Raw genomic sequence first — 142,700 nt, 5'->3', positions numbered from 1 at the left:
GCTAGTCTGTGATAAATAGGAGGTCAGACTAGATTATTTGTTGATCCCTTTTGGCCATAAACTATGATCTGTGACCTCTCCTGTCAGCCTCCTTACTGCCCCTTTCTCTCTGGCATGTTGCCAGACATATATCTTTTTTCCTGCTGCTGGTCCAGCTTGTACTCACCTCCACCCCTTTCCTCCATCTTCCCCACTCACCTTGGCACATGCTTTGGCTCTTATCTCCACTTACCCCTCTGGCCCAGCCTGCACTCTTACTCCTGCTTCAATGAGTAGGCACATCCTAGTGCATCCATGCAAACCCCAGATTATATGTGCACAATCATCATTCCCTCGAGAGCAGAGTTCCCCTTTCTGTCTAACAGGGCTGAATGCTGGAAATGCAGATGCTCCCCTTTCCCTTCCCAGCTCCTGCTTCATACTCACTTCTGACAGGCACGCTGTGGCAACTACTCCAGCCGTTCTCACACACACAATATTCTACTCTGGCTCCTGCGAGTCGTAGCCAGGTCTCTCTCTGCTGGTAAATCTGTCTGGATGAACGATCTGTGCAAGTGGCTGCAATTGGAGACAGGAAATCCTCCTTAGGAAAAGGCAAATGGGGCTGTCTGACCATAGAGGCTCTGCTCCGCTCCCTTCCCTGGACAGCAGAATGGTCCCCTCTGTTAACAGAGCTCTCTTCCCTTCCCAGGCCAGAGCTGCTTTGTCCCTCTCCCTGCTGTGCTGTTGGATGTAGAATTCTGTGCTCCACAAGCCTCTTTTTGTGTGTGTAGGAGAGGGGAAAGATCTTCCTTGTCTTTTGAATTGTGTAAGATATTACAGCATGCTGGGTATGTTCTCCATATCTTCCATGGTCAAATCTCTGTCAGTACAGCCTATGAGAATGGGCATAGTTGGAGCATGAGCCTGGTTTCACTTCCTCAGCACCAGCCTGCTTTGCCTTGCACATCTGCTTAGCCCAAGTTAAATGGGTTTCCTCTCCCCTCCTTACCTTTAGATCTGGCTCCCCGTTTGAGACGCACAAGGAACTCCTGCAAGCAGAGAAAGAGGAAGCCTGAGTGGCTGCTGTCTTAGAGATTCAATTACCAAGTGCTCCCAAAATCTGGACTCCTTTCACCAGGCCCTGCAAACCTGGAGAGCTCTGAGACCCACTCCCACCCTCCCCAATGTGGCATTCCTGGTATTGGGGGGAGTGCCTTAGACACACCTATAATAGTCCAGGATAGCAGGGATCAAGCACAAATTGGCTCAAGTTCCTGGGGTTGTGCATTAAGGATCCTTCCAGTTGCACACAATTTACATGTGCTAACCATCATGCACTATTTCTGTGTAAATGCCAGACATGAGAATTTAGGCAACAGCCCTTCCCGAGGCCCAGAGGTAGAGGGAAAATCGAGTGGAGCCATTAAGGGTCTATGAAATAGAAATACTTCACAAAGAACATCTCTTTAATCTGGTCCCAAGTAACACAAAGCCACACAAATGACTGAAGGGCGGAGGGGCTTGCTAATGAGGAAAGATTAAGAACGAAGAAAGTTAGAATTCGTCTGGATCTACAGTTTGGAGGCCACACAATGTCTGAGGCTAGGGGATATGGGAACCCTCTGCATAAATTCAAAGGATCAAGTGTAATTGAGGATGATAGGATGGTAAGTAAGACTGATGTGGGGAAATCAAGCAAAGGCTGACCATGATGGATCCTTTTCTAACCGTCAGGGGTATCTGGCTGTGGACAGTCACCCAAATAGAGTGATGGAAGGTGCATTACTTGATACAATTAAAAACTGCCCTGGATAATTCACTGCAGGGAATGATTGCAGCCTGGACCTGGGGCTGAACTTTGGGACCCTCTTACGGCTTTTCTGTCTCTGACTTCTATAACTGTGTAACTGCCCCTTCTCCTGACCAGCAGAGACCAATGGAGGCTCCGGCAAGAAGAGATGAGAGTGCTACCAGGCCAGGGCTAGGGCGCCAAGGGGTGCCAGGACCCTCCAGGGATCTCCCAGAGTGGCACTGGCATGTTGGCCTCTTACCTGGCACTGCAGAGTGGTGATTGTTGCCATCAGCAGGTAGAGACACAGGAGTTTTCCTTCCATTCTCTGTTTTCCAGTGTTTCCTTCAAATCTCAGAATCTTTAAAAAAAAAAAAAAAAAAAAAAAAGGGGGGGGTGAGCAAGGAGCCTCCAGTGTGAGCAGAGGTTGATATTGTCAAAGCAAACAACAAGGATTTTTATCCACACAGCTCCCAGTGATTTCCAAAGGGAAGGAGGCTTGCAGGGAGTGGCTAAATCCCTGAGTTGGCTTTGCAATTTGAGAGCCTAAGAGCCTTGGTGTAACTTGGAAGGGCCCCTGACAGTCTGGAACCAGACCCACCTCCCACTGCTTAAAGTGGCAGGGGGGTTGCAGACCTGGGAGTGGGGAAAAGAATAAAATAAAAGTTGAGCTGCATCATTGAAGGCTGCACTTCATTGTTACCAAAGTTGCTGCTCCCAGGTTATGATAGACCCCCTACTTTTTTCAGACCACTTTAAGCACTGCCACCTCCCATAGGTAAATGGCAGAAACCAAGTTCCTAGGCTCTGGCACTAAGCAGTGCCTGTCTGGCACTACTGGGGATGACATTGGCAAGAGACAAGTCCAGTTTACTTCTCCGCAGGCTGTGGGATTCCAAGGGTGCTTAGTGGCAGCCAAGAACTCTAGACTCGCACAAAAGAAATGGTGACTCCCATATTTGTCTAATAAAACAGACTATAGTGTCTCAAGAGATGCCAAAACAAGGTGTCTGAAAGAGTAGCGGTGTCTAGGTTGGGGTATCTGCTCTCGGGGGCCCAAGAAACACCCATGCTGAGCAAGAACTTGCTGGTTCCAGTCTAGGTCACAAGTCTGTGTGAGAGGGTTTCCAGATGGAATTAGTAAATTTTTTGCATAGAATCAGAAGCCTGACCACTCCCATCCTTACCCCCCTATGGTACACACATGCTGTCACTCAAAGGATAATGCTGCCTGCTGATGGATTGGTTAGCACTGGGTGAGGGAAAAGGCTGAAGGGCCAACGGGGTGTCTGATAGGGCTGTGGACAGAACTAATCAATTTAAAGCACTAGATCTGTTTTTCAGTATTTTAACCTCCACTCTCTGTAGGGTCTGGACTTTATTTCCACTATCATCCTGCCCCTCTTGCAGGCAGTTGAAAGTAGGTTAGTTGGCTGGGATGCTAGCTTGTGGTCTGGCACTCCATCTCACTTATCCAAGCATGCATTTCTTTCCTTGACTCACTTCCCTGTAGTCAAAACACTCTCTCATTCCCTTTAATCTACCTCAGCAGCTGTCACTTCAGACAAAGTTCTATTCCAGCCCTTATGAGAAATCTTTACATGGTCTGTCCCCCACAACAGTAACCTTGGGAAACAATCTATTCCTGCACAGTTCATTAGCTCATCTGATGTGATTGAGAGGAAGAATGGACTTAGACCTGTGCCTGCATCCAGCTCTTCCAATGAATACATTACTTTCCTTCTCTCCTTCCCCTGTCCTCTTTCTTACCTGGCTGCTTGGAGCTGCCCAGATCGCTACTGCTTACAGTGGGACAATCCGGGCTCTGAGGAGTTCAGTAGTCTTGTGTGTTCCCTGCCCCTTTACTGAGCAGCATTTTCAGCCTCCTTTGGTGACCGACTTAATGGCAGCAACATGAGCTCTGATCTCTGTAGCTCTACTCTGCCATCTCATTCTCTCCAGTATCCCCTCCCCCACTCTGTTCACAAACAAAGGCAAGAGACAGGCAGTTTTCTTCACTATAGCAGTAGAGAATTACTTTGTGGTTTGGGGAAGTTGCTGGAGAGAGGAGAGAGCCCCATTGAGCACCTTGCGGAAAGCTTTTATCATACAACTTCAGTCCTGAGCAGATTAAAGCATTTTTATATATAAAATTCTCCAGTCCAGACTGATAACATCCATTACTGCCCCTGGATAGAGCCAGGCAGTTTTTATCCTAGCACAAGTTGAACACCCTGGAATAAGGGGTGTAGGCATTGAGGCGCTCTTTGAGGAGATCTGTTCCCCACAGGGGCAGTGCAGCTTTGCTCTGGTCTCATAGCACTACTTTCATCTCTGTGACCATTCCCTACAAAGGCTTCCTTTTTCTTCAGTTAGCTCAGTGACCTCATAGCAATAATAAAAGTTAGGGAAAGGAGGATATATAAGCAATCTCCTGCAAATCCTGACCTTGAGAGCATGAGCTTAACAACTGCAGGGGGAAGTTCATCATCATTTTCAGAAATGTTACTGAATTCAAGAACTTGTAATAAACCTGACTGTCTAACCAGGAGTCACACTGGGATAATAAAGAGGCTCTATACTAATGTTAAGGGCATGTGGTACAGCAGAGGTTAGGTTACTGAGGAAGGTAGATTAGAATTAGTATACAGTTCATAGGCCTTCCACTCTGGGAGCAAAATAGCACTAAAGGGCACTCCAACACTTTGTTTTTCCACATTTTTGAGCCACAGATGTTAAGGTCCTTCTGATCCTGCATAACACAGGCCAGCAAATTTCACCAAGTGTTTCCTGGATCAAGCCTATAATTAAGTATCAGATATCTGGTTCCAGGTATCATATTTGCCTGGGTTAGATGGTAAATTCCTAGGGACATTCAGTAAAGTGCCATATACTTGCACAGCTCCCTTCAAGTAAGTTATTTTCACCTAAAATCATACTGGGCACATTTTTTTCCAATTGAACAAGGTAGGATATATTGCCAGAGTGGGAAGACTTCTCATGAGATTGCTAGTGACGGCCCTCTGTACCCAGCATGTGAGATTTCAGAACCCCCAGTGTTACTGGTGCTGCTGTCAGAAACTAATGATTTTTGTTTTTGTCCAACTGTCATGTAAATAGATTCTCATTACATTGTGACAAGAGCATCATAAAATTAAGGGATTTTGCTTCTGTCTTCCTCCAAGAGTGTACTGACTGCTCTAGATAGCAGGAAATAGGAGGAGTAGCAAGAGGATTTTGTTTCCATATCTTTTATCAATTTCTAAATTCTAAGATTATTCTGCAGTCACAAATATTTCTGCCATATCATTCATCTGCTCTCTCACTTTTTCTCATTTTTCCATCTCCTCTGTTTGTCTACATCAGGTGTCCTTGAGTGAGCAGAAAGCTGGCCCAAGTATTTGAAAGAACTGATATTTCATAAATCTGGAGTTCAGTCTCTGCTATTTAAATAAAGCCAGTAAGAGCAGCTGGAAAATGGCTGACAGAATGCAAAGATGACATATTAGTCAGTCATCAGGTCAGGAACAAAAGCAGAGAGAGAGAAAATGAAAAGAAGTCTTGTTTTAAGAAATGGGGTTTGACTGACGGAAAAGCGAAAGACCCAAGTGAACTATTCCAGGCCCTGAATCAGAGGGAGCTGTGGTAAAAGCAGAATGTAGGCTGCCATGTCTCATGATAGGTCTATAAAAAGTGGAGGATTCAAGAGGGCATGTGAGAGGGTTACAGGCACTTCAAAAAATCTCCAGATGTCAAACCTGGAGAAACAGTTTTGAGGATGCACATATATTTCCACATTTCAGCGGTAAAGTCCCTGATGTTCACAGAATCTCCCAAGAAAGACTCTCAGGGCCCTGGCTTTACAAAATTCATTTTACAAATGGGTCCCTGCTGTATAGCAGGCCTTATTTATTTATTTATTTTTAAGTGCAGAAACATTTTACAAACAGGCAATGATTCTCAGGAATATGGACATGAATCTGACATAAGCCTCTGAAGTTCCCAGGAGTGCTGTAGCAAACTAGCATCTCTGTCTTTGTTACCCTAAAGTCACAAGACTGTTGATCAAATCTAGTGCCAATTTATTACACAGAAGTCCTCAGGCTGTTGCCTGAAATCAGAGCTATGCTATGACTTTGAATTCTTGCAGATGCTGCAGTATAACCATAACTTGATGTAAATTAGCACCATAGGACCAATGTCACTCTTGCCAGCCAGAGGGAGGCTGCAATTCCTCCTCTTAAAGCAGCACATGAGAATGGAGGTTCTGAAACCTCATTAAGGGAAGTGAAAAGAACAGGAGTACTTGTGGCACCTTAGAGACTAACAAATTTATTAGAGCATAAGCTTTCGTGAAGTGGGCTGTAGTCCATGAAAGCTTATGCTCTAAATACATTTGTTAGTCTCTAAGGTGCCACAAGTACTCCTGTTCTTTTTGCGGATACAGACTAACACGGCTGCTACTCTGAAACCTGTCATTATGTAAGGGAAGTGAGACTTTATTCATCCGAAAGGAAGAATCTCTGACCTAATCCTCCAGCAAGTATCTGTCTGTGGAAGTGTGTCTGCTGAGCCATTTCTTCTGAGGAAATTTAGGATTCCCTGGAAATAAGCCAGTTGTGGCAAAGTCTGAATTTCCTGCAGTAGAACAAAGTATTGGAGCTAACCTGGGTAGTCACCTAGCAGGAGTCTGGCTATGTGGAATCAGGTGGAACAGGAGCTTGGATAGGAAAAAGAAGGAATCAGAGATGTTTTTATATCCTGAAAGATTTTGTATTAAAATCTTGGAGACTGGTATGAGAGGAGAATCTTCCATTTAAAAAGCACCAGAGTTACTTAAAGAAAGAATTAAATATAAAACAAATTCTGTCCCAATTACACTTAGCTTGTTAGTCAGTTTTTAATGTAGTCTACTGTACACTCTAGCAGTGCTGACCTGCAGCTTATATCCTTTAATTTTCTTTGTACCAGATAGTACTTCCTGTATCTCATGGATGTCATCTGATTCCTTTGTTCCAATAACCCTTGCTATTCCTTCCAGCCAGCACCTCTCCAATACACAAAAATGAGTGCATAATCCCCTGTCTGTAGCTGTAGGGCAGTTCTGATGTCCAGTGTGCTTGGAAGGCTGGTAACTGATGTTTGCCCAATGTATGTTGTTAGTCTTATCCCTGGCCTCAGCTGTGCCTTACCCAATCAATCAGAGTGTTCTTAATGATAAGCCCTATCTAGAAAAGCACATGGATTTCCGAAAATATGAGAATGTTTACATGGATAGAAGCAGAGACCTTCTAGCAATAATCTTTTTCGGCTAGCTGCCTCTGGCCTAGTTATGCCTGTTGCTTCGGCCCCTGTGACCAGCAAATAGATTCCAAGGCCAGAAGGGGCCATTGTGATCATCTAGTCTCACCTCCTTATATAAAGCAGGCTATAGAACTCCTCCAAAATAATTCCTAGAGAAAATCTTTTAGAAAAACACCCACTTGTGATTTAAAAATTGCCAGTGATGGAGAATCCACCATGACCCTTGGTAAATTAATCCAGTGATAAAATAGAAAGGGCTGGATTTACTGTGCTGACACTTTCGTTCTGTATAAAATACATTAAAGGTAATCCAGGTCATACTATACTTTAATTGATGCTGTCACTTTAAATTTACTCTCTGGCTAGATTCTTATGGAACTCTAAACGGATTAGAATCTGCTTGATTTGTGCAGACCTGGCACATTTAGGTAAATGGGCAAATGTTTTGTTTTGAATGAACTAGTTTCTTGTCTGAAGTTAAGGGTACGTCTTCACTACTCGCCGTATCGGCGGGTAGCAATTGATTTATCCGGGGTCGATTTATCGTGTCTCATTAAGACGTGATATATTGATCCCTGAACATGCTCACTGTTGACTCCGGAACTCCAACAGAGCGAGCGGCGGTAGCGCAGTCGATGGGGGAGCCGCGGCCGTCGATCCCGCGCTGTGTGGACCCCAGGTAATTCGATCCAAAATACTTCGACTTCAGCTACGCTATTTGCGTAGCTGAAGTTGCGTATCTTGGATCGATTCCCCCTCCACCCCCCAGTATAGACCAGCCCTAAGTAGAGAAACAAAGAGGAGGGAGGGGAAAATAGGATGGTGGGGGGGATGAAAGAGGAGGTTGGCTACGATAGGGTGTTTTTAAAATGTTTGGATTGAGGTTTTAAGGAATGTATTAAGTGGTGTGAAGCCCAGAGAGGGTGTGCACTCCAGGATCTCCAGGACCTGCTGTGCTCAGTCTGCACAAACACCTAAGGAGACAGACCCTTTCCTAAAGCATTTACAGTCTGACCAGAGCAAACACCCCCAGGCTGCCTTTTGTAGAAATCAATTAGGAGTCAGTGCAGAGGTTAATGGGCTGCACTTTTAGGGATGTCTACACTGCATCTGGAAGCAAGCCTCCCAGCCTGGATCCACAGATTTGTGGTAACAGGTTCATGCTGGCATTCTAAAAATAGCTGTGTAGACAGTGCTTTGATGTTGCAGCTCAGGCTCTCAAGCTACCTTCTTCTCCCCACCACCAGGCTTCAGATTCCAAGCTCCAGCCTGAACCGTAGTGTCTACGCAGCTATTTTTAATGGGCTAGCATGAGTCTGTGGATCCAGACTGGGCGGCTCCCTCCCTCCCAGATACAGTATAGTGCAGACATGCCCTTAGTGCAGCACCATCCCAAGTGCAAACCTCTGCATAACACCAAGTGAGCTGGGTAGCATGTAACTAGTCTATCTGCCTCATGATGCTTTGCCACCCCCCAGAACCACATACCTGGATCCTGGTGCACCTGCTTGATGATATCATGATAACCTTGTGCTAAACAAAGCCGGGGAGCAGTTCTGGAGTTAGTGCACCTAAAGCACATGTTGTGTTAGTAGCACAAAACTCATTACCAATCTGGAATCAACACAGCGAAAGGATGCTGCATTCTACAGACACAGCTACATCTCTGCAGATGCCTCAGAAACAAGATTACTTTGAACGTCACATGTTCAGTGTTAATGATTTAAGCATCACAACTCTCCTCAGCAATAGGTAAATAAATGTTACTCCCAATTTAAAGGTGGGGAAAGCAAGACCTATGGAGGTGAAGAGACTCACCCAAGGTCACATTGACAGTCTGAGGCAGAATAGAGATTAAAAGTCAGGAGTCCTGACTCCCAGTTCCATCCTCTTCTCATTAGAACCCATTGCCTTGACTCTGGATTTGGAATCAGTAGCTGTTTGCCATTTGTGCTGATTGTGCTTCTCTAAGCTGATTTAGCTGATCAGAGGGGCATAAAGTCCGGGCCTCACTGCCCCTCCTGTCTGCAGGGAGAAAGTGCCTTAGTGCCTTTCTCCCCTTTACTGCCTGCTGAGAGGAGTTGTAGTGCCCCAATCCTGTACTGAGCATTGTGGTGCCTAGTTTCTTACTATTTCTTCCTGTCTGCCACCTCCATAGCCAGGGCATTTATATTTATATCCTCTCCCTTCAGTGTCTCTGAAATACACCATTCCCTTGACACCTGTGAAGTCTGATTTACCCTTGGGAATTGTTCTGAAGATTTGCTGTAGCTCTGGTTGTGTTTGGGAAGAGGAAGAAGTCTAGAGAGCCCATGGAGGCCCCTCTGTCATCCCTGCTTAGACGGGAATCCTGAAGAGAAATGTGCAGTCTGACCTCAGCCCCTCTCATGAATAGGACAAATGATAATGGCACAGCTGGCACTCTCGGTCTTTTGTTGCTTTTGGAAGATTTGTTATATCTGTTCTTTTTATTTATATTACTATTTTCTTCTTTTTTATGTATACTATTCTTTTCTTTTTCTCTGTGCAGGGGGCTCCTACCCAAGTGCAGTTCAATGCCAAAGGCTGTCAGTCCTTTAGCTGCTCCACTTTTCCCTGAGTTGGGGTAGCAAGGCTTTCCTGAGAGAACTGGAAAGCACCATCTGTCCCCAACTTCATAATTCTCCCCAGAAGCTGAAAAGAAACAGCTAAGTTAAATTCCACATTCTAAAGCACTGTACATCATGCTAATTAATTAAGAAATAATCATTAATATCAGAAGTGTGACCTTATTTACCCCTGCTCTGATTGCAACACTAAGCCATAGGGAGGAAGGGAAAGACTCTGCACAGACAGGTGCAGAATAACACATACCTTCACTTCTCTTCTGTATTCTGCTGATGGTTTCCTTTCAGTGCAGCCTGGATGTGCTTTGAATATGTCTAAGCTCTGCTCTCTCTAAATAGCTCCAGTGTCCTTCTTAAAATGCCAGGCAAGGGGGTGGAGACTTTACGGGGCGGGGGTGGGACTTTTTCACCCAGAGGAAAAGATACACAGTGGTAGGCTGTGGCGATGAGGTCAGGATGGGCTGGGTTAGTTTTTTCCAAAGATGAGGGGGAGGAAGTGCCTGATGAAGTCAGCAGAACACATCCTGGCTCTCATCCAATCAGTATTATTCATGGTCCTGATCAGAAAGCAGTTAGTGACTCCACAGCGTCTCTTTTTGATACATTCCCTTTTCTCTTGACTCCTTTTGAGAGCCAGGAACAGATCAGATAAGTGCCACTTACAAAGAGAATCTTCATCACGGTTCCAGGAATGGGGGGGAGAAAATCACCCACACAATGCCCCAAGATATAGAAAAGTTCATTATTTCCTTGGGCCATCAGCTTAACTGGTGCTGTACAAACTATAGAGAAAGACCATGTCCCTCCTCCAGGGAGCTTTCCACACTAAACAAGCAGATGATGCAGTTCAGGCACGTAATGCACCAGGTGTCCGTCTCTGAATGGTGCCTATTCACATCACTTGAAAAAGAGACACCGATCTGTGAGTGGAACAAAACCTGCCCTGGCAGCCGTAGAGAGCACAGAGCAGTGTACAGGGGAGAGGACAGGGCAGGAAAGGATGTGAGGGAGATAACTGGAAGAAGGGGGAGAGTAGACGAGGGCCTCAACAAAATCCCTGAGTCCAAACACAGCGAGATATTGGACAAGTTGAATCTAGGTTTGAATTTTGCAGTCTGAGGCCCTGTGCTGGGATAATGTGCTCCTAGCACCGGAGATAAGAGCCTCCATGCACCCAGTCTACCTCTCCACTACTGGATGCTACACTGTCTCAAATGGCCACTTTTCTCTAAAGGTTAGGCCGTTGCTCCTTGGGGCAGGGACTGTGTCTTACATGTTTGTGCAGGGCCACCCACATTGATGATGCTCTTAAAATAGAGGCTACCTGATTTTAACAACAGCAGAGGTTTGAATTCTTATTGCCCAGTTCCCTTGTTAACCACTAGGATCTTTATACACCCTGTATCTTTAACACAGAGATTCCTTAGCTTTTCTCTTTGCTCTCACGAGATTCTTGCTGCCTCATCTGAGATCCTGGATATTCCTCAGCCTTTTAGTGTAGCCCCATATGACTGATTGTCACCAGGTCACATCATTAACACTCAGAGATTAAATTGTCTGGGGAGCTCATTAGGGCTCTTGGGAAATAGACATTGGGTGGGAGGCTCAAGGCTGGAGAGCGTTTCAGGGGGAACTGGGAACAGGAATTTAAGGACCAACAAGTTAAATTATTTTTCATGATTTGAGTCCATCTAAGACTATGACTCTGATCCTTAGAACCAACAACCTAAAACCAGTAATCAATTAAAGCCCTTCAGAAATTCCCATAGGGACAAAGCTGATTTATCCCATTGGAGGAGGGATTGGGTGGCAGGACTAAACATGACCTCGAACCTTTCTGTCCCTAACTTCTGATTCCCTGAGGCAGATTGGATTGGGTTGGGTTCAGATCATGAAGATGGAGCATTTGGCTGAAATAGCTGGAAGCAGCATGAACTACAGGCTACTTTCCAGGAAAAGGCCACAATAGGCAACGCTGCTAAAAAGAAAGGAATTGACACTTGGTGGGTTTGCTGTCAGTGATGGATGTGGAGGGGAAAGACGGGAGAGTTTGTAATGCTTTATGAAAACCCTGATGGACTTTTTAGAGCAGGAATGGTTGCCCTGCCAAGGCACAGATGAGTTCAGTCCTAGAGAAGCAGTCTGAGAAATTAGCTCTCTTATGAGGAATTTTATACAGTTTAAGGCCAGAAGGGACAATTAGGTCCTCTAGTCTCATCTCCTGCATCAGTAAATACTAATGACTTGAGTATATAAGACAAGGATACTACATATGGGGGGTTATGGAAGCAGAGAAGCTGAGGGAGAGGGGCTTGTCTCAGAAGAGAGGGCGATCTGACATATAGCTCTATAGGTACTACTGTATGTAAGCATGAAGGGCAAAGGACAAGGTGGCAGCCTTAGAGCTGGACACTATGGCATTATCATTGCACACAGGTTTACTTTGATGAGATAATTGCTGCAATAACAGATTTGCGGGAACTATGAAGAAGCTGATTCAATAGGAATCAGATTCCTGCCCTCAACTTCACACTGAAATTACAGTCTGATAGTATGTCCAGGGAAAACAGTGTGAAAGGCTTTCACTTTCAGGAAATAGCTCAGTGGTTCTCAGACTTTTGTATTGGTGACCCCTTTCATACAGCAAACCTTTGAGTGCAATCCCCCCCCTTATAAATTAAAAACACTTTTATATTTAACACTATTATAAATGCTGGAGATGAAGTGGGATTTGGGGTGGAGGCTGACAGCTCGTGACCCCCCACATCATAACCTCATGATCCCCTGAGGAGTCAGGACTCCCAGTTTGTGAACCCAGGAAATAGCTGGAAAGAGCCCCTGTCAGGCTCTGTGATGAGGGTTACCTGGCACCTTTAGCAAGAGGAAGTGCTGGCCTGGGCGTAGTTGGGGAGAAGCAGGGGGACATTGCCCCCCCCCAAACTGCAAGCCTCAGGCAGGTGCAAAATTCCCCCCTCCCCATTGGCCTGATTGGAGCTTCCCCCCAGATATAGAAGTCAAACTAAGACTATGCTGGTGAACCTTTGAATTTGGCATGATTTCCATGCAGTGAGGAGATACCTTCCCTCTGAGGCCTTGTCGTCGCTTGACTGGGGCCTTATCACATCCTTCTCTTCATGAGTCACTCACAAAGCAAGCAGCAACGGTGCTGTTGGGCTTGGGTATTAGATCTGTGGGCAGTGATGTAGCATCTGATTGAAGGGCAGCTGGACCATCAATCAGCTGTTGCTGCGAGGGAGAGAAACTGTTTCTGTAGCAGTTTGACAAAAAGGTGACAGAACATGTCTGCTAATTGAGAGGGAAAAGGTACCATTTATTGGGAATTAAAGACAGACACAGGCTGTCTGCTGCTGGCATATCTCTGCTTCCAGATTAAAAACAAAACAATTTAGTGAAGCTGGAGTTTGGATTGTTAAAACAAATCAGTAGCAATGGAAAAAGCATTGAAGGTATTGTGCAGTGTGATAAAAACACAGCTCAGAAAGCCAAGGAATGGTCAGTTAACGTAAAGTTTAAGAACAAATATTGGAAAGTATGGAAATGTCCAGGTAGGGGCACTTAGAGACCTGGGTGCAGGGCTGGAATTTCTAATTGCAAAGACAAGCACAAAGAAAACTCTCTTTTTTCTCATAACCTTTCAAGACAGTTTTATACATTAAAAAGAAGCAAAATAAAAACAAGCAAAAAGGCCCATCCCAGCTTTCTTCCTGTGTAGTTACCTTCACCTTCATGAAGCTGCAGTACTGGTGGGTGAAATATGGATGAGACACTTTTGTACAGCTTACAAACTGCCTATCAAGAGTGTAGCTTTATTTCTGGTTTCACATCTCTGTGATGCTTTGTTGTTACTGCATCCTATGATCTTGCCACGTAGAGGCATAATTTTACAATCTTGGCTTCAAAGGTTTGTACACAAAGATATGCCAGTTCTGTGTCTAATGACACCTTTATATTTGGTAGCACGTGCACACTTTAGAAATAATAGAGAAGGCTCTTTTCGGTTCATGAACTAGCAAAGTTTGTATGTCTGTTTCTGTGGTTTGTCTACATGGTCATCAATAAGTCAGAGTTTTGACAACTATGGTGCTGTAAGAAGATAAGTGTTCTCTTCATGGGACGAATCTGGGTATTAGGGATCGATAATTTAAAAAGCTGTAGTTTTACCTTAACTTTAAACTTCTTGGCATTCCAGGATGTGTTTTGGGGGAGGGGTTTCATATGCTTTACCCTTTAAATTATTGACACGAATTAACCTTAACTCCAACTTGATTGAGGTGTTTGTTTGTCTGAGAACCTCCTTAGGTGTTTAAGTCCCTTGTTGTAGTAAATTAAAGCTGTGTAAATTAGATAACACTGACTCTAGACCATATTAGTGGTAATTAGCATATTATGGACTTCTGATTGCTAGACGGCAACAAGATGTTTCCCCGGCTGCACCTGCAGACATCCTAGTGTTCTTTAACCCATCTAGTTCTGCCTAGGTGCTTAGATGGATTATGGACTAAACACATGCAGCTGTACTTCCCCCATTCTGGGGCTGCTGGGAGACAATTCAGCTACTGGGGCAGGCTAGGGCTGCCTTGTGGCAGCTAAGCAATTGCTAAGTTCCAGGTCTGCCCTGGATATGCTTCAATACACCCCCTTCCTCTGTCAGCCCACCTCAGAACTGACCTTGTATCCAAATAGGACTTCTGCAGGGTTGGCATGCTGCTGGCAGAACAGGCTTTGCACTTGGAAGGGTGTGTGCTGTGCGGGGACTGTTCACCAGGGAAGGGGCCTGTGGTTGCTCTTTGGCTCCTTTTAATGACTGTAAAGTGGCCAAAGGGCAACCATGAGTCACACTATAGGAGCTTCTGTGTCCGCTGGAATCCCTGTGGGGCTAGGAGATCAGCTGGCATTTGCAGGGGTTAGGCAATCCACTATTGTTTATTCATAGATATTGAAGTTCTTCAAGGAGTTTAGAAGTAACCCTGAGCAGAGAATCACTACTCCCTTTCCCAGGGGCTGGCACACTTAGCAGATCAGGTCCAGCACAGGAAAGTTTGGGTTTAATTTTTTTCTCCAGTCGGTTTAATGCTGTTGAAAGATGCCAGATTGATAAGACTGAAGTCCTCTGTTTGTACATAGGATGAGTACAGAACATAGTAAGCTTCACACAGCCCCCACAGAAAATACAGTCTGTGCTTATCTGCTGGCTCTGAGCCTTCTCAGATTATAATACCCATCGCTGTCTGTGAGAGGCTCAAGCAGATGCACCGTAGCCCTGAGTGAGCTTTGGAATTGGGAGATCCAGGGGCATTGGAATATCAGACATTTTCTCTTATCACAGCCCAAGATTATTTCACACAGATTGTCCTCATTACTCTCAGAGACTGCACAGGTAGTCTACTTCCCCTGCAATAAGAGAAAGACAGCTCTCATTCCAGCCTCCCTGTTCATGGGTGTCTCCTCCAGTTGGTAAGTCCCTAACTTTTTGCAGAGATCTCCTTTTTTTCACAGTGGGTAAATATGGAAACTCCTAGTCCAATTGAGTTTCTAACATTTATTGCACATTTTCCTGATTATTTCTTTCTGTGCCACAGTCCAGACCACAAGAGTCTGAAAGAAGTTCTCAGGGGCCTTCTTTGGGGAAGCACCTTATCTGCTAGTCTCCATTTCCTATCTGATGGTTGTCATGGTGCAGGCTGTTGTACTGAATCACACTTTAAAGGTCATGTTTTGTGTCTAATGGTGAGGTCATGAACTGATCCATCTACGTATTCGATGTGAAGCGGCAGGAACCTCAGAGACTGGATGCAAATCTAACTGTGCTTCTGCGAGTATCTTATTATACTCAAATTTAATTCAACAGTCCCAGATATGTGTGTGGCTTTGTGGGAGTGTGTCAGACCCAGCTGGACTAAACATGACATGGCTTGGTGGGTCAAGGGCTGACTGTTTCCAGCTGGACTTCCTCTGTGTAGGGAGGAACCTACTTATTACTGCAGCAAGGGTGTGTCATAAGCTGAGGCTTCCTGAGGGAAGGAAGCTGTTCAGGGGCTTCTGCTGGGCCACAACTTCAGCTTTTCATTTTAAATGTACTATGAAGCCACCCAGGGTAGAGATCTGGGCCAACAGAATATGTAAGGGGATGACTCAGCAAGAGAAGCCAAGAAAGCAGGGCATGATCATGTGAGGCCTCTATCTGCAACAGGTAAATTTACTATTGCCCCTTTGTCCCGAGTGGTTAGACAATATTTGGAGCCTTGCAAAATTCTTTCCACTAGAAAAAGAAATTGAGGATATGAATCAGGTATATTCTTTGCGTGCATTTTTTGTATATAAACAGGATTACACCAAAGTCTTGTTTCCTTGAACACAATAGAAACAACAGCAGGCATCTTCTTTTCTTGCTATTTCCAAGTCTGCTCCTCTAGTAATTTATGTGCCCAAGGAGCTCTGTCTCTCTGCTCCATGTCAGGGCCACACTCAACCACTGATTCTTTTGCTTTCTGCTGTCTTTCTCTGCTCCAGCACAAGCAGCTTGCATACACTCCCCTAGCCCCTGTGATTGCACCCAGTCCCAGGGAAATCAGTCACATCACACATCTTAGTCCTGCTGAGGCTTCCTTGTGAGACTTTGGGCAGTAACCTCTTCCTGTTTCCAGTTATCACTACATAAAAGAGCATGTAATTGCTCCTTCCATTTCACCTGTGAGAAGGGTGCTTAGCACACCCATTGACTTAAACCAAATCTGATTGTGTGTAGATCAAAGACCCGCTTGGTAGTAGTCATTAACACCTTTCAGCAGAGCAATACTTTAATATACATACTCCAATACTAACAACTTCAAAAGAGAATTTAGAAGTGGGCAGGTGTCTCTCAAAGCTGATGGAGTCACCAGAGTCTGTGGAGGAGGGCTCAAGAGCTTCTTTAAGTATCTGCAAAATAGCCCACTATCTGAGCACTGCTATTCAGTGGACTATCGAGGTGCCCCTTAAAATGTGGCACACTAGGTGAATGTCTGGCCCACCTCTACCTGCTGACATCTTTGTGTGATCTAAATATCAGCTTGATTGGAAGGGAGTGAGATGCTGCAGGAGGGTTGGGATGTGAAGAGGGTGTCACACTAGGGTCCTGGGGTCAGTAATAGGCTGTTAGAATAACAGTGCTTAGCATTTTACGTGTTCAGAACACTGGACAGGCATTAACTGACCCTAAACTGCCGAGAGGCTGGTGAGTGGGTACAAAAGCCATTTTACAGCTGTAGAAACTGAGTCAGGAGAGGTGAAGTGACTTGCCCAAGCATGTCATTCTCAAATAAAGACTCCCCATTCTGCAGCAGTGCATGCTGATGAAAGAAGACTAGGTGAAGTGGCAGCCATTACGTATGTCCCCTCACCATCTGCTTTCACCTTGTCACAAATGCTCTGGGTTTCCACCAGGTGTCTTTTCCTTGTGGCTCAAGAGAGACATTTGTTTTGGTTCCTTTTTATATGCATCAGCTGACTGCTATGAGCTCCTACCTTTAGTACTCCAGAAAGCCACTAGCTCACCTTCCCATATTGTGCTTAATGGGAAAGAAACAGCCCTGACTGCCACACACTTCTCAGGGCTGGCTTCAGCAGTATTTTCCAACAGAGTTGCTGTTAGAGCCATTATGAGAAGAACTGGTTTTGTTGGGATGAACCTGAAGAATCTGGTGTGGTGTTGCAGTGGTGACTGGGACTGAGGCCTTGGCTACACTGGCGCTGTACAGCGCTGCAACTTGCTGTGCTCAGGGGTGTGAAAACGCCCCCTCCTCCGAGCGCAGCGAGTGCAGCGCTGTAATGCACCAGTGTAATCAGAGCCTGCAGCGCTGCACGCTCGCTCGCAGCGCTGCAAGCTCTTCCCCTCGGAGAGGTGGAGTACATACAGCGCTGCGAGAGAGCTCTGGCGGCGTGACTACACTTACGCTTCACAGTGCTGCCGCGGCAGCGCTGTGAATTCTCAAGTGTAGCCAAGGCCTGAGTTTCTGGTTCTTTTGCCTAGGTATTTCCTGGTGGGAGCAGGTGGAGAAGGAGAGGGGAAGGTGGCACTGACTCATTTACTCCAAGACACAGTGAATGCACATTTCCATATCAGGACAAAGCTACTTTAGCTCAATATGGTAAAGAAACAAATTTAAATTTTTTATTAAAGTTAATGTTTGAAATCAAATTTACACAAGTTAAGAGGGAAGGTACTGTACATCTGGGGTCGGGCTTGGGTTTTGGGGGATTGCGAGTATTGGTTACAAGGTTCACGAGGTACACACATATCACATAACCAGCATAGATCGAGATTGGGGTGTGGGAGTTTTTAAAGCATCAGTGGATAGGTGGGCTTGGGTACGCCACTCATGGAATGTATTAAGAGTCCAATAGTATGTTTTTAAAAGACCTATTGGAAACACAACGGCTGCTTCTGTGCAGCACATGAGAGGTGAACAGAGCCTGCAGAGACTTAAGCCAGGGAGCAGCATATCCCACAGCTGCTTGTCAGATCTAAAGGAGTGTCTTGCAAATTGGGGCCCCCCTCCTGAAAGTCTGATTGATCCCTCTGCCAGCTTGGGTCTATAGTGAAGGTATATTCATGTCACAACTAGAAGAGAGGTCGCTGCCCAGCAGGGGACCTTTCTGCTAACCTGAGAATGGAAGGTGATGCAGTGAGATAAGATTGTGGCCACGCAACTAAGCGTCTTTGGGAACGATTCTCAGCGCATCCCCTGCAGGGATGCCCCAAACTTCAGTCTGAGATTAACCTGCTACAGTCCTGGTGGCTGGGCTTGAATGCTTTTGCTGCACAGCAGCAATCTGCTACTTCAGTGTTAAGGAGAGTGTCAGACACCAGCAAATCTACGTTAATGGGATGGGATAGGAGCAGACAGTAACAAGGTGCTCGGATACCACAGAGACAGGCTTGGTCTAACTACCCAGATAGTCATGCCTCGCAGTGTGAGCACCTCACGCTTCTGGTTCTTGTCTATGAACACAGTAGCTAACAACCCTCAACTGCAGTCCTGGGGAATTTCCAGACAGGCTGTTTAGGCTGCATCCTCTCAGTGGATTCTAGGCCCTTGCATGATGGCTATCTAGCAATGAGTATTTCAAAAGGGATGGGCAGAAAGGGCAGCTTCTCTGACTGTCTCTCCTTTCATTGCAGTCAGTGCGTAACCTCCTATTGCCTTCTGGCCAGAGGCATTTTTCTACTTTGTTTCAATAAGTCCTGCCCAATGTCAGCTGGAGCCAAGCATATCAGAGGCCATAATTTCACTTGACACCTGCCATGAGGTCAGCTAATTAAAAGAATTCTTAGGATTCTTGGCGCTGGATTCACCCTGTACTCATCATCTCCTCCTGGCCCTGCCTGACTCCCTTGATTAGCTACTGGGTCTTGGCTTTATAAGGCTGCCCTGGAGGAAACTAGTTGATCTGTGAATGATTAACAGGAGCATGCCACGAATTCTCCTTACCCCACTCCCACTGATTGTCCTCGGTAGGGGACTCTATACCAAGGAACCACAGCAATGAGCTTGGTATAGATCTCTAGAGAAATAGTAACTGAGCCTGTCATAGTCTCATGGTGTTTCTGCCAATCCTTTAGTTTAGACAGCTGAAGGGTGTGCATGTGTCAAAGATAAATCAGTCTCCAATAGGATTAAGATTGAGACTTTAAAGCCCGGCCCTCCTGTGCACGGGAGACGCTAGGACCAGGCCTCCAGAGTCCTGACACCTTTAGCCTTAGAACTGACATCTTTAGACCAACATGGCTACAATAACAGTGCAAACAATCCTGACCATGCTACAAAATTCTGCTTCAGACATCAAAAGGAAGAGGAAGATTTAACCACAGTTTCTAAAATAGTGCAGGACACAGTGTGCCCTTGCCCTCCCCTCCCACACTGGATGCGGCGAGTCTTTGCCATGCCGTCCCACGCTGATTGAGGTAACCCTCTTTGTTCCATATTCAGTTGTACCCGTTTGTCAGTGATGGATAATTTTTATCGCATAGACAAGCCTTAAATGTCTAGTTACATAAAATAGGGTGCAGGTTATATGCATTTTGGGGGTGGCATCCCTCAGAATTCTTAATGCAAAATAATGTCTCCGGCTAAAAGAACAGATGTAAAATTACTGGGTTTGAGTACTAATGTGGTCATTGTTGTGACAGAGCATCTGATAAGTAACCACAAGAAGCAACAATGTAAGCTATTTAACCTCAGAAAATGGTGACCTCCAGAGTCTAGTATTGTTTCATTTTTCTTAGAACTCCCTCTTTCCAGTCAGTATTCACCAGAATTAATATTCTCATTTAGGAGTAAATACTTCTTCCAGTAACTGAGAATAAGCGATAAATCACGAATCCCTTCTCTTTCCCACAGATTCTCTTCAGTTTCCAGCCAGTGTTGCCCTGTCTTAGCCCAGAACTCCTGTGATGCTCCATCCAGTCCTGCTTGTCCCTTCTCTATGTTTCTGTCTCCTTGTTTTTCTCTCCCGTTTTTGTTCCTCTTCCTCTTTCTCCCCACCCTGACATACTGTGTTCTGAGCTTTACACAGCTGTTCCCAGTTCCTCTTGGGTGGCAGCAGTTCTCCTTCCGAATCAGACTGGCAGCTCCTTCTGCTACTGGTCTCCTTTTTCTGCCTCCAGAAGTCATAGAGTAGTTAGTTCCCTCCAGCTAAGTTGAGCATTTAATCTTTTCTGTCTACAGAACACTGTGTCAGTGAATAGTTTCTTTCCAAACAGACTTGTTCTGACTTGTTTTGTTGACAAATCCCGGAAACAAGAACAAAGTTTTTAATTTGTAACAGTTACTGCAAGAGCTGGCCAGAGCTAAACAGGTGATATCCCCAGTCACGCAGAGCTGAGTTCTCTGCAAGGCCCACATGGGGCTGTCTCACTGTGTCTCTTCAGGGCTGGGGTTAGAGCTGCCCCAGAGCTGGAGCAGATTTCTAGGGGCTGCCCCTTCAGCTGGTTTCTTTCTGCACCCTTGGGGTGTTATGATTGTGTGGTGAATTTTTCATGTGTACTTTAGCGTGTTCTTCCTGCAGTGACGCAGCTCCTTAGTTATGTATCACGCAGTTCTCTCTTCCTTATCCCTTCAGCTCAGCACAGCCTGGCCCTTGTTACTGAGTGGATGGCAAGTCTGCAAACCTAGGGAGTGCAGCGTGGGCACTTATCTCAACTGCTGGTAGAAACAGAAAGAGCATAGATGAAGGATGGAGCAACTGTCTTCCAAACACACAATAAACAGGTTCTAACATTTCAGCTAATTGCCCAAATTCTGCTCTCCCCTATCTTTGTATGGTAACTGTTGTTCATCCACATCCCCCTCCAACTGTTATACACTCCCTCCCCCAATCATATAACTCCTACTTCAGCCACAATGATGAAGAGGCAGGCTGAAGAAAAACGGTGTGTGTTCCGGTCACTTTCAGGAAAGGATGTTTTGTGTTTAAACTAATGCAGATGTCCAAGCTGAATGTTTTAATAACTAATGACTCTCTGTGCATCCTAGAGTTGCATCATGGAGTGCAAGCTGGGAACAGGCCATTAAGAGTTACAGAGAGCATCATTCTTTTACAGAGGCAGCTTCACTTTTATCAGTAACTATGATGATGGGTAAGGACCAGTCATTGACCTCATCTAGATTAAATATAGGGACCAGTTAGTTACCTCAGCCATGACCTTTAGCCTTGGTTCTCAGCCAGGGATACGCATACGCAGAGGTCTTCTAGGGGTACATCATCTCCTCTAGATCAGTGTTGCTTAACCTGGGGATTGTGAGCTCCAGGGGGTCGCAGGTGCAGGGCTGGCAAGCAGGGCAGTAGCCTGTGGCCCCACACCACGGCGGGCCCCTCAAAGCTAAGTTACATGCTTCAGCACTGGGCAGCAGGGCTTGGGCTTCAGATTCCTGAAAGGGCTACAGTAGTCTGGAAAGGTTGAGAACCACTCGCCTATAGTGATCAGTTGTGATTGTCACTGTGTGAGACACCTAGTTAAGAGGAGATTTCTGACTATTTGGGTGTGTCCTTTCCATTCTCTGAGGAAATGGGAGCTGAATCAGGCTAGCTGCATTGCAATCTTGTGTTACTGCGCATTTGGCTGCAGACTCAAAGGAAAACCATGAATGTTTTGACTGTACATTTTATTGTTCTTGCCCCCTTTGTATGTTGCTTGTCCAGGAGTGTAAGCTCTTTGGGGCAGGGACTGTTTCTCTATGTATATTTAACAAGTATACACTGATTGAGGTAACCCTCTTCGTTCCAGGTTCAGTTGTACCTGTTTGTCAGTGATGGATAATTTTTATAGCATAGACAAGCCTTAAATGTCTAGTTACATAAAACAGGGTGCAGGTTATATGCATTTTGGGGTTGGCATCCCTCAGAAGTCTTAATGCAAAATAATGTCTCAGGCTAAAAGAACAGATGTAAAACTGCTGGGTTTGAGTTCTAATGTGGTCATTGTGGTGATGGAGCATCTGATAAGTGACCACAAGACTCAGGAGGTGATGAAGCAACAAGGTAAACTGTTTAACCTCAGAAAATATTGACCTCCAGAGTCTAGTATTGTTTCATTTTTGTTAGAACTCCCTCTTCCCAGTGAGTATTCACCAGAATTAATATTCTCATTTAGGAGTAAATGCTTCTTCCAGTAACTGAGAATAAGCGTTAAATCACGAATCCCTTCTCTTTCCCACAGATTCTCTTCAGTTTCCAGCCAGTGTTGCCCTGTCTTAGCCCAGAACTCCTATGATGCCCCATCCAGTCCTGCTTGTCCCTTCTCTGTTTGTCTCCTTGTTTTTCTCTCCCATTTTTGTTTCTCTTCCTTTTGCTCCCTACCCTGACATACTATAATCTGAGCTTTACACAGCTGTTCCTCTTGGGGGCCGCAGTTCTCATTCCCCCTCAGTGCTGGAGGAATCAACTAGAGGCAGAGCTCTTCTTGACCTGCTGCTCACAAACAGGGAAGAATTAGTAGGGGAAGCAAAAGTGGATGGGAGGCAGTGACCATGAGATGGTCGAGTGCAGGATCCTCACACAAGGAAGAAAGGAGAGCAGCAGAATACGGAGCCTGGACTTCAGAAAAGCAGACTTTGACTCCCTCAGGGAACTGATGGGCAGGATCCCCTGGGAGAATAACATGAAGGGCAAAGGGGTCCAGGAGAGCTGGCTGTATTTTAAAGAATCCGTGTTGAGGTTGCAGGAACAAACCATCCCGATGTGTAGAAAGAATAGTAAATATGGCAGGCGACCAGCTTGGTATAACAGTGAAATCCTTGCTGATCTTAAACACAAATAAAGAACCTTACAAGAAGTGGAAGATTGGACAAATGACCAGGGAGGAGTATAAAAATATTGCTCAGGCATGCAGGAGTGAAATCAGGAAGGCCAAATCACACTTGGAGTTGCAGCTAGCAAGGGATGTTAAGAGTAACAAGAAGGGTTTCTACAGGTATGTTAGCAACAAGAAGGTGGTCAGGGAAAGTGTGGGCCCCTTACTGAATGGGGGAAGCAACCTAGTGACCGATAATGTGGTAAAAGCTAATGTATTCAATGCTTTTTTTGCCTCTGTCTTCACAAACAAGGTCAGCTCCCAGACAACTGCACTGGGCAGCACAGTATGGGGAGAAGGTGACCAGCCCTCTGTGGAGAAAGAAGTGGCTCAGGACTATTTAGAAAAGCTGGATGAGCACAACTCAATGGGGCCGGATGCGCTGCATCCGAGGGTGCTAAAGGAGTTGGTGGATGTGATTGCAGAGCCATTGGCCATTATCTTCGAAAACTCATGGCGATCGGGGGAGGTCCTTGATGACTGGAAAAAGGCTAATGTACTGTCCATCTTTAAAAAAGGGAAGGAGGAGGATCCGGGGAACTACAGGCCAGTCAGCCTCACCTCAGTCCCTGGAAAAATCATGGAGCAGTTCCTCAAGGAATACATTTTGAAGCACTTCAAGGAGAGGAAAGTGATCAGGAACAGTCAGCATGGATTCACCAAGGGTAAGTCATACCTGACTAACCTAATTGCCTTCTATGATGAGATAACTGGCTCTGTGGATGAGGGGAAAGCAGTGGATGTGTTATTCCTTGACTTTAGCAAAGCTTTTGATACAGTCTCCCACAGTAGTCTTGCCAGCAAGTTAAAGAAGTATGGTGCTGGATGAATGGACTATAAGGTGGATAGAAAGCTGGCTAGATCATTGGGCCCAATGGGTAGTGATCAATGGTTCCATGTCTAGTTGGCAGCAGGTATCAAGTGGAGTGCCCCAAGGGTTGGTCCTGGGGCCATTTTTGTTCAATATCTTCATTAATGATCTGGAGGATGATGTTGATTGCACCCTCAGCAAGTTTGCAGATGACACTAAACTAGGAGTCAAGTATCGGGGGGTAGCCGTGTTAGTCTGTTGCATCTGAAGAAGTGAGTTTTTTTTACCCACAAACGCTTATGCCCAAATAAATCTGTTAATCTTTAAGGTGCCACTGGACTCCTTGTTGTTTAAACTGGGAGGAGTGGTAGATATGCTGGAGGGTAGGGATAGGATATAGAGGGACCTAGACAAATTAGAGGATTGAGCCAAAAGAGATCTGATGAGGTTCAACAAGGACAAGTGCAGAGTCCTGCACTTAGGACGGAAGAATCCCATGCACTGCTAAAGACTAGGGACCGACTGGCTAGGCAGGAGTTCTGCAGAAAAGGATGTAGGGGTTACGGTGGACGAGAAGTTCGATATGAGTCAACAGTGTGCCCTTGTTGCCAAGAAGGCTAACGGCATTTGGGGCTATATAAGTAGGGGCATTGCCAACAGACCGAGGGATGTGATCATTCCCCTCTATTTGGCATTGGTGAGGCCTCATCTGGAGACTGTGTCCAGTTTTGGGCTCCACACTACGAGAAGAATGTGGAAAAATTGGAAAGAGTCCAGTGAAGGGCAACAAAAATGATTAGGAGGCTGGAGCACATGACTTAGGAGGAGAGGCTGAGGGAACTAGGATTATTTAGTCTGCAGAAGAGAAGAATGAGATGGGATTTGATAGCTGCTTTCAACTACCTGAAAGGGGGTTCCCCAAAGAAGATGGATCGACTGTTCTCAGTGGTAGTAGATGACCACTGAGAACAAGGAGCAATAGTCTCAAGTTGCAGTGGGGGAGGTTTAGGTTGGATATTAGGAAAAACTTTCACTAGGAGGGTGGTAAAGCACAGGAATGGGTTACCTAGGGAGGTGGTGAAATCTCCTTCCTTAGAGGTTTTTAAGGTCAGGCTTGACAAAGTCCTGGCTGGGATGATTTAGTTGGGAATTGGTCCTGCTTTGAGCACGGGGTTCGACTAGATGACCTCCTGAGGTCCCTTCCAACCCTAATATTCTATGATTGGCAGCTCCTTCTGCTACTGGTCTCCTTTTTCTGCCTCCAGATCTCATAGAGTAGTTAGTTCCCTCCAGCTAAGTTGAGCATTTAATCTTTTCTGTCTACAGAACACTGTGTCAGTGAATAGTTTCTTTCCAAACAGACTTGTTCTGACTTGTTTTGTTGACAAATCCCAGAAACAAGAACAAAGTTTTTAATTTGTAACAGTTACTGCAAGAGCTGGCCAGAGCTAAACAGGTGATATCCCCAGTCACGCAGAGCTGAGTTCTCTGCAAGGCCCACATGGGGCTGTCTCACTGTGTCTCTTCAGGGCTGGGGTTAGAGCTGCCCCAGAGCTGGAGCAGATTTCTAGGGGCTGCCCCTTCAGCTGGTTTCTTTCTGCACCCTTGGGGTGTTATGATTGTGTGGTGAATTTTTCATGTGTACTTTAGCGTGTTCTTCCTGCAGTGACGCAGCTCCTTAGTTATGTATCACGCAGTTCTCTCTTCCTTATCCCTTCAGCTCAGCACAGCCTGGCCCTTGTTACTGAGTGGATGGCAAGTCTGCAAACTAAGTGCAGCGTGGGCACTTATCTCAACTGCTGGTAGAAACAGAAAGAGCATAGATGAAGGATGGAGCAACTGTCTTCCAAACACACAATAAACAGGTTCTAACATTTCAGCTAATTGCCCAAATTCTGCTCTCCCCTATCTTTGTATGGTAACTGTTGTTCATCCACATCCCCCTCCAACTGTTATACACTCCCTCCCCCAATCATATAACTCCTACTTCAGCCACAATGATGAAGAGGCAGGCTGAAGAAAAACAGTGTGTGTTCCGGTCACTTTCAGGAAAGGATGTTTTGTGTTTAAACTAATGCAGATGTCCAAGCTGAATGTTTTAATAACTAATGACTCTCTGTGCATCCTAGAGTTGCATCATGGAGTGCAAGCTGGGAACAGGCCATTAAGAGTTACAGAGAGCATCATTCTTTTACAGAGGCAGCTTCACTTTTATCAGTAACTATGATGATGGGTAAGGACCAGTCATTGACCTCATCTAGATTAAATATAGGGACCAGTTAGTTACCTCAGCCATGACCTTTAGCCTTGGTTCTCAGCCAGGGATACGCATACGCAGAGGTCTTCTAGGGGTACATCATCTCCTCTAGATCAGTGTTGCTTAACCTGGGGATTGTGAGCCCCAAGGGGTTGCAGGTGCAGGGCTGGCAAGCAGGGCAGTAGCCTGTGGCCCCACACCACGGCGGGCCCCTCAAAGCTAAGTTACATGCTTCAGCACTGGGCAGCAGGGCTTGGGCTTCATATTCCTGAAAGGGCTACAGTAGTCTGGAAAGGTTGAGAACCACTCGCCTATAGTGATCAGTTGTGATTGTCACTGTGTGAGACACCTAGTTAAGAGGAGATTTCTGACTATTTGGGTGTGTCCTTTCCATTCTCTGAGGAAATGGGAGCTGAATCAGGCTAGCTGCATTGCAATCTTGTGTTACTGCGCATTTGGCTGCAGACTCAAAGGAAAACCATGAATGTTTTGACTGTACATTTTATTGTTCTTGCCCCCTTTGTATGTTGCTTGTCCAGGAGTGTAAGCTCTTTGGGGCAGGGACTGTTTCTCCATGTATATTTAACAAGTGCATAGCACACAGTGCGCACTACCAGAAATCGGTAATAAAAATATTAATAATGTCCTGGCTCTGTGTAGGGTGAGTTCATGTAGCACAAAGATTTTGATGAGGTTTTGCATTATCTGAGAAGGAAATATCCAACATACAATAATAGAATGAATAAATACCTGTGAATTCTGATAGGCCATCTATCCCGAGTCCTGGCTTTGTGGGGATGGGGGACTGTGAGGAACAAGGCTAAGCCTGAACATGCCTTACTGGGTTTGGCCATAGAGTGGGTATAGTTTATGGTTCATTCTAAATGCCTACAATGCTGTGTTACTGCCAAGTAGTGTTGTCATTCTTACTAGGGCTGTCAAGTGATTAAAAACATTAATTGCTATTAATCGCATTGTTAATAATATCATACCATTTATTTAAATATTTTTGGATGTTTTCTACATTTTCTAATATTGATTTCGATTACAGCACAGAATACAAAGTGCTCATTTTATATTTATTTTTGATTACAAGTATTTGCACTGTAAAAAAAAAATATATAGTATTTTTCAATTCCCCTAATACAAGTACGGTAGTGCAATCTCTTTATCATGACAGTTGAACTTACAAATGTAGAATTACGTCCAAAAAAATCTGCATTAAAAAATAAAACAATGTACAATTTTAGAGCCTGCAAGTCCACTCAGTCCTACTTCTTGTTCAGCCAGTCGTTCAGACAAACAAGTTTGTTTACATTTGCAGGAGATAATGCTGCCTGCTTCTTGTTTACATCACCTGAAAGTGAGAATAGGCATTTTCATGGCTCTGTTGTAGCCATTGTCGCAAGATATTTTTGTGCCAGATGCGCTAAAGATTCATATGTCCCTTCATGCTTCAACCACCATTCCAGGGGACATGTGTCCATGCTGATGACGGCTTTTCTCAATAACAGTCCAAAGCTGTGTGGACTGACACATGTTCATTTTCATCATCTGAGTCAGATGCCATCAGCAGACAGTTGATTTTCTTTTTTGGTTCGGATTCTGTAGTTTCCGCATCGGAATGTTGCTCTTTTAAGACTTCTGAAAGCATGCTCCACACCTCATCCCTCTCAGATTTTGGAAGGTACTTCTGATTCTTAAAACTTGGGTCGAATGCTGTAGCTATCTTTAGAAATCTCACATTGGTACTTTCCTTGCGTTTTGTCAAACCAGCAGTGAGTGTTCTTAAATTGAACGTGTGCTGAGTCATCATCCGAGACGGCTATAACATGAAATACATTAAATATATGGCAGAATGTGCGTAAAACAGAGCAGGGGACATACAATTTGCCCCCAAGGAGTTCAGTCACAAATTTAATTAATGCATTAGTTTTTTAATGAGCGTCATCAGCATGGAAGCATGTCCTCTGGAATGGTGGCCAGAGCCTGAAGGGGCACATGAATGTTTAGCATATCTGGTACGTAAATACCTTGCAATGCTGGCTATAAAAGTGCCATGCAAATGCCTGTTCTCGCTTTCTGCTGACATTGCTAATAAGAAGAGGGCAGCATTATCTCCTGTAAATGTAAACAGACTTGTTTGTCTTAGCGATTGGCTGAACAAGAAGTAGGACTGAGTGGACTTGTAGGCTCTGGAGTTTGACATTGTTTTGTTTTTCGAATGCAGTTATGTAACAAAAAAAAAATCGACATTTGTAAGTTGCACTTCCATGACAGAGAGATTGCATTACAGGACTTGTATGAGGTGAATTGAAAAATACTATTTTGTTTATCATTTTTACAGTGAAATATTTATAATAAAAGTAATATATATTATGATTTCAATTACAAAATAGAATACTATATGAAAATGTAGAAAAACATCCAAAATATTTAATACATTTTAATTGGTATTCTATTGTTTGCAGTTTTAATTGAACTGTTAATTAATCACAATTAATTTTTTAAGAGATTGATTTTTTTTTTTAGTTAATCACATGAATTAACTGTGATTAATCAACAGCCTTAGTTATTACTGTACAAAAAATAGCTTTTGGGATAAAGCCATGACTGTACTGACCCTTGCATCCCCAGAGGGCATGGGGAATGACTGTGGGATCCCAGGTCCCGTAGGAGAATTGTGTGATCCCAGAGAGTAGAGAGTTGACTGTGTAACCCCACGTGCAGAAATGGAGACCTTTCTAGGTAGCCCACACCAGTTTTACAACATTTCCCCTGTAGAGAGCTTGGTCCTTTTCCTCAGGGAGAGCTTTGCTCACCAGCCTTTCACTGATACTATAACCTTGTTTTGCTTCTCTACTTGTCCCTTCTCTGGCAGGTCTGGTAAAACTCCCTCCTAGTCTATGTATTATGAGTCTGTATATTTGCACATTTTCCTTTATATATAATAAATGTCCTTTGTGTTATGCTGTTTCTTGTCAGCTGATAGAGCCCAGTGTTATATGCTCCTATAAAAAGACCCTTTTGTAATACATACACGCAAGGGGGGGGGCAAGTTCCTGTTGCTATGGGAACCTTAAGTGTGAATTTCCTGACTCCTGTGCAAGTGAAATGTGAATCTTAAATTTGAATAGGTCTGATCCTGAGACATGCTGTGCACTTTGGGCCCTCACTGCATTCAGTAAGGAGAGTCACTCAGAACCTCCTCTGGCCAGACCGTAGTATTGTGTATCTGTGGGCTGTATCCATTCACAATAAAGATTCTGTGTGTCCAGAAGGGAGCAATATATGAGGCTGCTATTAAAAGGAGCTTTGGACAAGGGTCATACCAGATTGCTGAAATGTCTTGTAAATAATTAGTAAACCTTACACTCCTTGGGGAATTTCCAGCCCATTGGATGTTAGAGGAAATGTAATGGTACAGTAATGTGCTCACTTGAGCCCACAGGTTGGACCCATCCCTCCTGAGAATGTGGCAATGGTGCAATTTGGAATTCATGGTGATCTGAGACATCAGAAGCTGATCTTCTTGGTTGCACTGAAGGAAAAGATTAATTTTCTTTCATTGGCCATCAGCAAAGGCTCCGATATCTCACTATAGACTCCTAGTCCCACCTTTAATGAGTCTCCCTCCATCCTGGTCTCCTTCAAGCACCCTGGAGCCTTTTTTCCTCTTGCAGACTGAGGCCTTGGCTACACTTGCGAGTTGCAGCGCTGTAAAGCTGCCCCCAGCGCTGTAACTCACTCCCCATCCACACTGGCAAGGCCTTTGCAGCGCTGTATCTCCTTGGTTGCAGCGCTGCATGTACTCCACCTCTCCGGGAGGAATAGCGAGTGCAGCGCTGCCGCTGCAGCGCCAGTGTGGCCACTCAGTGCGCTGTGAATGGCCTCCAGAATTCAACAGTATCCCACAATGCCTGTTCTAGCCACTCTGGTCATCAGTTCAAACTCTACTGCCCCGGCCTCAGGTAACCAACCACGTGACCAACCCTTTACATTCCCCGGGAATTTTAAAAATCCCCTTCCTGTTTGTTCAGCCCGGCGTGGCGTGGAGTGCTATCAGCGAATCTTTCCAGGTGACCATGCCTCCATGCGCCAAGCGAGCCCCAGCATGGAGCAATGGCGAGTTGCTGGACCTCATCAGTGTTTGGGGGGAGGAAGCTGTCCAGTCCCAGCTGTGCTCCAGCCATAGGAATTACGATACTTTTGGGAAGGTATCAAAGGACATGATGGAAAGGGGCCATGACCGGGACGCCCTACAGTGCAGGATTAAAGTCAAGGAGCTGTGGAGTGCCTACCGCAAAGCCCGCGATGCAACGGCCGCTCGGGTGCTCCCCCTGCGACCTGCAGATTCTACAAGGAGCTGGATGCGATACTTGGGGTTAATCCCACCTCCACTCCGAGCACCACCATGGACACTTCAGAGCCGGTGTGGGGTGGGGGAGGAGGAGGAAGAAAACGAGAGTGATGGTGGTGGGCCGGATGGAGACACCCTAGAATCCCTGGAGCCATGCAGCCAGGAGCTCTTTTCGAGCCAGGAGGATGGTAACCAGTCGCAGCGGCCGGTACTTGGTGGAGGACAAACAGAAGAGCAGGTTCCCGGTAAGCGTTTTTTTTTTTTTCGGGAAGGAATTTTTTCGGTGTGGGCTCTTTGGGAGAGGAGGGTTAAGCATGCATGCCTAGATGCGGTATAGTGCATTGATGTGGTTTATCACATCGCGGTAATCAGCCTCGGTAATCTCTTCGAATGTCTCATCCAGAACGTGTGCAATGCACTTGCGCAGGTTTATAGGGAGAGCCACCGTGGTCCTTGTCCCAACCAGGCTAATGTGTCCGCGCCACTGTGCCGCAAGGGGCGGGGGGACCATTGCTGCACACAGGCAAGCTGCATATGGGCCAGGGCGGAAGCCGCATTGCAGTAGAAGACCCTCCCTTGCTTCCCAGGTCACCCTCAGCAGTGAGATATCGTCCAGGATGAACTCCTGTGGAAAATGTTGGCACAGTGTTCAGTGTAGGTGCCCCCTGCAGTTGTTGGCTCTCCCCAAGGCACAGAAACCCAGAGGACAGTACAGCCCTGAAACAATCAGGCCCCATTACTTACCATTTTGAGGCTCCCGTGGGATGTGTGCTCTGTTTCGGACGGGAAAATTATGCTATTGTATAGACCCTGTGTGTTTTCTACTCCTTAAGTGCGGGGGGGAATCATTACTCTGTCTGGTATAAACAATGCTGCCTCTGTTAAATGTTGCATTTTGCCTATACAGCTGCATCAACCTGAGACCTCAGCCGTCCCTCTTATCGCCTGCTCAGAGACTGCAAAGACTCAGGAAGAGACCGCGAAAAAGCAAAGAAGACATGCTGCAAGAAGTGATGCGGCAATCTATTAAAGAGAACGAGAAGGCACAGGACTGGAGGGAGAAAGAAAGCAAGGATCCGCCACGAAAATGCAGCGCACCGGCGGCAAAGCACTGCGCACCGGCAGCAAAGCACTGATAGGCTCATCAGCATCCTGGAGCGCCAAGCAGATGCTATCCAGGAGCTGGTAGCCATGCAGAAAGAGGAGCAGTACCGCAAACGCCACCCCCCCCCCCCACAGCCCTTGTCCCAAAATTCTTTCCGTTGTGCCCCACTTTCCCCAACTTCCGTGTTCTTCACGCCACCCGCTGCCTCTGACACCAGTACCTTCACCACCCAACCCTGAAGACCACGACCCTTACCCTCTGCACTCAACCCCCATCACCATGCAATATAGCCATCCTGAAGTGCAGCACTCACTGCACAGCACACCAGACAGGACATACACGAATCTGTGATTGCACTGTTCCCCACGCCACCCCCTTTTTTCTTTTCAATAAATGGATTCTTTGGCTTTGAAAACATTCTTTATTACTGCATAAAGTAAAAGACTCCTTAGCCCAGGAAATAAACAGGCACTGCAAGTCTGCTTGTCTGCTAAGCAGACACTGATTCCTAAAGATTGGAACTACTGCACTTCACTCCCATGCAGGGCACCAGATATCGCTGCTGGTTTTCAGCCTCAAATTGCTCCCTCAAGGCATCCCTAATCCTTGCAGCCCCGCGCTGGGCCCCTGTAATAGCCCTGCTCTCTGGCTGTGCAAATTCAGCCTGCAGGTGTTGAACCTCGGAGGTCCATGCCTGAGTGAAGCTTTCACCCCTCCCTTCACAAACATTATGGAGGGCACAGCACGCGGATATAACCGCGGGGATGCTGCTTTCGGCCAAGTCCAGCTTCCTGTACAGAGATCGCCAGCGGGCCTTTAAACGGCCAAAGGCACACTCCACGGTCATTCGGCACCGGCTCAGCCTGTAGTTGAACCGTTCCTTGCTGCTGTCAAGGCTCCCTGTGTAGAGTTTCATGAGCCACGGCATTAACGGGTAAGCGGGATCGCCAAGGATCACAATGGGCATTTCAACTTCCCCTACCGTGATCTTCCGCTCTGGGAAAAAAGTCCCGGCCTGCGTCTTCCTGAACAGCCAAGTGTTCAGAAAGATGCGTGCGTCATGCACCTTTCCAGGCTAGCCTGTGTTAATGTCAATGAAACGCCCATGGTGATCCACAAGCACCTGGAGAACCATAGAGAAATACCCCTTCCAATTAACGTACTCGGATCCTAGGTGGGGTGGTGCCAGAATAGGAATGTGCATCCCATCTGTTGCCCCTCCACAGTTAGGGAACCCCATTTGTGCAAAGCCATCCACTATTTCCTGCATGTTACCCAGAGTCACGGTTCTTCTGAGTAAGATGCGATTAATGGTCTTGCAAGCTTGCATCAACACAATTTCAACGGTCGACTTTCCCACTCCAAACTGGTTTGCGACTGACCGGTAGCTGTCTGGAGTTGCCAGCTTCCAGATTGCAATGGCCACCTGCTTCTCCACTGGCAGGGCAGCTCTCAATCTCGTGTCCTTGCGCCACAGGGTGGGGTCAAGCTCCTCACATAGTCCCATGAAAGTGGCTTTTCTCATCCGAAAGTTCTGCAGCCACTGCTCGTCATCCCAGACTTCCATGACGATGTGATCCCACCACTCGGTGCTTGTTTCCCGAACCCAAAAGCGGCGTTCCACGGTGCTAAGCATGTCCGTGAATGCCACAAGCAATTTCGTGTCGTACGCGTTACGCGTCTCGATAGCATTGTCAGAATCCTCACCCTCACTGTCACTTTGGATCTTAAGGAATAGTTCGATAGCCAAACGTGACGTGCTGGCGAGACTCATCAGCATACGCCTCAGCAGTTCAGACTCCATTTCCCGCAGACAGATTGCGCTGCACAGAAACCGTTGAAAGATGACGCCAAAGGTGGACGGAAACAAAGGGATTTCTGGGATGCGAAGCGATGCATGATGGGGCATTGGGACAGGACCCAGAATCCCCTACACCCACGGCCCCTTCCTACAACCCACGGCACCAGAATGGGAAAAGGTGCTCTGTGGGATAGCTGCCCATAATGCACTGCTCCCAACAGCGCTGCAATTGCCGCAAATGTGGCCACAATAGTGCGCTAGGCAGCTGTCAGTGTGGACAGACTGCAGCACTCTCCCTACTCAGTTGCACGAAGTCAGGTTTAACTCACAGCGCTGTACATCTGCAAGTGTAGCCAAGGCCTGAGAAGTAAGCATAAATTCTACACTCTCTCTGGGCAGCCCATTTGCTCCATATCTCCCTTCCCTTCTCTATCAAACTCACTGACCTCATCTCCTCTGAACAAAAGCACTTTCTCACTGGAGCACATCAGCCATATATGCATAATTGCCCCCATCAGCAACCTCTCTAATCTACCTGCCTCCGTAGGGTTCTTGATGAAATCTTCTCTCCTGGAATGTGCTTGGTCTGGTTTATGGCCCATTCATAGCACTGTGACTCTGCCCTCTTCTGGGCAATTAATGACCTGCTCCTAACCTCAAATCATGGGACCTTGGCAGGGTTGAGCCTAACCCATTTGGTGAATTTGGTACTCCCACTAGTTGGCCTATTCTGGATAATGTAGGGCTACTGCTGTGCTCCAATTTTAAAATCCCATTAGTATATGGATGCTGCTGAGGCAATGATAACAGCTGGAGCCATTGTGTCAAATAATCAAAATGTTAAATATCTGGAGCTATCAGTGCTAGACCCTTCTAATCCATTAACTAACAATAGTAATCTATTAATCTGAGGGAGCACTTCACATTTCCAAAGTACTTTTCAAATATTAACTAGTTAACCCTCCCAACAACCCTGTGAGATAGGTGAGTATTATCTATGAATATTGTACCTACCATTACTATAACTCAAGCCTTTCCTGATTGCCCGGTGGATTCAGAGTACTGAAGGGATTGATGATGTTTCATAACCAGCCATCCCCTTTCACATGCCTGAGGCAGATGTGTATGTATGTCAGTCAGTCAGAGACCCCTGTCCTGTTTACCTGTGTGGCTACGTGTAGAATTCACCTATCTTAGGTGGCAGATGAGAAATGACAGTTTTCAAGAGTCAGATCTTAGCAATTGTCTAGGAGGGTACTAGTGAGGAAAAACAAAGCTCTTGATCCCTGAGGTCTGCTGTAATCCCTAATTTCAGAGAATTTTAAAAACGATAGGTGCTTCAGAGCTGAACTTCCTTCCTCCTTGCTGCAGGGCGTGAACAAGATAAACAAATGATTGGCTCTGCAGCGAAGAGAAACTGTGACTCAGGTGCCTGTCTTTCCTATTCTCCGAGCTCACCAGGCTTTTGAAAAGCATCTCTGCCAATCTCTGGGTGAGTTGTCACAATGTTCTGAGTTGTGGAGCACAGTGGGTGGGAGGGAGAGATGGATAAGGTGAGGGGGGAGAAAAGAGCCAGGGAAGGGAAAGATTGTGATGAGAAGCAGGGAGAGTGTGGGAAAGGCAGTGACAAGGAGTGTGTTGGCCATTGGGTAAGACATTCTTTACTGTCCCATTAGCTCTCATTTGAGAGAAACCAGTGGTACCAAAATGATTCTATTTACTTAAATAGCTTGTCCCAGCTTTCCTGGGGGAGGGGCGAACTCATGCCTGCAGAAAAATTGCTAGAGCCCAGAGAGCTTGAATGAAGTACAAGGTAGAGTGTGCAAGGAGTGGTGCACTGCACTTGATTTGGGGTTCCCTCCTACCTCACTCACCTTGTTATCTTTGTACGCGGCAGCTCCCATTACAGTAGAAACGGAAAACGTTATTCAATCAAGCAAAGCCAAAAATAACTCCTTGGAACTGAAGTGGTGTCTGCAAACCCTGCCATTTTGCCTATGAAGGCCCCGCTGGGGCAAGCATTTACGTAGATCAGTAGTCCTATTGACTTGGGGTTTTAATCCTGTTGCCAGTGCTATAGCTAGTAGCCTCCCAGTCGCTGGAAAGCTTTTTCTCCATTCTCCCCCTCAGGATTTGCAGCTTCGTTGGTGACACCCCCGCCTTTAACGCCAGAGCAATGGCAGTACAGCAGCCTGCAGTTCGGAACCGCGTCCGCGCCTAGGAGCGGAGCTGCAGCCAGGCTGTCCCCACGGGGGGCTGCGCCCGGGCTGGGATCCCTGCTCCGACCTGCCCTGGCGCAGCGCTGCCGTGCGTCCCGGCGGCCGGCAGGGGGCGCCGCCTGGCGGCACCACGTGTCGTGTGAGGTCGGAGCCGGAAGCGCTGGCGGAAGCGCGCTGCTGCGGCCTTGGTGCCAGGCTGCTGCTGAGTCCCGCGGGCGGGGTCGGCCGCCGGAGCCTGGGCCCGAGACCCGGCAGCGCCAGGCTCGTCCCGCGGCAGGTGAGGGGCGCCGCGGGGCCCGGCTCACCCCCCCCCCCTCCGGGCAGGCGGGGCAGTGCCGGGGGCGGCCTTGCCGGGCCCGGCCGCTCTTCCCCTCGGAGCGGTGACCCGGACTCCTGGGCCGCTCCTTTATCCCGTGGGCTAAGGCCGAACTGCCCCGCGCCTGGGTCTGTGACCCCCGGTAGCCTCCCCTCCCCCCGGGCAGATGGGCCCTGGTGTGATGTCTTCAGCCCTCTTCGTGTGTTGCCAAAGTAACTAACTCACTTACAGGAAAGTTAATAACCGGGTCTCTGTCTCTCCCCTTCTCGTCCTTTAGCCACAGGCATTCACCGCAATGAGCCGGCCTCCCCTGCAAATCCAGACGTGTGGTCCCTGGGAGATGAAGGAAAGGCTTGGGACAGGGGGATTTGGAAATGTCCTCAGGTGGCACAACAAGGTAGGGGTTCCCTTTTCTCTGGGATGGGGGAGAGGCTACTGGTCCCTTATGCTCCAATCGCATTCACCATCCACTCATACACCTAGGGAGTGAGAGCGCTCAGTTTCCAGCTCTCTCTGATCTCTTCCTCTGCCTGCAGCCTAGACTGTTCCATTGTGTCTTGTAAGCAAATGGCTGCTGGCTGCTTCCTCTGATGTTGAACCCCCACAGCCAGCTAAGGCTTATGGAAAACAACCAATCTGAGAACCAGTTCCTTGAGTTGTGAGCATGATAGCTTTGCTGGACTCTTGTTTCTGCTAACCTGGCCTCTGGACACGTTCTGTATGAAAAGAGGGGTGAACTTCCATGGTTCAGAATTTAGCCTCACTGTGGAGACTTGCAAGCATGAACCTGAAATTCAGGGTACTATTTTGGTTTTGAGGAGTTGGGGAAGAGGGCATGAGCTGCTGTCTTCTGTTCTGGTGCATATTTGGTGCCCTAAATGACTGTGTCCCTGGGAGGGGCCTTGAAGAAGAGCTGGGAGGATCCCCAAGAATAGCCTTACATTTTTTTGGGCTGCTACATCTTCTGTTGATCCTCACAATACATCTCTGGTGGAAATATGTTTTTGTCCTAACCCTCTCCGTGTCTGTGCAGGAAACAGGGGAACAGATTGCTATTAAACAATGTCGTCAGGAGCTAAGTCTCCGAAATCGGGAGAGATGGTGTCTGGAAATACAGATAATGAAAAGGTGAGCATTGTGTGATCCCGTACTCCTTGATATCTTGGTCAGCAGCTGAGGGCCTAGATCTGTGTGTAGAAGAGTCTGAATCCATGAGCGCGGGAAGGGAAGGGATGGCCACTGTCAAGCACTTCAAAGGTGAAGTCTATTTCTTGACATGTCTTCTCCATTGACTCGTCCCCAGAGGGGATCTGTTTTGGTAAGAATCAGTGCCACTGCCTTTTATTTACTTCCTTCTGTGTTTGTGCATCAGCATCATCAGTGATGCGAAATAAGCTTTAGTAATTTGCTGCGGCTTCTGCAGAGACAGTGGGGAAACAAGAGTTTTTGGAGCACTGTTGTGATAATTGGACCTACACATTTACCCTAATTGTGAGCTCAACTGTAAAAAGTGAATGAAAGCTTATAAAAGGTCACAATAACTTATAATAATGTTAATGGAAAAGGGTGTGAAAAGGAGACAGGTTGAATTAGTCCTCACAAAAAGGCCTAGTGATATAATTGAAGAACTCTGTTAAGAGCATGCCTGGTAAACAAGACTGTGTGACATCAAAAATCTGTGAACGGAAGTTAGTGTGTTGGCAATTAGATCTAATTGGTGGACAAAGTAATGAGAGGGTGGGCTATCCCACCTATCACTCCTTTTGGGGTCCTTTAAAGAAAGACTTCAGGGAAAAAGTCAGTGGGGGAACTGCACCATCTCAGCTACTACCCCCTCCATTTCCTGGGATCCTCGTCCTTTGTTATCTTGACTCTGAGAGAGGTGCTCACCAGACTAGGGCAGAGAGAGGGACCCAGGGGACGTTGCCATCTCTACTGGCTTTGGCTGAAACCCAAACACCACCTGGGCTGTGAGCCTTTCTCTCCTCTGCCTCCTCCCCACGTGTCCTTTTCCATCCCCATCTTATTTCTTCTCTTTTCTATCCCCCTCCTTTCTCTTTCCCCAAAAGGACAATTATTTTCATGGTTAATACAACTGAAGAGACTCTTAAACAAGGGTATCTTTCCTTCTAGAAACTCTTCTCAGCGAAAGGGAGCAAGGGATTTTACTATGAAAGCCTTATTAAAGCATTTGAAATATAAAGTATTCACTGTTTTCCCTTTTCTGTGTTTTCAATAAAAGGTTAAAGTGGTGTTTAATATTGTTTGTTTGCCATGGTACTAAGCAGCCTGAGGTCTCTGTACAACAAACCTTATTTAAGACTGAAACTCTTGTTAACATCTCTGGGCTCATATATTCCATCTAAATACAATAGGGCTCACAAAACCAGGCCCATGTTTTCAAAGGGGACTTTACTCAGACTCCATTTGAGCATCTGTAATGTAGCATGTGCGCCTATAATGCTTGTGAAGTGCATGCAGAAGGGTGTGTCATACAGGGAGATGCCTACAACACTCTTCAGCTTCCAGCTGAGCCCAGTTCAGCAGTAATGGGAATGCGGTGTGCTGAATGCAGGTCACGTTTCTTGGGGGAGAATGTCACTCATCCTCCTTTTCTGAGGCTAAGTCCTGTAACTTGCATCCAGATCTGCCCCTGGTGCTGAGGTCCATGGAGGCTGGGGCTGTGTTTGGCCCCAGGAGCCTGGCAGTGCATGTTAGGGAGCTGCTTCCTCTTGCACCTTCCTATTTGTTGTTGTTCCTGTGCTGTCTTCTGTGAGTGTCCTGCACATGCACTGAAAGTCCCATCAGTGCAAGTTACATGACTTTGCTAGGTACCCAGTTTCCTGGCTAACTTACCCCACCATTTATATCCCTGCTGAATCAGCCCGCTTTGTGCAGGCTGCAATGGGCTGAATGTAGCCCTGACTTCTCATGGGGCTAGGAGCAGGCTGCATGTCAAAGTTTGGATGCTTATAGAGAGAATGAGGAAACGGACAACTGGGAGACGAGTTAGGACTAAAGGCCTGTCCTGGGGGGAGAGAGTGGATTGAGCAGGGTGAAGGAAGCTTTTGAAGTGCACTAGTTCTGTGTGCGAAGGGTTAAAGTCCCATTGTGACCTTCCTTAATACCTACCTGTGTGTGAGATTGTAAAGCTCTCATTTGGATGACCACTTTTCAGGATGCTGGCCCTTTCCGTTATTGCTGGGAGGAGGCTGAGATGAATTGGTTCCAGTGATCTCATGCTTCCCTCATTTCCTTTCCTCAGACTGAATCATCCCAATGTGGTGGCTGCCCGCGAAGTCCCTGAAGGGATGCAGAACCTTGCCCCCACTGACTTGCCTCTGTTGGCCATGGAATACTGCCAGGGTGGAGACCTTCGCAAGGTGAGGCATTGGACTGATGATCCTGGGAGGGCAGGGACTACTGGGGGAAGTGTAGGTTTTTTTCTGAAGAGGCTCAACTGTGGGTGATTCAGTGGGATTTCCCCAGCTGCTTCCACATACTGTTGCCACCTAATCCTCCTGATCTGGGGCTGTGCCTGCTTGTGCCTCCTCTGAGCAAGGGGCAGGGTTGATCCTGGATGCATTTTTACATCCTCTTTCTGGATTTTTATTAGAAACTTTCCATTTCTGTTGGGGGCAGTGAGCAAATGTGTGTCTGTGGGATGCACACGTAGAGAGCAAGGGATGTGTAAGAGATGGAGAACAGGATGTGAGTATGGCCCAGAACATCCCAGACCAGGACAGTGGGTGGACCTCTGCTCAGAAATGATAAGCTCCCAGCTGTCAGCAGGAAAAAGAACTTGTTCTTTTTGGTCTTGATGTTGTTTTTCTAACTTTTGCTTAAAGACCAAATGCAGATAGTGCCCAAAGCACATGGCTGCAATTAGGGAGACTGGTGCTTGGCTGGCTGAGCCAACTGCTGCGGGACACGGGGGAGGAGCTGTGAAGGGGTTTCTTCCTCCTGGAAGAGCTGCTGGAGAAGATGATGGCAATTTTCCTATCTGTGGAGAGGGAAATGGTGTTTGAAGTTGTAGTTTTACTATTTAAGGACTTGATCCTGCAGACACTTACACATGTGAGTAATGCTATTGAGTTCTGCATAGCTACTCACATCCATAAGCATTTGCAGGATTGGGGCCAAACCCAGGACTGGGGCACAGAGGAGATTAGTTTACACTCTGTTTTGATCCTCTGCAGTACTTGAACCAGTTTGAGAACTGCTGTGGCTTACGGGAGGGAGCCATTCTCATCCTGCTCTCTGATATCGGTAAGTGAACATAACAATGGCCAAACTGGGTCCATCTAGCCTAGTATTCTGTTTTCCAACAGTGGCTGGTGCCAGATGCTTCAGAGGGAGCGAACAGAACAGGGCGGTTATCCATCCCCTGTCATCCAGACCTGGTGGCTAGCAATCAGAGGTTTAGCAATCAGACACCCAGAGCAGGGGGTAGCATCCCTGACCATCTTGGCTAATAGCCATTGATGGAGCTATCCTCCATGAATGTATCTAACTCTCTTTTGAACCTATAGTTTTGGCCTTCACAACATCCCCTAGCAATGAATTCTACAGGTTGGCTGCATTGTGTGAAGAAGTACTTCCCTATGTTTGTTTTAAACCTGCTGAATATTAATTTCATTGGGTGATCCCTGGTTCATGTGTTATGTGAACAGGTAAATAACGCTTCCTTAGTCACTTACTCCATACCATTTGTGGTTTTTATACACCTCTATCAGATCCCCTATTAGTCAACTAGTCAACTTTTTGCCAAGCTGAACCGTCCCAGTCTTCTTAATCTCTCCTCACATGGAAGCTGTTCCATACCCTTAATCAATCTTCTTGCTATTCTCTGTACTTTTTCCAATTCTAATATATCTTTTTTGAAATGGGGCGACCAGAACTATATGAAGTTTTCAAGGTATGGGCATAAGAGGGATTTTATATAATGGTATTATATTTACTGTTTTATTATCATCTAGCCCTTTCCTAATTCTGTTAGCTATTTTGATTGCTGTTGCACATTGAGCAGATGTTATCAGAGAACTATCCATGATGACTTCAAGATCTCTTTCTTGAGTGGTAACAGCTAATTTAGACCCCATTATTTTGTATGTATAGCTGGGATTATGTCTTCCACTGTACATTACTTTGCATTGATCACCGAATTTCATCTGCTATTTTATTGTTGAGCCATCTAGTTTTGTGAGATTCCTTTGTAACTCTTCGCAGTCAGCTTTGGACTTAACTATCTTGAGTAATTTTGTATTGTCTGCAAACTTTGCCACCTCACAGTTTTTACCCCTTTTTCCAGATCAGTTGAGTATGTTGAACAGCACCGGTCTCAGTACAGATCCTTGGTGGTCAGCACTATCTACCTCTCTCCACTGTGAAAACTGACCATTTATTCCTACTCTTTGGTTTCTGTCTTATAACCAGTTCCTGATTCTTTCTTATCCCATGACTGCTTACTTTGCTTAGAGCCTTGAAGGACCATATCAAAGGCTTTCTGAAAGTCAAAGTACGCTATATTCACTGAATCACCCTTGTCCACATGTTTATTGACACCCTCAAAGAATTGTAATAGATTGGTGAGAAATGATTTCCATTTACAAAAGCCATGTTGACTCTTCTCAACAAATCTTGTTCATCTATGTGTCTGATAATTCTGTTCTTTACTAGTTTCAACCAGTTTGCGTGGTACTGAAGTTAGGCATATCAGCCTGTAATTGCCGGGATCACCTCTGGAGCCTTTTTTAAAAGTTGTCATTTCATTAACTATCTGCCAGTCATCTGATATGGAGGCTGATTAAAGCAATAGGTTACATACCACAGTTAGTAGTTCTGCAATTTCGTATTTGAGTTCCTTCAGAACTGTTGGGTAAATACCATCTGGTCCTGGTCATTTATTACTGCTTAACTTATCAGTTTGTTCCAAAACCTTCTCTATTGACACCTCAGTCTGGGACAGTTCCTGAGATATGTTGCTTAAAAAGAATGGCTCAGGTGTGGGAATCTCCCTGGTGGGAATCTCCGTTACATCCTCTGCAGTGAAGACTGAATGCATTTAGCTTCTCCGCAATGGCCTTGTCTTCCTTGAGTGCTCCTTTAGTACCTTGATCATCTAGTGGCCCACTGACTGTTTGGCAAGCTTCCTGCTTCTGATGTACTTGCAAAAGAATTTGCTGTTAGTGTCTTTTGCTAGTTGCTCTTCAAATTCTTTCGTTTTGGGTCTGCCTACTGCTGCTTTGTGGCAGCAGGGCCTGCTGCTGTCCCAGTCTGGGAAGGGAGCCATTTTAGTTCCACGTGAAGTAGGTTTGTGACGCTGGATGCCTCCCCTTTAGATAGGTATCTAATAGTATTCTCCTTCCTGCCTTGCTCTGCAAGCCTCCCCAGAAGGGAAGTGGCCTCTGACTCGTCTCTGACATTGGGATGTGGAAAGTAGTGTGTTTCCTTTCCCAGCGAGAAACGTGCTCAAGGGATTTCCTGGGAGGTGCTAGGCAGAATGAGCGAGTTCCAGCTTGTGTTCCTCATAGGGATTCCCAGCTGCAGCCCATTCTCAGGGCTGGGGTGGGCTCCTCATTGACTTACATTATCACCATAGCATCTGAGACTGATGGGAACGCACAACAGCATTATAGCGCTTGTTGTGGACTGTTTGCTATGAACAGGCCCCCTTTCCTCGAACGTATATCACCCGAAGTGACCTATGGTAATGAGGTGATGCCCCCAGCACAGCCAGCCTCCAGTCCCCAAGCATGAGTATTTAGAGATTGTGGACAGGTGCACCTCAAAGAGTCTGCTGTTGTGGTGAAGCATGGGAAGGAACCCTCTCCAGGGCAGCCAGGCCCCCATCCATGTGGCCTGTTTGTGGCTCTTATGTAGGTCTTGGCAGATGCAGTGTATTTCGGAGGAAGGAGTTTAAGAAGTGCCTGTTGGGCTGGTGTGGGCCTGGGGAATGAGCAAGAGGAGAAGCAAACTGCTCTTCTTGGAGGCACAAAAGCTGAACAGAATCTCCTCCTCCTGCCCCTCACTCTGAACACCTCTGGCCCAGTGACAGCTTCTGTTTGCCTCCCCTGTGCTCATTCTTGGCCCAGGAGAGGCTGAGGACTGGTAACAGAGGCAGGGGGTGTCATGCTGAGAGGACAGGTAATGGAGGGAGCAACCCCAGGTCTAATGATACAAGGTCCTGACCCTGGTTAGCTAGAAATGTTCCCTTCTTCTCAGTAGTACCTCCTAATGGCCCATCTGAAACCCTGGGATCTGGCCATGCTGGGGATTAGGCAGCATCCTAAGGGTTAAAGTCACCCCTGGAGTAGGGTGATTGTTGATGTCTCCCTGAAGTAAGGCTAGACAGACTGATGGTTGTAGGGGAGTCTGGGGGCACTGGGTTCTTTTCTGCGCTCTGTGACGTGTTGCCTCATGAGGGATGTAGAGGGAGTGGGAAGTGAGTCCCTTTGAGTTAGTGCTGGAAAGTGCAGCTGCAGGCTATGGAAATGCTGCTAGCCTCTTCCTTACAAACAGCCTGAGTGAGCCGTGTCCCCACCTAACGGCTGCAGGGTTTTGCTCAGGGATTGGCTTGGCTGAACTTGAAAAATGCAGACTTTGGTCCCAATTCTCCATTCAGCCTGAGTTTCTCTTGACACACAAAGTGGGGAAGTGGCTCTGATCTACCTCTTTGTGTCTCCCCATATCCTGGGATGATCGTGTTGGCTCAGCATAGCTGGAGTGTATCAGCCTTCCAGCCATGACTCTGTCTCCGGGCATGCTCTCTGCCTTAGGTGTGAGCCTGGACGCTGCAGAGATGGCTATACCAGCTGGATGTGGTCGAAGTATTCCCTGGTGGGGAGGGCTGCAGCCAGCCAAAGGACTGAGGGCAACGCAGACCTGGCCTGGCACAGTGGGTACTGGGTCATCACTGATGTTAGGACAGATGAGGCTCGGAAATGCTGAGCATAGCACTTCCTCTCTCTAAGGTGGGCTTGGGCCCTTACAGCCCCTCTCCCACCTGGAGCCTTATTTCCTCCCTGCTGCAGCTCCCCTAGGTACTTGTCTCCTGGGGGGATGCCAGGGGGAACTACATTGGGATAGGTCAATGAGGATTTCCCATGGATGTGATGGAACTTTCATGTATGCAAAGAGAGCAGCTGCCAACAACAAGCTCTGCTTCCATGTCCTAGAGCAGCTGTACCCAGCCCCTGTCCTTGCTACTTCAGGGTACAGCATATTGCAAGTGGCTTCCAGGCCAAACCTTCTCATTGTACTGCATCCCCTACCCTGTCCTCCCTCACTGTAATCTCCTCTCTCCTCTTAGCTGTGTTTGCTTTTTAGAACCTTCAGGCTTAGGCCCTCTGGAGTAATGCTGGGAGGTGTTAGTTGTGCTGAGTAACAGCTGCCTCTCTCTGTCTCAGCCTCTGCTCTCAGGTACCTTCATGAGAACAGGATCATCCACAGAGACCTGAAACCTGAGAACATTGTCCTACAGCAAGGAGAACAAAGGGTGAGCAGGAGCCGGGTGACTTTGGCCATATATACAGCGAGTGGAGTGTAAGGGCGGGAGCATGAAAGTGTGTGTGTGAGTGAGAGAGAGAGTGAATGACTAGGAGCTGAAGATGAAAACATGATCCCTCTCTGAGATCTCGCAAGCTAAAATGACTAGCCCAATGAGGGTGTCTGAACATGATCTGAGAGGTGGTGGTGGTTTCATCTTGTAATTCTTGGTATTTATACAAACTGCTAATTTGATGATTTATCTGAACATCCAAGTACTATGAGTTGTATCCTTCTCTTTCTCCCCACCCCACCCCCACCCTTTACAGACTGGGAAGCGAGGCAGAGAGGAAGTGACTTTGCCAAAGCGGTAATAGGTGTCAGATTTGTTTGGAAATTGGCTGGGGGTGTGTGGTTCCTGGCTTACAGACTGAGCTCAGACCACCAGATATCTCTGCCTATCTGATGCTTCGCTGATATGCAGAAGCAATTCCCACGAGGCTTTAGTTTAAACACTCTGTGCCTAGTCCTCGCTGTGTGATGAAATGGTGGCTGGGCTTTGTACTGTACTGCTGCAGACTGCCAGTCTAAGCATGACTATTTGGACTGCCCTTTCCCAGTCAGGGCACCATGGGGTGGCACACGACATCTCATGTGGTGGTTCCAAGGAACCATTAAGCCATCTCTATGCTTCCCTGATCCTAGGGCCAGGTTGGACCACGACATACACCAGAGTAACTAGGGAAAGTTATGGCCATGCCCACTTTTCCCAGGTCACACCCTCTACATAAGGGTAGCAGGGGTGCAGCACAGGAGTTCTTATAATGGCTCTACCCATGTGAGGCTTCCCCCCACTTGATGGCTATGGCAGCGTTGTGCCAGAAGAGGCAAAGATCTGGCCATCTTTCTTGCTTCTCCTCAAGGGAGCAGTGAACATCTCCTCAGGAAATAAAAATAAACTTCTATTCAAAGACCAGAGTGATCCAGCTCTCCTAGGAAAGTCCCTCCATTCAGACTGGGCTCTATTGTAAGTCAGCAATAACATCTCATGTTCCTTGCATTTCAAGCTCATAATGACCCTGGGGAGCTGCTTTATCTGCGGCTTTGTTCTCATGATCATGCAAGAGCACAACACTGCCTTGATGCTTCCTGCCCTTCTCCCAGCGCTTCTGAGTACTGAAATCATCTGTTCTCTCTGTAGAAGTGCATGCCCTCATTGCAGAATGTGTTTTCAGTCCTCTTACTGCCTGCCATCTGTCTCTTTCAGTTAATACACAAGATCATTGACCTGGGGTATGCTAAGGAGCTGGATCAGGGCAGTCTGTGCACTTCCTTCGTTGGGACGCTGCAGTACCTGGTAAGGAGTGGATTTAGCTTGTAGTGTTGCTGTGACCAGCAAGGTCTGTGGGGAAGAGCAGCAGGAGGGAGCAGGCACTGTAATCTGGCTGTGGGGTGGGAGAGGAGTCCCGACCATGCAGGTATGGATGTGTTTGGGATACACATGCTGAAGCAAAAGAACAGGCTGTATTGTTCTCTTTGCCAACATTTGGGTTTTCACATTACATTGCTAACTTTCTGCTGCATAGAGGGTGTGAGTTTCATTAACCCCTAGGACTGGTCAAAGAGGCCAATAAGGTTCCTGAGTGTTAAAACACTTAGCATGAGCTTTCCAAAGTGATGTGCAAACAGTAATGAACATCTAAGGAGGCAGGTGCAGTTGAGGTCTGAGAGAAAAGTGGCTTAATCTTTAACCTGTGTTGGCTGACCCAGGCTCCAGAGCTGCTGGAACAGCAGAAGTACACAGTGACGGTGGATTACTGGAGCTTTGGCACACTGGCATTTGAATGCATAACAGGTTTCAGACCATTTTTGCCCAACTGGCAGCCTGTGCAATGGTGAGTAAGATGGGCCCAGAGAAGGAGGAGGAACTCTCTTTGGCATCCAAACTACTGTCCTGTTTTCATGGTGTTTGATGGAAGGGGTTATCAATTTTAGGGTTAATCATTATTTGTTTCATGGCCTACTAGGGATTTGAATTTAGGCATTGTAAGAGCTTTCCTGGCTTCAAACACTTGACTGTCATGCAGCTTGGGTGGTTCCTGGGGTTGGCAGAATTAGTATCTCACCCTTCACATTGGGGTGGGAGAGCTGATCCTTTCACTTGAGTGTTGAGTTGGCTGCTAGGCTCAGTCTTCCCTGGTAAATCTCTTTTGGACAGACCTACGTTATCTATGGGGCCAGTGAGATTGACAATCTTTGGGCAAATAGAATTAACCTGGAGCAGCATCAGCATATCTGCTGTCAGGTTTAAATACAAGTTGGGATGTTTTGCAGGGGAGTTGCAAATGTCTGAATAAGATATTTGGGACTGATTTTGTTAGCTGTGTGTCTGTGTTTTCAGCAGCCTCTGTGTGTTGTGAAATTGGCTAGAGGCTAATGTGTGTCCTGGAAAGGGTGAGGTGCAGTTGTCGTCATGCAGAGGGATCGCAGAACTTTCTTTACTTTGTCACTGTACCTGCTTGAACTCTTTAGGCACACAAAAGTGCGACAGAAGAGCGAGTTGGATATTGTTGTCTATGAAGACTTGGCTGGAGAAGTGAAATTTTCTAGCAGTTTACCATATCCCAATAATCTAAACAGGTGAGACCCAAATGCACCCCATGGGGATAAGCTGGATATGTCCTCCTGGGAATAAGAAGGGATCTGTTTTGTTTCTATGACCTGCTGATCTGTTGAAAAGTTCAGTACCCAATGCACATGGTCTCATCTGGCTGAAGTTTCTGTAGATGAAAACAGGAGGCTCCTGTTAGCTTGCTGTAGAAGATTCCATGCTCCTTTCTCTGTTCTCTAGTTAAGAGATTGGGGGGGAGGTCTGAGCTTTGGATCTCTTTTTGTAGATGCAAACTGGTATGGCCAACTGAAACACGTCTTTGTTCTCTGGTTCTTCTTGTTTCTGCCTCATAGCATTTTGGCTGGGCGGCTGGAGAAATGGCTGCAGCTCATGTTAATGTGGCACCCGCGGCAGAGAGGGACAGACCCTGTTTATGGACCCAATGGCTGTTTCAAGGCATTGGATGATATACTGAACCTAAAGGTGAGTCTTGGGACTGGATTTTCATGGACAGACCAGTGTCCAGAGAGCGTGGCTTATGTTAGCCTATGAGAGAAGCCTGAGGAAGGATGTGTGGAAACCCCATTAAGATGGGAGAGGCTGCTTTGTAAGAAGGAAAAGCCCTGCTGAGGGCTGGTCTGAGCAAGTATATCCACAAGAGTGAGTTTTTGTTACAGCCTGGTACTAAATAACAGTAATCATACTGAACTCTTACATCAGTAGATCTCAAAGCACTTTCAAAGGAGGTCAGTATTGTTCTCCCCAAATGCAGAGCTGATCCGCAGGGAGTAGAGTTGCAGAGCTGTCAAGTAGACAAAGTTGTGGCACAAAAGTGGACGGGCCCCATGTTGGGAAGCTCCTTCAGTACTGAATTGGTCTATGTTGTGGTGAGAGTGTGTGGATGGTTTATTTAGGCTCTCTGGGGCTGCAGAATGACAGAGTTTGGTCCCTCTGCTAACTTCCGAAAAGTAGGACTGGAAGAGACTTGAAGAAGTCAAGTCTAACCCTTGGTGCTGAGGTAGGACCAAGTAAACCTAGACCATTCCAGACAGGTGTTTGTCCAACCTGTTCCTAAAAACTTCCAATGATGGGGATTCCACCACATCTCTTGGAAGCCTGTTCCAAAGCTTAACTACCCTGAGAGTTGGAACGTATTTTCCTAATATCCAACTTCAGTCTCCCCTTCCTGCAGATTATAACATTATTACTTGTTCTACCTTCAGTGGATATGGAGAATAATTGATCAACATCCTCTTTAGAACAGCCTTTAACATATTTGAAGATTATCAAGTTTCCCCTGTCTTCTTTTCTCACGATTAAACATACCCAGTTTTTTAACCTCTCCACATAGATCAGGTTTTCTAAACCATTTTTCATTTTTGTTATTCTCCTGGATTTTCTCCAGTTTGTCCACATTTTTTTCTAAAGTGTGGTACCCAGAATTGGACACAGCACTCCGGCTGAGGCCTCATTGTTGCCAAGTAGACCAGGACAGTTACCGTGACATTCCTGTTAATACAGTCCAGAATGACATTAGCCTTTTTTGTAACTGCATCACATTGTTGATTCATATGTAATTTGTGATCTACTATAATTTCCAGCTTGTCTTCAGTAGTATTACTACCTAACCAGTTGTTTCCCATTCTGTAGTTGTGCATTTCATTATTTTTCTTTTGAACTTACCTCTATTTAATTTCATCTTGTTGATTTCAGACTAATTCTCTGATTTGTCAAGGTCATTTTGAATTCGAATTCTGTCCTTGAAAATGCTTGTAACCCCTTCCGTCTTGGTGTCATCCACAAATTTTGTAAGCCTAATCTCCACTCCAGTATCCAAGTAAAATATTGAACAACAGTACTGGACCCAGGATTGACCTCTGCAGTGTGAACCCACTAGATATGACCTCCCAGTTTGACAGCAAACTATTGATAACTACTTTTGAATACAGTCTTTCAACAAGTTGTGTACCAACCTTACAGTGACTTCATCTATACTACATTTCCCTGGTTTGCTTATGAGACCCTCATGTGGAACTATGTCAAAAATGTTACTAAAATCAAGATCTATCATGTCTGCTGCTGCTCTCCCCCCCCTATTCCCCCCAAGCTAGTAATTCTGTCAAAGAAGGAAATCAGCTTGGTTTGTCATGATTTGTTCTTGACAATCCATGCTGGATATTCCTTATAACCCTATTATCATCTGCATGCTTAGAAGTTGATCATTTAATAATTCGTTCCAGTATCTTTCCAAGTATCAAAATTAGACTGATAGGTCTGTAATTCCCCAGGTCCTCTTTGTTCCCCTTTTTAAAGACAGGTAGTATGTTTCCCTTGTCCAATCTCAAAGATAATGCTAATGGTTCCAAGATTGCTTCAGTTAATTCCTTAAGTACCGCAGGATGAATTTCATCAGGCCCTGCCCACTTGAGTACATCTAATTTATCTAAATTTTCTTTAACCTGTCTTTCCCTATTTTTGGTGTCTGTCCCTGCTTCCTTGATGTTAATAAGTGTGTTTGAGTATGTGGTCACTGTTTAACCACAAGACTGAAGTAAAACAGGCATTAAATTCCTCAGCCTTCTTGTCATCAGTTAGTAGCTAGGTATATAACTCTGATTTTGTTCCTACATGCTTGTTATTCTTTTGTATTCCTCATTAGCAATTTGTCCATGCGTCCACTTTTTTATTGTAATCCTCCTGATGGAGCCATATTGACCTCTTAATATTTGTCCTATCTTTCTTTCATATCAGAATAATTTGAAGTTATGCATTTAATAGTGTCTCCTTGAGAAACTGCCAGTTCTTGTGAACTTGTTTAACCCTTAGATTTTCTTACTTACCAGTTCTGAGCTTGTTAAAGTCTGTTTATTTTGAAGCCACAAGGGGACCTAGATTTACTGGAGGCTGAAAGATAGTCACTTGGTAACAATCAAGGAAAAGTACTCTGGAAAACTATTCAGGGAGAATTAGCAATGGTTGATGTGGAAGGGCGAAGTCCAAGACACATTGGCTTCTTCCTGGCCAGCTGAGGAGAAGTATTCACAGGGCTTTTCCTGTCTGTTATTCCACTGAGTGTCTGTGTCTCTCTCGCTCTGGCGGAGGGAAGAGGACTTGCTGATCCTGTTTTCTGTGTCACGTGGCCTCCCTTCTGTCTGATGCAGGTCAAAGATCTTGGCACGATGTTGCCAAGCAGCCCTAAAGTGGCCATCTGGTCCTGGTGTTCCTAGTTTCCTTCTCCATCCCCTGATCTGAGTCCTGGCATCTCTGCTCAGCCATGACCTCCATGCCCTGGCTTCTTCCCATGTCCCACTTCTTTTCTTGCAGCTGGTTCGCGTCCTAAACATGGTTACGGGCACTCTGCACATGTACCCTGTGACAGAAGAGGAAACCTTGCAGACTGTGAAGGCCAGGATTCAGTCAGATACTGGTATTCCAGAGCAGGAGCAGGAGCTCTTGCAGGAGGCGGGGCTTGCACTATACCCTCAAAAATTGGCTATTCAGTGTATGGCTGACAGCAAGGTGAGCGTGGGGCTGAAACCTGAACCCTGCTAGCCAAGCCTGCACCTGCTGGCACTTGCACTCTGAGCACCTACCCCAGCCTCACACTCCCTCCACCCCACTCTTGTTTTCACTGAAGCAGAGCAGCCCTCCTTCCTGCTGCTCACACTATCCTGGGCTATGGTGAGCCAGCTGGCTCTGGGTTATTTCAGTGGAGGCTGCTGTGGGATACTGTATCTGAGAGTACTGAGATAGGTCTCATCTCTGCAGGTGAATGACGCCACGGACACAGACCTCCTTTTCCTTTTTGACAACCGTAAAGTTGCCTATGAGAGGCAGATCTTCCTGCGGCCTCATCCAGAAAGTGTTGACTGCATCCGTAAGGACTTCCCCTGGGCATGGGTTATTTCCATGGGGAATCGGCACAGAGAGCTTGCTGTATATGCGAGCTGTAGGGGGCGGACATTTGCTCTTGAGAGTGGAGTGGGCAGCGAAGCAGATTGTCATAGCATTCAATCTCTGGGGTGGGATTTAATTGAGGGTAGAGAAGAATCATGACCTGTTGAGTTAGACTCTCAAACTGTGGCCAGTTGCAGTGAAATAGCCTTTCTAGTGCCCCATACGGGATGTGATGGGTACAGAGACTTGGCTGTGCAGGTTCAAGAAGAGGTAGCACCCTATCTCAGACTTGGACTGGGTGCTAACTTCTACACTGCAGCACTGCTCCTGTAAGTCCCTTTTTTTTAACAACATATGCTCTCTCTGTGTTTCCAGTTCAGGATCCAAAGAAGAATCTGTCCTTCTTCCAGCTACGGAAGGTGTGGGGTCAGGTCTGGCACACGATTCGGACTCTGAAGGAGGATTGTAACCTGCTTCAGCAGGGGCAGCGAGCAGCCATGTACAGTGGGGTCCATTTGGGAATATTTGGCTCCACTTGGGCCTCCTGGCTAGAGGGGGATAACAGGAAAAGAAACCTGCCCTACAGTGGTGCACTATCTGGGAGGGGGAAGTTCTTGATAAAGGTGGAGTTATTTGCAATTAATGGAGAGCTAAGAGCTGTGGCCTCTAACCTTGTTGTTTTTGTGCAATCTCAGCTCCACTTAGCCCTGTTCATTTGTCTTGGTGACACAGGAAAATGTGGGCTGATCATGGCTCAACTGGAGAATCCTGGGATCTGTAAGCTTGAATGAGAGTGACTCTGAAAGCTGTGTGTGGGATCAGTTGAGACACTATGTGCAACTCCTATGGGGTTGGACCGAGATGACCCTTCTCACTTTCTCCACAGGATGAATCTGCTGCGTTACAATAGCAATCTCTCCAAGATGAAGAATTCCATGGCCTCCCTGTCCCAACAGCTGAAGGCAAAGCTGGATTTCTTTAAAACCAGCATCCAGATTGACCTGGAGAAGTACAGTGAGCAGACAGAGTTTGGAATCAGTGAGTACAGCCCCTGTGACATGCAGGGGAGTCCTCCTTCCGCTCCTCCAATCCCAGGATGGTAGCTTCCTTTCCTCCAATGCAGCAGAGTAATGGACTTTTCTTCCTTCTTTTTTCAGCCTCTGAGAAGCTGTTGTTTGCCTGGAGGGATATGGAGCAGGCTGTGGAGCTTTGCGGGCGGGTATGTTTCTAGATTTAGGTTTAATTGCCTGCCTGAAAGAGGCGGCTTTCTGCTGCTACCCTGCATTTCCATCCTCCGCTCCAGGGCTGAACTGGCCTGATAAACCAAGCCCTTCCCTTGTTTTAGGTTGCATCAGTTTTTCCTTGTCCACGGGCCTGTGCAGCCCTTTCTGTGTTGAGAAGGGTCAGGACAGAAAGATATGGAGGAGGTGATTCCTAAAGCCTAAACTGAGAGATACTTGTAACAGGGCCAATTATAGACAAAAGCAATTGTACTGTTGCCAATGGGGCTGTTGCTGGGGTAATGAGAAGAGGATGTGGCTCACGCGGAAGTTAAAACTGAAAAGGAAAATGGTTGGCTGGCAGTGCTCAGAAAGGCTCTAGGAATGGAAGTGTTAATACCAAATTCTAAAAGGGGATTCTTTACCATCTGCTCAGTGTGTTCACTTACCTGTCCCAAATACTGGGACTGAGTGACAGGCTAACTTGAGATGGCATCTGAAATACAGAATGTTAGACCCTGGTAGCTGTGCTGTGTCTCTGAGCAGAAGCCTACTGAAAAGTGATTTCCTTGGTGACTATCCTCCTACCTGCCCATATACCGTCTTTCCTCAGAATACAGGGGGACAGAAGGTTTCTGCCTAAGGGGGAGTCAGTGATCCTGTTTCCTGACATTAGTATGTCACAGGTTGAGGTAGACTCTGGATTTGAGGACTGGGATGCTGATATCTGAGGGGTAAGATTAAGGGTGTTGGTGGGTGAGGTGAGAATTACAATAGTCCTTCGGAACAGCTGAGAGGAAATTTTGTTCCCCTTTTTGTCACTAGCTGCAGGTTCACCTTAGAATGTGAACAAACAGTGTCTCTTCACCACAAGCTGAGCTAAGGTATCCAAAGCAACAAGGTCATTAGAAGGGGCCAGTCTGAGAGGACTAAATCAAATCAATCTACTGGTATCAAAGGGAAATATCCCATCAGTCTTTGCACAAGGCCCTTCTTCCCTGTCTAAGACTGCAGGATTGTGGATGAAAAGGGAAAGCAATTCCTGTTCCATTTAAGGCCAGTTAGAACCAGAGTTCCCTCACCCTGTGGCGGGCCTATGTCTGGGAGCAATGTTATTAACTGAAGCTCCTCCTCTCAGGAGGAGGATGTGGATCAGCTGGTGAAGAGGATGATGGCCCTGCAGGCAGACATTGTGGACCTGCAGAGAAGCCCACTAGGGCGGAAGCAAGGGGGCACCCTGGAGGATTTGTAAGTTGGAACCCTCTCTAGCCTGTGGTGCTTGCATTTCTAGCACAGTGGCTCCTTTCTGAATGCAAGCAATCAGAGGCACCTATTCATCAGCCCAGACCACAGACTGGGTTGGCAGGGCCTAACAAAAAGCCAGCACTGGACTGCTGACATAGCCCAGCTGCCTGGCAGCTGCATAGTCAGGTATGCGAAGGGTTTTTGAGAGTCCTTGAAGGGGCCAATTACAATTTGGGTTCCAGAGAAACACTTGTCTTTTATTTTGTAGGGAAGAACAAGCCAGAGAACTTTACCGGCGACTGAGGGAGAAGCCAAGAGGTAAAGAACCTGTAGCCACTGTTGTCTTGTTGCTGTGTGTGACCATTAACTGGAAAGAGCATTAAACAGTATTGAGAATTCTCCATTCCAGGCCTGTGGCCTACACTCCAATAACAAATGATCTCTCTCCTCTTTTCCAGTTCCAAAAGAGCACTGCTACCCCTACCCCAATTGTGGCTGCCTGGGAAAGAGATGAATGTCTATCAGGGATGGTCTAGACAGTATTTGGTCCTGCCATGAGGGCAGGGGACTGGACTTGATGATCTTTTGAGGTCCCTTCCAGTCCCCGAATCTATGAATATTCAAAGCACGGAGACCAGCTTTGATCTCTTGACCAATTGGTCCTAGCAGCTGGCTGCCTCTTCAGGATGAAGCCATTTTGGGCACTTCTCCCCAAACTACTGCTGAAGGCATGTGCTGTAGGCAGGTCTTGCGCCCAGCCCTTCCTCCCTATGGCCACAGACCCATCCCCCAGTATAATCTCTGGGCTACAGCCCCCTGCCAAGTGGCTTCTTTCCAAAGAGCTAGAGCCTAGGACACAGTGCTACAGAAACAATGATAGTCTCTAATGAACTCACTCTGATCCTTTTTCATCTCTCTAGACCAGAGGACCAGTGGTGACAGTCAGGAAATAGTGCGACTGCTCCTGCAGGCAATCCAGACATTTGAAAAGACAGTCCGTCTAATTTATGCTCAGCTCAGGTGAGTCCCAGAACATCCATTTTATGAAAGAGAGACAAGGAACATCTGGGCAGCCTTCTCTATTGCTCTTAGTACAATGAGGAGATGTATTAGTCTCAGTAAGATATATTCAGACAACTTCACACATTAAGAATCATGTTCTTCTCCAATTATTAGGAGTTAAACAGTTGGAGCTTCTAACTGACACAGTGCAGCTGCTCATCTGACCTGATTATTGTTCTTTACAGTAAGACAGTAATTTGCAAGCAGAATGCACTGGAATTGTTCCCCAGAGTGGAGGAAGTGATGAACCTGATGAATGAAGATGAGAACACAGTTGTCAGGCTTCAGGAAAAACGACAGAAAGAATTATGGAACCTGCTGAAAATTGCTTGCGTGAGTGAAACAGAAGTTAATGGGGCCTCTTCTCCTCCCCCCACCCCTTTTGATGGTAGAGACCTGAATATAGCTGCAGTTGTTCATCCAAGAGCCTGCACTGGTTTTAGAACCCCTTCTTTGAAATGCTGTGGCCTGCAGCTATTTCATCACCAGTGTTGGAAATTTCACATGGGAAACCCTCCCCCCCCTCAACACAATTATGCTCTGCTTTGTTCTTTTCCAGGGCATTTATACATTAAGGGGTGGGTGTGGTCCTTTAATTGCTATAAAGAACGTACTATAAAAGATAAATTTTGTTGAATTCTGAGGGAAGAAAATAAAACTGCAGTCAATATTCTGCAACTCTAGTGGGGTGACCAGCTACTGAGGGTTGTATGAAGTCTGTACAGGGCTAAAGGCAGCACCCAGAAAAATGCTGCATAGACAGAGACCTGAGATCACATTTCTTCTGACTGAAAAATACGAGGTAAAATCTCGATATCCTTACCTCCCTCTGTTGAATTTTGGTTTAAAAATCTGGGCCTAGCTTAGTATTAAAGAAAACCCCAAATCCTTACTTGCCATTAAGAGAAATGGCAGCACTTGGTCCTGGAAATAAGTTTATGTAGAAATAAAATGCAGGCAGCAATCTGAATCTGCCTTCCTGTCTGCCTTCTCCCTTCAGAGTAAGGTGCGTGGTCCTGTCAGTGGCAGCCCAGAGAGTATGAATGCATCACGGCTTAGTAACCCAGGTCAGCTGCTGTCGCAGGTCCCAGCTGTAACTTACAATTTACCAGAATCTATCAAGAAAAGGTAAAGTGAAGAATGATGGAGTTACATCCATGCATATGTTAAATGGACACATTGTTTAGCGATGGTTACAGCTAACACCTAAGATTACTGTTAGCAGACAAGGATTTTTAAGATTACTTTGGGCATGTCTACAGTAGAGTTGAAAGGTGTGTAAGTTCCAGCTCGAGGAGATATACACAGTGTTACTCCTGGGGGAATTCTGTGCCAAAAAATTAAATTTGCAAAATTCTGCATATTTTATTTGTCAAAATACCAAAAATAATTGAAACTGGTGTGATTACATTGTGTTAATTTATTTCAAAATACCTGTCAGCAAGTATGTCTGTAACAATACAGTCAAAGATTCAGAAATGTTTTTTGACAAATAGATTCCTTATTAGCCATATTAATACAGAACTCTAATTCATTTAAACTACCATATAGAATCATATTTCCTCCACCCCCCAAAAGTAGTGCAAAGGCTGGGGGGGAAGTCGGGTAATGGAGGAGCTGAGGGAGAGGGAAATAATTGCTGGGAAGGAGCCTGGGTGTAAACTTGGAGGGTTGTTAGGTATGGGTGGGGGGGGAAATGGACTGTTAGGAAGTTTCCCCCTGCTGACCCTTAGCCTCTCCCAGTGTCAGGCACATGTGGCCCCAGGTCCCCTCCTGTCACCATGAGGCCCTGCCCCAGTTTGTCCACCTCCATTAGACCTTATGACCCCTGTCTGACCTGGCCTGCTGCAAAGGCAGCTCTGCAGGCTCAGTGCTACTGCCTTGGTTTATCACCACAGTGCCCTCTGGTGGGCAAAAGGCAGATCAGCAGCAACTGTTTTTCCTGTGCAAAAAGTTAATTATGTGCACATGCAGTAGCACAGGATTCCCCCAGGAGTACTGCCTGGTAGCTTCCCAGAATAGGATCCTATCTGAAACACTAGGTACATATCCTTCGGCTTGTGCTGAGGGTGACCAGATGTCCTGATTTTGGGGTCTTTTTCTTATATGGGCTCCTATTACCCACCCGTGTCCCAATTTTTCACACTTGCTGTCTGGTCATCCTACTTATGCTGCTGGATCTATGCTCTTAGAGAGAACACAACTGGAATTTTACACCTTCCAGCTCCAGTGTAAATGTGCACTTTTTGTGTCTAGTCAATTCCCCTGTGGGTTCTGTCTCAGTAACAGGAAGAAGGAGATGTGGTATTAAAACTTCACTGTGAAACCACATGGCAGGGCTGGACTTGAAGCAATGTCACTTTAGAGCACAATGGCACTGGGAATTTGCATATTTGCCCTAAAAACTGGGACAAGCAATTGTAATTGTGGCTGGTATACAGGAGTAAAATAGAACCAATTCCTCCTTGGTTAATTAAAAATGTAATAGTCTGTCAGAGCTAGGCTTATTTTGCCCATCATGTAAAATTCTAGTCTTTGATTGCTGGACTCTTATACAATTTCCATGAGTGAACAGGGATACAAGCTTGATGCCATCTTGAATGCATTTTCTAGCTCACTTTATCAGTAAATCTTAAGGTACCATGGACTGCAATAACACTTTTAGTTGATGTAAGTGGCAGCAACAACAGATTGGTAAAATAACATTTGCTATCAGTTTAGGCTTGCTAGCCTGAGTACATACCCCTGCTGTACAAGTACCTGCATGTGAGGCTGTACCTCTAACAGGGGAGACTTCCAGTTTCAATAGATGTAATCATTTGTGCAACTTTTCTTTTCAGTGAGGGACTACTGATGGAATCTCAGAATCTCTGCAGCCAGTTAGAAAGTGTGATGCATGACACAATGAAGGATCAGGACCAGAGCTTTATGGTAACTTCTATCACTTTAAACCATAAGCATACTTTTGGGAGGAGTGCTGGCCAAGTAATATTGTGGAAGCCAAAGGGCTGTAAGAAGTTTTGAATAGATTTCTAACACTCTGCATACACTAATAATTAAAATGGCAGAAAGAGACCTCATTCCCTATACAAAATGGGGTTACTGAAATAAATATTACAAGAAACTTCTAGTGTTTAAGTAAACCCAGAAAAAATGTACATCCCTTCTCCTGTAAGTTTTTCCCCTTAAGTATTGCCTATTTTTTTTTTTTGGCATAAAGTTTAAATGCCAAAGATGTGCTTATAGTATTTTCCTCTAAGAAAATCCAGTAGCTTTGCTTTGGGTTGGGGAGATTGTATCTAAACTCTAATTAGTGTTTCTGCTTCATTTTTAGTCTCTGGATTGGAGCTGGTTGCAGCTTGAAGGGGAAGACAGAAATAACCCAGAACAAACCCAGATGTAAAAATCACTTCAGGCACAGCTCAAGCCAGATAACATTTTTTACATGAGGAATTTAAGCCTGACAGGTTACTGCACATGAAAATGAAATCCCTTGCCTTCTATTTATACTGCCATCTAGTGGTTACACTGACATGTATTCCTATTTTTAAGGAAAGCTGGCAGCCTAATGTTAAGACACAAATTTTGATCACTCATTGCTGTTTCTCCCCTCACAAACATACAGCATCTGGGTAAGAAATTGATGAGAAATGCCTTACCCTATACAGCAGCAACTGAAGATACTTTGTCATCTTCCACCACTCCCATCCAGCTGCTGAATCCACCTGCTGTGCTACCTTTCCCTTTCTGGAAATCAAACTCCTTGCTGAATAGTAGACAGTGTGTGTCTACAAGTAATCTTGGCTGAATGCCTTTTCCTGACATTTATGAAAAAGTACTGAATTTACAGATTTGGCTAACCATGCTAGGTTGCACTTTTTCTCAAGTGTAATGTCTGTACTTACCTAATACTTGTTTCTTGTATGGGAACGAACTATCTGAAATATGTAAACTTTTAGTTTGCTCTATTTGAATGTTAAATAAAATTTTAAAGGAGAAATATTTCTCACTATACAAGTATGTAATAAAGTTTGAGTTAGTCCAATATCCTTTTCATTGTGCCAAGTCCCTCAACTAGTGAAAAATAAAAACCACACATCACTGATTCATTCTTCCTGAATCTTTACTGCTCCATGGGATTCAGTTTTGTCCCTGAAAACCAGCACCAAGCATGTTTAAAAAAAACAGGTTACCTATTTTAGTTGCATTTTTTAACAGATGCTGCCAAATCTAAAGCAATCTTGAACACGCAGAAGGGATCTGTTCCAAATGTGACTGATTTATTTCACTTTGATGCGAAACCAAAGCTTTCACTACTGCACAGAGACCAATTTCATAAGAGGTCATCAGGTGTGGACATGCAGGATGTGATATGCTAGCTGGGATTTTTTCCTCTGTAAGGAAATACTATGCTGTCTTTAAGGAACAAATTTAAAATAACACTGAGGAACTGAAGTGTGGCACAACCTTTACAACTTCCATGCATGCCTTCAAGTATCTCCTTTTATGAGTTTACACCCTATAGCTGTGGGGGTGGGGGGAAGAGTTACAATTCTTGGGAAGAATAAAAAAAGTTCACACTTTTGAAATTTCACAGAAGAATTTTAAGGCCAAAACATGTTGGGTTATTTCCCCCCCCCCCCTTCATCTCCAGGAACAGAGCTGCTGTTCCACTTAAAACTGCATTAAGCCTCCAGCTCAAAGCCCAGCCCAACCTTGTGACCACCAGCACTGAAGTTCTTGCCATCAACCAAACCTGAGAGTGTCAGCTTCACACCTGCAAAAAACAAAACAAACTTTGATGCGAACACTCAAATAAAATGCAGTCAGTCACTCATGCTATACCACAAATAAGGAATTTGGGCATATAGTAACAGTTAATAATACAGCTGTGCTAGAGTACCTCAATCTTTATCTGCAGTTTGACTTGGGCAGAGACTTAAATGAAATGAGGAGTCTCATTTTAGGCACCACCTGTATACACAAGTATCTCAAACACCCACAAAGCAAAGTGACTCATGTAGGTCTGCAAACATGAAAGAATAATTCCATTAATTCCTTTTCTGCAGAAAAAGACCTAGGGGTCACAGTGGACGAGAAGCTGGATATGAGTCAACAGTGTGCTCTTGGTGCCAAGAAGGCAAACGGCATTTTGGGCTGTACAAGTAGGGGCATCGCCAGCAGATTGAGGAACGTGATCGTTCCCCTTTATTAGACATTGGTGAGGCCTCATCTGGAATACTGTGTCCAGTTTTGGGCCCCACACTACAAGAAGGATGTGGAAAAATTGGAAAGAGTCCAGCGGAGGGCAACAAAAATGATTAGGGGTCTGGAGCACATGACTTATGAGGAGAGGCTGAGGGAACTGGGATTGTTTAGTCTCCAGAAGAGAAGAATGAGGGGGGATTTGATAGCAGCCTTCAACTACCTAAAGGGAGGTTCCAAAGAGGATGGAGTTTGGCTGTTCTCAGTGGTGGCAGATGACAGAACAAGGAGCAATGGTCTCAAGTTGCAGTGGGGGAGGTCCAGGTTGGATATTAGGAAACACTATTTCACAAGGAGGGTTGTGAAGCACTGGAATGCATTACCTAGGGAGGTGGTGGAGTCTCCTTCCTTGGAGGTTTTTAAAGCCCAGTTTGACAAAGCCCTGGCTAGGATGATTTAGTTGGGGACTGGTCCTGCTTTGAGCAGGGGGTTGGACTAGATGACCTCCTGAGGTCCCTTCCAACCCTGATATTCTATGATTAAGACTGCTAATCCTTGATTACTTAATGGCTGCCACCTCCATAGCTACCCATTCTGTTGAATAGCTCAAGTTAAAAGATTCTTCTTTTCTATTAAACCCAGTAGGAAGTGATTCCCTTTAGTATTTTGTCACGGCTTACGTACCAGGTCGAAGGGTCTGAGTGTAACCAATTCCAATCAGACTGGCATTATTCACTTTAGCCTAAAGGTAGAGACAGAATAAAAGCGCACGTCAAAACACCACCATCACTCCTACTTTTATAGGCACGCAGGCACAATAACTTTTCCACTGGAATCAGCAGCAGTCGCAGAGAAATCTACAAGCATCAGAAAGTAGACATATTAACCAGCAATGGAAAAGAGCTCTCAAAAATATATGCCCCTCCAAATGCAGAGTAGTTTGCTCTATAAAGAGTTCTGTTTAAAATTAGATCAATGAGGTTTGTGCCAGTTTCTTTGAGCGATTATTCTGTTTCATAGGCTAGCAGCAAACAAAAAACACAATTTCCCCCTCAATTTTAGCCCATTGCTCCTACCTATGATCCCTCAAGCTCTTCCACACAGTTCCCCTCCAGTCTTGCCAACTGTGTATTGTTCTAGGCACTTCTATTTGCAACCATCTTCTTGTTACTCAAGAGACTTGAACGTGAGTAACAACTACTTATTAAGTAGGCAGAAGAAACTGAAGAGTGTGGAAGGACTTAGTAACATTTATCTAAAAGTTTTTAAGGGACTGTGCTCAGCCTCTGACTAGTTCATGGGTGTAAACAGGAATGAAGGGAATAGAGATGTTATGTCTGCTTTATTTACCTCCACTTAGGAATCTTGAGGAAATAGTACAGAAACTAACGAAATTCCCAGATGATGGAGTTACTTACCCAATACCATGTTGTCATTGTCATATTAGAGATTAAAAACAAGATTTGTTGCTCACAGTGGGCACAAAGTGATATGATTTTAACCTCACCCATCTCCCACCTGTTGAATGGATAATTGCTTCCTGATTTACTGGTCCTCTTTATGACAACATGGGCATACGTAATCTTAAATATCATCAAAGGGGGTGACTTTCAGAGCTGCGAGCCCTCCGCTGTAAGTGACATGACCCTTGAAGTTCAACCCATGAGTTAAATAAAGGTGTTGAACTAACCCAGGAAGATCAGACATATGGGCAGTAACTAATGCAGTTACTTTACTTTCTGCAAGAGATAATCTCAAAGAGGGAGAAACCCAGGAAGCAATAATTCTTCAAAATTATTAGGCGCTATAGTGACCAGAAAACAGATGTTTGCAAGTGAATATGGCAGTATTTGTATTAAAGTAAGATTTTTGACTGCATGCGTTAACCCATTCTGGAGAGAAGGGTTAATACTCCTTTGTACCATTTGTAATTCACCTCCCATCAACTCAATACACCACAGTTTATCATTACCTTTCTATTTGGTTAGGGTCTTCAGCAAATTTCAACCTGTTTCAAATTAGCTAGTTAAATTATTCCCCCCCCACCCCCAAGAAAGTCACCTTCTCACATGCTTTCCTGAAATCTAGATATACTGCACTTGCTGTGTTCCCTTAACTTATTCATTATAGTGCCTCACACAGGGCTAAAGTAAAGTAATGGCAGATTATGAAATCACACTGCATCACTCATAGCTAAGGGCTTGTCTATATGGAGAATTAGCGTAGGGAAAGCTGGGGTGCAAGTCTATAGCCCTGTAGCAGGCTGTGTGGACTCTGCTACACGCACTAGACGTTCCCAACTTTGACCAACTGCAGGAGGCTTAACATAGCTCAGCATAGCTCAGCTTACTGGCCGTCAGTCAAAGCACACTACAGGTATACTGTAGGGAATGTCTACACTGCAGTTAAACACCTGTGGCTGGCCTGGGTCAGCGGGCTTAGGCTGCAGTGCTGTAAAATTGTGGTTTAGATGTTTGGGCTAAGGCTAAAGCCTGGGTTCTGGGACCCTCCCTCCTCACAGGATCCTAGAGCTTGGGCTCCAGCCCAAGCCTGAATGTCTACAGTGCAGTTTTACAGCCCAGTAGCCCAAGCCTGAGTCAGCTGACACATACCAGCCACATGTGTTTAACTGCAGTGTAGACATAACCTAAAAGTTCTGACCAACTGCAGTTAAGCTATGTTAAGCCTACTGCACTTGGTCAAAGCACACTATGGAACTTCTAGTGGGCGGTAGCACAGTCCACACAGTTAGTGCATGATCCTCAACCGGTGTATGAGTATCTCTGGGGGTACGCACAGGTCTTCCAGTGGGTACATCAACTTATCTAGATATTTGCTTAATTTTACAACAGGCTACATAAAAAGCACTAAAAGTCAGTACACAAATTATAATTTCATACAATGACTTGTTTATACTGCTCTATCCAGTTTACACAGAAATACAAGTACAATATTTATATTCCAATTGATTTATTTTATAATTATATGGTAAAAATTAGAAAGCAAGCAATTTTTCAGTAATAGTGTGCTGTGATACTGTTGTATTTTTATGTCTGATTTTGTAAGCAAGTTGTTAAGTGAGGTGAAACTTGGGGGTACGCAAGACAAATCAGACTCCTGAAAGGGGTACTGTAGTCTGGAAAGGTTGAGAGTCACTGCACTAGAGTGCTGTATATTTAAACTCCAGCTTGTCATACACCAATGGTCGGTATAGATAAGCCAGAGAGAGAGAGAGAGTGTGTGTGTGTGTCACAGAATGAGGCTTAAGTATATTCCGTAATTCACCAACAGTCTACAACATACATTCTCCATACACCAATAACTGAAAAGGGACAGCATAACAACACAAGGTGCCATAGGTTTAAACAATAACCACCCTGTGCCATCAGTTTACAGCATTTAAGCAAACTTCAGTTGTGCTTTAAATGCTAATCTGGTGAAATACTTACCGCAATGGAAGTATTTTCATCCAGCTGATACTTAGTGGCAATGCCAAAACGGGTATTGTTACTGCCAGCAGTCCAAGCAAGATTTACCGATGTCTCAACTTTATCGTTAACCTTCTGATAGATTGACCCACCAAATTCAGTGCCATCATTCCTGTTTGTAACAGATAAAAAGAGTGTGTGAAGATCTCTCCGGTTTGCTGGTGTTTAACCCTCCGATCAGTATGAAGTCTCATCTTTCCCTCTCACCGTCTTTCCAACGAAGTAAGTTCCTACCACCACTTCCCAAATAAACCTGAGGATAACTCTAACCCTGTGGGCATATTCAATCCCATGCTTCTCTCAGCCAGATCCATGTCTATTCATTCCCTGGCCGGACACTTCACCTGCGCTCTGTAGATTCTTCACCAAGAGCTGGGTTTAGCTTGGGGAATGAGGGAGCTTTCCAGGAGCTAAGATGTTGCACTAAAAGGTTTGAAATTTTGACAGAAGAGAGTTCAGCTTTTCCTTCCCAGGCTAGAAGTAGGGAGGGAAGCAATTCCATGTAGGGCATAAACCAATGGGTTCAGAGGGAGCTACATGCAACACTCGTTGGCTAAAATAAGTCAATATAACTCAGCTTTGGTAAGGAGACTGAAAATGGGGAAATGCAGACAATTCCCCCCTCAAAAACACTGCCTCTTAAGTACATGTGGCTAGGCAAGTATCACGACACCCAACACTGGGGGTACTTAAGTCTCCTCCCAGACAGTAATGTTAAATGTCTACTTCCACATAGAAGGCTGCCATGGTCTAGGACCACCTAAGAGAGAAAAAGTTAGTAATGCTGCATTAATCTCAATCCTCCCAGTTGACATTTTAGTATGTTAGTATGTGGAAGTGGGCAATTTACCCGAGATTCAAATTCCTTCAGTAAGAGTGACACAAACCAGCAGTCAAAATTATGTTTACTAACTTAAATACCACAGGTTTCAGAGTAACAGCCGTGTTAGTCTGTATCCGCAAAAAGAAGAACAGGAGTACTTGTGGCACCTTAGAGACTAACAAATTTATTAGAGCATAAGCTTTCGTGGCATCCGAAGAAGTGGGCTGTAGTCCACGAAAGCTTATGCTCTAATAAATTTGTTAGTCTCTAAGGTGCCACAAGTACTCCTGTTCTTTTTTAAATACCACAGTTATCCTAAACATACCCTCATTAAAAAAACGACTTTAATTCCAAAATGTCTTTTCCAATACCAAATTTAGGGGAACAGAATTACCCTGATGATAAAGATAGCAAATTGGGAAGTGACCCTCCTGTAACTGTCTCTTGGGGATGAAAATAAGGTATGTAAAAAGCCTTTCAAATCTCAGTCTGAAATCAGTGTCCTCCTTTTCTCCACCCAGTACACATCTGATGCAGTTAGCCACACAGTTTGCCTGGCATAATCTAGCCTGGCTCCTGTGGTATATACTCACACATTAGTGTGTAGTTGGAAGTCTCCTGCCTTGTATCCTAATGCAAAGTTATTCTGTGATAGTTTAGACTTGGCTGTATCAAAAGCCATCTGATAACCAGCAAGCCAGCCTTCATAGCCCAACACAGCCCAGCCATGGATGGTTGGTCCAGAAAGGTCAACGTCAATGTTGCAGCCTAGGTTTACGTACTCCCGTTTGTAAGAGGTCTTCAATTTCCCACTCTTCTTTCTGTGGAGAGAAACATTTTGTTTTACCCATCCTAGCATGGGCCAGCTATATAGTATTTCTGATGTCTGCACAGAGCACTTAATACTTCATATGCCTTCGAATTTGTGAAGGGTGGGGGCTGAGATAGATATATTTACAAGCAGTTTTGTCTGTGTATGTTGTCATTATTAATTTATAGGATAGATGCACAGACCTAAGTACCTACAGGTGTATTTTAAACATCTGAATGAATTAAATATATATAAAAATATATATGAGAGAGAGAATGAATATATCCATTTTAGTCCTAATGCCATTTTCCTCAGTTTGTTGGCACTGTTACTGGTTACCAGTTCTAAGGATTATTAGTGGGGCCCTACCAAATTCACAGCCAGGAAAAACATGCCACGGATTGTGAAAACTGGTCTTCTGTACTTTTGTATATTTTTAGTATAGGGTAAAAATACACAATGTTTCTCAAACTGGAGGTCTCAACTCAAAACGGGGTTGCAAGCCTGTTGTAGGGCGGGGGGAGGGGGATCACGGTAGTCACGCCCTAACTTCTGCGTTGCCTTCAGAACTGGGCAGCTGGAGAGTGGTGGCTGCTGGCTGGGCACCCAGCTCTGAAGGCAGCACTGCTGCCAGCAGCAGCACAGAAACAAGGGTGGCATGGTATAGTATTGCCACCTTTCTGTGTTTTTGCTGGCAGTGGTGCTGCCTTCGGAGCTGGACAGCCATCAAGCAGCAGCTGCTGGCCAGGTGCCCCGCTCTGAATGGTCCACTGCTTCTGGCAAAGAACGGCAGCTGCAGCGCAGAAATAAGGTGACGTGGTATGGTATTGCTACCCTTCTGTGCTGCTGCTGGCAGTGGTGCTACCTTCACAGCAGGGTGGCCGGAGAGCAGCGGCAGCTGGCCGGGCACCCATCTGTGAAGACAGCGCCACTGCCAGCAGCACCACAGAAGGGTGGCAATACCATACCATGCCACCCTTATTTCTGCTGCCTTCCGAGCGGGGCACCCAGCCAGCAGCTGCTAGCGTCCAGCCACCCAGCTCTGAAGGCAACACAGAAGTAAGAGGGACAATACCACGACCCCCCTTACAATAGCCTTGCAACCCCCCTTGGGCCAGGACCCCCAAGTTTGAGAAACACTGATTTAAGGGATTTACATATTTATATTTTCCCATTTTAAAAACACATTCATGGTTTGTTACAACACTGTGAAAATTTAAGATTTAAATATCTGAAACTGTGAAATTCAAGATTTAAAAATGCTAAGACTGACATTTACAAAAATGGACTATGAATTTGGTAGGGCCCTAATTATTAGCACTTTTGCACCTAAAGCAGAAAACATGATGCTACAATCTTAGGCCTGGTCTACACTACAGAGTTAGGTTGATGTAAGGCAGCTTACATCGACCTAATAATTAAAAATAAAAAATAATGTCAGCGTCTACATCAAGGGTTGGCAACCTTTCAGAAGTGGTGTGCCGAGTCTCATCTACTATAGACTTATAGAAAAACTAAACTATTGTTGTATGTAAAGTAAATAAGGTTTTTAAATGTTTAAGAAACTTCATTTAAAATTAAATTAAAATGCAGAGCCGCCCGGACCGGTGTCCACGACCTGGGCAGTGCGAGTACCACTGAAAATCAGCACGCGTGCCATAGGTTGCCTACCCCTGGTCTACACTAAGGTCCCTCCCAACATAACTCACCTATTACATCGACTTAACTCCACCTGCATGAGAGGTGTAGTGCTTAAGTCAACATAGTTAGGTTGACGCAATGGCAGTGTACATACTGCATGGCTTATGTCAACTTAAGTGGCCTCCAGAAGGTGTCCCACAATGCTCCATGTGACCACTCTGGTCACGGTTTTCAACTCCACTGCCCAGCAGTGAGGTATGTAGGAACAAGCACCTCCCGTTAAAGGACCGTGAAATTCTGAATTTTCATTTCGTTTGGTCGATGTGGACAGCTCACCTGGCAACTGCCCAGCTGAGCATGCTGGCCACATGCTCCAAATGTGCTCCTGCCTGGAGTACACAGGAAGTGATGGATCTTCTGGGTCTGTGGGGAGAAGAGGCTGTGCAGGCACAGCTGCGATCCAGCTGTAGAAACATGGACATCTATGAGCAGATCTCTCAAGGCATGGAAGGGAATGGTTACAAGAGAGATCTGGCAGCAGTGCCATGTGAAAGCCAAGGAGCTGTGTCAGGCAATCTGAAGGCAAGGGAGGCAAACAGTCACTGTGATGCGGCACTGCAGACATACCGCTTTTACAAGGAGCTACATGCTATCCGTTGCAGCGACCCCACAACTATCCCCAAATGCCCCATGGATACATTGAACAAGTCGTAGTCACTGCAGACAACACCGAGAGAGAGATGTTGGATGAGGAAGAGGAGGATGACAATGGAGCACAGATGAGTGGGGAATCCATTGTCCTGGCGAGCCAAGAGCTGTTTATAACTCCAGAGCAGTCCAGCAAGTTGCAGCATGAGCAAGCGTGATACCGGTGAAGGAACATCCAGTAAGTAGCACTGATATTCCAGGGGCACATTTCTCATGTACTAATTTTTATTCGTGTTACAAGAGGTAGTGAAATAGCCACTCTACCTCCACTGGTTATCTGCTTCTCATTGCCTGGCACAGCTAGGCAGAACGGACCCTGCAAAAGTTTATGTGCACAGGGATGTCATGTAAATCCTCCACAGAGATCTGAAAGGAAACTTTCCTGCAGGTACTTTGCAATCCATTGCCGAAGATTTCTGGGGAGGGCTGCCTTATTTCTTCTACCGCAATAGGACATGTTCCCATGCCACTCATCTATTCACTTGCAAGGCATCATTCAGCACAGGCTAGCAGCATAAGGACCCGGTCTGTAGCCTGACGCATGCAGCAGCTGTTCCCTTTCTGCCTCCGTTACCTTCAAGAGTGAGATATCAGCTAAAGTCACTGCAGCTTGTGGAAAATGGCACCAGTATTCTGTTCAACATGCTCAATAAGTACCTGGCCACAATGAAAATGTACTGCTTCACACTTGAAATCACTCCTCTGAATTTATGCAATACAGCAATTTTCTCATATATCTAGTCTATGTACTCGCAATAGTACCTCTGTCCATTTTGTGTTTTGCAGCTGCAAATGTGGCCTTCACCTCCCTTTACATTAGTGGAGAGGCTGAGCCAGATAAAGAGAAGAAAGAACACAGGATGACATGTTTGTAAAGATCATGCAAGCCTCTGGATCAGCGGACAGTGAGCCAGAGGGCGTGGAGGATCACTCTCACACAGAAATGGACATGGACATTCATGACAGGAGAAGAGCTCAGGAGAATAAGTGACGCACAGCAGGAGATGATAGCTCTTTTGAAGGAGCAATCAGACATGCTGAGGAATCTGGTTGATCTATAACATCTTCGAGGTCACCTCCCTCTGCAGCCTGTCCAGAACGGTCTTCCAGCACTACCCTTCTCTGCCCCCCACACACGGACACTTCCATGTGGCATCAGTGGCAAGTGACCTATCCCTACCACTCCACCCCGTGGGAGGGGACAGACAATCGCAGCTTCACACACACACTGATGTGTGACAGACAAGGTCAGTGTAAGTGTTTTTAAAAAGGAAAATGAATGTGCTTTTCTCCCTCAAGTTCATTCCCCTGTATTTCTACAGTATACCTCTGTCGTACATATAATTGTTTGAATTACTGCACAAACCAGTTTTGGAAGCTTAATTAATCTTTATTAGTTCGAAGCATGGGGGAAAGAGGTAGAGGCTAATAGAGAAACTGAGGCAAGGAAGGGGAGGGATGTAAAGCAGTTACACAAGGAGTCATAGCATAGCTAGAGTTGGGGATAGAACCAAGGAGTCGTGGCTCCCAGCCCCTCCCTCATTTAACTACTAGCCCCCACCCTCTCTGTGGAATGAGTTGCTGAGTTTCAGCCCAATCCCTGTGAGGAACATAGCATCAAGCATCTCCCCCAGCACTGGCAGTCCCAGTGGTAGGGCTAGGGGCTGGAGTGTGGTACCCCCATTATCTCACTGGCTGCCCCACTGTAGAGGTGCCTGGGGAAGCTGAGATGCCATGGCTGCTGCCCCCATGCCTGGCAGGAGGAGATGAGCACTGAGCACTCAGAGGTACCCACTCAGCATCCCCAGTGCAGCCCCACCCACAGATCATGTTGCTGAGGGGACAGAACCTCGTCCAGCTCTGGCAAGGGAGTGGGGTCCAGTGGTTGGGGGAGAGGTGGCTGGGGCTCATAACTCCGGGGCTCTCTTCCCAGGTCTGGGAGAAGAGTGGGGTGTAAGGGTTCAACGGGGGGGGGGGGCGGCGGCGAAATCACAGATCATAGAAAGAAGTGCATTTGCAAGGTCACACTACTACACACACAGCACTTACAGCGCAGTTCAGACCAGTGCCAAAAACACAGTCAGGCACAAAACAAAAAGCAGCACTCATTACTGTGGGTTATTATTAAAATGGTCTTTCAAAGCTTCCCTGAGCTGCATAGCTCCATGTTGAGCTCTTCTTATAGCCCGGATATCTGGCTGCTCAAAATCAGCCGCCAGACCATCCACCTTTTCCACACCAGGGGAAAAAAAAAAACCTTTGCTTCACAGATATTATGAGGTGCACAGCAGGCAGCTATAACCATGGGGATATTTTTTTCTCTTGCATCTGAAGAAGTGAGGTTCTTACCCACGAAAGCTTATGCTCCCAGTACTTCTGTTAGTCTCAAAGGTGCCACAGGACCCTCTGTTGCTTTTTTCACTGCGGTCTAACCTAGTGAGTCAACTTCTCAAGTGCCCCTTCAATCAAAGGCACATTCAATAATCATTCTCCACCTGGTGAGCCTGTCATTGAAGTGTTCCTTGCTGCTATCCAGGTGTCCGGTATACGGCTTCATGAGCCACAGGAGTAAGGGGTAGGCTGGGTCTCCCACGATCACTATTGGTATTTCAACATCTCCAATGGTGATTTTGTGGTCTGCAAAGAAAGTTCCTGCTTGCAGCCTTCCAAACAGGCCTGTGTTCTTAGATATGTGCATCATGCACCTTTCTAGACCATCCTGTGTTGGTAAAATGTCCCTGGTGATCCACCAGCATTTGCAACACCATAGAAAAGTAGCCCTTATAGTTTAGATACTCTATGGGAAAGCAGTCCAGTGCCAAGATAGGGATATGCGTGCCATCTATCACCCCAATACAGTTAGGGAACCTCACTGCAGCAAAACCATCCAGGGTCTCCTGCACATTGCCCCCAGTCAGTCCTCCTCAGCAGGTGATGATTAATGGCCCTGCATACTTGGATCACAGTAACCCCCACACTGGATTTCCCAACTCCAAAATGATTCCCGACTGATTGGTAGAGTTAGGCATTGCAAGCTTCCACACAGCAATCGCCACTCGCTTATCCACTGTCAGTGCAGCTCTCAGTTTGGTGGTTCAGTGAGCTGCAGGGCTGGAGTGAGCTTCGCAGACAGTTCTAGAAAAGTGGCCTTGAGCATTCAAAAGTTTTGCAGCCACTGCTCATAATCCCATACCTGCGTAATGATGCAATCCCACCAATCAGTACTTGTTTCTTGGGACCAGAACCAGCTCTCCACCCTGGCTTCCAGCAGGGCTACTTGAAAGGAATTGTCATATTCCATCTGATGACTCCTCTGAAAATACTGCAGGATTAGGCACATTGAGTTTGCAACAGTGCAGAGCTGTGCGGGACCCATGCTTCTCTAGAGATGGCATACTCTCAGGTACGCTAGGCTTTTGAAAACAGGTGTGAAATATTGTGGGATGTAGATAAAATTAGAGGAAAGAGAAAAATACATCATGGGATGTTCGAGTTTCCAGTCACCCTCAGGAGAATGTTTTGCCCCCATGAGGCATTGCAAACCCTTCCCATAACACCCTTCACTAGATGGTGGCAAGTTGCACAGTGGGATAGCTACCCAAGGTCACTGCTAGTGAGAACGCGCTCTGCTGACACAAGGAGAGTAGCGTGGAGATGCACAATCAAGCTACTGCAGTGGCTAGAGATCAACTTAAGTCGACTGAATTTTGTAATGTAGACTTGCCTTAACTTCACAATAGCTCAAGCGCTTAACATCTGCAAAAAGTGATTAATCCTCCTCTTCTCTGAATCTTGTCCTCCCTTGGCTTCCGTGATGGTCCTCTTACGGGTCTCTTCCTACATCTCTAATTGCTCCTTCAGTGTACCCTGAGGAGGATCTTCCTCATCCCCCCTCCAACTGCGTGTGGGGTTCTGTCCCCATTCCTCATCTCTTTTTTCTCTGCACCTTATATCTGGGTCATCTTAGCCGCAAACACAAATTCAACTTCTATCTCTATGCTGACAACTTACAGATCTTCCTCCAGACCCAGCTTCTTTTCTCCAAACAAAAAAGTCTCAGCCTGCCTCTCAGAGATCTCCTTGTGGACGTCTAGCCATCAGCTCAAGTTCAACATGGCTAAAACACAGCTCCTAATCTTCCCTCTCCCCCAAAGCCCTTTCCTACAATAAGCCTCTTTTCTCTATCACTGTGGACAACAGCAGCATCCTGGCTTGTCACTCAGGCCTGTAACCTGGGCATCATCTTTGACTTGGACCTCTCTCTAGGTCCTTATATCCAGGCTATGTCTAAATCTTGACAATTCTTGCCACAACATCTAAGATATGGCCTTTCCCTAACCACCCACTAAGTAAAAAGCTCATCCAAGCTCTCAGTCTCATATCACAATTACTGCAACCTCCTTCTTTCTTGCAAATACAATTTTGCCCCACCCACATCCAATTAGAATGCTTCCTAGCTCACCACTTTTACCATGTCACCTCTCTCTTTAACTCCATCTAGTGGCTCACCCTTATCTGTCACATCAAACTTCACTTGCTTGTCTTCACTTTCAAGGCCCTTTTGCAGCCTACCCCTACTATCCTTATCTCTTATTTGCTACTGAGATGTCAACTCCCGTCTCCAAATGGCCCATGATGTTAGCCTCTGTCACCCACTTGTTAAACTTTCAAACAATCACCTTTGTGCTTTCTCCCATGCTGCCTCTCATGATTCAGTGGAGCTCCCCATAAACATCAGCAACGCTAACTCATTATCCTCCTTCAAACTCTCCTTTACTGTGGTGCCTACAAACAACAAAAAAACCCTGACAATGGTTAAGCTGGTGGTGCACTGATACCACTGCTGATCATGCTGACTAATACTGTTTCCTTGTATTCTGTTATCTGTATCTGTTATCTCTTGCCTTATACTTAGATTCTAAGCTCTTTGAGGCAGAGACTGCCTTATTGTTCTGTCTGCGCACAGCACCTAGCATGGTGGGGTCATGGTCCAGAACTTGAGCTCCTAGGTGCTATGATAACACAAATAATAAATACTACTACTACTAGTATCAGTGACACTTTTCTACTTTCACACAATCTCCAATGTTAGAGGTATAGAAGTACCATTTCTTAGTATTTTTATTTATTACACATTTTTAGATGGAGGGGAAATGACAGTTTTGAGAGGAATCTTTCATCAAATATAGTATAAACCTGATATTAGCTGTGTCCTTACAAATATTCTACCAAGAACTGCAGAATAAAAAGTTCTTTATTTTTATCTAGATCGCCTACCTGTTGGGATACTGGAATACGATGATGCTCATTTATCACTGCCACTGAAGTCAGACAATTAACTTTTCATTTGAAAAATTTAACAAATCTGTTTAATCCAATTCTAGGAATCTCTACACAAAATTGAAGTAGGATATTTACCCTGTGTTTGGTACAAATATGGTGTCAAGAGTCAACTTCAATCCCTCAGCTAACTGCAAAAGAAGAAGAAAAAGGTCAGATTATCAAGGCTCCTTCTATTGAAAAAGATGATTGGTTTTATATTCTCTTACCTTACTATAATTCCCATCTCCTCTTCTTGTCTGAATAGAAGATTCACATGATCTTTTGTACAAAAAGTAAGTAATTTGCAGAGAACTCTATATTGAAGATTTAGTTTGAGTGAATAAAGCAAGTAACTTCACTAGTTTTCCACATTCCCAGATACCAAAGCGGTGGGCACCTTATAAATATGTACTTAGAGCATAAGAATGGCCATACTGGGTCAGACCAATGGTCCATCCAGCCCAGTATCTTGTCTTCTGACAGTGGCCAATGCCAGGTGCTTCAGAGGGAATGAACAGAACAGGTAATCATCAAGTGACCCAGCCCCTGTTGCCCATTCCCAGCTTCTGGAAAACAAAGGCTAAGGACACCATCCCTGCCCATCCTGACTAATAGCCATTGATGGGCCTGAATTTATTATCAACACTGAGGATGGAGTGGAGGTTCAGGATAATCTAGGCATGGCCCAATGTCTAAACAAATACTTTACCTCAGTCTTTAATGAGGCTAATGAGGAGCTTAGGGACAATGGCAAGATGACAAATGGGAATGAGGATATGGAGGTAGATATTACCACATCCGAGGTAGAAGCCAAACTCAAACAGCTTAATGGGACTAAATCGGGGGGCCCAGAAAATCTTCATCCAAGAATATTAAAGGAATTGGCACATGAAATTGCAAGCCCATTAGCAAGAATTTTTCATGAATTTGAAAACTCAGGGGTTGTACCGTAGGACTGGAGAATTGCTAACATAGTTCCTATTTTTAAGAAGGGGAAAATAAAAAAGTGATCCGGGTAACTACAGGCCTGTTTGACATCTGTAATATGCAAGGTCTTGAAAAATTTTTTGAAGGAGAAAGTAGTTAAGGACATTGAGGTCAATGGTAATTGGGACAAAATACAACATGGTTTTACAAAAGGTAGATTGTGCCAAACCAACCTGATCTCCTTCTTTGAGAATGTAATAGATTTTTTTTAGGCAAAGGAAACGCAGGGGATCTAATTTACCTCAATTTCAGTAAGGTATTTGATATGGTTCCAAATAGGGAATTAGTTAAATTGGAAGAGATGGGGATCAATATGAAAACTGAAAGGTGGATAAGGAACTGGTTAAGGGGAGACCACAATGGATCATACTGAAAAGTGAACTGTCAGACTGGAGGGAGGTTACTACTGGAGTTCCTCAGGGATTGGTTTTGGGACCAATCTTATTATTACTGACCTTGGCATAAAAACTGCGAGTGTGCTAATAAAGTTTGCGGATGACACAAAGCTGGGAGGTATTGCCAATACCGAGAAGGACCGGGATATCCTACAGGAAGATCTGGATGACCTTGTAAACTGGAGTAATAGTAATAGGATGAAATTTAATAGTGAAAAGTGCAAGGTCATGCATTTAGGAATTAACAACAAGAATTTTTGTTATAAGCTGAGGACTCATCAGTTGGAAGTAACAGAGGAGGAGAAGGACCTTGCAGTATTGGTTGATCACAGGATGACTATGAGCCGTCAATGTGATGTGGCCGCGAAAAAACCTAATGCTGTCTTAGGATGTATCAGGCGAGGTATTTCCAGTAGAGATAAGGAGGTGTTAGTACCGCTGTACAAGGCACTCGTGAGACCTCATCTGGAATACTCTGGGCAGTTCTGGTCTCCCATGTTTAAGAAGGATGAATTCAAACTGGAACAGGTACAGAGAAGGGCTACAAGGATGATCCAAGGAATGGAAAACCTGTCTTGTGAAAGGAGACTCAAAGGCTTGTTTAGCCTAACCAAAAGAAGGCTGAGGGGAGATCTTATTGCTCTCTATAAATATATCAGAGGGATAAATACCAGGGAGGGAGAGGAATTATTTAAGCTCAGTACCAATGTGGACACAAGAACAATTGGATATAAAGCCAACAGGAAGTTGGGACTTGAAATTAGACGAAGGTTTCTAACCATCAGAGGAGTGAAGGTCTGGAACAGCCTTCCAAGGGGAGCAGTGGGGGCAAAAGACACCTGGCTTCAAGACTAAGCTTGATAAGTTTATGGAGGGGATGGTATAATGGGATAGCCTAATTTTGGCAATTAATTGATCTTTGACTAGGGGTTTATTACAGGAGTGGGTGGGTGAGATTCTGTGGCCTGCATTGTGCAAGAGGTCAGACTAGACCATCATAAGGGTCCCTTCTGACATTAAAAATCTATTAATCTAGTTCTTTTTAAAAACCTGTTATACACAACGTCCTGTGGCAAACAGTTCTACAGGTTCACTGTGTGTTGTGCAAAGAAATACTTCCTTTTAATTGTTTTAAACCTGCTGCCTATTAATTTCATTTGGTGATCCCTAGTTCTTGTGTTATGAGGAGTAAATAACACTTCCTTATTTACTTTCTCCACACCAGTCATGATTTTAATAGACCTCTATAATATTCCCCTGACTTAGCTGTCTCTTTTCCAAGCTGAAAAGTCCCAGGTTTATTAATCTCTCCCATGTGAGGCCTTACATTCAACTTGATGGCATTTCCTCTGTTTCCATGTATGTATATACGTAATGCAAAAACTTTTGATTGCCCCATCTGATCAATTCTGAAATTTCAGAGAATGTTCTAGACGTCAATGGCCAGAAACTTTTTATTTTGGGGGATAATTTGAGCACTGAATGGCAGGAAAATGGGGGACAAAGTTGCTGTCATCTGTTGATGGCATCCATTAACAGTCTGCAGCATAACAATACTCCTGCTCAGGGACAGCCAGAGGGAAAGGAGAGAGAACACTTCATTCCCTCTCCCTAATGTTCTTCCTCCTCAAAGACAGCACCACTTGTCCACTCCTTCCTTCTCAATCTTGTTGTAAGAAAGATATTTCAAGGGGCATGGCAGAGACAGAGCCTCCATTTGCACTTAAAAAAATTAGACAAATCTACAGAGTGAGGCCTACATGAGCAATGAAGCATGCTATCCTCTAGTGTGTTTAGGCAGCAGGAGAGGGTGCCAGAGTTTCTTCTGCTGCTGCACCAAACGGGCACTCTGGGGGCTTGATTTTAGCTGAAAACAGGTCTTGTTTTTTGATTTTCACCAAAAATCAATACAACATTCCATGAAAATTTTCAATTAATTGGATGCAGTTTTCAGAAGTTTTACACAGCACAGAGAAATAATATTGAGCTGAGTGTAGGACCTTGCTTTGTTTGGCCAACTAGTAAATCTTTACTTTAATTCTAACTTTTATTTGCACTCACAGCCCTGTTTAATAAAAACTATTTAAATATTTTGCATAGCTGGTTGGACAACATCTAAATAACCCCCTTGTATTGATGAATATACACCTCTACCCCAATATAACTCTGTCCTTGGGAGCCAAAAAAATCTTGCCGCATTATAGGTTAAACCGTGTTATATCGAACTTGCTTTGATCTGCCAGAGCGCGCAGCCCCCCCTCCCTGGAGCTCTGCTTTACCGCATTATATCCAAATTCGTGTTATATTGGGTCGCATTATATCGGGGTAGAGGTGTATTAGTTTTTAGGTCATTAATCTTTCTCAGTGTTATGCAACCTTAACTTTGCAAGATTAAATACTTAAAAACCAGGCAATTACAAAAGTAAGGTTGCTTAACTTCACCATACTGCACATCTGGCAGGTACAACAATGGAGTAGCCAGACAGTGTTAATGGCTCATCCATACCCATTGAGAAAAGAATCCTCTATCCTAGAGATTTCTCAAGGAAGCATGTACGCCATGGGGGCGGATTAACACACCTCAAAGCAAAGAACTTTCACAAGCTGGAAGAAAACATAAAAGAGGGGAAGTGACATCACTTGGCTCTCTTCCTCCCATCTCAATACTTTGAAGAAATGTCTGGAGGACAAAGACTTTGAATGGGGGAAGAGGGTCCCAGGCTGGGAAAGAGTTCCAGTCCGTGTATTGAGGAACTGAAACCTGTTTGTACCATCTACACTGCTTGATTCAAATCCTGTTTAATTTGCAGAATTTAACTTGTTTTTATTTCTTAGATAACCAACTTTGGCCTTTATGCTTGTTACTTATAATCACTTAGCATCTATGTTTCTGTAGTTAATAAATCTGTTTTCTATTCTACTTAAAAAAATGTGTTTTGGTTGAAGTGCTTAGGAAATCTCAGCTCAGTTTACAAAGACTAGTGTGTCTCCTCTCCACATTGAAGGAGGAGTGGACTGGGTAACGAATTTACACTGGCCAGGCTTTGGACCAGTTCAAGATGGTATAGTTCTGGGGTGCAAGGCTGGGGAGCAGGGGAACTGGTGGAGCCTTCCTATTGATGATTCATGAGTGGCTGGGAGAGCATTCATGTAACTCAGTTGGGTGGATGCCTGTGTAAGTGCAGTACCTGCCAGAGGTTTGGGCTTGACAAGCACCACAGTGTAAGAGGCAGCCCAGGTTGGTGGGACAGAGGGCTCAGCAGTCCCACAGTCCAGGTTGCATCCCAGGGACCCTGTCACAAACATCGTATGTCCATGACACAGTAATCCTCTGTTTATTTTAACAAGGGAAAGGATAGAAAATAGTTCATAAATGGATCATGGCCAAGTTAACTTTAATTTATAGCTCTTCCTAGTATCTGAATGGTTCTTCTTGTAACCTTAATATTGAATTACAGCTAGTTTACTGCATTTCATGTCACAGTAATTTAAGGAAAATTAAGATTTGGAGGTATTCAGTATTTGCAATTTACAGGCTTTGGTGAGTTTTCCAGATCTACAGATTTGTCTAGTCTGTACGCACATTAAAAATTCACAACTACCTTTGTCTTCAGCTATCCACCTCATGCTGTTTACGAGAGCAGTTGGCTCCACTAGCAGAGCTTGGAGGCAATTTTGAGGCAGAGAATAGACTCAATTGTGCATTTTCCACACCTTAGAATAAAAGTGCCTCCTCCACCCGCTGCTATATTTGTTTTGTAATGTCAGTTAATAAGTATGTAGGGTCAAATTACAGTACAAATCAAATGGGACAACTGCTTCATTTTTGAAAGATTAGATTTAAAATCTGGCTTAGGTCATAAATGAAAATCAAGGACTCCTCTAGTCCTTAATGGATATATTTACATATCAGAAAATAACCTCACAATTTAATAAAATACAATATGAATACTCAGAATGCCCATCTGCAACAGCAGTCGTGCTGCAAGTCTGAATGATGATGTACGGTATTGTGTGAGGACATTTGTCTGCTCTACCTGTCTGCACTACAACTCCACCTTTAAGAACAACAAATTCAGAAACAAAATTATATGAAAACTCCCACATACTGTACAAAAAGAATGAATTGAGGTATTCCCGTCTATTCTATATTTTAGTTAGTCCTAATTTACCACAGCTCTCCTATAATTTGTATCTTCTATTGGTTTATTCTCAACACAGTACTTTTACCTGACTTGCTGAATTGCTTTCATAATTTCCACTTTCTCTTACCTTATCCTCCATGGACACCTCTGTCCCCAGGGTGTTGTCTGTGTTCCATTTCTGGGTGAATGTAAGTCCATAGTCCTTGATCTTGTATTTGGTCTCTAGGCTGCCTGAGGCCTTGCCTGTGTCTGTGTTGGAGGAACCAGTGGTGGTAAATTCCTGGCAAAAACACCAGACAAGAATTAACACACATTACTTAATTAAATTTAATTTCTACTTGATGAGTCCCATCCCTTTGAACCAGTGGTTCTCAACTTTTTCTGACGCATGCCCCCCACATTTTTTTTTTTTTAATTTGGAGCACACCCCTTGCAAAATGTGACATTCTAATGATGGAACTGGGGACATTAATACATTGATTCCACTAAAGAGGATTCTATTTTAACTAAAATCAGTCCATTGACCCTGCTGTCTAACTCTGCACTGACTAGGAAACCTTTTAAAAGCACATACCTTAATAGCCACAAAGTTTTCCAAGGCAGTATTTCTCAATTTCAGAAAAGAGCACAACCCCCATGTGCCATGTCGCAATGCCACTCACTCAGATTTGCTCCAGCCACCCCTCTGTCATGACAGAGGGTGGCCGGGCCGAATTTGAGCAGATGGTATTGCAACTCCATGATTGAGTGGGAAGGCTTGCTGAGTCCCCCTAGAAAGTTTGATAAGACCATAAGAATGGGCATACTATATCCATCTAGCCCAGTATTTTGTTTTCCAAAAATGACCACTGCCAGATGCTACAGAGGGAATGAACCGAACAGGGGAATTATCGAGTGATCCATCCCATCGTCCAGTCCCAGCATCTAGCAGTCAGACATTTAGGGATACTCACAACGTGGGGTTGTGTCCCTGACCACCTTGTTTAATAGTCATTGATGGTCCCATTCTCCATGAACTAGTCTAATTTTTTATTGAACCCAGTTACACTTTTGACCTTTACAACATCCCCTGGTAACAAGTTCCACAGGTTGACTGTGCATTGTGTCAAGAAGTACTTCCTTTGCTGCCTGTTAATTTCATAGGATGACCCCTTGTTCTTGTCCCTATTCACTTTCTCCACCGCTCATGATTTTATCAACCCCCACTTCCCCTTAGTTTCTTTTCTAACCTGAACAGTCCGAGGCTTTTTAATCTCTCCAATGGAAGCTGTTCCATACCACTATCATTTTTGTTGTTCTCTAAACATTTTCCAATTCTAATATATATATTTTTTGAGATCGGACAACAAGAACTGCATGCAGTAGTCAAGGTGTGTATATACTATTTATATAGTAGCATTAAGATGCTAGCTGAGAACTGCTGCTTTAAACCATTTGTTTAATCATTTTACACCCTCATGCTTATCATCATAATACCTGGACCCAGATGACTGGATTATAGATAAAAAGGGCTCCAGAGGTAATCCTGGCAATTACAGGCAGGTAAGCCTAACTTTAGCACCAGGAAAATTGGTTTACACTGTAGTAAAGAAAAGAATTGTCAAACACATATATGAACACGATTTGTCGGGGAAGAGTCAACATGGCTTCTGTAAAGGGAAATCACGCTTTCACCAATCAGACTTTTGATATGGTCAACAAACATGTGAACAAGAATGATTTAGTAGATATAGTATACTTGGACTTTCAAGAAGCCTTTGACAAGACCCCTAACCAAAGGCTCTTAAGCAAAGTAAGTAGTCATGGGGTAAGAGGGAAGGTCCTCTCATGGATCAGTAACTGGTTATAAGACAGGAAACAGGATAGGAATAAATGGTCAGTTTTTAAAAGGAGAGAGGTAAATAACGGGGTCCCCCAAGGATCTGTACTGGGACCAGTGTTGTTCAACACATGCATAAATGATCTGGAAAAAGGGGTCAATAATTAGGTAGCAGACTTTGCAGACAATACAAAATTACTCAAGATAGTTAAGTTCAAAGCTGACTGCAAAGAGTTACAAAGGGATCTCACAAAAACTGCGCGACTGGGCAAACAAAATGCAGATGAAATTCAATGTTGGTAAGTGCAATGTAATGCACATTAGAAAACAATCCCAACTATCCATGCAAAAAGATGGAGGGGTCTCAATTAGCTATTACCACTCAAAAAAAGAGATCTTAGAGTCAATGTGGCTAGTCCTCTGAAAACATCTGCTCAATGTGCAGAGGCAGTCCAAAAAAAGCTAACAATGTTAGGAACCATAGGGAAAGGGATAGATAATGAGATAGTAAATATTATAATGCCACTATATAAAGCCATGATATGCCAACACTGCATGCAGTGCTGGTAACTCCATCTCAAAAAGGATATATTAGAATTGGAAAAAGTACAGAGGGCAACAAAAGTGATTACCGGTATGGACAGCTTCCATATGAAGAGAGGTTAAGACGACCAGGACTATTTAGCTTGGGAAAAAGACAATTAACAAGGGATGTGATAGAGATTTATCAAATCATGAATGGTATGGAGAAAGTGAATAAGGAAGTGTTATTTACCTCTTCACATGACATAAGAGCCAGGTGTCACAAAACCACCAAAAGGAAATACTTCTTCGCACAACGCACAGTCAACTTTTAAAATTCATTGCCAGGGTCATGCTGTGAAGGCCAAAAGTATAACTGGGTTCAAAAATGAATTAGATAAGTTCCCGGAGGATAGGTCCATCAACGGCTATTAGCCAAGCTGGCCTGCAATGCAACCACATGCTCTGGGTGTCCTTAAGTCTCTGACTGCCTGATGCTGGCACTAGACAACAGAGGTGGATCACTCGATGATCGCCCTGTTCTGTTCCTTTCCTCTGCAGTAGCTGGCACTGGCCACTGTCAGAAGACAGAATATTGGGCTAGATGGATCATTGGTCTGATCCATTATGGCTGTTCTTATGACCCCTTTTTCCAAAACCTTTTTATTCTACTTCTTACCATTGAACATAATTATTTCTGTATCTCAGTTGCCTACTTCCTGACCCAGTCCCCTAGTGCACTATTGAACTCCAAATCCTTAAGACAAAAGGTCATCAACTGGAGAAATTCTAGTGCAAAAGACACTTCCTCCATTGTAATATCTGGATAAATCCCAAAAAGACTTCCCTCAAGCCACCTTCTGGTCTGGAAAAAATCATCATTTTATTATTCTGTATTCTTTAAAGACATCAAAAATCCTTGGTCACTTTTCAGTTACATTAGCTCACTTCTTCACAACCTTGTATCCCTCTTCTTTTTCACCTACAAAGTTTGCCATATTCTTCCATTCTAAAATTGCAGTAGTATCTGATACCCACCAGCTCCACCCCCTCTTTTTTCCTTTACATAGATTCAGTCCTCACACATCCTGCACCCAGACTCCCATCTATTCAGAACACCGTATCCACCTTTTAACCTTTACACATGAACATAATCACATCATCACAACTCTTAAAGGGCTCCACAGGCCCTCTATCTACTAGCAAAATCGCACTCCTCACCCTCAAGCACTGCCCTGCCAAGACTCTCTCTTCTATTTCTCCAATCTCTTTTCTCTTTATACTCTACTGGCTTCATCTGCTCTTCCAATTCTGACCTCCTCCTATGTTCTCTATTCTTTACCCTCCTTTGTGAGGTCCATTCTTTGATGCTGCCACACCAGCTGTTGAACTTTTCTCTACCTCGCAGATACTTCTGTAAAACATAGCTCAAAACCCACATCTTCCTACGCTGCCTACAGCCAGCCAGATGCTGGCCAGTTCCCCATACAGTAGAGTTTCTTATTAAGATTTTATGCCTCTCCTTGTCAATTGTCCGCATCTACTGTCTAAACCTCTCGTAACTAATTCAGTAAATGCTGTGTGAACATATGAACACATTAAAAGTTAACTGTATGTATATTCTGATTATAGTTATAATGCACATCAGGCAAGTTATGAGAAGTGTCTGACAAAAGACAATTTCAGTTCCCATCTTTGGAACCCTAATTGTAAAGATTACGCTTGTTCCAAGCCTCTGAGAACTTGTATTCTTAGATGGCACATACTCTATTTCCACACTTCCAGGCCAATGCAATGTGCTATAAGTTTCAGGAAACTCAGACTTGGAATAGTTTTAAAGTACCAGAGGGGTACTACCAAAAACACATTTCTGTCACAATATGCAAGATGGCACTTACTTTAGGATTATGCCATGCTGCAACAGCACACAACTGTCTTAAAATAAATCCATCCAGACATCAAAGGAAAATATAGGATCGAGATCAGGAAACTGACTTCTGTGGTTGATTAGCCTTTAAACAGAGTTTTCAGGCTCCGAATGTAAGTGCACAAATCTCTGATTTGTTACTTCTGTGAGATTATGTTTAAAGAGACCAATCTATAACTGACTTTTAAAAAAATCTCTCGTTTGATCTTAATGCAGATCATCAATCTAAATGGCTGAACAGATTTCTCAGATCAAGGACAAGAAAAAGATCTTGTCTTCCCTTTTCACTAAACACAGTGAAGAGAAAGAATCCTGCTGTCATATGATCAAAAGCAGAAGGATTTCCCTAGCAGTTAGAACTGGATCTCCTTCTGAGAGAGGACAGCGCAGAGTCAACATTTGTTACCATTCATCTCTAGACTGTCAAAAGCAGAGTTGTGATTGGATCATGTCCCGTGAGAGCATTTCTGAAATCCTCTGCCTCAGAATGCCAGACTGGATTAATTTCATATACCAGTCTGAACCAGTCCTCAAGCTCAACTTCATAACTGACCTTTCAGTGGCAGACATCTTAGAAAAACATGAGACACTTAGTAGGACACTGAACCAGTTGTGCTGTATGAAGCAACAATACCTGAAAGAAAAGTCTGTGCGGGGAATGAAAGCTGTATATGAAGGTTCTACCTCTCAAACTTAAAGAGAACTCAACACACGGTAAAACTACTTGCCATTATATCAAGACAGAGTGTGGCTTCCATTTGTACCCAATTATGTGGCACATCCCTCATTTTGGTCCCCACCTCACTTCCATCCCACACAAGCCTGCTGTTCTTTCATTGTTAATGCAAAATACTGATATTAGAAATGCTAAATCAGGATTCTGAAATAAGAGACAATTGTATCTATACCACATCATTTCTAGATTCCTTTCCTCTTATTTTTGTTGTGTTTCTATGGTTCTTTGACACAGACTTTAAATACCTGTGTTATACAATTGGGTTATAGTGGAGTGTAAGCTATGCACACAAGAACTCCTCATGTCAGTTACCATTTTTCCTTCACCTCCTAAATAAATTAGGAATGTGAATGTGTCACAGTCCAGAGCAAAGTATGTAAAAGTAGGAAACCCTATTAGAAATTGACAACAGGAAGAAATACACAAGAACAATCACTATTCTTACCAGCTGAATAAGTAGCCAAAACCAAAGTTGCATGGAAAGGGGAGAAAACATTTGAGAAATTAAGGATTTTGATCAATCAGCAAACTTAGTCAGATTTGGACGTTCTCTGTATACATTCTGGCCATTATTTAACACAACAGCCTCAGTATAATATTCTTAGCATTTGAAAATTACAATGCATTGCTAAACAAATTGCCTAAAAAAACCCTGATATTTCATACTTCAGAGCTATTTCATTTCAGTCACAATAAAAAACTTGTATTCCCCATATCTTTGCTATCGCACTGTGGTAATCCACTTAACTGTGACAAACTACAAAATAACAAGCTACCTTCTGCTATAAGAATGAATTTAAATGTTTGTGCATTTGTGAGGTGTGAATGTACAACCAGAAGGGAGAGCTGAAGCAAATATGGGCACGGTAGAGGTTGAAAAGTAATGTGAGTGAAGCAAGCATAAATGGCACTGTAGACATGCATGCCCAGGAGTGCAAAAGACCATGCAATAATAAGCATGCCTAGTGGGGAGATATTCTTGAGGGTAAAGGTAAAAAATATGGATTCTATTCCTCGCTCTGTCAGGCTTCCTGTGAGATCATGGGGAACTAATAATTTTCCCCTTCTATAAAATGGGGATTATGATATTCTGTACTTCTCAGAGATCCTGTGAGATTTAATTCAGTAATGCATGTAAAATGCTGTCAAAGCCTCATGTAATAGATGCTATAGAAATGTTATGCTTTATTAAGCTTAGCAGCATAAGCATAAAGAAGCAGCATTCAACCCATTTTTAACAGAACTGGAAATGCAAGCCCAAGCACAATAAAACTCCAGCTAAATTACGTCCCCCAGATCACCAATGGTGTCAAAGATTCAAACACTCCCTTTAAATCCAGCGAACGTCTCTGGCAATATTTTGATGGTGGGAACTTGGGAGTATAGCTTTTGCAAAGCCAGCCAGCCCGCTCTCAACTTCATCCAAAACCTCATTTAGCTAAAGGTTTTTGGTGTCTCGAGTCCTTTGGATAAATAGTTAATGCAGGATTGTGAATCCAGACTAATAGTAGTGGATGATCTGGCCTGCATCCATAACCAGAGATGTGAGCCAGAAACAAATTTAGCTATAAAAAGGTAGTGAGTGAGAACACACATGACCAGAAGCATGACAATGCAAACCCATTCTGAAGACACCACAAAGACGGAAGAGTGAACAAATGTACCTATGCAAATCCTAACATAATGACAGTATTCTATGTGAAAGTCTGTGTAGATCACAGAGAAAATACCGGGACACCAATTCTTTACATCATTCTAGTAGCACACCACTCACCTCCAGGCATTAAAATGAGATGAAAACAGAAAAGTAGTAAATACCAGTGAATTACTTTTGTTACTAAAGAGGTTTACTCTCATCTTTGCTACACTGATGTCATTGAAAGTCTTCAGTACTCACCACTCCACTGGAAGACTTGGTCTTCAGCTCTAACTTGACCATTCCAAATCCTGAAACAGCAAAATTCACAAGTTTCTATAACAAGAATATAATAGACACTTACTCCGGAATCAAACAGGTTGGGAGTGTTTGCTCAAAACAGCCCACCCTGTTACTAGATGCTGATCTTCCTGGGAAAGTATTAAGTGGTTTCTGATGACTCACCAAGGTAGGTGGCTCATTATCCATTGGGATGTAAGGGAGGCAGAAGTGTCTATTTCAGAGTACAACTAGGGTGTGGGCTGAGCACTCCTGAATTGGATAAATACATTTTAAGACCAGAAGGGAACATTATGATCATCTGTCTGAACTGCTGCATAACACAGGCCAGAGAATTTCATCTAGTTACATACTTGAGGCAAGAATTACATCTACTTGAGCTAGGGGATATTTTTAGTAAAACATCCAATCTTTACTTAAGAGACTTAAAGTGATTACCCCTGGACAAATTGTTCCAATGGTTAATCATATTTACTGTTAGATATTTGTGCCTTATTTTAAATCGGAACTTGTCTAGCTTCAACGGATCTCATTAGACATTTGTCATCAGATATCTTTTCTCCATTTAGATACTTGTAGACTGGGATCAAACCACCTTTTAACCTTCTCTTTTAGAAGCTAAATAAACGGACATGTTTAAGTCTCTCATTGCAAGGCAGGTCTTCCAGCTCTCAAATAATTTGTGTAGCTCTTTTCTGAAAGCTGTCCAATTTGTCAACATCTTTTTTGTCATAGTCTCACCAATACCACATACATAGATAATATCATTTCCTTATTCCTGCAGGATATTCCTTTGTTTACACATCCCAGAACAACATTTGCGCTCTCTTTAGGCTGAAAATCTAGAAGCAGCTAACACTAGAAAGAAAGCTTGAGCTGAAATTGTTCAAAATATAGTTTGGTCTTTGTTAACAAAGACCAGTCTGAGAAATGGTGAGTTTTTGACTTTACAGTGTGTGAACTTTGTTTAGAGCAGTTTGGGAAACGCACCCACTCACACACAGTTTAACAACAAAATTTCACAAAATAGATGATTTCAGAATTCATGACACGTCACTGTACTGTCAGTCTCAGGATTCCCATAACTGATCATAATTTAAATCAGTCACGGGCAATGAAAATACAGAGAGCTATCCCCACAAGATGGACTGTATCTTTGTATCTCTCAAAGCAGTTATTCAAATGAATTTATACGACATATATAAATCTAAAATTCCCAGATGCAAAAGAAAAAAAAAATCAAACCAAAGGTCAACTATTAATTGGAAGATCACCACTTTTACCACTTCCCCCAATACAGAGACAGATATTAGCAAATTTCCTTTAAAAATTCTTACAGCAGATGGAGAAATGATCATCAACTAGGAAGAAATCCAGTATGAAGATCCAGGAAAATCATAAATATACATATATAGAAAAAAGCCACTTCTTTATCAGCTATATAGTGCTAGTTTTATGCCACAAACAACGTAAATACCGCATTAAGCCGTTGTTTATGTAAATTATCAAGAATTGCAAACAAGAGAACAGTTCAAGCAGAGAGTTCCTCCCCTATAGAGACTTTCTGGTTTTCTTTTAAAATAACATTTTCCAGTTTAAAGTGCTCTAAATTATTTGTACTGTGTCCAACATTACACATCATTTGTCTCAAACAACATAGGAGCATTCTACCTGAGGGGATCGTCTGTTGCCAATGGTCTGCTATGGCAACTTACATCGAGGGGTTGGACATAATTATACATATTCCTGTATATAATAAAGAAGGTGAGAAGCACTGCATCCTCTATAAAAGGCGGAGGACACTGGAACACTTCTCACTATTCAAATTACATTTTGTGGCATCTCTCTGACCAAGACTCAAAACAGTTTCCTTTCTAGTTTGTTTGATACACATTTATGGTGGGTTAATATATTGAGTAAGTAGCACTAAATATTTTTTCCTCCTTCTCTTGTACTTATTTGGTCACATTATTACCAAAAAATATTATTTCTGTGAATACATATGTAAATAGCATTATTACTTTTGTTAAGGCACCTAAGAAATGTAAGTTTATTAGCATCAACATATGATCACGCAGCTTACCATATCCTTTGTTGAATACATCCCTGGCGGATTTCCCCAGGTCACAGTAGGACGGTGGGACAGCCATTGGGTCTGAAAAGATTAGAAGTGGAGAGAACCCAGAGTTTACAATACAGAGCCAAAAATCTTACTAAGCAGAGACACCTTCCTTACTTTCACGTTGTTTTGTCAGAAAGAACAAAAGGTATTTTATATCAGAAATTTAACATAAGCCAATCTATAATTCAGAATCACTGTACTCCAGAAGTGGAATTAAATTCTAGCAATGTACTTGTCCCAGAATCTGCTAATATTGTATCAGAGAAAGAACCCAACAATTTACTGACTCCATTTCTGTTCCAACAATTGAATGCTCCTTTCATGATAGGAACTGTTCTGACAAGGGCCCTAGGTGACATACACCATGGTGGTGAATACTCATAGAATTGCAGGACTGGAAGGGATCTTGAGAGATCTTCTAGTCCAGTCTCCTGCACTGAAGGAAGGAAAAAAAGTATTATCTAGACCAGGGGTAGGCAACCTATGGCACGTGTGCAGAAGGCGGCACACGAGAAGTGTGCACTCACACTGCCCGGTCCTGGCCACTGGTCCGGGGGGCTCTGCATTTTAATTTAATTTTAAATGAAGCTTCTTAAACATTTTAAAAACATTATTTACTTTGCATACAACAATAGTTTAGTTATATATTATAGACTTATAGAAAGAGACCTTCTAAAAATGTTAAAATGTATTACTGGCACGCAAAACTTTAAATTAGAGTGAATAAATGAAGACTCGGCACACCACTTCTGAAAGTTTGCTGACCCCTGATCTAGACCATCCCTGACAGGCCTTTGTCTAACCTGCTTTAAAAATCTCCAATGATGGAGATTTCACAACCTCTCTAGGCAATTTATTCCAGTGCTTAACTATCCTGACAGCTAGAAAGTTTTTCCTAAGGTCCAATCTAACCCCCAGCTCACTGATTCCTCAAGGTTAAAGAGAATTTTTTTTCTCCCGCCTCCCTGTAACAACCTTTTGTGTACTTAAAAACTGTTATGTTCCCCTTCTGTCTTCTCTTCTCCAGACTAAACAAACCCAATTTTTTAAATCTTCCCTCCTAGGTTATGTTTTCTAAACATTTAATCATTTTTGTTGCTCTTCTCTGGACTTTCTCCAATTTGTCCATATCTTTCCCAAAACGTGGCACCCAGAACTTCACACAATATTCCAGCTGAGACCTAATCAGCGCAGAGTAGAGTGGAAGAATTACTTCTTGTGTCTTGCTTACAGCACTCCTGCTAATATATCCCAGAATGATGTTTGCTTTTTTGAAACAGTGTTACACTGTTGACTCATATTTAGCTAGTGATCCATTATGACCCCAAATCCCTTTCTGCAGTACTCCCTCCTAGGCAGTCATTCCCCATTTTGTATGTGTGCAAGTGATTGTTCCTTCTTAAGTAGAGTACTTTGCATTTGTCCTTATTGAATTTCATCCTATTTATTTCAGACCATTTCTCCTGTTAGTCCAGATCATTTTGAGTTTAAAACCCTATCCTCCAAAGAACTTGCAACCTAGCCCCTGCGCCCCAGCTTGGTATTGTGTGCAAACTTCATAAGTTTACTCTCTATACCATAAATCATTGATGAATCAGCAAATGAAAGCCCATGGAGTCCAATATTAACTCAAAGCCAATTTAGAACTATACAAGATTTTCCCCTCTTATTTTCTCCATTCTTCCCCTCAGGTAGTCTTCCAGAGCTTTGGAAAATACAAAAAGGACATCTGTCTACAGTATGTGGATGTGACTGACACCCTGGTACCCCAATATTCACCACGGTCATGTAATTAGGATATGCTTTGTACAAAGTATGCTTTGTGAGGTATCATTCTAAAAGTCTTGATCTGTTAGACATTAATGTGTTGTTGGATTGTATGTGCTATCATCGTATATGAAGTTAAGTTTGGCTATGTATGTGTTACTGAAACATGTGAGGTTGAAAACACCCACAAGCAGCCTTTCAGGTACAACAATAAAAAGGCCAAACAATCTTAATGGTTATGAGGAAATGCGCACAAGGATTACCCCAGGAACTATATACAACAGAAACCTCTCCGAGATAGCACTACACAGTGGGAACTGTTTGACCCAGGTCACAGCAAAAGAGCTCCCCACTTGCTGGAAAGAAGATATAAAAGGGGGAAAATGACATCATGAGGGGACCTCATTCTCCCCACAACAACATACCTGGAAACACCTGAGGAATAAAGACTGAACAAGACTGAACGGGGGGGAAGTGATGGTCGTAGACTAAAAGGGATTTCTAGCCTGTGTATGAAAACCTGGGAAACCCAAGCTGCGAAGCCAAGGCAGTTTGTGCCTTAAGAATTTGCCAGCCTGTTTATCACTCAGGGTGAGAATTTGCCAATTCATATCCTATCTATCTGGCATGTTAAACTCAGTTTGCGGTTTTGTTTATTTACTAGGTAATCCGCTTTGATCTGTTGGTTATAATTTATAATCACTTAAAATCTATCCGTTTGTAGTTAATAAACTTATTTTATATTTTAATCCAAACCAGTGTGTGTTGGACTAAGGTGTCTGGGGAAAATCTCAGCTTGGTTACCACAAGTGTGCATGCTCCTCTTTACATTGAGGGAGAGGTGGACTGAGTGTTAAACCCATATACTGGCCAGATTTGACCAGGGCAGTACAGTAGTGCTCTGGGGTCCTAGGCTGGTGGTTAGAGAGCCTGCATGTGACTGCAGCTGGGTGTGTTCCTACTTGTGTGAATGCTGGTGAAAGTGCAAGCTTGGAGGGCTTTGCAGCTTGTCAAAACAGCACAGTGTGACAGGGAGCACAGGCTGCTGGGTCAGTGGTATCCCAGTTCCAGGTGACACTCCAGGATCTTGCTGAGTCTCTCTCTGATAATGCACTTAACAGAAAAACGGGACTATGGTCTAACATAAATAACTTTCTGTCTCAACTTTAATTTTGTTTAAACAGAAAAAAAGCCAGAAACTGAACATTGTGAGTGGAGTGTTAGTTTTAATGTTGGATGTCTCAACCCTTTTGTTTGGTGTCACTACCTAAATATTATTAAATACCATTTTAAATAATATATTCTGCTAGTGGCTTCACATTAAAGAAACATAGGTGGCTTCTATTCTAGAGTTTGTGCCTGAGAAATATGGATTTATAATGGCAAATCTTAAACATCCATCATGTTACTGTGGTAGCTTCTGTTCCAGAAAGGACCAACTAACCAACAGCTGAATGGCTCATTTGTTGCCAAGCTTCTCTTGAACAGCTACCACTAGAAATATCTCCAATCCTCCACTTGATAAATTATATTACATTGAAAGCACCGCTGATCCAAGATAATAATAATAATGCAAACTAAGAGGTAAAAATCTTTAAAATCATCCATTCCCTTCAAATACTCACACCACTTACCTTTCCTTTGAACTACACAGCAGTGCTAACTGTTTAGCCTCTTTCTTATTACTGTTGGGTTTCTCTTCCCCCACGCTCTTGCTGAAGAGCAAACTTGAGTTCTTCTGACCTTTGTGTGACAAGAAATCTATTCTTGCAGCAAGCAGTTTCTGACTTCACTCACAAAAAGACAAAACTAATCAAGCGCAGAACTGCTTCACAAAGCTCACTTTCTGTCACTATACTGGCTATTATGCAAGGATATCAACAAAGTATCTGAATTAATTCACAACTCAACCTTGTGGATGGATTACACAGAGCTGAGACAATTTACACTCTCTAATGAACTTCTTTATTTTTAATAGCTGGCCTTCTGCTATATATATATATATATATATATATATACACACACACACACACACATATATATATATACCTGTGGGTCTAGCAGGTACAGAACAGCTGGACATGACCGCAGATTCCTTATATGAAGATTAGATCATAAATTATGTACGTCTCAAATGTGAACTTATAAAAGTTCTTTATAACCTGTCAAATATGGAAAAAAATTGATGCATCATTAAAGATGAAAGACAAGTTTTACTTATACTATTACAGCAGCATCTGCAACCTAGTCGTGGAGCAGGCTGCATTTCTGATATAAAACCTGATTTTCACCAAAGAACAATTGCTGAGGTGAGCCAGGAGCAAATTATTCCATAATTTTTAAAAAAGTTGCTGTTATCTTTTAAAGTTTGTCAGAATTTTTCATCCCATTGTTTTAAAAACAGCTCAATGACTTAAAATCATTACTAGGAATTAAAGTAAACAAAATAAAGAGAACACAGCCAACACCAGGTAAGTGTAAAAGCAGATATTGTGGTTATGGATATGTGGTTAACTGTTTTTGAGGCTTAAAAAATGTATTAGGACACATATACGAGCAAAAGCCAATACCAAAGATGGTTCTCTGCACAAGCCCCCATCAGATGCACAAGTGGCATCCTGGTGAGAAACCTAGTAAACTAAATAGCTACCTCTTTCACTATCCACCCTAGGTAATACACCACCCCACTCCACCCTGACTTTTTGGGGGATATCCAGCATCTCCCTCCCTCATTTATCAATTGCTGAAAAGGGGGCAGAATCACTACCCCCTATTCCTTTAACAGGGTTTGCCTAGACTTTAACTTTCAGTCATGTTTTAACACATGGTAACTGACAATTGATTAATATGTTAGAACAAGATTGAAGCTGGACTGCACCATCATCATTCTTTCCCAATACCCCTATCACCAAACAGAAAAGTGAATGCAAATGGGAGAACAGAAGAGGGTGTCCAGCATGTAGTCAGTGAGAGCTCCCACTGTACCTAAAGCATATTCACAGAAAATCAAAAGGAAAGATCTTCTACTCTGACAAATACCCGTTCTGTCATTAAGTGTATCACCCTCCTGCTTGGCATTTTACTCCATTTGAGCCCTGTTTTCATAAAGCTCTCTAGTACACCTTCCGTATTAGATTCATTACCTGTAAATGTGACCCACAATACCCCCCATATGCTTTTATAAAGGAGTTTGTTTATATTCAACGTTAAATAATGAGTAGTCAAGTATTTACAGTATTTTTAAAGAAAAACATTTCTGAGCACGGGACTCACAAATGTATGCTTAAGGGAGAATTGTACCGTGTCATCCCTGAAGGAGGTGCTGACTATCACCACCAGTTATGGACCCAACACCTCGGCAGCAAAGACAGACTGGTGAAAGTAAAGGATGATTTCAGCATCCCAACTACTCTACTGGGTAAATGGCCTCAATTTTTGCCTGGTCTGAGATACAATGACTATTTCTGGGCAAGATACTTCATAAATCATTTGAGAGAGGTAATTCTAGACACCAATGGAAATCTGAGCATGTGATTTATTTCAGTTGAGAGTCACAAGATATCAGATTTTGGAAATCACATTTGGACTACACTTTTACTCTTCCCCAACTCAACTGCTGTCTGACTGTAGCAGCTGTTCTCTAGAGAGCTATTAGAGCTAGTACAAATCAGTGTTACCAGTGATTCATGAATGGCGATCTGAAAAACTGCTTCTTTCATAGGAGCGATGCATTTGTCAGACCTCTGGCAGAAGCCTTTTCTGCTAGCCACGTGTCTATCTTTGGGAGTTTCCACTTTTCAAAGATTCTGAATGACTAAATTCCAAAATCCAATAACCTCCCCATAATTTTCATGTCTGTTAGATGTTTCTTTAGTGAAAATTCGACACTAAACAAACGTACAGAAAGTATCAAAACTGAAGTAGTAGCAAGCACGTAATAGGACTGACCTGAACAGCAAAGCACTGGGGATATAAATCAACTAAAGAAAAAAAAAATTTTTTTTTTTGTTTAAACTGGTTTTCTCAATAAAATTAAATATAGGTTTGTTTTTTAAAAGATAAATCAATTTGCAATTAAATCTGAAATTGTGACAATTTATTTTAAGGCCTACCTTTACTATAATCTAAAAACATTTAAATTACATTAAAAAAAATCAAGCAGTACATGTTTGCTTTCGAGTTTTAAAAGAAAGTCAAACCACTGAACTGGTGGAAGTCACTTGCTAAGCAGCTAGAACCAAAGTTTGCTGAAGTGCTAAATGAACTTTTGACAGCAGTAGCCTCTTCTGTAGGTGCAGAGAAAGTATTTTCTTCATTTCAGTTTATTTAACTAGTTCATTTTTAAGAAACCAATTGTGAGTTAAAAAAGCAAGAAAACTTATTTTCCTCGTAATCAATGAATAATAACTAGTTGAGAAAGGATGATACCTACTTCTTCTAAAATCTTGAAGGACATGGTGAGCGGAAACAATCAGTTTAATTAAGTAATTAACTACAGATACTTCCTTCATTTAAAAAAAAAATCTGTTTTAAACATAAAACATTTTGATACAATTTTTCCTTACATATCCAGCACGAGGTAGTTTTATTTAACCATTTAAAAATGCTGGTTTTGCACAATTTTAATTTAAATTTCAATCCAAATAGAGAAAGATACAAATCACAGGTAAAAAAACAACCACATAGCAAATGAGAAATGCATCATTCTCTATTTTCTAACATACTCTAATAATTAAAATAAGAATATGAATAAATGTAAGTTAAGTCATAACTGCTTCAATAAATGCATAGAGACATAGTGCATACCCTGTTACCAAAAAAAACACTAAATTTAGTGAAAGGGCTATATTTAGTTGGGAATTAATGTTCTAAAGATTATCAACTAAAGATAACTAAGTACAAATGCAAAACACTTAAAATTTAAATCAAAGTTTTGTGATTGCTAATTTAAATCATGATTAATATCAGTGATCACTTTGATTTAAATTAATGCACCTTGCTGCAAAGTGACTTAGGCCTGGATTACACTTAAAAGGGCTTGCCACTATAGATATACCAGAGGAGCTATAATGGTAAATTCTCCTAATGGAGACAGCTTATACCAGCAACAGTTTCTGTGTGTGTATAGTTTCAACCAGTTCCCCAAACAGAATAAGCTATACCGACAAATGGACTTTTCTGCAGGTACAACTGCATCTACACTAGGGCTTTTGCTGCCATAGCTATGTTCATTAGGGATGTGATTTTATTTCCCCACCCCACACACACACTTAACTGAAGTAGCTATATTGGTAAAACTTTCTAGCATAGACCAGGCTTTAGAGAAGCTAGAGCAGCGGTCAGCAACCTTTCAGAAGTGTGCGCCGAGTCTTCATTTATTCACTCTCATTTAAGGTTTCGCGTGCCAGTAATACATTTTAACATTTTTAGAAGGTATCTTTCTATAAGTCTATAATATATAACTAAACTATTGTTGTATGTAAAGCAAATAAGGTTTTAAAAACGTTTAAGAAGCTTCAATTAAATTAAAATGCAGATCCTCCCGGATGGGTGGCCAGTGTGCGTGCCACTGAAAATCAGCTTGCGTGCTGTCTTTGGCACGCGTGCCATAGGTTGCCTGCCCCTGAGCTAGAGCAATGTGTGCTGCAGACAACAAGGGAAGATTTGATGCTGATAAAATGTAAACTGTTACACAACGGGAGAGGAAATAAAGCAGCAAAGACACAAAATGGAAGGCCATAACTAAGTGGCAGTCACATTAAACAAGTTTATTTTAACATTCGTTTTTCCCACATCACTAAGCACTACAGTAGCCACAGAAGAAATGTGGTCTTGTTTTTAGAGGCTGTAGTGATAGGTGGTCAATGAAAACACTATGTGGTACACAATAAGAACCCTGCTCCTATCAACTACAATATTGTAATGCTGCATTTCAATCAGTATGGAGCAGGGGTCCCCAACGAGGTGCCTGGCCGGTAGATGAGCACCTGCCGAAATGCTGCCGAGAAGCAGTCATCTGGATGCTGCTGCTTGTCGGCGGCAATGCCTATTGACGCTGCCGCTTGTCGGCGGCATTTCGGCGGATGCTTGTCCACCGCCACAGTCCTCCATGGCTCGTTGTCTGGCGCCCGCCAGACAAAAAAGGTTGGGGACCACTGGCATGGAGGATTAATCTCTGTGATCACAAAAATACAGGCTTCTAAATTCATACTATAATTAAGCATTTTCGGGGTGAGAGATAAGCAAGAGTTATCAAAATGATCAAATTTTAGATTGACATTTCCTTTATTCTAATATGTTTTCAACATTTATCAAATGTTAATGTAAAACATCTATGGATTTCAGTTTCCCAAACACTTTTTAAAAAGTCAGTATTTATATTTCCACTGCAATTCCCTCTCCCAGCAAAGTCCAAAAGGCAATGTGAATACCTGGCTCCTGTTGACATAAGAGATTCTTATTTCCACATTGAAGAGTACCTATTTTACCCGATAAAGTTTTGTAGTGAAATTATTAGACTTGTAGGAATTAAATCAAACATTTTCTCCATTAAACTTCATCAGACAGTTGTAGCAGCTCAGAAACAAAAAACAGCTTTGTGCGTGCAATCTGCAGCAGCCTAGGACTCAAATACCTCTCAGACTTTGCTGAAAGAGGAAGAAACACCTTTTTTGGGGGTCAAATTAACATTCATCCAAAATACAGAAAAAGTAGGAATACTGTCCCTATTTAAGATATCAGTATTCCGCATCTTGCAAGGGCAAAAACACCCATTGGGAAAGTAGTAGTAGTACTTTCAGAATGAATGAGGTTTTCTAGACACTGGTTTTGAATGAGCGATCAAAATGAACAAAAATTCTAGTCCTAGCAATCTGAATCCAGGGATGATTTTCTTCCAGTGGGAGGAGGAAGAGGGGAGATATGCCTGGATTTTAATGCATGCAGATGACCTATCTATTGAGGTGTGTGTTGTAGCATCACATGCTAGACTGTGAGACTCAATGTGCCAGGGTGGATAAAAATCAATGATTTTTTTTTTTAATGGAATAGGGATTATAAATTCAAATTCTAGATTATGAGACAATATATTCATATAATGTTTAAGAAAAGTTTTGTAAACGAGTTCCAATAGTTCATGGATTAAGGACCCAATCTTATGGGGTTCCAGGGGCTTCTGTATAGATTTAGATTAATCTTTCTATCTATCTAATGGGACTCAGTGCTCAGTCTAGAAGATACCATCAGAGATGCTTAATTTTTCAGTTCTCAAACTGTGGATTTGTGTCTCCAGAGATAACATGCTTGTTAACAGCAAAAATGTTTTTAAATAATAAATAAATAGAGGTGAGAAATCGCAAACCTCAACCCTATTATCCCTCTGCAAATTTGTGTACACAGAGTCAATCCCTAACCTCTCTCTAAAAGTGGAAAGTTTCAAAATGTTCAACGAATAGAAGATTGTTGGAGGCGGAATAGATCCGGACAAGGAGAAGAAGTCTGGAGATAAATTTGAGATGGGAGTGAGAGGCAGTAGAAACAAAAGTGAAACTGTTTGAGCAGCATATTCCAGAAGTCTTGAGGTCTTTCTGAGTGTAGCCTTCATTGATTAGAAATCTACCATACCATTCTCTCACTAGAAGGGAAAACCTATAATGGCAGCAGGCTGTAAAAACAAACAAACAAACAAAAAAAACACCAAACACAAAAACAAACAAACAAAAAAACCCCACAAAAATACACACACCCAGTTTGGTAATATTTTAATGAAGTTTCTTTACCTGTGGGCAAGACAGGCATGCGTGCAAAATGCAAACAGTGCAACAAAGAAATGCAAAGCCTGGTTGCCTGAATGAAACATCATGAGACGTGTTCCTTCTCAGGAGTCAAGTATCAGAGGGGTAGCCGTGTTTGTTGCTTTTTACAGTTCCAGACTAAGAGTCCTGTGGCACCTTATAGACTAACAGATGTATTGGAGCATAAGCTTTCGTGGGTGAATACCCACTTCATTGAAAGCTTATGCTCTAATACATCTGTTAGTCCAGGGTCCCCAACCTTTTTGTGACCAGTAGCACATTCATGTTTTCAGAAGAGTGTGACGGGCGCCAACAATTTTTCAAGGCTTATTTTGTATTCGTACATTAAATTATACGAAAAACATGATATTTAATATTACATAATATATGAATCCAGAGAGAAGCCGCGAGGACAGAGAACACCGGCGCCTGCATCCCCAGAGTACTCTGTCCCCAGCAGGTGCGGGGCCCCGGCATCTCTCCCCTGCTGGGCACTAGGCAGGTCTCACGCCTGCTGGGGAGAACACCGGCGCCAGCAGCCTGCAGTTCTCTGTCCGTGGCAGGAATGGGGCCACAGCTTCTCTCCTCTGCTGGGCACTAGGCGGGCCCCGTGCCTGCCGGGAACAGAGAACACCGCACCCGCAGCCTGAGTTCTCTGTCCCTGTCAGGCGTGGGGCCGTGGCTTCTCTCCCCTGCTGGGCACTAGCGGGGCACACACAAATGCCCCAGAGGGTGCCATGGCACCCACGGGCACAGCGTTTGGGACCACTGTGTTAGTCTATAAGGTGCCACAGGACTCTTTGTTGCTTCTCAGGAAGAAGCTGTGTTGAAGATAATTAAAGGAACATGTCTGAACATGCAGGATCTTCAGGTTGATAAACTGTTATTTCATACTTCTTTCTTAATGACTGCCTGTCTTCCTTCTGGACTATTCTTCAATTCTCATGTTTGAACAAAAAAATATAGTTGCTACTCTATGGTACTATCATTTTAGATGCAGTTGTGATAAAAAAATAAATAGTTGAAATAGGCAGATCTTCCTTTTACAATTTCACCTTTAAAGTACTACTGACTGCCAGTGACTGCAATAAGTAATACTAAATGAGCAGTATGGTAATAATTAAGTAACTGCATTGACTTGTTTTGTTTAGGAGAATCCATCCTCAACATACAGGATTCTGAAGACTATCCACCTTCAAGATCACCATAATTTTCTATAGTTTCAGAGTTATCTGCCGATGAGTGTTTCAGTCACATCACGTATCTCACATAGCCACAGTATATCACCTGTAGCAAAAAGGAAAAAAAACTCCATCATCCAGATACAACCATAGATAAGTTTGAGATGAGAACCAGCAGATTACAAAAAGTAACTGATGAAAAAATTTCCCTGTTTGTTTATGCAACAAACTCTCCTTTCCGTATGATTGAGAACCCTCACTTCCATTAACATGGTTCAGTCATTAAGACCAGGATACAGTTCACCCAACAGCATAGATGTTGCAGGCAAATTGCTGGATAAAGTGTACGAAAGAGAAACTGAGCAGTGTGCAAAAGGTCTAGAGGGTAAAATTGTCAACCTGAGTCTTGATGGGTGGAGCAATGTCCACAAAGATCCTGTTGTATGTGCTTGTGTGACAACAGAAGAAGGGAATGTCTTCCTTACAGAAACAACTAATACATCAGGAAATGCACACACAGCAGAATACTTACAAGAAGTAGCAGTAAAAGCTATAACAAACTGTGGGAAAAAAAAATCAAATGTCTAGTACGCAGCTTGGTCACAGACAATGCTGCAAATGTATCCAAGATGAGAAGAAATTTAGAAGAGAGTCCCAAGCTAATAACATACGGTTGCAGTGCTCATTTGATGCACCTTCTAGCCAAAGACTTAAGTGTTCCAGAAATAAAGGCTAATGTTGTTGAAATTGCAAAATACTTCCGTAACAACCACTTTGCAGCAGCTGCTCTGAAAAAAGTGGGAGGAACCAACCTAACTCTCCCACAAGACGTGCGACAGAATTCAGCAGTGGACTGTTTTGAGCATTAGATCAAGAACTGGCCTAATCTGATGACAGTTTGTGAACAAAATTGTGAAAAAAATAGATGGCACTGTCACAGCCAAAGGTCTTAAGAGAAGTGTTGAACACATGCGGAGTACCCTGAAACCTATTTCTGTAGCCTTGAACAAAATGCAGGGAAATGGCTGTTTTATTGCCGACGCTGTTAAAATTTGGAAGGAACTGAGTGAAATCTTAAAAAGAGAAATATGCAATGACAGAGTTAAATTACAAGCATTAAAAAAACTAATGGGATAAGCACTATCTCCAGCTCATTTTCTTGCCAATATTCTCAGTACTCGGTACCAGAGTCAAACCTTAACTGCAGAAGAAGAGGAGTTGGCTATGACATGGACATCCAGCAATCATCTCTCCATAATGCCAACTATAATAAACTTCAGAGCTAAGGGTGAACCATTCAAGAAATATATGTTTGCTAATGGTGTTTTAAAGCAAGTCACAGTAGCGAACTGGAGGAAGTCACTTAAGCACTTGGATTCAAAGACTGTTGAAGTGATAATCTCACTTTTAACAGCAGTAGCTTCTTCTGCTGGTGTAGAAAGAATATTTTCTTCCTTTGGACTAATTCATTCCAAATTGAGAAATCATTTGGGACCTGAAAAAGCAGATTATGAACAAACAGGAAAATGAAGGTGAAGACAACTGAGTTAACTACAGAAGCCAATATTTTAAGTTTCTCATGTTGACCTGCCTAACACAGTCGATTTAAATTTTTTTTTTAAATATTTCATTTAACTATTTTAGTTAAAAACAATTTTAACAACACTTGTTGTGTTAAAATATTATATATTTGCTGTTGAAGAAAAAACAGAATACATAACGTTGGTGTTTTAGTTAAATAAAACAATTTAAATGTCTGTCTGGTGACGTTCTCCTCCTAATACAGCACGGCAAGAAAAATATTAATGATTAACCTGTTGAACTTGAGATAGCTCACCTCCCAAAGACTTCATAAATATCTGCTTCAATTATCTTTGGTAAATGAAATAACCAATCATTCATTTTCTGGTAGAGCTGTACAACTAATCTGAAAAGTTTTCAAAATAAATCACTTTTAAAATGAATAGTGTGTATCTTCTAAAAATGAAACTTACATCTATCTCTGAGTTGTGAAAAATATGTATCAAGGTTATAACAATCAACAAGAATGCACTTTTATGTAGAAATCCATGATTAAATCGAGTCTTCCTAACTACTAATTTAAATCAAATCCACACTGCAACGTCCCCAGCCACCTTTAAAAGAACATTAACTAAACCAGAGGCAAGCATAGTATCCTAAACTGCTTTTAACACAATTAAAAACAAAAGTTGATACATTTAAGTTTATGTTGTCCTTTAACCAGTAATCAAGGGCATGAATCAAAGTCACAGGTGTCACAGTCCAGAAATACCCAAACAATTTCAGACTTTCTGTGAACAAAACCAATGGCAACAATGTAAAGAAATGTGTATGTGCATGTGTACGTGCACACACCTTCTGCCCCATGCCCGGCCCTGCCCCAAGACATGGAAATGCAAAAAGGACACAGCTCATATTGCTTTGAATTTAACAGCCAAAGCCATCAGTTGCCATGACAGCACCACAAGGTGACTTTGGAGACACTAGGGTGATCAGATGTCCCGATGTTATAGGGACAGTCCCAATTTTGGGGTCTTTTTCTTATATAGGATCCTATTACCCCCCCACCCCGTCCCGATTTTTCACACTTGCTGTCTGGTCACCCTAGGAGACACCCAGAGCAGGAAATTGTCAAGACACAATTGATTTTCGTTATTGTAAATGCACCATACAGAAGCTGTAACATACACCAGAGACAGAAACTCACAGAGACATAAAATAGGCAATGTGCTGTGAGCAGCTACGGTCACCCCCCCCCCGAGGGTTATACTACCCCAGCCCTCACACCCGGACCCCGCCCGGGGCCTCACGTCGCCCAGGCCGGACACTGACCTACCCGCTCTTATAGCCCGACGGGGTGTGGGAGCGAACAGACCGGGCACCGTCACCGCTGCCGGCTCCGCTCGGCTCCCCCAGCCCCAGCTTCTCACCCCCCCCGTACCGTAAAGCCGCTGTCTTCTGGCTCTAGGCTCAAGGTCTCGCTCTCGCCACGCCTATCTACAGCGCATGCCCAACGCTCCCAGTTCCCAGTGCCACACGCGCGTCGCTCTCCCTTACGTCACCGCGCGTGCGTAGTACCACCCATTCTAATTCCCGTTGCATCTTCTCGCAGCACCGCAGAACGGCACACGCAGACTAGTACTGCGCATGCACCGATGGTTAGAGACCACCAGCGCGCATGCGCGAGTGAAGAGCGCGGAGGACACACAGAACAGTTCCGATTGACCGGAAGCTGACGAGAGACTCAGTCTGCGCATGCTCTGTTGCCTGAGCTGGGGGGGAGGGTGGTGTCTCGCCTCCTCGTAGTTCTCCCAGCAGCGCGCTCCGCTCATCCAGTCCCCATTGCCCCAGGCCTGGAGAACCCACTTTCCTAGCTCGCCGCCATGACCGGCCTATTGCCATGGCAACCCCCGGATGCTGCAAAGAGAGTTGCTCTCAGAGCCGGCTCTGGCTCGCTCAGCTGCCGATCGGTTCCGCACCGGCAACTGGGGCACGGCGGCCTCAGGCAGGCCCAGCCCCGCTCTATCCTTGAGTCAGACCCACAGGCCTGCGCCAAGGGTGCACAGCAGAGTAGGACTAACTGCCTTTCATGCCAGTTTCCACCATCTGCTGTGCAAACCTCCCTGAACGCTACAGGCCCAATCCCTGCTGCAGGTCGCTCCCACCCTCCGCTTGGAAAAGGTGATTTCATTCCCCACCACATATCGAATACAAACTCCTCGATGCATCCCTGCCACAAACTTTTCTCCCACGTTGTAGAATGAATGCCTCTCACACAGAGCTCTCCACCATCATGGCACTACCATACTTCTCCCACACACTTTGTTCACACCACAATACACCCCAACACATCCCTTCCAACACTGCCGTTTCTCCCACGTACACCGTATGTCTCCCCAAAATGCCTTTCCCTTCTCTCTGTCACACACAGCCACCAGCTCCTCTCTTCTCACACTATGGCCCTCGTGTTAACCCCAAGCATTTAAAAATCATGAATCAGTTCCCCCCAATAATGGCATTAACTTAAAAATCTTTTTTTTTTTTTTTTTTTTGAAGAACATAAGAATGGCCATACTGGGTCAGACCAAAGATCCATCCATCCCTCTGACAAACAGAGGCTAGGGACACCATTCCTTACCTGTCTTGGCTAATAGCCATTAATGGTTTTAACCTCCATGAATTTATCTAGTTCTCTTTTAAATCCTGCTATAGTCCTAGCCTTCCCAACCTCCTCAGGCAAGGAGTTCCACAGGTTGACTGGGCACTGTGTGAAGAACTTCCTTTTATTTGCGTTAAACCTGCCCATTAATTTCATTTGGTGGCCGCTAGTTCTTATATTATGGGAACAAGCAAATAACTTTTCCTTATTCACTTTCTCCACACCACTCATGATTTTATATGCCTCTATCATGTCCCCCCTTAGTCTCCTCTTTTCCAAGTTGAAAAGTCCTAGCCTCTTTAATCTCTCCTCATATGGGATCCGTTCCAAACCCCTATTTTAAATTATAATTTTGGCCTTTGTTTTAATTTGCCTTTTGGGTTCTGAACGTTTACAGTGCACTTGCTTCATGTTTTCAAGCCTTTTTCCACAGGTGCTAGGGCTGGACACTTTATTATTTTTTTTATTCCAACATCTGCAGGGGGTGGGGGGAGAACCACCCTCCACTATCTCAAGACTCAAAATAAAATTATGAGTTGGCAAGACTCACCCCAATCACATTTTCCTACACCCCGCCAGTCTCATAATCATTGTACAAACTAAACAAATCTATGTATTTAATATAGGGGACTGTTTCCATAAGCTTATTTTATTGTAATCAACACACATGACCCTGGGGTATCTAGCTGTACAACTTATGGGTGATACTGGGATATTGTACTATAAAATTGCTGTATTTTTGAATGCTTCTATGTGAATATGAATCCCATCCTAGCTGCCATGGGTGGTGTCACATCCTCCTAGAACAGATACAATGGGGAACAGTTAGAATTCAACAACCCTATTCTGGTGCAGATCCCTTGGAACAGTAGGTGAGCTAAAGCTTAGGAAAAAGCAGTTTTATCCTACCTCCTTTGCAGAGAGGGAGGAAAGTAGGAGCAGTGGAAATTTACCAGGAGTAGTACAGGTGACCAGCCAGGGGGTTAAATAAGGAACCACACAGGGGGGACTTGGAACAGGAGAGGGGAAGGGGATGGACTGGCCTAGGGCCAAGAAGTTGGGCTGGAGGACATGATTTCACTTTTCAGCAGACAAGCAGTGCCCTGCACCCCAGGACTTGGACCCCAGGCCAAAGAATGCCCTGCAGTAGTGAGGAAAGTGAAGCAGGGGAAATAGGCTGCAGGGTTTACTATTTTGTTTGATCTGTACTCTCTTGTGATTTATATGATTAAATAAAAGAACAATTGTGTGAGTCTCTGGGAAAAGAGTCAGATGTGTTACATGCTAACGTTTATGAGCCTTGTGAGAGTGTTAAAATGGTAAACTAGAAGCTCACATCTTAGGGTGGAGTTCTGGGAGAGGGTGTTTAAGCTTCTGAGGTATCTTGGGGTTCAGCACTGGTACTGGAGGCCAAAGGGGTTCCATTTCCATGAAAGAGTAGCAGGGTGAAAGTCAGTGCCCAGGAAACGTGCCAGAGAAGGACAAAGGGAAGAAACAGTAGTGCAGCCTGCTGAGACCCCTACCTTGGGACCCACAGTGAGCAAACACAAGGGGCTGCTTGGCTAGGATTTGTGACACAAGGAGACTACTGCACATGTACAAGGGTTGTTTGATGGCTCAGAGCCATGGTAGCACTTCTACACCATTCTCCCTTCAAGCTGTTGGTGTAGAGAGTATGGCCAAAACTTAACCCTTATAAGGTTTTTCCTAATCCCTTACCTAAATATCCTTTGCTGAATATTAAGCCCAGCATTTAACATATTTACTAACAGCATTTAGCATACACCTTTACCCCAATATAACCCTGTCTTTGGGAGCCAAAGTCTTACCACATTATATTGAACGTGCTTTGATCCACCGAAGTGCGCAGCCCCGCCCCCCTGGAGCACTGCTTTACCGTGTTATATCCAAATTTGTGTTCGCTTGGGGTAGAGGTGTATTTGAAGTCTCATCAGGTCTCTCCCCCTCCCCCCCCCCCTTTCTTTTCTCAAGACTAAACAGGCCTAGTTTTTTTAACCTTTCCTCATTGGTCAGGGTTTCTAACCTTTTATCATTTTTGTTGCTCTCTTCTGTACTCTCTCCATCCTAACTGAAGGAAAAAGGCATACAAATGCCTAAGGTAATAAACCACGTTTTCATAGTTACCCTGGCCCTTCTACAACCCCTCCAAATTGTTTGTTACTCATGTCACATCTAAGCTTAATTGTAAACTATTTCAAGTACTGACTTTGATTTCTATGACTAATACACTCTTGAAAAGTTACAATACATATCTCCTGTAATTTTGTTTGCTCATTAATGTTTCCCTTTCATCTGTTACCTCAATAAAGATTTCCTGTGAATTTCTGCCAAGGAATTACTTAGTCTAGTAACTTTGATTATTTAAACTTTTTTTTTCTCTCCAAATCAGTTTTATTTCTCTTAAACTGTTTGAGACAGGAGTCATAATTATGGTTGCTTTAATCTACTTAAACAGCAGTTATAAATCTAGAGATTGTTACATGGGGGTGTAGTAGAATGTGGATGTGGGCTATTTAATGGAAGGAAGTCTATTGCTTGGAAAATATTCCTCCAGAAATACATCACAAAGATGGAGGCCTTGGAAGACGTTTAGAAATTCTCCCACCTTGGATCTAGCACTGATACATCTACACTTGGACTAAACCAATAGCATGAGAATTGCTAAAAATTCTGGGTAGAAAAGGCTACACCGTCCTTGCCAGCCAGACTTGGGGACACTGGGAAAAGGGAGTGCCTTGTGCTGCTGCAATTACTGTGACAGCTCTTAGTGGGGGGGGGGGGGGGGGTGTCAGGCAGAGCGCAGTAATGCAGAAGAGCCTCTTTCTTGCCCTGCTGGCTGGAAGCTATTCCTAAAGTAGATTATATGGAAGAGTGGGAGGAATGCCCAAGAGCTGGTGGTGTGTGAAAGGAGGGAAGCTAGTTAGGGCAAAATTGAACTTAAATTGTGGGTTAGAGCCAGGGAAATAAAGCATCTTAAAGGCATAAGATTTGACCCCTTTTCTTTCCCTGTTCTCACTACTGATGTTCCTAAAGGGATCTGTGCTGCTCCAGAGGACTAATGTGTTTCTAAGAGGAAACAAGGATTGACCATAGGGAAACCACTTGTGAAGGGACAGACACAGCTCACTCAGGAAGAAGAGTCCCCCTAAAATAAAACCACACCCATTCCATCTATCATTTCATTGATTTGTGAGAAATGTAGGTTTGTGATACAAAAAGGATGATGGTCTAAATTATTTGGAAGTTTGAGGGGGCTACTTCCTAGGAAAACTATCACTTTAATAAAGTATACTAAATAGCCTGGCTAGTATCTAGGGCAAACAAAATTTAAAAACTGCTTTTGACTATAAAACATAGGCAAGGAGGCCTATAACACCATTTATATAACTGTGATCAAAGCCCTGTACAAACATTGACTGTTTAATATATCCTTATTACATTATTCTGAAGAGGCATTAGGTTCATTTTAATAATCGAGAAACGGGGCAAAAAGCCACAGAGAAAGTGAATGGTAGAGCTAGAATTTGAACTCAGGAATTCTCGACTCCCAGCGTTGCGCTCATGCCACTCTTTGATAGCCAAGTTGCAATGGAACTCAGGAGAAATTATGTCCTACATGAACTGCATTAATGGCATAATATGCAGATCATATTTATTAACTTGGAGTGTTGATAGGAAACGTACAATGATAAAAACATTAGGTACCTTATTCTTTTTCTAACTTTAAAACATTAGGATACAGTAGCTTAAGGCACACATGTAGGCTTTCCACTTCCAATCTGTCCTGGGTGATGTTTCAACATGACAATTGAATGGCAAAAGTTCTGAGTGAGGAAGAAGACTTTTCTGTTTGGGTAGATTGGAGGCATGTCAAATTCTGCATTTATCAGCTGGAAATCTGTAATCCAGTTCCAATTGTTTCAAGTTAAGGCAATGTGATACAGATGACAGTAAAGATACCAATCACATTTTGTGAAGATAAATATTCTGTGATTTTACTACTAGTATAACACCCTCCCCCCACAACTTGAGTCAGGATCAAAGCAGATACATATCCTAGTTTTCTGAATGAACACTAGCTTCAAACAGTTTTGTTCCACTACAGGAAGCAAGAAAGCTTTCCCAAACATATTTGACTTGAGCAGAGATTATTTTGGCAGCTGCCTTGAACTAAGTGATAATTGTGACTGGATGCCAGAGCTAACCAGACAGTTTTTTCTATATTCCCACCATACCAAGGATAAATGTTTAGTAATTGGCAGACTGGCCAACATGAATCACTCTTTCTTGGAGCACGATTAGCTGTGAAAACAGATCTTAGAAAAAAACATTTTGCAAAGGGATTATGGAGGGTAGGAAATGCAGGTGATTACAGTGTCTGCCTTTGATACAAACATCCTGCTCCTCTGCTGTCCCTTTGAACTAACTTTGATATGCAATAATTAGGAGTGGCTCAGCCCCTGAGGAGCGGTGGCTGCTGCTGCCCTACCTCCTTGCTCATTTTAGTGAATCCTTGTTTTGAACTATTGATCAAACAGATTTGAAGAGATTTATTTAAATCTGTGTGGGCTGAAGAGGAAGGAAATGAGGAGAGGAGGGGATGGAAAGAACAGCAAACTTGGCTATAAATACCCCAGGAAGGACAGAGCTCCTCTCCACAGATTTTCCTCTTCGGTTAGAGATGTAAAATGTAAGAAAAGGACTTTTATTCAAGATTTTTTTCTTTTAAAAAGATTCACAAATATCCCATATTTGCTGAATCTGTGTTGCTTGTTTTCAAGCTTCAGCACATCTTAGACAACAGTGGTAAGCGCTGTAGAACTCACGGGGGGAAACACAGATCAACCTGCCTGAAGAATGGTGGCAGTCTTGCTGCTAGGCCTCAGCTGTGTCTGTTCCCCAGTGGTAGCCCTGATCCTAGACTACAACAGCATCAAGAGTTCAGCTGAAGTGCAGGGCACCAGAAAGGTGAGAGCTCTGGGGGTCAGTTGGGGACCTGAATTGAATTTTCAAGGGTTAAACGATCTCAGAATATTAGTAATATTTTGCAAAAAAATCTTATGATTGATTTCAGTTTTTAAACAGAAGGGTTACAACTGCTTGGAGTAGTGCTTGGCCCAGAAGGTACTAGAATTGTTAAGAGAAAACAAAAAATACTTATGTTCCTGACCCCAACAGACCCAGCTGTGTGATAACTGGAGTTGGATCAGCTATCCTAGCAGATAGAATTTTAATACTGTCATAGCTGTTGTGTATTTCTAAATTGGAAACATTTTAAAAATGGAATGACATCAAGAAATCACCCTGTTAAAATATAAATGAAGTCAGAGCAAGTGATGGCCTGTCAGCACTGATCAGCTCTTCAGCAGAGCACTATGGTCTAATGCACTGAGTGCAAGACGGAGTGAGCAAAGGGTGCTCGAGTTCTAATCTTGATTTAGGAAGTGACTTGCCGTGTAATATTAGGCTAGTTTAACTACTGGCACGTATAACAAACACAAATGTGCACAAACTGCTGCTTTAAAAAACCATGTCAGTTTTGTTAACAAGCTGTTACTGTTACTTGCTGAAGATCACAACTGTGCTGGGCCCAATACAGGATAGAGAGGTGTAGACCTGGTCTTCCAGAGCTCCCAATCAAATGGAAGATCATAGACCAGACCCAAGAAAGATTATTCCAAAAATAACATGTTGGACTGATCAATGAAGGGGCGAGTAGTTTTTTTTTTTGGGTGTGAGCAATGTATATTCTATTCTAAATATTGCTCATTTACAGCATTTTCCCCCTCTGAGGAAAGTTATTTTCTTTGTAGAGTTCACAGTGCATAACAGACCAGGACTGTAATGCTAGCAAATTCTGCCTCAAGCCTGAAGATGAAGTGCCCTTCTGTGCTACCTGTCGTGGGTTACGAAGAAGATGCAAACGTAACGCTATGTGCTGCCCAGGGACCATTTGTCTAAATGGTAAGCTATAATCATCTGGTGTCTATGATATTTAAAGATTGGTAGAAATTAGAATTATATGTTTATAATCTATATGGTCTAAACACAAAAGTGATCGGTGCCTGTTTTAATTTTTTTTCTGGTTTTCCCTTACCTCCTGCTAATGTTGAGATCATCGAGCTCTCCAGCATTTCTTTAAAACAAGCAACTATCTTTACCATGAGGCATCTGTAAAATAAAGTAATAAAAGTCCTATACATGCATCTGAACACATTTAGAATAGGGCAATTAGTAGTAATGAGTTAAAACTGGTAGTTAGGAACTGCATACAATTAATAAAAGAAGCTAAAGATATCAACGGGGAAAAATATCTATATCTATATCTCTATCTCTATGGTCATTAGGGCTAAGGACAATCGGAAGGAATTCTTTAAATATATCAGGAACAAATTAAATCTGAACAATTTCATAGGTCTGAAATTAGATAAGGATTATAAAGATATCAATTACAATATGGAAAAAGGCAAAAGTATTCAATAATAATTCTGTGTTTGGAAAGTAAGATGGCACCTCAGTTATAAACGCCTCAGGAATGGAGGTTGTTAGTAACTCTGAACAAAACATTATGGTTGTTCTTCAAACATTTACAACTGAACATTGACCTTATACAGTTTTGAAACTTTACTACGCAGAAGAAAAATGCTTCTTTTAACCATCTTTATTTAAACTAAACAAGCACAGAAACAGTTTCCTAACCTTGTCAAATCTTGTTTAAACTCTCCCTTTATTTTTCTAATAGTTTATGTTTAACACAGTATTGTATCTGTGTGTTTTGGGTGTTTTATGGTCTCTGCTACTGCCTGATTGGGTAATTCCAGTTCCAAATTAGGTGTGTGGTTGACCAGTCAGTTTGTAACACTGGGGTTCATAACTCTGAAGTTCTACTGTAGTACAATGATGTTTCGTATATTTTTAATATATTACAGTGATAAGATGACATGTTAACATCCTTGCTATTCCACCAGTAAGTAGGAACAGCAACTATTAAATATTTTTAAAATCATCAGATCTGGATGACCTGCATCCAAGATTAGAGAATTGACAGAGTTCTCTGAATCGTTAATATTGATTTAACAAATCTTGGAATAATGGAAAGTTCCAGAGGACTTGAAAATACTCTCCTGTTGTACCAATGTTTAGAAAGGGTAACTGGGACGATCAGGAATAACTATAGGACAGTTAAAAAGTAACAGAGGGTCCTGTGGCACCTTTAAGACTAACAGAAGTATTGGGAGCATAAGCTTTCGTGGGTAAGAACCTCACTTGTTCAGATGCAAGTCATATAGGACAGTTAGTCTGACATTAATCCCAGGCAAAGTCATGGAAAGGATTGTATGGGATCCAATCAGTAAAGAATTAAAGGATGGTAGCATAATTGGTCATGATCAACAAGGTTTTATGGAAAATAGATCTTAAAAAATAATAGTGTGTGTCTGAAATGACAAGTTGGGTTAACCAAATATATCAACACAACTATCTTTAATTTCTGTAATGTGTTTGAGTCCCATGTGACATTCTGATTAAAAAGTTTAACACTAAAAAAAAATCAATACGGGCCATATTAAATAGATTAGAAACTGGATTAGCTGACACTAACTAAAGAGGGAATCCTCCTCCTAAGGGGGGGGGGGGGGAAGAAGGGTGTTTCTAGTGGGAGTCTCATGGGGATCTGTTCTCACCAAATGCTATTCAATATCTGTATCAACGATCTGGAAAGAAATGTAAAATCAGTGCTGGTAAAGTTTGCAGATGACACGAATTGATGGACTGATAAATAATGATGGGAACAGGTCAGTTATATAGATCAACATGAATCACTTGGTAGGGTGGGCTCACTTGAACAATGTGTGTTTTAACAGTGTCAAATGCAAGGTCACAAACATGTAGGAACAAAGAATGTAGGGTCACACTTATAAGATGGGAGACAGTATTCTGGAAGGCAGTGATACTGAAAAGGAGTTGGGAGGAACGGAAGATGCCTTGATCATGGCCTACAACTCCTATATAGGAAAGACTTCTGACAGCGGACAGCTGACTCTTTAATCTAGCAAAAAAAGGCACGACAAAATTCAAGGGCTGGAAACTGAAGCTAGGTAAATTCAGAGTAAAAATAAAGGTGCACATTTTAAAAATTAGGCTCATTAACCATTAGAACAACCGACTTAGGGACATGGTGGATTCTCCATCACTTGAAATCTTTAAATCAAGACTGGATGCCTTTCTAAAAGATATACTATAGCTCAGTGGCTTTCAATCTTTCAAGATAACTGTGCTCCTTTCAGGAGTCTGATTTGTCTTGCGTACCCCCAAGATACACTTAAACTATTTGCTTACAAAAATCAGACACAAAAATACAAAAGACTCACACCATGCTATCACTGAAAAATTGCTTACTTTCTTATTTATACCATATAATTATAAAATAAATCAACTGGAATATAAATATTGTACTTACATTTCAGTGTATAATATATAGAGCAGTATAATCAAGTCACTGTATGAAATTTTAGTTTGTACTGACTTTGCTAGCGTTTTTTATGTAACCTGTTGTAAAACTAGTCAAATATCTAGATGAGTTTATGTACCCCCCTAGAAAACCTCTGTGTATCCCCAGGGGTATGCCTACCCCTGGTTGAGAACCACTGCTATATCTCAAACAGAACTTATAGGTTTAATGCAGAAATTACTGGGTGAGAATCTATGGTCTGTTATGCAAAAGGTCAGACTAAGGTGATCATAATGATCCCTTTTATCCTTAAAAATCTACGCAGGTATGAACCTATAAAAGTATGATGTATGAGGGAGGGAGAGACAAGGCGATTGGATCCATTTTCACATCTGGAATAAAAGATCATTTGATGTCTCAAAGCAGCTATGTCGGCATTCTTCCCCCCGCGCGCTTCTGTCCAAAATTACAACCTTCCACCTTTACACCAGATGTTTGCAGCCAGACTGAAGAAGTTACCCCAACAGAAGGACGAAGGACTGATGAACAGGATGGTTCTGATTCAAAAGGGACAACTCAACACCAGATCCAAGAAAACAACTCTAAAAAAGGACTTGTCAAATCTCCAAGCAATAAAGGTAAAATGGGCCTAAAAGCAGAGAAATACCGGTAATTATATTCAATCTTGGAGGAGAAATATATTCCAGATTAGAAAAGTAAAATTATATGGAGGCGTGTGTATGTTATCTTCCATTAGGAAAAGGAGGAGACCCCTACCATTCTATTGCATAAAGAAAATGAACAGATTGGTCCCAATGTGCTTTAAAATTATGCACTGAGGATAACAGCATTATTTCCTACATGGAAATTATAATAATGCCAATCACAGAATTAGGTGTTTTGAATATTAAATTGTCAGGAATTATGTTAAGACAAATGCAGAGAACAATAATCCCCATAAAACCTTTTCTGTAAAAATATAAACTGTTACTTACTAGGTTTGGATACAGTGTTGCAGCCACAGCGGTCCCAGGATATTAGAGACACAAGGTGGGTGAGGTAACATCTTTTATATTCAAGCTCTGTGGAAGCTTGAAAGCTTGTCTCTCTCACCAACAGAGGTTGGTCCAATAAAAGATATCACCTCACCCACCTTGTCTCTCTACTCACTAGGAATATTTTGACTAGATTCTGGACCCTGCTCAGGTGATGCAAAACTTGATTAAGCCAGCCTTTTGGCTGTTATCTGGAAATTCCCTGTTCATCAGGAAAAGCAGCTCTCTGCCACCGTGCCATTGGCATAGGGGGCACAGCTGGAGGGTCCTTATTCCAAGGCTATTCCCGGCTTCCAGCCACCTTTTCAGCCAGGGACAGCCAGGTTTAAATCATTGCAGCCTTTGGGCTCCCAAACAGTACTAGAATCCAGGCGCCACAAAGCTGAAGTACAACTCCCCATCCCTGGCTGCACTAAGTGCAGCATGGAATCTGGATCTACTTAGCAATTTACACTGTGCTCATCACAAATCACCTTTCATAAAAGTCAGAAACCAACTTTGCTAGTTAATGGCTAGCAAACTAGCAAAGCAGTGGGAAGAGATCAGGCTTTGTTAAAAACATTCATCAATGTGCTGTTCTCCATTTATTTAAATTGAGAGTGCTAGTACTTGCTCAGAAATAAACATTGTTAGATTAGTTTCTTATGTGTCAATTTCCTAACACAGATTACTTGCAGGATGCAAGTTCATGTTAGGATACCACTATTTGGGGCTGTCTTCATATTGTGTCTAGTGCAAACAAAATGCAAACAACTGTAAGAGAGCACATTGTTTGTATTTAATAATAGATAATACCTAGCTCTTATGTAGCACTTTTCATCAGATTTCAAAGTGCTTAATAAAGGTCAGTATCAGTATCCCCATTTTACAGGTAACGTAATATGAATATCTCTAAATGGAAGGAATTAAATATGTAACAAATAAGTCAGGGAATACAAAAATTAAGATTCAGAAAACAACATTAACCGAGGGAAACTGACATTATTAGAAAAAGGATCAAACAGAACCAAAGCAGCAGAGGGCAATAAGGTCTCAAGAGCTCAGTTATTCAAAAAACTCAAAAGAACTATTACTATTATTAATTATTTGTGCTATAGTTGCATATGCTAGGTCTGAAATTGCAAACACTTATGCATGTGCTTAAATGGTTGTAGGAATGGGGTCACAGAGAGGAAACAATCTTTTTCTCAAGGAACTTACAATTTAAGAGAAAAATCACAAGCAGGCATATGCAAAGAGAGGACTCAGGAAAGGGAGGATAAAGTGACTCAAATACATTCTTGCCTTTGTAAGCGAGACATGAGAAGTAATTCTTCCATTCTAATTAGGCATCAACTGGAGTATTGTGTCCAGTTCTGGGCACTACATTTCAAGAAAGATGAGGACAAATTGGAGAAACTCCAGAGAAAATCAGCAAAAATGGTTAAAGGTCTAGAAAACATCACTATGAGGGAAGTCTGAAAAAAATTGGGTTTGCTTAGTTTGGAGAAGAGAAGACAGAGGGGGGACAGGATAACAGTTTTCAAGTACGTAAAAAGGTTGTTACAAGGAAGACGGAGAAAAATTATTCTCCTTAACCTCTGAGGATAGGACAAGAAGCAATGGGCTTAAATTGCAGCAAGGGAAGTTTAGATTAGACATGAGGAAAAACTTACTGTCAGGGTGGTTAAGCACTGGAATAAATTGTCTAGGGAGGTTGTCGAACCTCCAACATTAGAGATTTTTAAGAGCAGGTTAGACAAACACCTGTCAGGGATGGTCTAAATAATACTTAGTCCTGCCATGAGTGCAGGGGACTGGACTAAATGACCTCTCAAGGTCCCTTCCAGTCCTATGATTGTACACATAACCTGTCTATAGAATCTAAAGACAATGCAATTTTTTTTTTTTTTTTTTTTTTTAAGAAAAAGAAAAACTGTAGTAGTAGTTGTAGCTGCCATTATCAGTTGGTAATGTTCCATGGGCACCACACTAGCTGCTAACTTCTTTTGTGAATAAAGCAGATAGATTTCAAAATGGTAAAACTGGGAGCGAGTAGGAGCCCAAAAGATCTTTTTCATTTGGAAAAATAATCCTCATATGAAGAAAGATTCTTGCAAGCCTTGTCCACAGTTATGACTGATGTTTAACCATTAGCATGCCTGCTGATTTTTAAGCCAGAAGATCAGCTAGAAGTCTTTGCAGGGGAGGACAAAGGGCTTTCCACAATGGGGGAGATCAGGACTGGTCTGAAGTGAGTCCCACCCCTCTGCTAGCAATCCTCAGTTTTGTGGTCAGCAATTTTTCTCTGAGCTGTTGACTCAGTACCCACTGCTCAAGCCAAGAACCTCAAAGACATGGGGTATGTTATACATTTTATTCTGCTTACTGCAGGTCAAGAGGGAGAAAGCTGCCTTCGCACATCAGATTGTGCCTTTGGGCTCTGCTGCGCTCGCCATTTCTGGACCAAAATCTGTAAGCCAGTTCTCCGTGAAGGACTGGTCTGTTCCCGCCGGGGACACAAAGATGTTGCTCAAGGTCCAGAAATTTTCCAACGCTGTGATTGTGGCCCTGGTTTGTCTTGCCGACCACCGCTCACTGGGCTGCCACGATCTCGCTTAAACATCTGCCAAAGAAGCTAAAGAGCCAATAAACACTGGATCCAGAGGGAGAACAAGGGATTTGCTGTCTACTCCAGAGTTAATTTATGCAAGCTTCTATAAAATTATCCCTAACCTTCCACAGGCCAACAGAGCCCTGCACTGGAGAAAACATCCAGCTCAAAGCGAGAGCTGGGCACTGGGCAACCTTAGATGTACATTTCATTCATATGGGCTCTGTTGTATCCTTGTGGGCTGCACTAAGTAGCCATCAGACGCTTACAAAAATCGCTTATGTTTTCAGATAGCATGAAGTACAAAAGGGCTTGATTTGTCGTCTGCTTTTACCAACTATCTAGGGTCCTTTTTTATAGCTATCATAGCTGTAGCATGTATAAAAATTCAGAGGTTCTCCGGTTGGTTTCCAACTATTTAGTTATTTACTAAAATAAAAAGATTACTAAAGGAACTAGTAGATTCTTTCACAGGAATTGCAATTTACTTGTCAATAGGGTCAAATTATTTCCCAAGTGTTTCCAGGATGTTCAGAGCCACAGAAGAAAGCTGTTTCCGCTTCTGGCTCCATCTCAGACGCAATGACGGAATCACATGTACATGTCAGATACCATCAAAAAGTGCTTCATAAACTATTTACATAGAGCAGCACAGAGATGAGAACAAGCTTTATCTAGGGCAAAAGGCAGTAGACACCTAAGATACTGCACATAGGGAAACAATCATTAAGACCATCAATGGGAATTTGTGAAAGTGGTGAATAAGTAAAAACTGGGGGTTATAATGAAAGTTATATTGCAACTTAAACTGCACCTAGCCTGTACTATGTGAATATTTTTTTCATTCTCTCTATATAGTATTTAGATACCACAGTGATAGACACCTTCTAATTGCTATCAATGCAAAACCGGTCATAAAACCTCTCATCTAAAAGACTCCAAAGTGCTCTGTCTGCCAACATATTTACTGGCTGTATAATTAAAAACATAAAATGTCACCTGCCACTTAAACAGTCGCCATTGAGATGAAATGTGCAGCCAGTTTACAGTACACAATTATAGTTCAGGGCAGGAGGTGAAGACCTATAGGAATGGACTTGATTATCTGCTAATTCCTTTCCCTAAGTGCTATGATCCTAACATACAGTAAATAGCTATTAAACCAAACTGTTTCCTTATGCAATTGCTCATCTGTTATATCTAATAATAAATAGCGGAGTTTGTGCTGAGCATCTCCAACATGTTTTTAACAGAAATCTGACACGGTTTCCAGATTTTTAAAGTTTATTATGGTTGTTTTGAAGTCTGCAGATTTGACCTCTGGCTTGCAGCACTTCAGGGAAATGTATCAAAATTAAAATGCAATTTTCTTTACGCGGAGAGAGTGATCCCATGGACTAATGCTGTTACTGTCAGAGACGAGAGGGGCTATTTAATTCATTATTTTGCACCTACTAACTTGGCCACCCATAAATCAATTCCCATGGTGAATATTTTAAATATAATTTATGACAAGTACATTGACTTTTATGAAAAACAAATACAATATCTTCATTCAGAAGCCACCATTGAATACATTAATAGTAACTGTCCTTGTTGAGCAGCCACATTTTCCCACGGAAATTGTAGGGGAAAGTAATAAAACAAAAACTGTGCTTTCCAAAACACAGATATCTAGTATCCCAGGGAGAAAAAGGCAGACTATAATTTATTATTAGAACACAAAATCTGGACCAATTCCCAATTTAATCTATGAGAAATTTTATCGTGAAGGAGCTGCTTGGTTCCTCATTTTCCCTGCAGACTTATCTTAGCACCTTAGCAAAGGGCCTAATTAAAATTCAGATAAAAAACATGTCTGTATTAAAGATATTTTTGAATAAAAGGAAAGTAATCAAGTTGCAATGTTAGGTGATTTAATTTTTACAACACATTTTACTCTAGTGCCATGGAACCATTGTTTAAAAACAGTGTCAGTAATACACACCTTCTGAAGTAACGTTCAAGCAATAAATATGCACCTAGTTTTGACTCCGATGATTATTCATAAAAGCTACAAAATAAGTGAGCACTAGCTAGTGAACCTATGAATGCAAGTTATTCACTCCGTTCTTTTGGCTCTCGATACTTCCACTGTATGTAGTCAAAGATATCCTTTTCACTCTCTACTGGGAGGGGCTCCCCAGCAACTCCTGCAAACACAAAGATGACAGACGGGTGAAGGACAGCAACTTTGCAAGGCATTATGAGTAGCAGTGCTGTGCAGACACTATTTTATAAAGCAAGGACAGGTTTATCTAGAAAAAACAGGCTGATGTCTGAAAACCAAGAAGCTGCATAAATGAATGAAAAGGAAAATAGGAGTCTGGTTAATAGTTAGATAAGGTCTAAAAACTAGATCTTCTATGCAAAAAAAAACGGATCAATATGTCACAAGGTGTTGAATATATCATTGTAAATGCAGCAACTTTGTAGCTCAACCTCAGAGTGTCAATCCTAGAACTCTAGCTCTTGACACAGCTTTATAAATATACACCATCAGTTAAAATTAGACAGTATGCCCATCCCAAACCAAGAGAAAGCTACAGTCTTGTTATAGTGCTGGAAAACAGATGCCTGCCCTGTGTGGCACAAATAGACCAGGTCTTGTTCTCATTGAAATCAATGGCAAAATTGAATTGAGCTGGATCAGGCAGACCCAGAGGGGGGATATCTTGTGTGCGGGAGAGAAGAAAGCTGCCTCCTGATACTAGGTAGGTCTCTGAAGTCAGAGAGAATAGCGTGCTACATTTAACTGTAGCATGCAGCAGTAGCCCTTGAAACATCCTGAAATACTATTATGTGCGTATGGGTCTGTTTGGAGAAGAAAGGTTCACACTTGTCCTGAGAACCTAACAACCCCTCAATGCCAACTGGCAAAGGATTCACTGTTCTGTAACAACTCCTGGCAGCCCTGACATACTCACTAGACCCACCACATTGCTTTCGTAGACTGTATTCAAAAAGTGTCAGGTGAGGTATCTAATAAAAGTGTGTCATACCGATCCTCAGAAGTGTTGCGAAAATCTACGTATGGACGATATTTCAGGAGTTGTGTATGTGTACTGAAAATATGTTTTAAGAAGAATGTCTCCCAAGCTGGAGTTGACAAAGAGGTTTTGAGTCACACAAAGGAAACCTCTTCATGTGTCACATTGTTGGCTATGTAAATTAATCACTGTAAGCCAATATAATGGAAGCCAAATCTGCACATGGGAGTAAATGGGGATGGGAAGACACGAGAGACTAAATTACAGGGGGTCATCCTGATTCTGGGGACAAAACAAGTAATATGGGGGGGGGGGGGGGGGGAGACTATAAGAAAAATAACACCTCTTTATCCTCCACTGAGGAACCAAAAAGGACAGTGCTTTTTGCATTCATGAAAGGGGGATCTCAGCCATGTTGGTTGGAGATGCTGGGAGACTGCTTTAGGTGAGATAAACTACTTTAGCAGACTAAAACCTCTAACTCTAGGAAGCATGTTTTATATATAACCATTTCTGCTTCCATTGTTATCTTTACTATCTCTTAAATCTTAGCTTCTAATAATAAACTTATGATTGTTTTCATTATAAATATATCTCAGCGCTGTAATGTTATATAGGAGCTGACTCTCAGTTGAATCAAACAAATGTGTGCACACTGTTCCCTGGGGGAGAGCCAATCTACTAATTTCTGTGAGCATTCAGTGACAGGAGTGGGACACTGCAAGGTGCGGGCCGAGGACTCTGAGGGTTGGTGTGTACTTATTATTAGCCTGCACAAAAAGAGATCTGTGGAGGCCTCGAAAGCAGTCTGTGTGTAGCCAGAGGGATTTGGTTTCAGGGAGATGAGCTACAGCAGGCACAGATAAGACCCTTTCACACGAAGGGCAGGCAGTGAAGTGCCTCACAACCCTGAGTACCCCTGGGGAGCATCACAACAAGAGAGACCGGAAAGAGCACTTTGCGTAGAGACCAAACTCACCAGTAACTCCCAAGGGCCGGATTGTGTACTCGTTGATTGTGAAACCCATTTCCAGGGCATGAGTTCTCATGTTCTTATTGAATATGTCACTGCCTGTGAAGTAAAGTACCCCACAATAATATTGATCCTTGGGGATCAGCCTAGAGTAAAAGAACCAAAAAACAAAATCTCAGCTCCAAGTCAGTTGGAATTCACTTGAGGCACAGTTTCTCTAATCTTATTACCATCTACAGCAAAACCCAATGCTCTACTGGCACCACATTACAGGACTCTGTATAACTATTCCTAGAACATCACCAGAGAGATTGCAATATTCCTGAAAATCCATCATCCTACAGGCACGTACAAAAGGAAAGGGTGGTGCAACAACTCTTGCCATTAAACTACTACTGAGCGGTTAAGACACAGTACCCTGACAAACCTCCCCATTCAGTAATTGCTGGAGGGGAAGGATAGCAATGAAGATCCTTGTTTTGGAATCAGGAGAAGGGGGGCTTGCTTTGCAGTCAGGGATTGGGACTAGCACTTTCATAAATGCCCTATCATGAAGTTGTGTGGGCTGTGCAGTCCTGTTCTGTATGATACACACGAGGAGGTGGAATCATGACAAATGCCCCCATTTTGGATGATGCTTTAAAAAATGCCTGTTCTACCCCAGGAGTGCAGGCCTATTCCATTTACATTTTACCTGATATCAATTCTCCTGTATGGATAATTGGTTCCATCTTCTTCGCTTGGCAACTGACATACACCCTAAAAGGACACAAGGAAAGCAGAAATTATAAAAGTTATAGGAGTTTTAAATTGTCTTGGGCTTTTTTTTTTTTCTTTTAAAAGAGAAAAACACTAAAATAGTTTTAAAATGCAACCGTGGAGTCTGTCTAGTTATGTGATCATGCACAGGCATACAGTCTGAGAGGTGAATAAAAGGTTTGCTTATTAAACGTGCTTGTTTGGGCTTATGATTCTCCCTTGTTAATAACCATGAGGATTTCTAAAGAAACATAAGAATAAGAGAAAATCCAAGAGGAAAAAGTAGAAAGATTAGGACAACAGATAAAGCATCAGATGCCAGCATTTTGTAGTACTGTATAGCTGGCACCTTGCTTCTATCCCTTGGACTTATCAAGTACAAGGTTGCATTTAGAGAGTTACAGAAGTTACTGCACGTATTAAAACTAAAGCATGCCAGAGATCAGGATCAATAATCCACTATGCTGAAAAGCAGGGTTAAATATGCATAAACTAATATTTGTACAGTATTACAGAAATGTTGATATTAAGCCATTGTGACCCCATGAATTACACCTGTGGGTGTATAGCTACAGTAAGGCATGTATCTATGCTATGCCAAAAGTCCCAGACCATTGTGATATCACCATCCTAACTCTACAGCTAATTTGGGTGAAACAATTTAATTGGTTGTATGAGGGAAACTGCACTGATGGTGGATTACTTGGCTCAACTGCCTGCCATATCAATGTGACACAAAATATCCCAAACACGCACAGCCACTCACCGCAGCACACACCCCTCAAATGTTACTCTCACATATCAGCACAGAATCTCCCAGCACAATACCCTCAGACATACTCAGCACAACAACCTCAAGCACACATAGCCCCTCACCTCAGCGAACACCTCATGCGCCACTTTCACAAACCAATGCAGACACTTGCCCACCCTCACACACATCTTTACCATAAACTTGAGCAGCAAAGCCATGGACCATTGCTAATTTGTAGTAAAGCTTTTTTTTGTTTCCAGGATAACATTCATTCTAGGACTCATTACTATCACTTACCTTTAGAAAACACTTATAGGACTATAGAGGACGTTGTTAGAATTTATATGGAATACGAAAATACCAAGGGTGAGACCAGGAACCTTGTACAGACCCATCAGAGGGGACTAGCTGTTCCAAATAGTCTATGGCACTATCAAGCCAACCAACTCAAAATAGTAGTGGACTGGGGGTGCATTTACCCAGTGAAACACTGGGTCTTTAATGAACAAGAATATTGCAGCAGTGTACACACTGCTATGCTACCATGATTAATAAAAATCACACCCTCCAGAAAATGACATCCTTTAGCAAAGGCAGAGCGCTATGGCTTTTGGATAGAACTAGAGAGAAAATAAGCTCTTCTCCCTTGCCAGTGACACCCACTGCAAATAGTCCAGATTTTAATCCAAATCGCAAAGCGGAGAGCTTCAAACATTGGGAGAGCAATGGAATACACATGCACGGCTAGGCAGCTATTCAGTCAAGAAACTTTTTTAACTTATTTAGCTATCAAAACTAAATTTAACTGACCCACTCTGTCCTGGTACCCGTACTCTCAACTCAAGCATTAATGTTTCTAAACTTTCTAGACAATCCTTGCTATACGAAGAGAACAAAGAGTCCTTGTGGCACCTTAGCGAGGACTCTGTTGTTTTTGCTGATACAGACTAACACGGTTACCACTCTGAAACCTTTCTATACAGAAAGCTAATTATAATGGAAGTGATGGCAACCTGGAAACAAAACAAAATATAACTAATTTATATTAATCTTTGCAGACAGCTTTCCTAACAAAATAGTGTCTATATATGACACACTGAGAAAAGGATGTGGGTAGACAAATTACCCCAGAAGAATGGGGTCTGATCTGGAAAAAAAGAGTACCAACAACTTCAGTATGCAGCACAATAAAATAAAACTTCTTTAAGATACTGTTTCAGTGGTACCTCACACCAGTCAGGTTAAAAAATATAGATTGAATGGGGATAAATGTTGGAGAAATTGTGGTGAAAGGATTATTTTTTGCCTATATAGTGGACATGTCCAGTCAGAGAGTATTAGGATGCAATCAGTAACCAAATATCACAAATTGCTGGATATTATTACCACATGATCCTTTGCTAATCCTCCGAAGGCTTTCTAATGGAAATGATCATAAAAAATGGAAACGAAGAATTAATCTCATCTGCTTGTAGCTGCCTGGCTGATTGCAGCCTCACATTGAAAAAAGAAAAATAGCCCAACCGTAGAGGATTGGTTAAAATTATTATATTTATATATAGATGGTGGTTGTTATAGAAAAATTAACGCATCAGTTACGTACCCATCAAAATAGACAGAGGACAAATAGATAGTTAGATATTTGGTTACCTTGAATATTCAGAAAAAATACATTCACCTGCAAAAAACCCAATATACCTGTCCAATTTTTTTGAATATTATACATCAGATTAGCTATGTCTGGTAACTGTGTATATTGAGATATCACTCAATTTAGTAAGACCACTAGAAACAACATAGGGATTTTAATTATAATCACTCTAATATGTTAAATATAAAGATCTGATGACAATATTCCTGTATAATGTCTCTTTAAACAAAAGCTAACTCGTAATATTTGTTGAGTTTCTGATACTCACTTGGCAAAGATTTGTAAACTTATTAAAAACCTCCTAAATAATAAATAAATCTAAACTCTGCAAGTATCACAACACTCAAGGCTGAAAACTAGCCTGGTGTCTCAAACTTTTTACACAAACCAGGCCCTTTTCCCCAGATAGCATGAACTTTTTTGATACTAAACCGGAGAGCTACTAAACATAAGGAAACCCTCTTCCTTTCCTAAAGGCACACAATCAGCTAGAATATAGTTAAGTGAAGGACTCAAAAGGACATCTCAACTATCCCTCCCTGCTTCAGGGACATAGACATGTCAATTCCATAACTGAGTAGCAACTGACATAATCCCCTAACACAGCAGCTAAAACAGAAGGAGCAGAATGTGTACCTCTATGCCACCTTTCAACTAAAGAACACGAGATTTTAGAAAAAAAATCAAAATAATTACCTACTCTGTAGGGAGGTGGTGTAACTGTTTTGAGGTTGGGAAGCTGAGGCACAAATAGAACTCCAGAGTCCCAACTTCCAGGCCTCTACTTTTGCAATTACAAATATGCTGAGAACGCATGGTCATGAATGGAAAATGACAGCTAAACAGAAAAGCAGGGGAAAAGTATGGATAAAAATTGAGGCCAATGCAAGTCAGAACAGAAAGGCATTTTCTGACATTTAAAAAAAGCAGAAAGGCTCTTACAGAAAGAATCACTGTATAATCCATTTAATTCACCTTCAATCTTTATGTTATGTGTAGTTGATAACTGTCGGGGATGAGGGAGAAGAGGAGTTGCGATGAATGATCAGAGCTGTTTACACAGGAAACCCGAAAAACCTTGTAGAAATGTATTCCAGCTACACTAAGTTTTTCCGTTCCTTCCCTGATTACGTTTGTTCTGAAAGCTCAACAATTCTGTATCCTTTTGGAATGTGTTATGGGTTCTTTTATACGCTCTGTTGTCTTCACTCTGCGACATTTCTAACTTCAGCTGCAGTCCTGATTCCGCTTACTTTCCCAAGATTTCAACACTGCCTGCCATTTCTACTTATTCTAGCCTGACACATCAACAGTGTCCTCTCCAGTAATGACTGTTTTACACAGAACATAGGCAGTAAAATGTCACATTCTTATAGACTTGTAGATTGGAAATGCTATTGGTCAAGATTTAAATTCAGAGCAAGTTGGTACTAATATCAGAAGGGCTGGCCAAGGTGAAGTAGCAGTTATTGCTACAGAAACTGAATTTCATCTCAAATCCACTATCACTTATTTAATAGCTTTGAAAGGGAGATGCACCAAAAAAAAAAAAAAAAAAAAAAAAAAAAAAATCAGTGAATTGTGTCTTTTTAAAAAAATAAAGACTAGAACGTGTAGTGGAGACAAGAAAATGAAAATACTATAGTCAAAAATGTTACCACTTTGTTTCCTATCACACAGTGTCCTTAGCAGAAAATAGAAATATTTCTGATCAGAGGAGCTCTGGGGCTAAGAGGACAGAAAACGGAAATATCCTAGGTTAGAGTGAGACACCAGACAATTCACTGCTACTCTACAGAATTCTTTTTAGTTTGGCCAGACATAAATCCCAGTGTGACCAGTTTCTGGCATAGATCTGATTCCATTACAAAGAGCTTATCCCAAGAACTAACATTGGATAAAATAACCAGCTGGTAGGTTATCAGTGGTCACTGCTTTGGGTGGATCCCTGCAGCTTCTGCTAATTACTTAAAGGCCCTTCTAAATATCAGCCACAGCAGATCAGTGAAAGCCACAAAGTCCTCCCTCTCCTCCTTTTGCTTCTTGAAAGCCTCACACAAGTACATAAACATATGCACTACATAGTCTGGGGCAATCGAGCAGCTATCCTGCATATATTCTTCATCAATAAGAGCCATTCTATTAAATTAGCAACTGAGAATAGCCCAGAGTATTGGGATGAAGTTCAATTTAATTTTACTCTTTATATTTTTTTTTTGTCCCAGGAGCATGGAGTGTAACAACTTCACTGATTTTATCCTTCTAAGAAACGCCAGGAAAAACAAGTTTAATTTCACAAGAAACTGTACACAGAGTTTAACTGAGGTGAGCACAGAAATCCATTTCTGATTCTCATCCCCTTTACTTCAAGTGAAAATATACGGAACCACCTGATAATACCTTTCCCTCTAACAGTCTCATAAGTTTCAAGAATAGATATTTATATCCACTTAAAACAGTTACTGTGTAGGATCTGGTTCATATTTTACATTCTTTTCTATGGTTTATCTGAATATAATGGTTTAATATAAACTTAATGGTGATCATTTACCAAAAGGGGATTCCCACAACATGCTCAGCAACACTAGTCCACAAATCTCTGGCTTCTGAAGATCATCAAGCTAATATCAAAGATTGAATGGAACTAATCAATGACTGTCTTCAGTCCAGTCATAACTGTTGCTTATGGTTTTACCCATCTGTTGGGATTAACTTTTCATCAGTCTTTAAGAACAAGGTATTTGGAGCCTGTAGAGACAAAACTCCAGCTGGAAGTGAAACATCATAGCACTTGCTCAATACTCAAAAAAAACCCCCAAAAAACCCAAAACAAAAACTTCTCTTTTTAAAAACAAGACTTCAGCTTGTTCTTCCACACAAAGAGGAGTGCTTAGCTTAAGGGTCTGTCTCCTGATAAGGTACATTACAATGAAATGTAAGACTGATCATAAACCCTCAGAGCTATTCTGGGGTCAAAGATTCCTTTCATGTTCTGTTCTACAATACCTGATGAGGACTTCAGATGTAATTTTTCAGAGGAATGCCCTATTTCTGAATGTCAAGCCCGAGAGAAGGTTTTTTCCTTTACTTTGATTTAGATGTGAAATTAATAGAAAGATGTTCGAGCTTAGCCACAAAATTTCTCATATGCCATAAACTGGCATCCAGAACTAAAGAGGATGATACAGAAACTCACACCAGAGCAGTCCACATCTTCAAGTAACAGAGGCTATTATCACAGCAGAAGATGGTTCCCCTGAATCTTGGAGAGTTTCACATCGAATATATGGCTATCTAGACCAAATTGTGAATTCAAGACAAATTTCAGGATCATCATCCAGTGTAGGCTGAAGAAGCTGAAAGTGCATTATAGGCTAGAGGCGGTGACAACAAGGTGGGAGTGTACATTGAGTCTGAGAATCTGGCCTAAGAGATGTGTTAGTAAAGAGGTGTGTAGTGGGGCATGAGAAGGGAAAGGGTAGGCCAGTGGGGGGGAAGCATTAAAAGAATTAGAAAGCGAGTACAGTAGTTGGTAAGGTGGATGGAGATGTGTTGAACATTATGACATACTGGACTCTGATAGTAAGTCACCTGGGGATAGGATTTAGAGTTTTCACTCACTTACATACTACTTGTTTTTGTATTTGTTTTTTTACAATTTAAATAATGCAAAACTGCACATTAATCTACAAAAGGGAATGTTCATTACAAACACATATAGCTGAGAGACTTTTTTGTTTTTTATATAAACACAATAGGATAAAATGCTTCTTGGGGAAAAAATTCTCTCTCCTTTGATTCCTGCAAACAGACAGATTGTTGTAGGAAGTTAATATTATAACAAAAAGGTATTACTAGCCAACTATTACTCTGAGTTTCTGCATAAACTTTCCTTTTTTAATCAGAGATATGTAACAGTAAGCAGCATATTTCTTGTATATCAACCACAGAGATACTGTCTTTCACATGAAATATTCAAAGAAAACTCACCATGAATTTCGTATCACCCTTTGACAATGTGTCCGTGACAAAGTGGATTTTTTTCAATTGTTCTACAACTTGGTGCACAAGCTTTGGCTGGAAACAATAATTAATGTCAAAAGTAAACAAAGCGAAATGAAACATTACCTAACTAAGAAAGAGGAACCTGTTTGTTTACCAGCAACGTGACCCACAGATGTACAATATGTCCTTGTGAAAACCAAAGAGATCTCAATGATGGAAAATATTTTTTCAGGACCAGATTCTGAGACTTTGGCAGAAACTACATACCATAAATAAATCACTACTTGAGAATCTGGTTAAGGAAAATTGTTCTCTCAAACCTCTATTGTATTGCAAGACAAAGAAAAACACTGAAGTATTTTCATTAGACTTGACAAAACTTGTACAATTTTAAATCTTATATTTCTAAATGAATGACCTCCTGTTTTTGTGGGTTGCTAGTTTCCACAGGTCCATTAGCATCTGCTTTGATTTAATCTAGAAATATTCTTTTGTAAATACTAAAGAATAGCACTGCCAACTTTCAGTGACGGTTAATGGTTGTTCTGTGGCATAATATACGGTGGAAGATTCGTTTCCTATTCTGTTGGTTCGCTCCATACAAAAAGGTACCTCATTCCTCTTTAAGACCTATTTAAAAAAAAAGTGATTAAAGTGTGTCAACGGTATAAATATATGCAATTGCCTAACAGGAAAAACTCTTTAAGAGAATGATGCAATTGACACCTCAGAAAATGTGATCCTGGAAATTCTAAAAAGTTGAGGTTACACTTAAACAAAATATTTGGGAGCACAAAATTACAGGATCACGCAACTTTAAAGTAGTCTGCCCTCATCCTCTGCTGAATTTCCACCCTCAGTGTCTGTGATAATGAATGGAAGAGGGAGACATTGATATATATATATATAGATATAGATATATATATATATATAGATATAGATATAGATATATATATATATATATATATATATATATAAATAAATAAATAAAAATAAAGACTTTGCTACTGGTGGACACTTCAAATCCATTACTTCCACTTTAATTGCATAGCTTGCCAGCAGAATAAAGGAACTCTGGAACAGAGTGTAATGACACTGGTATGTAAATTAATGACATTTTTGGTGTGCCTCATAAGAGGCTCATAGCTTCAGATACAATAGTCAAGCCTGCATTAAGCGTCTTGTGAGACAACGTTTTTCCATTTTAAAACACAAATGCTTTTTTTGGGAGGTGTGGGGGACTCTCCTGAAAGTAGTTATTTTTGGTGACAAGATAATAAAAGCCTGTTTTTTGCCAAAAGTGCATATGGTCTCAAAGAAGGCAGGGCCTTTTTTTTTTTGTCATGATATAAATCAGGATCACTATATAAAATGCTACAGAAAAGTACACTCAATTTATAAATAAGAAAAAGATACCAAGCACATTACACTGAACAAGCAGCTGTCTGATTACTCTGTGCCCTCCATGGTCCTGGCCACTGTCCTTCCAGTTGCAAACAGCCAGCATTTTCGAGCACTTCTGTAGTATTAGGCAAAAGGGATCATGCCCTTTTCACCACAGGGACTAAGTACTAATTCCCTGGTAGCCTGAGGAGCAAGAGACTGAAATAAGCTTTATCTTCCTCAGTGCAGTGCAAAGCATTAGCTATTGAGCGAGGCCTGCACGCATTGTGTTCAATATATTAGGCGTGAAATTTCTTTAGCATATAAGAGTTATGCAAAATACTTCTACAAAATGATTAAAACGTGTCATATCCAAACATGTGAAGGGTAGTTTGCATAATCCCCCATATAATGCAAATCCCCAAATATTCAGGATTTTATTAATAAACTATAAAACGTTATTATGGTGTCAAGGAATAAATGCAAAAAGCTGCAATATGAACCCAAATGCAAAGGAATTTATGATTTTATGATCTGCTGATAAAAGTTCATAAAACTCAGCTTTTAAATAGTAATAAGTTGTATAGAGAAAGACAGGCACCTGTTTGGTTGATTCAGAAGTGAAACTTGGATGGGTCAGGAGAATATCCATATCCCCACTTGATTCCGCACCTGAGAAAGTAAAGAGTGAAGAAGAAAAGCTGTAAGTCTTGATATCAGTTAAGAACAGACCATAGAGGGTTGTGTTTGAATCTTAGTGCTAAAGAAAAGAAGAGAAGCTCCTCTATCCGCAGAATTAGCACAGAATAGTTATTAAGGTTTTTAATAATAGAGTAGACAAAGACCTGTCAGGAATGGTGCAAGTATATACTTGGTCTTGCCACAACACAAGCAGCTTGACTAAATGACTTCTCAAGATCCCTTCCAAATCTACATTTCTAAGTTTGATTAATAGGGCAGCCTCTACACTATTTCCAGGAGCGCCGCCAGCTTTTCTGCCGCCGTAGGCGGCGGAAGGTCCTGCCCCGAAATGCCTCCCCCCACAGATGTGGTGGAAGGTCCCGCTGCCGAAATACCGCCGCGGTCGCCGCCCCCCAAATTGTAGTGCCCTAGGCGACTGCCTAGGTCGCCTAATGGATTGCGCCAGCCCTGACTATCTCAACCCTAATGTGCTAATACTAAGAAGTTACATAAGGGACCAAAAACCATTTTCAATTGATAGTAAAAGCATTTAAGGTCTTTCTGTTCCGCAGCCTGTTGAATATTTTCTGCTGTGTGCTTCCACCAATCATTTTTTATTTTACACAGCTTAAACAGAGTAGATTGTTTAGAGCTGTGACAGGTGGCTTTCTTAGTGATTGAAGTCTTGACAGATAACCATGCTTTATGTGCCTCACGCAATGAGTCAAGTACTGTACATGAATTATCTTGTGGCAGCATTCCCATCCATAGCGAAGATGGCAGTATACTACACAGACAAGACAGACATCATCCAACACTGGGCTGAACACTTTGTCTACTTAATCATCCATCTGCAATTTCAAAAGCTGCTATCGATGGTGTACCATGGTTCCCAATACATGAAGGACTCACTAGGCTGCCAGTGTTACTGAGCCAGAAACCGCCAAAAAACAACTGTCACAAGGAAAGGTGCCTGGCTTAGATAGAATGCTGCCAGAAATCTATAAGCATAGTGGTTATCAAACATCTCAAATGCTTACACAGCTCTTCAACATCTGGGAGCAGCAGAAGACCATGCCTCAAGACTTCAAGGGTGCTTCAGTTGTTCATACATACAAATAAAGGTAACTGAGTACTCTGCAACAACCATCGTGGTTTCTTGATTTTTTCCATTGCTGGGAAGATTTTGGCTTGCGTCTTGCTCCCCAGATTCTTCCACATCACCAATAACATTTCAGAGAGTCAGTATGGCTTTCGCTTGGGACACAGAACAGCAGACATGATTTTTCGACTTGTGAAAATGCTGGGAACAAAACTGTGATCTCTATACGGTGATTGTAGACCTAATGAAGGCCTTTGACACTGTTAGTCAGGAGGGTCTCTGGTGAATCTTGACCTAAGCTGGCCACACAAATTTGTAACCATCATGCACTCATTCATGCTGGCTAGAGTGCTGGAAAATGGTGCTTCATCACAGCCTTTGTCACGAACAGCATGAAGCAGGGCTGTGTAGTTGCACCTACACTATTTACCATTGTCCTTAGTGCTATGCTGCTAGATTCTTTCCAAGACTACGCAGCATCTTCAATCTCCAGTGTCTTTGTGCTCACATTAAAGCGATCAACTTGTTCATTAGGGAGTTCCTCTTCACTGATGATTGTCCAACACCCAGCACATACCGTCCAAGACATGCAGCATCCGATAGATGGCTTTTCTAGATCGGCAAATCTATTTGGACGCTATCTGCCTCAGGAAAACCAAAGTACTTTACCAGACTGCTCCCAGAAAAATGTATTTTGCCGCTGAAATAGTAATTGCTGACAAGAGTGCTTAATGTAGTAGAAAAATTTTACTATCTTGGCAACACTTCATCTGATAATGCCACAATTGACTATGAAATCACGCAGTGCATTTCTAGAGCCAGTTCTGCCTATGGTTGACTTTGCTGCCACCTTTGCAATGAGAGAGACATTCGACTTCACACCAAGATTACTGTCTAGCATGCAATTATGTTAAGCACTCTTCTCCACAGGAGTGAAACATGGACACACTATAGCAGGCACTTGAAGCAACTAGAGAGTTTTCACATGTGCTGTATGCATCTCAACTGTAAAATCAAATGGTTGGACAGGACACCAAATACTGAAGTTCTGGACCAGTGCTACATAACTAGCACTGAATTCCTAATCAGACAGGCGCAATTTTGCTGGGCTGGTCACCTTGTACATATGGATGCTACACAACTCCGCAAAGCCATATTTTAAGGACCATTGAAATCAGGAGCACCTACGCTGGGGGGCCAATGAAAATGACATGACACTCTGAAAGCTCACTTAAAAGCTGGCCACGTCAACCTGAACACATGGGAAGTTGCTGGTGCTGAGAAATTAGGATGGCGGCAGACTTGTTGGTCTGCAATTAAAGCCATCGAGAATAGCAGAAGAGAAAAAGTCAAAGGGAAACATGAGCAAAGAAAGTAGGCTTTGGTTAAAAAAAAACGAAACAAAAAAAAACCATGCAGCGATGTCAGCTTAACATGCAGATGCATCTGCGGATCCCTCATCAGTTTACGTTTGTGCAAGACAACGCACTGAAACAAACTGACTCTCATATGTTGACTATGACAAGAGACTCCAACAGAGCTAAGAAGTGGATTAATTTTCATGGGACTCTGATGAAACTGTCAAGCATTTACCAATTAGTACCAATTTTGGTGGCAGCTTGTGTGCTGTGGATACTTTTCCTTGGATACTGAGCTGAGATCACCGACTTGCTCCACAGAGCCAACCAGCCAAGTTAGTACTTTGACTACTTGATCACACAGCAAAGTATCATCTCTGTGCCTCTTATTCTTAATGTTTATATAGTGTTATGGTGTTTAAAGACAGATCACTGTTATTTAATAAATGCAATTTTGAATAAGAACAACTTCTAAACTGCTTAACAACTATTTTGTACCAAATCTACGTCTGGCATAGGTATATTTAAAATAAAATTTAATTGGGGAACATGACATATACTCAAGTCTTCATTAGTCTTTCTTCATTCGAATGCTAGACTTTTTACTACTGGCGTGAACAGTGGCTGATTATGGACAATGACATTTATAAAGTTTTTATTTTTTAAGCTGGAGGACCTCATATATAATTCACACAAAAAATTAGTCAACCTCACACTGCTCAGCAAACAATAGACTAAAGTAGTGACGTTTCTTATGCTTCATACTACACTAGTAGAAGTAATCATAAAAGATTAAACTACAGATGCCAAAATAAGTAAACATGTCACATTTTATGAAAATTTAGCTTTGATTTTTTAATTGAGTTGGTTCACTTACTGAAATTTGCAAAATAGGAAGTAATTTTCAATGGGTGTTTATTATTTGTGTGAATTAGCAAGGTTCTGTTATGCTATATGTCTGCACATCAGTAATAAGAAAAACTCCAGAGTAATTCTGGAGCAGATGCGAGAGTTTTGAGGAGAAGGAAAATTTAAAGGAAACTATTCTTTGGTTTTACAATTCGCAGCATCCTACTCCGCTTCTTTTTATATCGCACCCATAGCCTTATATGTACAAACTGTCTAAGCAAAAAGCAAGAAGTAAGTTTATTCCATCTGATCAGTGTAACAGATTTTGCATTAAGGACTATGCACATCAGTACAAATTAAAAAACAACAATCTTAAGGTCCACAATTCAGACGTTTGTCAGTAAGTTTTGACTTCTAGAACCATGATGTAAACGTGACGGCACAGTGCAGTACCAACCTCGCCTGAAACTGCCACAGACTGTAGCAATATATTCGGGGTCCAGTTTCTTAACCTCTTTCAATACAATTTCCTGTTGAGAAAAAAAAGAGCAAGATCAAATCATCTGAGCTACCCTCTGTAGTAAGATGAGGCCCTGAAACATAACCTCTTGTGTCAGAGGCTCAGTCTGAGGCCTGAAGCAAAGTACTTCCAGGCACTGCTAAGCAAAAGCTGGGCTATGAGCCAGAGGCAGGCCCCACTCACTGAAATTGGCAAGAAGAGGGCTGCTAGAAGCAAGTGCATCTTAAAGACAGGGTCAAAAGGACAGCATGGTGGATAGAAACAACACGATCAAAGGAGGAGACAGGCCCCAATGAGTCAAGGGGCTGTACTTCAATACATCAGTAGGGATGAGTAATCTGTCCTGTAACTGTATAAAAGTAGGTCCCGGAGTGCGCATCTTTGTCTGGCCTAGGGGGCAGTGGAAAGTCCTGCCACTGACTGAGCTGGTCCATTGCCAGGGGGCACAAATTCATAGTATGTTTTGTAGACATACATACGGGACACTATTACTGTGCTTCGTTTGACAATAAACCTGGCTCGGGTTCCTTCGTACCTTATTAGAGTCTGTGGTCATTGGGGGTTCTCTTGGGGTCTGCTGTGTCAGCTATCTGTGCAGAGCTGGGACAGCATACAGAGGGAACACGCACGCAGCCGACTGTTATCATTGAACAAGAGCAGAGCACCACACCGGTAGCTACTGACACCACCTTCTTCATTTGTTCTCACTGCCTTACTTCGTTGAGGAAGATTATATCTTACCTGCATCTGTAACATCTCTTCTCTAGGGATTCTTTTCTCAAAGTCTTCAAAATATCTGTACAAATAAAAAAGAAGTCGACTGACTATGAGTAAGGCAGTGCATTTAAAATTTAACCAAGCAAACATTAGATAAAACTCCATACATTTTACATTAAACTGATTGATTAGAATTGATTAGAAACTAATAACCTAGACAGTGATAGCAAACCAATGATCACAGGTTCCTTTTGCTAGTCTCAAACGCCTCATAAATTCCCATCACCGCAGGTCTTCTCTTTCACCACCATTAAAACAGATTTCAGAGGGGAGAGGAAGTACTGCTATCATACAGGAATACTGTATCAAGAATTTCTTCCGCAGCCTTCCAAAGGGGACAAGAACTTCATGGCTTTAAGAATTGACTTAGCAGCAGCAAACAGAAAGCTTTCCTTAACCAGTGGTCAGAGGCACCCAAACCATCAATTTTTCTAGAATTTAGACTCTCAGTGATCTAGACACAACATTTCAAATCAGAACCTGAGAGGAAAAGCCTGTTTTTTTCGCCACCTTTAATAACTCAAAAGTGGATAGGCTGAGCTGACAAACCTTTCTAAAACAATGCATCTTTGGACTGCGACCAAGCACAGCTAATTTCATCCCCAAAGAAATTTGTTTGGGTAAGTTATGAGCAACTGAAAAAAGGGCAGAACAGGGGATGGAACTGGATCTTACCTATTAAGTGTGCTACTTATGGTTGTTATAATCTTAAAGAATGTACTGGCCTCTGGAGGAATTTTTACAGAAGCCAAGCAACTCTGTCCATGAAAATGAAACTGTCTTACTTTAGCCCAATTCGCTGATGATGATTTAGCTTGTGTTCATTTTTCCTTAGATCTAGAAGAAGCAGAATGACAGAAAAAATACTCAGGAGGAGGAAAATAACTTTAGCAAATAGATATTTGTTGTAAAGATGCATTGTAAAAATGATTTAACGCAACAGCAACTTTAAAGAGAAACACAAAGGGTAAGAGTTTTTGTTGTGCTTGTAAATTATGAAGAAGCTGCCCTATGGCTCACAGAATGAATGCAGTAGCATCTACTAAAACCACACCCCTATGCCAGGACACATCCCTTATGCCAGCGTTTGCAGCAAGGGCATTGCAGGGCAGTGTAAAATGGCTAGCAAAAAGCCTGCTCAGAGGAGAACTCTACTCTGGCTACACTGGGGCTCTTTAATCCCTCAAAAAACAAACAAACAAAAAAACCCACCACAAAACCCATCCCCTGCAAAATCCACATACAACCCTGACTCCTCACAGATTAAAAGTCCCACTTAGTTGCACCCAAGAAGTCAGTTCTAGTCACTGAGCAAAACTGTCTTAGGAAACAGTGAACCTAACAAAAATCAGTAAGGAGTAGTCATTGTAATGTTTAATATCGTGCTCAGTGCATACTTGTTGATTTCTACATTTATAAAGGGCCAAACCTTCAGCTGTATTGGAACAGCTGAAGCAGAAGGTGGTCTTTTGATTTGGACCATCCCAGACTGAAGTGGCCTCTGAAGCAAGTTACACAGTCCAAGGGCTGCACTGATGGACAAGGTGTGATCTTATGTGAAGATAAAATATGAGGCTCAAAAAAGAAAGGGAGCGCCAATCCAGGATTGTTTCCCAGCTTGACATCTCCAAAATGGCATGGCCTAGAATCCCCACACTTGTTTTAGTCTGTTAGCAAGAATGGTAACTTGAACGGGTTTTGGAGCAGTTTGTTGGCACAGCTAGTTACCAAAATCAGTTTCTGCATACTTTATGGGCCACAATACAGTAACTCCTCACTCAACGTCCTCCCGCTTAACGTTGTTTCAAAGTTATGTCGCTGCTCAATTAGAGAATGTGCTCGTTTAAAGTTGTGCAATGCTTCCTTATAACATTGTTTGGCTGCCTGCTCTGTCCACTGCTTGTAAGATTCTGTGGAAGAGCAGCGACTTTACAAAGGAGCATTCCACAAGTTCCTCTCCTCCCCCTCCCAGCGCTTCCCCCACCACCAAACAGCTGTTTGGCGGCACTTAGGACTTTGGGGGCGGGGTGGAGGGGAGAGGAGGTGGAGTGGGGGTGGGAAGAGGTGGGCCTGGAGTGGAGCGGGGACAGGAAGAGGCGGGCCTGGAGCATCCCCCGGCAAAGTCGGCACCTGTTCTTCTCCAGGGAAGCTTCCACTGCAGCTGCAAAGGGGCTTCCTAGAGTCCTTGCCTGCAGTGGGCTGTACCTGTGTGGGGTAAGCCAGGGGCACTTCCCAACCACAGTACAGTACCGTACAATATATAATGCCTTTTGTCTGCCTCCCAAAATTTCCTTTGAACCTAACCCTCTGCATTTACATTAAATCTTATGGGAAAATTGGATTCGTTTAACATCGTTTCACTTAAAGTTGCATTTTTCAGGAACATAACTAGAACGTTAAGTGAGGAGTTACTGAATATAATTTATGACGACAAATTCCAAGGCCAGAAGGGACTATTGTGATCATCTAGTCTGACCTCCTGTATAACAACCCATAGAACTTCCCCAATGTAATTCCTTTTGAACCAAATCACATCTTTTAAAGAAAGAGCTGATCTTGATTTAAAAATTGCCAAGGAGAAATTAAGAGGGGGCAGTGGTGGCCTAACACAAGAATGAGCAGGAGGGAGAGAAAGGCTGGGCAACCTGGGAAGGAAAGGGTCTTATCTAGTAGCCTGTGTCCCAAAAAACGTCTTTACATTCCCAGGCAAAAATATTTAAGGTGTAATTAAAGTATCCATCAAAGTAGAAGACCCTAAAAGAAAATGGCAGTTTTAACAACAACAATGTCCACAGAGCAACCACAACAGGCAGCAATCCTATCTTCAAGTAATTCCCCATTCCATCACACCAGTAACATTCCAATCATGTGTAAGAATCTCCAAAAAGTCTGAGGTTTCAAGAGTAAATGAGCTGTCACACTGAGAGACTTAACAAATATGGTAGCTTACATGTTCTTAACAGTGAAGATCATTAACCATTTCAACTGTTTATCAAGGGTTGAGGTGGATTCTCCATCACTGGCAATTTTTAAATCATGACCAGACGTTTTTCTATGTAACATGCTCTAGTTCAAACTGGATTTATTTCAGAAAAGTTCTATAGCCTGTGCTATGTAGGTAATCAGACGAGATGATCACAGTGGTCCCTTTTTACCTTAGAATGTATGAATCTAGCGTACATCCAGCTCTTAGGTGCTGAACGAAAAGAAAGGGATGGATGCAGTGTCAGTGGAATCAAACTTATGCAACATAAGCACACAGGTACTACCAAAGCCATGCACTTCAGAGTTTGCAGCACTAGAAGAAATAATTGAAAAAGCCTGTTTCTTCAAACCAAGTCACTTTCCCTTTCCCCATATTTTGGGAGAATCCCCATCTGAAAATTTATCTGGTGCCTTTCTTCCCTGCATGGACTCAGCTTTGGAATGCTGAATGCCTATCCTTAATTGTATAACTGCTGTCATTTATGCAGCGAGCAGTTTTTCACAACTTGAGTCATAACCTTTTCACATTCTTCCAATCAAAGCCTCTGAAATCAGCAAGGTTTACAGTACACTCACCTTCCAATGTCTTTATCCCTTCATCCACAAGCTTCCTAGCTGCAGAAGGACTGAGAAGAATCAAGGCACTTCTTAACCAAATTGACATAGTGAAACCTCTCCAGCAGAAAATGTTATATCAAACAGTAGCACATTACACCAGAATTTACTAACAGATTACACCGAAGTTTATAATCAAGCAATTAGTTCTCCAGTACAAAAGCCATTTCTTACATTCATTCTCACATTCTCCCTCAACTTGGCATACACTGCTTGCATGGACCAGGAAATGGAGGAAGAGGATGGGAGTCAGGAGACATGGGTTCTATTCCCAGCTTTAACAGTGGCTTTGGACAAGTCACTTAACTTTTCTGCGCCTTGGTTTCCCTACACGCAAGAGAACAATGTTACCCACCTTAAAAAGTTGGCTATGGAAAGGCTAAAGTGGGTTATCATCAACTCAATTTCCTCCTACCTCTTCAGTAGCTCCTTCACATTCCTTTTGGAAGTCGCTCCCCCTCTCCATTCCAGCTCTTGTCAGTATCTCTCAAGGCTCTGTCTTTTGTCTGCTCCTCTTTTCCCTCTCTGTTATAAGCAGGTGACCTCATCCACTTCCATGGCTTCCACTACCATCTCTTCACTGTCATTTCCCCAATGTACATTTCCCCTGGGCTCAGTCTTGAATCTCTAATGTCTCAGTTTGGATGTCCCGCTGCCAACTCAATCTCCATATTCTTTCTTCAAACCCTCAATTTCTACACTGCTGTTAATAACTCTACAAGTAGATAGAACCATACAAAAAAAATTCTTACCCTATGCCACTAACTCGGGTCAGGAAATTGATAGATGAGCTTGTATCATCCTGTCGAATCTGGAGAAAAGAGACTGTTCTCTAACTCACTTAAAAAGTCACAGGAACAAAGTAACTCAGTGAATTATTGCACTTGAAAGTTGCTGTAGTCTTTAGATCTGACCTACTACCTACACATCAGACACTCATGTCATGATTGTCTAGATCCACTCAGAAAGAATCTGGACAGGTGGTTTTCAGTGCCCAAGCCTTTGGCTCTAGAATTTGCTTCCTTCTTTGGTTTCAGAGAAGAGAGTTTGATACTCAGAGGGATGTTATAAGGCTTTAAGTGCGTCTGGTTCTTTTTTTAGTGGAGGGAGAAAAGTCCTTTTTAGTTTTTGCTGACATGTCTATTCAGATTTACAACCGCATTTTTAAAGCCATTGTCTGAACCCTTCTATATACTGAAGTAAATTCTATATGTTGGGAATAAGTACATAAGAGAAGGGTGAGAGCCCAAATTTAGAACAAGAGGGGGTGCTGCAGGCCAGGACTAAGGTGCACTGGGAAAAGCCGTGTGCAGGAAGCTTTCTACATGTCTGTCCAGACTAAGGTAGGTGGCCCTGGCTAAAACCAAACTTCCATGAGAACCCACTTCATCAATTTGGTGGATAGAATAGGCAGGAAGGCAAACTGATCATACCCTGTAATATTTCCAGAGACGTACAATTTTTTTCAGGATTTTTTGTTTTTAGATACCCATTTCCTTCTTTCTACTCCCCTGGCAGTCTACGTGCATCTCCCTCCTGCTTGACCTCAGTCTCTCCAGAAACAGTAAAGCAGTTGCATGGAGTTAGCAGGAGGCCTTGGAAGGTACAGGAAAAAAAAATGCCCACAGAGAAGAAGGTCAAAGAGATTCACCTTTTCAAGCTTACGTAGTTTTCCAGTGGATAAAAACTCATCAATCTTCTCAGCTATTTTAGCCCCTACTCCTTCCTAAAAAAGGAAACAGAACCAAAAAGTCAATGAAACTTTACCTTCAAGATAACTAGCATCAGACATTATGGATAAACTACAAAACTAAATTCAGAAACTTGCAAAACAGAAACACAATCAAACTTACAAGACAATATTTTGCTAATGTTCATAACTGTAAGCAGCAGCATTATGAGCAACAGAAGCAGACTCTAATTTTCCCTGTTTTACAGTGAAATTTCAAAATGGGCTTTTAGCAAAATGTACAGTTCCTGCACTAAATTTAAACCTCTGAAGTCTGAGAAAATGCAGGAAAAAAGCATATCGTTGGGTCTCCTCAATTACAACTATGATAATATATATTATAATGCACTAAAATATTAACACAAAAATGGAATTTAATTGTGTGGATGATAGGAACTCGGATAAAACATTATCATCTGTTTTACAGCTTACCAGCTTCTTTGCTTCAGCTCCACTTTTGATCTTGCTTGGATACTTGGATATTACAGAAGCTGCTTTTCTATATATATATAGATAAAAAAAGACAGTTCCATTCACTTTCCAGCCTTCAGTGAACAGTATCAAATGACCAGACAAACATTTTGTGTACACCCTCATTACAGTGCACTGTGTGTGGTTCCACCCTGGAGCAGTGGCATCTGTATAACTACCCCCTATTTCTCATGCACCAGAATATGAGACCACACACACACAAGCTTATCATACAGCAACCTGAATATCACTTTCCTCACTTTAACATAAGGGGCTCACATAAGGACTTTTATAAATAAGGTAAACAGCAATGCTAACTTAAATTTACAAAAGAGCCTGTTATTCAGAAGTACTTTACAAAAACTACTTATCTGGTTAGCCACCTCAGATATTTGGGGAGAGTGGGGGGGAGAAGGGCAGATTTTTTTCCATTCCCCCCCCAAGGGCCAGCTTAGAAAAATTGAAAAATATGAAAAGAAACTTGTGAAATAGTTTCTCTCAGAATGAACAGTGAAAGAGAAAGGAAAGAAGGAAAAGCTTGAATGAGGCTAGCATTTCCAAGAATACATTAGTAACAATTTAAATTATATTACACAGGTTCATAGAACGGCTAGTTTTGTCTACTATTTTGACACTTACTGTATGTGTGATAACACACTATAGTAACAACAACACCACCAGATTCTTTATTAAAGTTTGGATATCTACCTGAATTTACTGTTGATCCTTAAATATCGTGCTGTTACCTACATGATACGGACAGTCATTTTCCAAGCTCTCTCTCTGGAAACACAAGTTTCTCTTGTATCTGCATAATAAAGTCAGGTCTATTTACATACTATTTCTGAGCCTAAAGGGTATAAACTTTCCTTTTGGCTTACAAAAATACTGATGTCTTCTAGTTTCAAACATTTTTTTCCTATTTGCCAATAGGCAAAAACATATGTTTATTATTATTCAAATCAAAACTAAATAATTTACACCTATTTCATCAATATACTAAACAGCACTTTATATGCTAACTAACTTATACAGAACGCATTTCTCATTCTTCAAAAATGAAATTTTAGTTTCAATAAGCAAGTAATTACTATAGATATTTCAATTTTTTAGGCGGAGGGAGAACAGGCAGAAAAAACCCACCTTTTTTTTTTAAATGCCATCTAAATTTAAAAAAAAGTTTTACGTCTCTTCTTAAGTGCATAATGAAGTATCTGGCTGGATTGGAATTTTAAGATTGCAGAACACAGTTAATCAAATTAGAATCGGCCGAGACCCGAAACCTGAGCCTAGCTTAAATTTAGAACATAAGAACGGCCATACTGAGTCAGACCAAAGGTCCATCTAGACCAGTATCCTATCTTCTGACAGTGGCCAACATCAGGTGCCCCAGAGGGAATGAACAGAACAGGTAATCACCAACTGATCCATCCCGTCACCCATTCCCAGCTTCTGGCAAACAGCGGCTAGGGACACCATCCCTATCCATCCTGACTAATAGCCATTGATGGACCTATCCTCCATGAACTTATCTAGTTCTTTTTTGAACCCTGGTATAGTCTTGGCCTTCACAATATCCTCTGTCAAGGAGTTCCACAGGTTGACTGAGCATTGTGAGAAAAAATACTTTTTGTTAGTTTTAAACCTGCTGCCTATTAATTTTATTTGGTGACCCCTAGTTCATGTATTATGAGGAGTAAATAACACTTCCTTATTTATTTTCTAAACACCAGTCATGGTTTTATAGACGTCTATCATATCCCCCCTTAGTCATCTTTTTTCCAAGCTGAAAAGTCCCAGTCTTATTAATGTCTCCTTATACTGAAATCATTCCATACCTCTAATCATTTTTGTTGCCCTTTTCTGAACCTTTTCCAAGTCCAATAGGTCTTCTTTGAGATCGGGCAACCACAACTGCACGCAGTATTCAAAACGTGGGCATACCATGGATTCACACAGAGACAATATGATGTTTTCTATCTTATTATCTATACCTTTCTTAATGATTCCCAACAATCTGTTCACTTTTTTGACTGCCTCCGCACATTGAGTGGATGTTTTCAGAGACCTATCCACAATGACTTCAAGATCTCTTTGTTGAGTGGTAACAGCTAATTTAGACCCCATCATTTTATATGTATAGTTGGGATTATACTTTCCAATGTGCATTACTTGGCATTTATCAACATTCAATTTAATCTGTCATTTTGTAGCCCACTCACCCAGTTTTGTGAAATCCTTTTGTGGCTCTTCCCAGTCTGCCTGGGACTTAACTGTCTTGAATAGTTTTGTATCATCTAAAGTTTGCCACCTCACTGTTTACCCCTTTTTCCAGATAATTTATGAATATGTTGAATAGGACTGGTCCCAGCACACCCCTGGGAGACACCACTATTTACCTCTCTCCATGCTGAAAATGGAGCATTTATTCCTACCCTTTGTTTACTATATTTTAACCAGTTACCAATCCCTGTTGAATAAGACTGGGCCTGGAGCAGTTTCCCATGGCACCCAGGAGAGGGGACACCACAGCCCTCTTTCTGCGCTGAGAGCAGGGAGGGTTGGGAGAACAAGGTGATACCTGCACCGCTCGCTGGCGCACCTACCTGTATGCGTTGTACTTGTGGATGGCTCGGTTCACGTTCTTTTCGTAGTTCGCCAGCTCTGCAGCCCAGGGGCAATGGAAAGAGACACGGAGACATTTCTTACATGCACTTGGGTCTGACCACTCACTCCGAACCGGTTCTCACTCAAGAGCGGGCAGGTTACCATTACCAGAATAGGCCACGAGTTATATTCCCACGTGGTGCCTGGGCACCAGCAATATTCGGAGCCCAGGAGCCCAGCTCCACCAATATTTGGGGCCGGGTGTCCTCCCCCACACCTGCCACTCCCACGCCTCCCCCTGCCTCTTCTCCGCAGCTCCATGCTGCCTCCCTGCCGCAACTGCTGCCGTAGGGCCCTAGTGCCCCCCATCTCGACTGCCACGCAGACTGAGTTTGAGCCTGCCCTTCCACCTCAGACCCTTCCCTCTTCCGGCAGGACCCTCCACCAGGGCAGGGCCCCCCGCCCCTCCCGCCCACAGTCACCACTCCTGCCCCATGCTGGGCAAGGAGGCAGCCCCCCATCCCTCACCCCCAGTGAGGTTACAGTCAGGGGCAACAGCAGGGGAAGAGGCACACGCAGCACCCCTAGCACCCACCACAGGGAAGCTGAGGGAGATTCCTGGACCTGAGAGAGGCCCTAGGCGCACATGTGGTGACAGGGGTGGGGGTGAGTGTGCTGCTGTGGGGATGGGAAAGGGGGGGCTCCTCCCCCAGAGCTCACTGCTGCCAGCAGGGAAAGGGCTGGGGGAGACTTCCTCTCTGGCCCATCCTGGAGCAGCCTGCCTGCACCCCAAACTCATCCCCAGCCCTGCCCCACCCCAGAGCCCATACCCCCAGCCAGAGCTTTCACCCCCCACTGCACCCTCAACTCTCTGCCCCAGCCCTGAGCCCTTCCAGCACCCCAACCGCCCCAGCCCCAGACAGAGCCCTCACCCCTTACACTCCTACTCTCACCCTGAGCCCCTCCCACACCCCAAACCCCTCATCTGCAGCCACACCCCACAGCCCTACACCCCTCCCTCCACGCTCGCTCCCAGAGCCCGCACCCCAATCCCCTGCCCCAGACTATGTCCTGCACCCCAGACCTCCTCCGCCACCCAAAATCCCTCCCAGAGCCTTGGGCAGGTGGAGGGGGGCGGAGTTTGGGCGGGGGCGGGTTCTGGGCACCACCAAATTCGGGCTAATCCGGGGCCCCGGGTGCCCCTCACACGCGCCTTCCCCGACAGGCCACGCCCGGCCACTGAACCGCCGCCAATAGCCAGCCCCCGCTCGCTCGCCCAACCCACCGCTCAGGAAGTCTGTGATCCCCGCATTGGGGCTCTCCTGCGGCGCCTTCCGCTTGCTCATGGCGGCCCCGGCCCCGCCAGCCGACAGCTACTAGGGCAGGCGGGATGATGGGAGCGACAAGGGAACTTCCGGTTCCTGGGGACCGGGGGGCGGGGAGTTTAGCCGCGGACTCCTCCTTCCCCGCGCCCATACGCGAGGGAGAAAGGACGAGACGCAGTGCATTGTGGGTAATTTGTCAACGTCTTATCAGCAAGCGCGAAGCCTGCAGCACCATGGGAGGGGTAGTGTTTCTCTCGGCCTTCATCTCCCATCAGCCATTGCGGGGCGCGCGGCACGACGGGAGGGGTAGTGTTACTCTCGGCCTTCATCTCCCATCAGCCATTGCGGGGCGCGCGGCACGACGGGAGGGGTAGTGTTTCTCTCGGCCTTTATCTCCCATCAGCCATTGCGGGGCGCGCGGCACGACGGGAGGGGTAGTGTTTCTCTCGGCCTTTATCTCCCATCAGCCATTGCGGGGCGCGCGGCACGACGGGAGGGGTAGTGTTTCTCTCGGCATTCATCTCCCTTCAGCCATTGCGGGGCGCGCGGCACGACGGGAGGGGTAGTATTTCGCTCGGCCTTCATCTCCCATCAGCCATTGCGGGCGCGCGGCACGACGGGAGGGGGGATAGACGGACACACAAGGCAGTGCCCCACCTGCGATACCCCAACACCTTGAGTCCCCAAATCCTTGTACCTGCCATCACTCGTTAACGGTGCCTCCCTCCATTTCTTACAGCAATCCCATCCCAGCTGCAGAAAGTTGAGGTGCTGGAGATCACGGTGTAGCACACGGAGAGCCTGCCACAGAGCAACACCCTGGGTAATGACTCCCTGGCACACTGTAGTCTCCCATGGGCTGGGGAGGATCCATCTCGGGGGAGGGTCTGTCTGCCCCAGTGCAACCCAGAGGGAGGGTCCACGCGTCCTATCAGGCTCGGTGGGATGCACTCACTTGCCCCTTGTGGTCTCCTGTGGGTCATATAGGATCTGTCTGCCCCAGGGATGGTCCATGCCATGCTGAGGAGAGTTCATGCTGCCTGCCAGGCTCAAGGTGTCACTCCTCCCACATCTTCAT

General features: G+C 43.2%; 6 protein-coding genes and 1 long non-coding RNA gene across 9 annotated transcripts in view; 2 read left to right on the top strand and 5 right to left on the bottom strand.

Moving 5' to 3' along the window:
• PLAT (plasminogen activator, tissue type) overlaps positions 1 to 10,006 on the bottom strand; it is a 21,243-nt gene extending 11,237 nt beyond the window's left edge. The window contains exons 1-4 of one of the 2 annotated variants that reach the window (XM_054020927.1): positions 9,929 to 10,006; positions 2,034 to 2,132; positions 992 to 1,031; positions 427 to 558 (exon numbers count right to left, since the gene is read on the bottom strand). In XM_054020927.1, coding sequence (XP_053876902.1) covers positions 427 to 558; positions 992 to 1,031; positions 2,034 to 2,096 — 235 coding nt within the window. In that variant the 5' untranslated portion in view covers positions 2,097 to 2,132; positions 9,929 to 10,006. Of the gene's footprint in view, positions 1 to 426; positions 559 to 991; positions 1,032 to 2,033; positions 2,133 to 8,563; positions 8,612 to 9,928 lie in introns of those variants that run through there. The other variant, XM_054020926.1, reaches the window with a different exon arrangement.
• Positions 10,007 to 31,913: 21,907 nt separating this feature from the next.
• On the bottom strand, positions 31,914 to 35,324 carry LOC128833047 (uncharacterized). The gene is made up of 2 exons (XM_054020929.1): positions 35,241 to 35,324; positions 31,914 to 33,388 (listed from the first exon to the last, which is right to left on the bottom strand). Exon 2 carries the CDS (start codon positions 33,367 to 33,369, stop codon positions 32,641 to 32,643), a length of 729 nt encoding a protein of 242 aa, XP_053876904.1. The 5' UTR covers positions 33,370 to 33,388; positions 35,241 to 35,324; the 3' UTR covers positions 31,914 to 32,640.
• Positions 34,772 to 58,528, top strand: IKBKB (inhibitor of nuclear factor kappa B kinase subunit beta). 2 transcript variants are annotated; one of them, XM_054020925.1, is made up of 23 exons: positions 34,772 to 34,858; positions 35,497 to 35,862; positions 36,179 to 36,298; positions 36,935 to 37,029; positions 39,167 to 39,284; positions 40,101 to 40,170; positions 44,310 to 44,398; positions 45,656 to 45,745; positions 46,159 to 46,283; positions 46,921 to 47,028; positions 47,353 to 47,482; positions 50,324 to 50,518; positions 50,768 to 50,876; positions 51,272 to 51,395; positions 51,783 to 51,934; positions 52,054 to 52,115; positions 53,255 to 53,364; positions 53,630 to 53,679; positions 54,282 to 54,381; positions 54,609 to 54,756; positions 55,424 to 55,551; positions 57,264 to 57,354; positions 57,758 to 58,528. In XM_054020925.1, the coding sequence occupies exons 3-23, from the start codon at positions 36,197 to 36,199 to the stop codon at positions 57,824 to 57,826; spliced, it is 2,265 nt and encodes a 754-aa protein (XP_053876900.1). In that variant the 5' UTR covers positions 34,772 to 34,858; positions 35,497 to 35,862; positions 36,179 to 36,196; the 3' UTR covers positions 57,827 to 58,528. The 2 variants fall into 2 exon arrangements, with proteins under 2 accessions (XP_053876900.1, XP_053876899.1); XM_054020924.1 differs by having other exon boundaries at positions 57,264 to 58,528.
• A 523-nt stretch (positions 58,529 to 59,051) lies between these two features.
• Positions 59,052 to 100,812, bottom strand: VDAC3 (voltage dependent anion channel 3). The gene is made up of 10 exons (XM_054020928.1): positions 100,714 to 100,812; positions 90,827 to 90,939; positions 86,972 to 87,043; positions 84,850 to 84,899; positions 78,076 to 78,228; positions 72,518 to 72,570; positions 64,533 to 64,760; positions 63,078 to 63,228; positions 60,313 to 60,370; positions 59,052 to 59,200 (listed from the first exon to the last, which is right to left on the bottom strand). The coding sequence occupies exons 2-10, from the start codon at positions 90,858 to 90,860 to the stop codon at positions 59,109 to 59,111; spliced, it is 891 nt and encodes a 296-aa protein (XP_053876903.1). The 5' UTR covers positions 90,861 to 90,939; positions 100,714 to 100,812; the 3' UTR covers positions 59,052 to 59,108.
• Positions 100,813 to 105,587: 4,775 nt separating this feature from the next.
• On the bottom strand, positions 105,588 to 109,615 carry LOC128831538 (uncharacterized). The gene is made up of 2 exons (XR_008443822.1): positions 108,050 to 109,615; positions 105,588 to 105,850 (listed from the first exon to the last, which is right to left on the bottom strand). It is a non-coding gene; the product is annotated as an uncharacterized LOC128831538 (long non-coding RNA).
• On the top strand, positions 105,844 to 115,448 carry DKK4 (dickkopf WNT signaling pathway inhibitor 4). Its single transcript, XM_054018033.1, has 4 exons — positions 105,844 to 106,920; positions 107,766 to 107,916; positions 110,893 to 111,039; positions 113,830 to 115,448. The coding sequence occupies exons 1-4, from the start codon at positions 106,810 to 106,812 to the stop codon at positions 114,075 to 114,077; spliced, it is 657 nt and encodes a 218-aa protein (XP_053874008.1). The 5' UTR covers positions 105,844 to 106,809; the 3' UTR covers positions 114,078 to 115,448.
• A 500-nt stretch (positions 115,449 to 115,948) lies between these two features.
• On the bottom strand, positions 115,949 to 141,713 carry POLB (DNA polymerase beta). The gene is made up of 14 exons (XM_054018034.1): positions 141,583 to 141,713; positions 140,297 to 140,354; positions 137,652 to 137,718; positions 137,142 to 137,216; positions 136,243 to 136,301; positions 135,452 to 135,501; positions 132,676 to 132,727; positions 131,855 to 131,909; positions 131,051 to 131,123; positions 127,205 to 127,275; positions 125,206 to 125,292; positions 118,746 to 118,810; positions 118,058 to 118,197; positions 115,949 to 116,241 (listed from the first exon to the last, which is right to left on the bottom strand). The coding sequence occupies exons 1-14, from the start codon at positions 141,641 to 141,643 to the stop codon at positions 116,147 to 116,149; spliced, it is 1,008 nt and encodes a 335-aa protein (XP_053874009.1). The 5' UTR covers positions 141,644 to 141,713; the 3' UTR covers positions 115,949 to 116,146.
• Between the last annotated feature and the right edge of the window lie 987 nt (positions 141,714 to 142,700).

This window comes from Malaclemys terrapin, chromosome 2 (genome assembly GCF_027887155.1).
Source record: "Malaclemys terrapin pileata isolate rMalTer1 chromosome 2, rMalTer1.hap1, whole genome shotgun sequence".
Classification (NCBI taxonomy): domain Eukaryota; kingdom Metazoa; phylum Chordata; order Testudines; family Emydidae; genus Malaclemys; species Malaclemys terrapin.
This window is presented reverse-complemented; position numbering and strand designations above follow the sequence as displayed.

What these genes read in the sequence shown, in the direction of transcription:
- LOC128833047 (XM_054020929.1), bottom strand. Translation starts at nt 33,369, where the DNA reads ATGGAGTCTGAACTGCTGAGGCGTATGCTGATGAGTCTCGCCAGCACG.
- DKK4 (XM_054018033.1), top strand. Translation starts at nt 106,810, where the DNA reads ATGGTGGCAGTCTTGCTGCTAGGCCTCAGCTGTGTCTGTTCCCCAGTG. An exon ending in AAGTGCAGGGCACCAGAAAG is followed by an intron (nt 106,921 to 107,765) that starts GTGAGAGCTCTG and finishes TTTTCTTTGTAG; the next exon opens with AGTTCACAGTGCATAACAGA. An exon ending in AGGGACCATTTGTCTAAATG is followed by an intron (nt 107,917 to 110,892) that starts GTAAGCTATAAT and finishes CCTTTACACCAG; the next exon opens with ATGTTTGCAGCCAGACTGAA.
- VDAC3 (XM_054020928.1), bottom strand. Translation starts at nt 90,860, where the DNA reads ATGTCCAGCTGTTCTGTACCTGCTAGACCCACAG. An exon ending in CCAAGTCTTCCAGTGGAGTG is followed by an intron (nt 78,229 to 84,849) that starts GTGAGTACTGAA and finishes TGTTTTTGCCAG; the next exon opens with GAATTTACCACCACTGGTTC. An exon ending in TTCCAACTACACACTAATGT is followed by an intron (nt 63,229 to 64,532) that starts GTGAGTATATAC and finishes TGTTACAAACAG; the next exon opens with GAATGATGGCACTGAATTTG.
- IKBKB (XM_054020924.1), top strand. Translation starts at nt 36,197, where the DNA reads ATGAGCCGGCCTCCCCTGCAAATCCAGACGTGTGGTCCCTGGGAGATG. An exon ending in CATCCTGCTCTCTGATATCG is followed by an intron (nt 40,171 to 44,309) that starts GTAAGTGAACAT and finishes TCTCTGTCTCAG; the next exon opens with CCTCTGCTCTCAGGTACCTT. An exon ending in AGAAAGTGTTGACTGCATCC is followed by an intron (nt 50,877 to 51,271) that starts GTAAGGACTTCC and finishes CTGTGTTTCCAG; the next exon opens with TTCAGGATCCAAAGAAGAAT.
- POLB (XM_054018034.1), bottom strand. Translation starts at nt 141,643, where the DNA reads ATGAGCAAGCGGAAGGCGCCGCAGGAGAGCCCCAATGCGGGGATCACA. An exon ending in AACTACGTAAGCTTGAAAAG is followed by an intron (nt 136,302 to 137,141) that starts GTGAATCTCTTT and finishes TCTTTTCTCCAG; the next exon opens with ATTCGACAGGATGATACAAG. An exon ending in ACCCGAGTTAGTGGCATAGG is followed by an intron (nt 135,502 to 136,242) that starts GTAAGAATTTTT and finishes GATTCTTCTCAG; the next exon opens with TCCTTCTGCAGCTAGGAAGC.